This window comes from Myxocyprinus asiaticus, chromosome 8, assembly GCF_019703515.2.
Source record: "Myxocyprinus asiaticus isolate MX2 ecotype Aquarium Trade chromosome 8, UBuf_Myxa_2, whole genome shotgun sequence".
In the NCBI taxonomy this organism is placed as follows: domain Eukaryota; kingdom Metazoa; phylum Chordata; class Actinopteri; order Cypriniformes; family Catostomidae; genus Myxocyprinus; species Myxocyprinus asiaticus.
In genome coordinates, this window is record NC_059351.1 from 33175715 (window position 1) to 33295974 (window position 120260).

Below are 120260 nucleotides of genomic sequence, written 5' to 3' on the forward strand. Positions count from 1 at the left end.
TTCTGTTGTCACTCTGCGTGATGTCCCAAATTACCAAGTCCTAGTTACCTTAAATCCTCTGCAAAAACACTTTTCAGGTCAAGAATCACATAATAAAGCCTGATGGCCATTAAACCATACAGAACTTTATGTACAGGTTTTTAATGTTGATAATTCCTTAATACGTTCTTCATATGTGTCCACTTTACATTAAGGTACATTTCCATAGGTTACTAATATTGAATAAGTGTTATTAAGCATTTATAACATGTGAGGTAAAATGGCTCACTACTTGGCAGATTTTGTGTGAAAGTGAACCTTTATAATCATGTTGTTATAACCTGCATATTAATGATTAATAATGCTTATGCATTTTTTTTTAATCTCTCAATTTGGAATGCCCAATTCCCAATGTGCTTTTTAAGTCCTCGTGGTCACGTAGCGATTCGCCTCAGTCTGGGTTATCACGTGGCTTGTTGAGTGTGTTGCCACAGAGATATAGCGCATGTGGAGGCTTCACGCCATCCACCGCGGCAACTACGCTCAACTCACCACGCGCCTCACCGAGAACGAACCACATTATAGTGACCACGAGGAGGTTACCCCATGTGACTCTACCCTCCCTAGCATCCGGGCCAATTTGGTTGCTTAGGAGACCTGGCTGGAGTCACTCAGCATGCCCTGGGATTCGTATTAGTGAACTAGCAAACTCCAGGGGTGGTAGCCAGCGTCTTTTACCACTGAGCTACCCAGGCCCCAGTTAATGCTTATGCATTTATGAATGACTTTAAAAAAAACTTAAGAACACCTAATAAAGGGATAGTTCACCCAAAAATGAAAATTCTTTCATTATTTACTCACCCTCATGCCATCCCAGATGTGTGTGACTTTTTTCTTTAGCAAAACATAAACAAAGATTTTTAGAAGAATATTTCAGCTCTGTAGGTCCATGCAATGCAAGTGAATGGCAACCTGAACTCTGAAGGTCCAAATATCACATAAAGGCATCTTAAAAGTAATCCATAGGACTCCAGTGGTTAAATCAATGTCTTCTGAAGCGATCCAATCAGTTTAGGTAAGAACAAACCAAAATATAACAACTTTTTCACTATAAATATTGACTGCAGTCTCCTTGGTGATCATGATTTCAAGCTCGATTACACTTCCTTTTCATATGCTTCAAGCACTTGTAAATATAATCACGCTTTAAATCATGATCGTGCCTAGAGACGTTGATGGCAAGATTTACAGTGAAAAAAGGAGACATATTTTGGTCTGTTCTCACATAAAACCATTTGGATCGCTTCAGAAGACATTGATTAATACCCTGGAGTCATACAGATTACTTTTATGATGCCTTTATGCGATATTTCGACCTTCAGCCTTGTATGGACCTATAGAGCTGAGATATTATTCTAAAAATCTATATTTGTGTTCTGCAGAAGAAAACAAGTCATACACATCTGGGATGGCATGAGGTGGAGTAAATAATAAGAGAATTTTCATTTTTGTGAGAACTATTCCTTTAAACCTTAACAAAAGTCTCCATAATGTAAAGTGTTGCCAAAAGTTATATTATCATCATAACAATTTTAAGTGAAAAGTTTAATAAAAATAAATAAATAACATAAACTGTATTACATAATCATATTTCAGAATGTATATGTATGTCCTCCTTTTGCTGTCAACATTATCACACAGGAAATTGACATGTTAGTTTTTAATATGCCACCAATATTTCAACCCAATTTGCTGAATTCTAGACAAGCGCTTCCATGTGGCAAATGTTTATGCCCCAAAAATCCTCCTTTGACGTCATATCCTGGATACTGCAAAGGAGTAAGTGAAAGAAAGCTGTATTAATGTATATTAATTTAATATGCATATAAATGTAGTGCAATAATGTAATTACTACTCTAATGTTTCAGAAAATCTCATGTGCTCTGCCTTTCACCTCACATCCATTCATAAAGAACAAGTTCTTGCTCTTGCGCAGTCCATCAGAAAACTACTTTCAGCTCCAAATATTTATTTTCCATTTGACGTAATAACATTTCTTTGTTTTAAATTTAGCAAAATCTTTTAAACCTTTATAGGTTGCAATTATATTTTCAATAGCAGATTTTCAATGTGGGCTCAGACTTTTGAACGGCACAATACAATATTCAACAAATCTTCAAGATTTTTTAGCAGCAAGGTAAATGACGCAGAGACACTGCTTAAAGAGAACATCCTTAGGGTTATTTCCCTTCATTAGCATGCTAGCCCATTCTCTCGGGCTATAGGAAGTGTCTTGGTGTGTGTGTATTAATATGTGTATGTGTGTAGAGAAGCTTTTTACTGAGCTGTGCGCAGGCCAGCAGATCCATTAGCACTGATTGAAAAGTGAAGGGGTACAGCTGTAACCCTGAGAGAAGGTGAACAGCCCAACCATTAAGAGTGTCCAAGAAAATAAAGACATTCGGCCTGGGAAAAGATGTAGGAAGCAGGGGAGAAATAGGTGAGGGTTCAAACATACTAAAGGTCAAGACCGACTGAAAGGTTACATTAGACAAATTAAGTATTGATCTTTCTGGAATCTATTTAGGAATATGGAATAATTTAAGCAGAAGCAGGCATATGAACAGATGTTTGTTTGTCAAGATTACAGAACATTTTACATCAAACATTTTGGCCCATCATGTACAAGTATGCAAGCTGTCTTCATATTCAATGTAAACTTTTTAAAATGTAAAATTTCTCACCAAGATCAACCCCCTTGGTTGTGAAGAATGAGTCAAACATTGACATTCTCCAAATACAACTCAGTTAAACAAGGCTCAACATATACTTGAACCATACATTACCACCAGTCTCATTTTGATGTTGTATTTCAGAATAACCCTGAAACTATGCAGCTCTATCACCTATTGAGAACCCTAATAAGCTCTCTCACAATCAGTTAATTATTAAACATTGAAGGGACTATAAGCAGTTTTATGTGTTGAGGTTTTAATCACTGTGTGTTGCTTCAGCTGTTTAGGCTGTGAAATGCCAAGACTCTCAGGAGAAGTGATGGGTGCTAATGTTGTGTGACTAAATCTCAGAGAGAGCGAGAGAGACGGTGTTGGGAAGGTATGAAAATACCACCTATTATGTACTGCAGGAAAGCAACTAAAAGCCTTAAAGAAATACTTGAAGCACCATGAGGGAATTTCTTTTCACTTGGGAGTTTGTAGAACTGAAAACAGAGCATTTTGATGAGTGCATTTCATTTAAAGGGATAGTTAAGCTAAAGTTTTAAATTCTGTCATCACTTGCTCACCCTTATGTTATTCCAAATGTGTCATAGCATTCTTAATTCCGAGGAACACAAAAGGAAAAATACTGAAGAATGTGCTGGTACAGTAGCTCTTTTTCATTACAACAAATTGGGACTAGATTTCAAGCTTCTAATCTAGAAGGATGCAAAAACATCATAAAGTTTAAAAAAAAAAAGTGTTCCACTTTACTTGCTATATTCCAAGTCATATCACAAGCTTTTTGAGAGGAACAGACTGAATTTTAAGTCGTCATTTGCTCATAATGTTTTCTAGTGAGCTGTAAACACAAGAACCACTTTGTAATGATGGGAAGATCGGATCATTTTACTGACTTGAATCTTTGAGTCTCGTTCAACAAAATGAAAGAATCTTTATTCAAGTCATTTAATTCATTTCGTTCATTTGAGCAGAATTAAATTAAAATATTATATATTTATATTATATTATATAATGTTATATTTTCAATAGCCAAATCCCTCAACACATCTACTTACGCAAACTAGTCCCAATAAGGAAAAATTGATAATGCAGACAAGGCCAAATTATGAGAAACAGAAATTATTAATTCACCTCTGGAATCTTCTTGTCCGAGTCGTTCGTTCTTTTGTCATGTGACAGCTGTATGTGCATAGCGTATACGGTTGTCACATGACAAAAGAACGAACGACTCGGATCAGAAGACTCGAGAGGTGAACTAATCATTTCTGTTTCCTGTGTGAGCAATGCATAGCATATACGTCTGTCATGTGACAAAAGAACGAATGACTCGGGCCAAAAGAGTTGAAAGGTGTACTAATAATTTCTGTTTCCTGTACAGCGCCTATGCGGTTTTCACGTAACAAACGAACGGAGGTTGTGCAATGCACATGCGCGGCCAACACAAAATGAATGAATCACTCTTTGAGACTACTCGTTCTTCAACTACTCGTTCTTCAAAATGAATGAATCGTTCATGAACGACCCATCACTACCATTGTGACCGGATCGAGTGGATGAAAACTTGAGAATCTGATCAGTCCAATTCGTGCAAGAAACTTTCAGATCATTTTAGTGAACCAGATAAATTATTCTCAAATATATGATTCGTTCAAGAATCTGACATTGCTCCTTCATGAACTCTCATCATGAATGCGCCAAGGAGACTAGGCAGATGTCAAGATATTCAGTTATTAAAAAAAGATTTTTTTTCCAGCCTGTTATCATGAAAATGACGTGACTGTGGCAACATTTATGCAAAATGATATTATGTGGTTCATTACAGGTATCGCTGCAGTTTCAATATGAAATGTCCACTGAGAGGCGCTAAAAGCCAGTTTAATGTTCTCACAAAAAGATGAGCTTTTTAAGGTAAATGTTTAATCAAGCTTTAAATGAATAAAACTGAAATCCCTAACCAATAAAAAAATAAAAAAATAAAAAAATAACCAAAAGTGCCATAAAAAGTAAATGTGAGATGATGATTGTTTTCTATTTTGAAATTGACATCCCTACCCTGAATGCTACAACCAAAAGTAACCAATAGTGTGATAAAAGCAAATGTGAGATGAAAAATGGAATAGCTAAAGCCACCATGTCATTTTGTGGCGATTCTATGTCATTTTCGGCTCACGTGTTAGCTCACATGCTTTGCTGCTCTAGAACCATGATCTTCCGGGTTCAAAGCTTAATGCTCTATCAACTGCGCCATCGCACAAGTTAGTCACATCTAAGTAAGCTTGTACATGTAGTTGGTTATGTATTGCAAGCATTGAAATATATCATGTATCAAATCAAATCATACATCATAGGAAAGTGTTTTGATGTATGAGATTGTATTGTGTGGAGAACAGAGTGAAAAATAAGTGTTTATGAATGGTTATGAAAGTGAATTTGTTTGAATTTGTCAGAAATTTGTGTGAAAAGTGTGTGAATAAAACTCATTGCTGTTTTAGCACCTCTAGTGTTTATTTTGCCAGAAAAACTGCTGCGATACATAGAACGAGGCATGTAAAAGTGATTTTGCAAAAATGTAGTTATAGTAAAAATTTTACTATGAGACCAGGTTGTACTTTAGTTTTCAGTACATCAATTTTTGTCTATTTCTCATACAAAGCTATTGAATGCCTTCAGAAGACTTGGAATATAGCACACAAATCATATGGACCACTGTTTTAGCATAATTTTTAAGCTAGAAAGCTCCAGTCTCCATGCATTGTAATTACAAGTAATAGAGCATCCAACACATTCTTCAACATTTCTTCTGTGTTGCATGAAAAAAGTCTTGCAGGTGTGAAATGAACATGAGGGTGAGTAAATGGTGACAGAATTTACATTTTTGGGTGAAGTATTCCTTTAACGTGGTGTGCTAAGAGTAGACCTGCATATTAGTTATGAGACCACACATCATATACTCTCTAAAGAATTATGTTGTGCCCTCAACCAGCAGAAACAAAACTAAATGGTATACTGAAGGGTGAGTGAGTAATAGAAGAACTGAAAAGTGTTTAAATGGAAACAACCTCAACTGTATCAGCCTAATGCTGAAAGAAATACTGAGCACACAGCTACCAAGCTTCAAAACAGACATAACTTCGCCCAGTTGACAAACAAACACACACTCCATCGATTTAATGAGTACTCATTTACCTCATTTATGGTGCAGCAGCAGACAGATAGAGGAGATGCAGAAGAGGAAAGACAGATAAAGAACTGAAAATGTCAAGACTGATTAGACTTTCATATGTCTGCAGTAACACATAGCAGGACTGCATCCTGCCCCATTCTGACTGAGACACTCTGTGCTGAAATTAACAGGCATCTCAAAATGGCAGACATCAGGGGAAAAAGCTCTTTTCTCAAAGGGAAGAGGTCAATATGATTTAAAGGCTGGATACATTGTTAGGGTGAAATAGTAGGATGATATTTGAAACAAAGGGAGCCATAATTCAAAAGGGCTTACAGAACTTCTGTTTTCTCTACATCGCAGAGTGTCTTCGTGAGCTTCCTTGAAGTGAGGTTTGATTTGACTAGTTTGAACAGCTGATCAATGCTGCCCTCTGGTTTATAGGGACAGAATCTAAGGATGATATGTTATACAAGCAGTGGCATGGTGATTAATATATTCAAATATTGTCTATAAAATCAGAGTCCAGCTGAGCCCTTCTTAGCATTTTATGACTGCAGACACTCTCAGAACACCAGAATAGAATAGAATAGATAGAATAGAAGTCCTTAAAGAAGTAATTTGAATGTGACAAAATACAAGGAGTTAATGAATATAAGATCTGCACATGCCACAATCTATTCTGTACTTTCTCAAGCCTTTGAACATGCAGACATCATGGCTGTTTCTGTCTAAAACTAGAAAATACAACACACCATCACACCATGAAATGATTGTTTATGCATGTCAAGGCTGGACAATAAAACCACAAACAATATATGAGATTTTTGCATTTAAATGACAAGGGGTTGACTGGGAAAAACAAACCATGATGAGCAGAGGATAAAAAGACTGACATGTTGATATATCAGGGCAAAAGATTTACATAAAAATTCAGCCCACAGTCCAATGTGTCACCTGACAAAAAGGTTTGATGGACAGTTTGAAATGAGAAGGTATTCTGGGAGATTTAAAAGGCTACATTGTTGCTCACCAGTAGGCTACCGCTGACCAGTGAGCATTTTGTAAATAACTTGTGTCTGATACACACAAGTTGATTCTCAAGGCAAATATAAAATAATGTGAATCTGTAGATTAAAATTCCTTAGTGAGTATCAACATTCTTCCAAAATTATCTTCTTGCGTTCCACAGAAGAGATATTAACAGATTTTTTTTTTTTTTTTTTTTTTTTTTTGAGAGCAAAGGTCATCTAGAGATAGAAGACATTCCCAAAAAAAGAAAACAAAATTAATATGGCTACACAGACCGTTATATCACAGATATCTCTACAGTCTATTCAAGAAGGTAGTGGGACTATAAAATTGTCTAACAGAACAATCTGCTGTTTAAGCTTTACAAGAGACCTCTCTTGAAATGAAATACTCTGCACACTCAGAAAAAAGGTACTGTTAAAGGTACAAAGCCATCACTGGGGTGGTACCCTTGTTTTGTTATATATCTGTATCTTTAAAACTACACTATGTAAGATGTTTTTGTTAGAAATGAACAAAAGTTCATTAATGAGCGAGTACACCAACACTCCATCTTCCAAACCATGTTTTTGCCATACCCCGATTTAGTATGGTAAGCTTATAATAATTATTTATATTTTAGAGCTGGCAGATTTGGTGGGAAATTGCATACTTCTGTCAGTCATCTGTGTGTGTTTACGACATGTCTGTAAATAAAGAAAAGAAGTTCCATCTAGCTACTACAGTGCATGTATACAGTATGTGTGGTAATTGGTGTGGTAGTAGTTTGAAGCTGAAAGCTTGTAGCCACAACACATGAGCAACATGTGCTCTTCTGGGCTCTTCAATGACCATGACAGAACACTGACGTTCCTGTCTTGCAGGAAATCACATACAGAACGAGCAGTATGGCTGGTGGCATTGTCATGCTGGAGGGTCATGTCAGGATGAGCCTGCAGGAATGGTACCACATGAGGGAGGAGGATGTCTTCCCTGTAACGCACAGCATTGAGATTGCCTGCAATGACAACAAGCTCAGTCCGATGATGCTGTGACACACCACCCCAGACCATGACGGACCCTCCATCTCCAAATCGATCCCGCTCCAGAGTACAGGCCTCGGTGTAACACTCATTCCTTTGACGATAAACATGAGTCCGACCATCACCCCTAGTGAGACAAAACCGTGACTCGTCAGTGAATGACTGAATGAATGAGTGATGTCTGGTAAAGACCTGCCTTACAATAGGCCTACAAGCCCTCAGTCCAGCCTCTCTCAGCCTATTGCAGACAGTCTGAGCACTGATGGAAGGATTGTGCATTCCTTGTGTAACTCGGGTAGTTGTTGTTGCCATCCTGTACCTGTCCCGCAGGTGTGATATTCGGATGTGCCGATCCTGTGCAGGTGTTGTTACACATGGTCTGCCACTGCGAGGATGATCAGTTATCCTTCCTGTCTCCCTGTAGCGCTGTCTTAGGCGTCTCACAGTACAGACATTGCAATTTATTGCCCTGGCCACATCTTCAGTCCTCATGCCTCCATGCAGCATGCCTAAGGCACTTTCACGCAGATGAGCAGGGACCCTGGGCATCTTAATTTTGGTGTTTTTTAGAGTCAGTAGAAAGGTCTCTTTAATGTCCTAAGTTTTTATAACTGTGACCTTAATTACCTACCGTCTGTAAGATGTTACTGTCTTAACGACCATTCCACAGGTGCATGTTCATTAATTGTTTATGGTTCACTGAACAAGCATGGTAAACATTGTTTAAACCCTTTACAATAAAGATCTGTAAAGCTATTTGGATTTTTACAAATTATCTTTAAAATACAGTGTCCTGAAAATGGGACATTTCTTTTTTTGCTGAGTTTAAATGTACCATTAAAGGTACACAATAGGTCATTTGGGTACAATTATATACCTAAAAAGAGTAACTGTATACATTTTAGCTAGAGGTGCAAAAAAGGTCCCCTTGATGGAACTACCCCAGTGACGGCCATAACGTAAACAGTACTTTTTCCTGAGGTTTCCAGCCTGAATAGCAATTGACGAGGGCTTCTAAATTAAATTAGTAAAATGTATAAATATGTCCCAATCATTGTAGTGTTTCCTTACCTGTTGTTATGACTAGGTTTACTCCAGACAATTCTTCAGCTGGAACACCATTGTTAACCACACCATGGGAAAGCCAGGGAGGTAGAAGGTGATTCACTGACTTATCATTATGTTTACAAATGAGGCTGTCAACTTGTACAAAATAAACCAGCTGATGAGAAATGAAATCAATTAGCAAACAGTGCAGGAGTCTTCTAGCACCTTTGATTAATTATCCTAATTATATGTATGCATGTCAAAATTTCAGGAGACAGGTTTTCTAAAAAAGAAAAAAAAAAGTAACTAGTCAGCAAGGCGTCTATATAATTACATTGGAATTCCATGAAAGGCCTAATACTTGTGTCAAAAGATCTGAACATTTTACCTAACTATTAAGATTTTATACAAAATGTAGCCATCAAGCTTAAAATTATTTAATCATATGAGTAATGTACTCTTGTAGCACACTGCCAATCAGCAGATGACCTTCATTATTTCCACCTCACTGGACAGCTTTTTTTTTTTTTCACCATTCCAAGACAGGAACTGATGTGGAGGTGGATCAGGAGGAAATTTTACATGTTTAAGTGCTACCAGCACAATCTGTCCACCTTACTGGACACGATCCAGTGAACAAAAAGATCCCCATGATATTCATCTACTGCACACTGATGCCCAATTATCTGATTCTCCCAACAGTGCCTGACCTTTCCTAATAGATAGAAAGACATGGGATCAATACTGCAACTCTCATACAGATGCCCTGGTAACATGCTGCATTAAATGACATCACTCCTGTGTCAATCTCACTAGAATGATGCCATGCACTTCTGAGATGAAGGCAGTTGTCTACTGAGATGTTCTTTCTTCAGACATCTCAGGGTTATGCCCCATGTTAAAAGGCTTAGGTGGTTAATTTTTGACACAGTGTGGTGTTTCAGAATTGCTGAACTGAATCAAAAGAGATCGCAAATGATGTGTTTGCACAAGTCACTTCAGTAATGGAAAGTCAAGCCAAGAAGAGCAGGCATACATTTGAAGTCAGAAGTTTATATACACTTAGGTTGAAGTCATTAAAACTCATTTTTTAACCACTCCACAGATTTAATATTAGCAAATTATAGATTTGGCAAGTCGCCAAATCAACTTTGTGCATAACACAAGTCATTTTTCCAACATCTGTTTACAGACAGATTGTTTCACTTTTAATTGACTATATCACAATTCCAGTGGGTCAGAAGTTTACATACACTAAGTTAACTGTGCCATTAAGCAGCTTGGAAAATTCCAGAAAATTATTTCAAGCCTTTAGACAATAGCCAATTAGCTTCTGAAAGGAGGTGTACTGAACTAGATGTGTACCTGTGGATGTATTTTAAGGCTTACATTCAAACTCAGTGCCTCTTTGCTTGACATCATGGGAAAATCAAAAGAAATCAGCCAAGACCTCAGAAAAAAAATTGTGGACCTCCACAAGTCTGGTTCATCTTTGGGAGCAATTTCCAAATGCCTGAAGGTACCACGTTCATCTGTACAAACAATAGTACGCAAGTATAAACACCATGGGACCATGCAGCCATCATATCACTCAGGAAGGAGGCGCATTCTGTCTCCTAGAGATGAACATAGTTTGGTGCGAAAAGTGCAAATAAATACCAGAACAACAGCAAAGGACCTTGTGAAGATACTGGAGGAAACAGGTAGACAAGTATCTATATCCACAGTAAAACGTGCCCTATATCGACATAACCTGAAAGGCTGCTCAGCAAGGAAGAAGCCACTGCTCCAAAACCTGCATAAAAAAGCCAGACTACAGTTTGCAAGTGCACATGGTGACAAAGATCTTTTTGGAGAAATGTCCTCTTGTCTAAACAAAAATTGACCTGTTTGGCCATAATGACCATCGTTATGTTTGGAGGAAAAAGGATGAGGCTTGCAAGCTGAAGAACACCATCCCAACTGTGAAGCATGGGGTGGCAGCATCATGTTGTGAGGGTGCTTTGCTGCAGGAGGGTCTGGTGCACTTCACAAAATAGATGGCATCATGAGGAAGGAAAATTATGTGGATATATTGAAGCAACATCTCAAGACATCAGCCAGGAAGTTAAAGCTCGGTCGCAAATGGGTCTTCCAAATGGACAATGACCTCAAGGATACCTCCAAAGTTGTGGCAAAATGGCTTAAGGACAACAAAGTCAAGATATTGGAGTGGCCATCACAAAGCCCTGACCTCAGTCCGATAGAAAATTTGTGAGCAGAACTGAAAAAGCATGTGCGAGCAAGACCTACAAATCTGACTCAGTTACACCAGTTCTGTCTGGAGGAATGGGCCAAAATTCCAGCAACTTATTGTGAGAAGCTTGTGGAAGGCTACCCAAAACGTTTGACCCAAGTTAAATAATTTAAAGGCAATACTACCAAATACTAACTAAATGTATGTCAACTTCTGACCCTCTGGGAACGTGATGAAAGAAATAAAAGCTATAATAAATCATGCTCTCTACTATTATTCTGACATTTCACATTCTTAAAATAAAGTAGTGATCCTAACTGACCTAAGACAGGGAACGTTTTCTACGATTAAATATCAGGATTGTGAAAAACTGAGTTTAAATGTATTTGGCTAAGGTGTATGTAAACTTCTGACTTCAATTGTAAGTATTGATATGTGCATCACAATTTACCTTAACATCCACAAGGAGGTGCTTTGCACCATGCCTAGGTCCATGCAGTACTTAATAATATGCTCTGCTCACTGATGTCTCAATTTGTTGTGATAGTTGTTGCTGAAATGAAGAAAAATGCTGTAACAGATGTTTTTTTTTTTCTTTTTCTAATGAATCACTTGAAAATGAATATGGATAGTTGTAAAACATAATTAAATGATATATATATGTATTTATAGCTTAAACTTGACAGTTTCTGTTATGACTACATTTTACTTTTTTTTCACTTGCACTATAGCCAGTTAAAACATTACTGTTTCCAATTGTACTGTTAATAAACACTACAAAAATGCAAAAATTGCTCCTTTTTTCAGTTTTGCTTGAAGGCATACACTGTAACAGAGATGAAGGAAATGCTTCATAAACAAAAAAGAAAGCAGTTTCCCATCTTCCCACAGTCATAAGTGTGTCTCACTGGTCTTATGATGGAAGACTATTCCCACACTCCAGCACACTAAATGGGCCTACAGGGAAATCTGCGTAGAGGTTTTTAGGAGTTAATGATGTGTGGACCATTCTCTAGAAAGCATTTTGCATTTTGTTTATAAAATGTTTTGCTTACAGAGGACCATAGCTGACCAGTAAGTGTGCTGAATGTCAACATTTTTTTGCTTTTGTTTTTTTCAAGCAAAATGGGTGATTAAATACAGTGTTCTACATTATTTATGTGTGTATGTATACATGTTTTTTTTTCTCTCTCTCTCTCTCTCTCTCTCTCTCTCTCTCTCTCGGGGTTTTTATTAGAAGGGTGCTCCCCCTACTGGACCGACCGGATGTGCACGTACAGTGTGTGTACACTGTTAAACGTTTTCTATTCGGCATTTTCACATAGTTGTTCAAAAATAAATAAATAAATAAAAGAAAAAAAGAAAAAGAAAAGAAAAGAAAAACGGATTGAAAAGGAATTGTATTTTTCATTATCTTTTTTTTTTTTTTTTTATTGTTTGTTATGATTTATACAGATCAGCACATGATTGTGTAAGGCAGGCAGCCATTGTCATACAGTAGGCCTCCAAAAATTAAAATTCTGTCTTTTACTTACCCTCATGTTGGATAGTGCCTCACTTTAAAGTTTGAAAAATGACCCAGAGGTATCGTAAATTTAGTCCATGCGGCTAGTGTGTCTTATTCCAAGTCTTCCAAAGGCATATGATTTGTTTTGGTGAGAAACAACCTGAAATGTAAATAATTTTTCAATGAGAATCTGGACATTCGTCATGAGTGCTATGAGAGAAACTCGTTCAAAGTGGCATGGATGTTCGCGAGAGAAGGGTTGTTTTTAGACTAAAAAACTAAAGTTCTGGCGAGAACAGACAAGCCACTGCGAACAAGCTCTCTTAGCACCCATGAATGCCAACAGACTTTCAGTTGTTGTCATTGTATTAAAAAAGACGAATTGTGATTGTCATTAAAACTTTTGTGTTCGATGTAAGAAAGAAAGTCATAGGGGTTAGTAATGACAATAGGGTAAGTCTAAATTATAACCGAATCGTTGGATGAACCATTACGTTAAGCCGTAGGCTAATTGCAGAATATTCTAAATCTAATTATTCTGAAATATTGCTAAGCAAAGTTTATTACTGGCCAAGCATCCAGTAACCACATATTTACTGAAATTGAACTGATGACCTTGAAATGGAGTTTCAACTTCTGTTTCGGTTGTAGACGTTTGAACAATCAATTTACTACCTTTTTGCCCGCTAGATGTCGCTACATACACTCCTGTCATTAACACTGGCTTGTTCAGTTCCCACTGACCACCAGTTTTGAGTTGCCAATTTATTTATTTATTTATATATTTATTTATTTTTCCGTAGTAAAAACAGCTATATTAACCATTATATAAATTAAAGTTCAAACTATTTGGTTAATAATTAGAATGAAACTTTAGAGAAAGGGAGTAGCCTATTTCCCTGTACCCTAAATAGTTTGTTTTTGGCACTGTGGATTGCACAACTGTGGTCTTGTGTCATGGTAGGTTTTTTAAAAAAACTTCTGTATTGCTAATAATTAATTAAACAAGATAAGCAACTTTCGAAGCATATTGCGGAAATGGATTAGCTCCGCAGGGCAAGAAAGGGAAGAAAGGACTGGTGTTTTGATAGCCTACAATTTGACAATTTTTAACCCTAATCTTCTGTAGGGGTCTTTCTTTTTTTTCTTTTTTTTTTTTTTTTTACCTCTTTGAACCTTGCTTCTTTAAAAACATGGTTCCCTTCATCTCAGTGGGATGAGGTTTGGTGACTTTTCCTACATTTACTATCTATACACACACACACACACACACACACACACACACACACACACACAAAAACTGGGCTGGATTCTGTTGTAGTAGTGTGAAAAAAAAAAAAGTAACACAAATGGTGTTCGGGGTCAAATTTGACCCCCTATTGGAAATTAATGGCTAAGACGATAAAACCGTGCATTTTTTTTTTTTTTCATTTCTCAAATAAAATTCATAAATCAGCCACAATGTAGAACACACACACAAAGAAATGAAGGGGTGATACTATAACACATCCACAATGCGGAACTCACATGCTCACACACACAGGAATGAAAAGGTGAGACTATAACAGATAGCATTTTTTATAGAATTTGTCAAATCAGCCATAAATGCAAAACACACAAAAATGAAGTTTTGGGACCATAACACATCCACAATGAAGAACACATACACACAGGGGCGGACTGGCCAAAGGGAGAACCGGGACTTTTCCCAGTGGGCTGGCCGCAAAACAGGACGAACGGGCGGTGATAAGCTGAAACGGGCCGCCGCGTTATGCCAAACGTGCCGTGACTGGCTGAAGAGGGCCACAAAACGGTGCCGTGATATGCAGAAAAGGACAGTGACCCATATATCTAAATGCATAACTAGTCAGAATTGAAAACAAAAATCAGTTTGCTACAATTTGCTACAGGCAAATGAGTTGACCTCTGCAGCCATCTGCTGGTTATATGTTGTAATTTCATATCTAAAAAATTTTTTTCTCTCCAACAGATGGCAGTAATCTACCCCCAATGCATGACAATATGTCCCTGAATAAAATAGTGACATGAAGTTGAAGTGTAAAAGGGAATTTAAAATAAAATGTTCTTTTTATTTATAAAAATGAATAGTTTTGTTTAGTAATTTGGAGATAAATAATGTAAAATAAATAAATAAATAAAAACAAAAACTCCCAAAAAACTTCACAAATTTAATGTTTTTAAATCATTGAAGTTAGTGATATAACATTTGTTTAAAATATTTTCATGATTTTAGTACAAATTACACTCTTAGTGTGTGGGGTCAAAAATGACCCCCAACACACACAGGGGCGTATTATGACTAGCAAGGGCCCCAGGGCCAATTTTCTGTTAGGTGAAAAGATGAGTGCATCAAAACATGATGGTAGCTATTTTGGAAAATTATATAACAAGGTCTTCTACTTCCAGTACAGCATGGAAACTTTCACCAGGAGACAGTAGATAACTCATAAACATTGTGATGATAATGTAGAGGCTTTAGAAAGAAATGTATCAAATATGATATGTGCAGCATTATAAGGTTGAAGAGTTGCTCAAAAAATTAATTAGAAACAGAAAGGCAAAAGGGTCCTATAAGAGGGCTGGGGGACCTCATATTCACAGGGACCTGTTGAGGGGGCCTTGAATAAGCTGTGGGGCCCACATGTTTACAACCTGGTCTCATAGTGAAAACATGATTCTACTGAATATACATTTGCAAAATTTGTTATACGTGTCTCCATGTACAATTCCCTGCAGTTCTCAGGAGAACTAAACACTAGAGGCGCTACACCAACTGTGTGTTTTATTCACTATTACTGAAATCATGATTTTAATGGCTGATTATGATTTTATAAATAAGTATTTTCTCTCTATTACTCAGAACCTTCTATTTTATGATATTTACACATTTTACTCAAACACATCTTTTGAACACAGAACATTTTAATGCTTTTATTACAGACTCACCTACATATATACACTTATTCCACCAAAGCTATCTTGCTCAGTAGCTCATCTGATAGAGCATTGGACTTAGAATCAGAGGCGCATGATTCAAGTCCAGCCATGAACACAAGCTGACACATGACATTACATAGTCATAGATGCAGCATGAAATGAGGTGGTTGCTTCAGAAAATTAGCTTTTTCATTTCACTTCTGCATTTTTAAACATTAGGCTAGATTTAGGCATTGAGAAGGTAAAGATGTCTTTTTAACTTCTCATATATACTTTAAAACAATAATGGTTACATTTAGGTGTTGATTTGGTAAGGATATCTTTTTTAAATGTCACATTTATATTTTAAAACACTATTGGTTAGGTTCAGGTAAAATGTATGTTTTAAAAATATTTATTATCTAAAATTCACCTTAAAACCACGTCTGAATACGACACCATTTTACTTGCTTCTGGTGCCACCAGCTGGACATTTCACTGAAAACTGCAGCCAAACGTAATATACAGCATTTTTGAATTGTAAAACTGTTGTCATGTTGACGTAAATTTCATGAGACCAGGCTGCATATTTAAGCATATATATATATATATATATATATATATATATATATATATATATATATATATATATGCTTAAATATGCAAAGGACCTTGTAAAGATGCTGGAGGAAACAGGTAGACAAGTATCTATATCCACAGTAAAACAAGTCATATATCAACATAACCTGAAAGCCTGCTCAGCAAGGAAGAAGCCACTGCTCCAAAACTGCCATAAAAAAGCCAGACTACAGTTTGCAAGTGCACATGGGGACAAAGATATTACTTTTTAGAGAAAAGTCCTCTGGTCTGATGAAACAAACATTGAACTGTTTGGCCATAATGACCATCATTATTTTTGGAGGAAAAAGGGTGAGGCTTGCAAGCCGAAGAACACTATTCCAACTGTGAAGCATGGGGGTGGCAGCATCATGCTCTGGGGTGCTTTGCTGCTGGAGGGACTGGTGTTCTTCACAAAATAGATGGCATCATGAGGAAGGAAAATTATGTGGATATATTGAAGCAACATCTCAAGACATCAGCCAGGAAGTTAAAACTCGTCACAAATTGGTCTTCCAAATGGACAGTGACCCCAAGCATACCTCAAAAGATGTGGCAAAATAGCATAAGGACAACAAAGTCAAGGTATTAGAGTGGCCATCTAAATCCCTGACCTCAGTCCGATAGAAAATTTGTGGGCAGAACTGAAAAAGCGTGTGCAAGCAAGGAGGCCTAAAAACCTGACTCAGTTACACCAGTTCTGTCTGGAGGAATGGGCCAAAATTCCAGCTACCCAAACTGTTTGACCCAAGTTAAACAATTTAAAGGCAATGCTACCGAATACTAACAAAGTGTATGTAAACTTCTGACCCACTGGGAATGTGATGAATCATTCTCTCTACTATTATTCTGACATTTCACATTCTTAAAATAAAGTAGTGATCCTAACTGACCTAAGACAGAATGTTCTCTACAATTAAATTTCAGGAATTGTGAAAAACTGAGTTTAAATGTATTTGGCTAAGTTGTATGTAAACTTCTGACTTCAACTGTATGCCTACTAATGTTTGGGGAGGAAAGAAAAGAAAACAAATGTTCACACTAACATTCTTTGGGTAGCAAGGTAAAGAAATATACTGGCTAAAAGATATACATATGTCAAACCTTTGTTTAACCTATGTTGTTGAAAACTGAAATAATAATAGAATTCTGTGGATGGGTAGTTGTAAAGAAATACTATCCAATAGGCTATCCAATAATTAGAATTACATTTTAGAGAAAAGAGAGTTTTCCATGTTCCCAAAATAGTTTGTGGATTGCATACTTGATACAAGGCCTAATATCAAGTATGAATGTGTCTTATCACATAACAAACACAAACAATGGCTTTAAAATAAATAAATAAATAACATTTCCACATCATAGATGAAGATGATCATTTAAAATGCCCGCGTTTTCATTACCAAATCATAGTCTGAGTGTCATTCTGTTACATGGAGGAAGCAAAGAGTTAACAGTCGTCAGATTCCTCCTCCTACGTAACACTGTTTAGCCTACATAAACAAACGTGAAATATTTCTTTCCATTCTTCTCCCGTCCCGTGATTGCGCCGGAGGTTTCGCGCATCTATACAGAGATGGACAAGAGTCGCAGGGACGCTTCAGACCAATTTTCCGAAATTATTGAGCTCAATGTCGGAGGGCAGGTTTACGTTACGCGGCACTCAACTTTGCTCTCCGTGCCAAATTCTCTACTTTGGACCATGTTCAGTCAGAAAAAACCCACGGAACTTACAACGGACAGCAAAGGACGCTTCTTTTTGGACAGGGACGGCTTTTTGTTCAGATATATTTTGGATTACTTACGGGACCAGACTCTGGTTTTGCCTGATTACTTCAAAGAGAAGGCGAGCCTTCTCAAAGAGGCAGAATATTTCCAACTTAAAGACCTGGCGAGACGCTTGAGACCGGCGGTTAGTAAGGAGAACTCTATCAGCGAGGAGGTGTGTCAGAGCTACCCGGAGGAGACTGCACTCTCCGGCGCGCTCGCCGGTACCAGTATCACCTGCACTGGCCCTCGCTCGCCGTCTGTGGACGCGAGGAAAATCGGCTACATAACAATCGGTTACAGGGGGTCCTACACCATAGGACGAGACATCCAACAGGATGCCAAATTTCGGCGGGTGGCGAGGATCACAGTGTGCGGCAAAACGTCTCTGGCCAAAGAAGTTTTCGGGGAGACTCTAAACGAAAGCAGAGACCCCGACAGACCCCCTGAGAGATACACGTCTCGGTATTACCTTAAGTATAATTTCCTGGAGCAAGCCTTCGACAGGCTGGCTGAGTTGGGCTTCCACATGGTTGCTTGTAGCTCCACGGGCACCTGCGCGTACGCGAGTAATGACCCCAACGAGGACAAAATCTGGACGAGTTACACCGAGTATGTGTTTTGCAGGGATTGAAGTGGACTCTGTGACTCTTTTTAAAAGTGTAATGCCAGACGTTACGCACCACATTAATGTGTAGTTTTGTGCCACAATGCCAACATGTAAACTCAAGTTAGGGACCTTTTAAAGTTGGACAGACGTTTTGTGCATAGGTGTGTGTGAGTAATTATTTAATAACAATTATTCCTAGGATGCAAACGTCTTAACCAACCACCGATGGCAATGATCAGTGTTCAGCTAACAGGCTGGAAGCACAAACATACTGTCAGTGATATTACATTTTGAAAAGATTTAGGATAATAATTTGTGAAACAAATACATTTTTCTAAAACTCAAATTCGTATTACTTTTTGATATTTAAAGTTCCTTAAATTCTTTAATAGAATGGGATTCGTTTTATTTCTCAAAAAGAAAAACAGAGAAAAACATAAGGTCAGCTTTATTAAATGTAATCTCGGTAGCAATACCCTCAACAACAAAAGTCAGATAGCAACTTGTTCCATAATAGCTAAATACTGTATATACTCTGCTTTTTACTGGATCTGTATACCTCATACTTCTTAGACAATGTCTGAAGATAATTCATGTTTTTTTTATGTGTTTGCATTTCAATGTATCAAACCTTTAACTCTTCGCCATGATGTCTGTCAGCTTCACACACAGAATAAACTAATCATGAAAGATATACATGCTTCAATGGAGACTCTGAATGCAGTAGCTGTATCACATGATATTTTGCTGCGAAACAATTTATATGAGTGGCACACTGTATAATTAAGTTAACATATTGTTGGTATCAGATTATGTGACATTTTTTAAATGGAAGCCTCCCACATGAAATTTACATGGACAAAGAAGCTGCGTAGTGTGAAAATATAGTGTGAGAGGTTAAGGCACACTTCCTCTAAACCACACTTGATGTTACAGATCATGTAAAAAAAAAAAAAAAAAATAGCGCAAAGATCGCAAAAAACTTATTGGGTGAGGGCTCTGAAAAGAGATGTGAGTGTAGAAGAAACTCTGTCTGGCCTGAGGAAACAGATGGAGGACTTGGAGACAGAAAACAGGAACTAGGCCTGTCTTTGCCAGTAGTCCTGTGACTATGGCTGCTGTACCCACACACACACACACACACACACACACACACACACAAACTTGTTTTTATATCATTGTGGGGACTCTCCATAGACTTCCATGCATTTTATGGATTTTATACAGATCTAACAATAATTTCTATCCCCTAACCCTACCCCTAAACCTAACTCTCACAGAAACTTTTTTGTATTTTTACATTTAGTATGATTACTAAGCCATTTCCCTCGTGGGGACCGCTAGCTGGGCCCCACAAGGTAGGTGATCTCAGGTTTTACTATCCTTGTGCGAACATTTGGTCCCTACAATGTAATATAAACGTGTACCCACACACACACACACACACACACACTCACACATAGAAAGGCTATTACTGAAAAAATCCTTTCACTTTATAATTTAAGATAGATAACATATAAATATGCAACCATCAAAGGTTTTACTCAGTAACTTTTTGCTCATGCCATCTTGGACTTACAGTGACACCTAGTGGTGTGGATGCAGCACAAGGGCGTAGCCAGGAAATTACTTTTGGGTGGGCCTCAATAAAAATGGATGGGCCAAGTTTTCGCACCAATTTTTTTTAACTACATTTTCCTTAACAATAGAGAAATGGCACATTCAAAAAGTTCTTTCACACTTTCAGATATCAGAATGTATGCATTTTTTAACTATTTTATAAATATATATTTGAAGTCAAAGAATAATCTCTAATATTCTGTGTGGTCCTATGTCTAATTTGGGTGGATCAAGGCCTACCCCAGCCCACCCTTGGCTACGCCACTGATGCAGCATCTTTTCAGTTACAGATGCCATTGTGGGAATTCACTATTCACCATCAGCCATGATTAATTTAATCCAAGATTGAAAGTGTCCAATAACAACACAGTTACTGAGATTAAGCAAGAAGTATTCAGATGATCACGTGATTCTAAAATGGCAGCCCCCATGAGGGCGTCCCTCCCCCATGTAGAATAAAACAGCTTTTATAAGGTTACTGATATGACTAGAGTCCTCATCTCATGTGAGTGGTCATGATTTTTTACATATGTTTCTAAATTATAATTCATTTCTTTAGGAGTAAAACATTTTTAATGGGGAAAAATTACTGAGTGCACCTTTAAATATCATACAAAATAGAATACATAACCATGCATTTATTTATACAACAGTGAGGTACAGTATTCTGTACTGTCTATTACTGACAATTCAAGACCACCTGGAGAGTGCCAATAGCATTGGGACTGGAACAAATTATCCTCCAGAGGAAGTTTTATCAAGAGGAAGAGAGAAAACAGAATACCAGCAAAAAAAGACAGAACATAGAGGGCCTTCACAGTAGAAATGGCAGTAAGATAAAGAGAGAAAAATGGAAAGTTAGACAGACAGAGAATCGTACATAAATTAGAGTAGGACTGCAATGTTACTTTTCCATTAATGCTAATATTTAAATAATAATATTAACTGTACAATACAATGTTATAGCATTGTCACTTGTACAATACTGTCAATTTTTAATAGAATTAAAATGAAATTTGTCCTGCTGGCTTGTCAAATAAATAAATAAAAAAGAGCAGCTATAGCCTATGGATTACTGTGCAGCAGTTGTTAAATTATTTTCACATGATGTATTTTACAATATTACATAATTAAGATCTCTATATAAATTACACATGTATGTTTGTATGTGTGAAGAGACAAATTGTAACAAGCAATGTTGGGGTAACGTGTTAAAAGTAACGTGTGTTTCGTAATCAGATTACTTTTTTCGAGTAACGAGTAAAGTAACGCAATGATTTTTTTTTTAGACCATAATATCAGAGTTACTTTTAAATAAAGTAACGCGTTGCTTTTGTACACTTCTTTCCTCATATTGCGAGAAAAAGGTGTGTAAACTTCGAGGTGGAGACATAGTGCATGATAGGCATTGTCGTCCTAGAGAGTGTAAGACTTGCCTAACAGAGATGCGTAGACAATGAAGTTGTAGTATGTGTGCGCACGATGGGTATTGTAGTTCTAGAGAGTATGAGCCATGCTTGTCAGCGATAGGCAGATCACAACAAGTCTTCATTTAGCCCACCCTGAGATTTATGTTTTAAAAACTGCTAAATATTGCTGGTAAAGGAATGTAAATCTGTACGCTTCAGTGGAATCCAGTTGTACTCATCATTTGCAGTGGTAGATTTGTTGTTTGCTGGAGCTTATGTGAGCAGCCGTCATAAACTTTGCCTTTGTCATGACAATCAAACTGAGAGTTTCATAAGTGGTTAATGAAACTATATTTTTCGTGATTGATTCATGTGCACTGTATTTAAAATTGTGTAAACACACATTTTCATGGTATAATATAGCAAAGGCATAAGCCGGGAGAAGTCTTCCCGTGGCCATGGTATGATTATAGTTACATACAACATGGAATGATCGCTGACTGTTTGTGCATCCGAACTGCTTTGTTTTAAAGCTGTCATAACCACTGCCCTAGGATCAGTTTGCATCCAAACTGCTCCGCTTTAAAGCATTTAACATTCAACTGTCGGTTGAGTGAAACATGATTGATTCATGTGTAAATACACACTGCATTAAAAAAATCAGTAAACCTGTGTAGGCAGAGGGATTATAAGACTAGCCTTCCACTGGCCACGACATGAAACACAGGGTGAAATACTTGTTCAATTCGCGGAGTTATGCAGCCAAACTTCTCCGTGTTAGAACTTCCTGTAACTGGGAGAATGGGATGAGAAAAGCTGACTCTGGATCAGTGGCTGCGAGCAACATTCTACATCGTTTGTGTACGCAGAGAAAACGTCTTAATTTCTAAAAAGATCCTACATTTATGTTTTATAATAAAAAAGTAGTTTGATTTCATTCAAGCTTTATCAATATGCGTGTTTGAAGTTGTATGTGATCAACCACTGGCGCCTGTATGCACCGTGGATCAACTAAAAACAAGCATACACTGAGATGACTTAAGTGAAAAAATTTTATTTTATTATCAGACACATTCCTTGAACATGTTAGGCTGGCATTCCCCACTTAATTTTATCCTGACTTTTGAAAAACATTTCAAGTGGTCTCTGGCATTGTCAAAAATTATACAAGGTATGCTTCCAAACTCATTTCCAGTTTTCAAATATTTGAGGATGTCTCTTATGGCTTGCAATAATTCAGGGGAAAAGTCTGTCTCTCTCTCTGCCAGACCGGAGCCATATGCTTCAGGGGAGACAGCACATGGTCCTGGTCAATGCGTTCCTTAGGAGGAAGCCACTTTTTTTGTTCCCTTTAATCCTTTTGGACATGTTGCTCATTCATTCTGTCTACCAAAATTAAACACCTTAAAGGTTTGTGAAGTACATTTGGAAAAATCCAATGTTGTTGTATTGTGGATGGATGGATGGATCAATGGATGAGAACACACACTGTCTATCTCACACTGATTCTAAAAACCCTGAACCATAAATGCCATACAGGATTTCAGCAAATACAGAGAAGCTTGAATTTTTATTGCATTTTATCCATCTATTGACCAGGACAAATATATACAGTAAATAAGTTCCTGTTTATTGAATATTTGCACATACTGTTTATTTAGAGAGTGAGCTGAGTGCACAGTTATGAACGGTTGAGAGGACACTTCCAGCACTAAATGACCTCAGACATATCTCTCTATTTGCCTCAGTCATAAACTGCAGAGAGTCTATGGCTCTATGTAAACCAACTCCATAGCAACAAGACTTGATCAATACAATCGAATGTCCTGCTGCATACTCAGGAGGTCCATACCTTCATACTGTTTGTTTGCTAATTAACATAGGTCAGTGGCTAAAAATAGGCATGTCAATTATAAGGCTTAAGATATCCCTAAAGGACTGGCAGATTTAATGAAGGTAATTTTAATGCTGTACTCCAGGCTGACACAGAGAAGAATGGCAAAGATTTCACGTCATCACCATGACAACCACTTACAGTGTGTTTACAAAGTCACTTTGTGTGACAGCAGGAGCAGTGACCAATTGCACCTGTAAATGCCTATGTTGCAGACATACACTACCATTCAAAAGTTTAGGGTCACTTACTCATTCTTTATTTTATTTTATTTTTTCACATTTTAGAATAATAGTAAAGTCATCACAACTATGGAATAATAGAAATGGAAATATGGGAATTATGTTGTGACTAAAAATATCCAAAATAAATCAAAACTATGTTAAATTTTAGCATCTTCAAAGTGGCCACACTTTGCCTAGATTTTGCAGAAATGTACTCTTGGCATTTTCTCAACAAACTTCTTGAGGTATCACCCTGGGATGCTTTTTAAACAGTATTGAAGTAGTTCCCATCTATATGCTGGGCACTTAGTGGCTGCTTTTCTGCAAGTCATCCATTTCAAAAACTATTTTTTATTTTTATTAATTTTTATTTTAGTTTTGTATTTAAATAAATTAATATGTTGGCACAATTATATTTTTGTCTACAAAACTAATTTCAAACATTTATGCATACGCCTTCAGATCAAATGGTTTTTAAGATTATGAGAAACATTTCAGGCAAGTGACTCCAAACTTTGCATGGTAGTGTATATTGTTGTCATTTTTCAAATTTGATTTAGTTTTACTTGCATTATGTGCATGTGCAGAGATATTCACCACAACATAACCTACCCAAGTCTCTGTTGTATCTTTTCCTTCATGTGTATTATTTTCCCACCCCCATCATTTTCATATAAGGAAATTGTTGCAGACTGTGTAGCCATTCATATTGCAACAGTAATCCACATACAGTACTGCAGTTGTGATCTCACAATGTCTTAACATTTATGCTCTCTCAAACAGCTGATTATGAGTCTGCGTTGCATCAACGGATGTGCTCGTTGTAGACAGGGTTTTAGTGCCATGGTTCTGTCTCCAAAAGCCATAATAGTACCATGATACAAAACAACAACAACAACAACAACAACAACAACAACATGGTCTCATGGTACTTTTTTGTAAGTGAACAGAGAGGCTACATTTAAATCCACTGGACATGAATAATTTTTCATTCCAGACTGTTTAGATGAGGTGGACTCCATGAATGCAACTTTCAGCGTCCATTGCGAACAGTTCAATAAGTATATCAGATTAAGCCACTGTTATCCTCCATAGCCCTGTGGGTTTAATGAAGAGCAGATTTGATCTTTTCCTTCACATTCTCCCTTATGGTACAGACAGGAGGTGGTCAAAGCTGACATAAGATCAGATTTGTGGTTTTCTTTAATATGTACATGGTGTTCATTACGGTCAAGAAATCTGACCTGGGATCAGTAAGAAAAGAGCAATATCAGGCTATCACCTAATGGGGCCTTAGTAGGTCAGAGAGTATCAGGTAAAATGGATATATGTTTCCACTCAGTATAGATCATTTCAAGGACTGTTTGTTGTATTTAGCAGAGACAGGCCACTTTTATTGAAATTAATGGAAGTAATTGGAACAGCCAACGGTCAGCGAAAAAATACAGCCTCATCACCGCTGCCTTTAAACACCAAGCGCACTTCTCCTGGCATATTCGCAGGTCCAGGAATGGAGCGGGGAGGGTTAGTTAGATGCGTTGCCAGACTTGCACCCTGGAACCCCAGCGTGAGTTAGATTCAGCGCTGGGGATTTGAGTGTGCGTCGTGGCCGACACCAAGGGAAGCCAGGATACTTGAGTGAACTTGCGGACCAATAAAATTTCACTGCTTATTTTAAATAATACGATCGTTTATCATAATCTTGACCAACCGTTTTTGAGATTTCCCCATTCAAGTAGATAGGAGCTGCACTGTCGTGACGCTTGTTTTCATAGAAATATAGGTGTCCAAGAAAGTTCCAAAGATGGCCACCAAGTGGACTGACTTACCTTGTGAAAGAGACTATGTTGAAAGGATCCGGAAATACGTTTGGACCGTTCTAATTCCTTTATTTTTGTTTACATTCTTGAAATAGTCTATAGACCAGGTGTGAGAATTTTTTAGTTAACGCTGGAATTTTTGACAGGGATCAGATTCTTAACCAGTCCTCAATGGGAATTTTTGGATGGTGTTCTGGGGTCCTCTGTAAATGTCGCCTCTGCTTTCCCTCTCACTGTGTCTTCTGCCAAGTCAGGCTTCCGCTCCGTGGAGGTCCGGTTAGTCTCATGCTGCTCTTTCTGAGTGCAGTAAAGGCCGTCGGCATCAATCAGCGGTGGGGAACAAAAGCAGGAGCTCAGGCACACACCTCCCAGCATCCTGCACCCCTGCTGGCTCTGACACAGGGCTCTTTTTGAGAAAAAGGAACCCCTGCCGATGGCAAAAAGGCCAGGAAATCTACTGTCCCAGCACTGAAGAGTGTTGATATCCAAAATATAGACTTACACACATGCACACCCACCCACCCACACCTACTTACCTCATTTGTTAGTAATACAAAATTCACACATACACAGAGGGAGGTGACAGAGAAACAGTGGGTGTAATGATTATCGGCTTATGGACACAGTCAGGAAATACACTCTCACAACACACATGCCTAAGGGGCCTTTCACACAGGACATCTTCTTGCATTAAATAAAGCTATAACAGATCAACAAATGGAAAAGAATGCAGGTGTCTCAAGATGTGCTTTTAAAAGTTTAAGCTTTTATAATTTTACTCTATAAATAACTATAAATCTTTAACTATAAATTGTTTTAAAAATGCTGAGCTCATAGCATGAGATGCTGAAAAAGCAGTGAAATACATCACAGTGGCCTAAGATGTCTGTCTGCCTGTCTGTCTGTCTGTCAATCTACTACTTAAATAATTCATTTATTTGTCTTGTTTACTTACCTAAGATTTTTGACTAAATAAAAGCCAACAAAACTCTAGGAAAATTAGCTATCATATTTCTTATCCAGCGAGTACAGATGAAAAACAGTGTTGCATATGTCTCTCGCTGACCACCTTGCATGTTTGCCTGATTTTCTCAGTGACCTTGCATCCGAGCACGTCCCAAAATACATGCATTTTAAGTAGACAAATCAATAATTACAACAAGGAAAGTTTCCTTCATTGTTAGTCAGGAATAATTATTTATTCACAATGAAATTAGAGAAAGAAAATTAACAAATACATCTTCTTAAATAATTTTGCAGCACTCTCGACTAAATCCTTCAAATTTCCACACAGATAGAGAATATTAATGTGAGTGTGCACACTGATTATGACGAACTTGCATGATAACTAAAATATTTAAAGTGTTGCAACTGTACTCCGTAACAAGTGTACTCAGTCTACCCTATTTATTCCTTGAGGTATAAATATGAATGTCTAATATTTATTTTTAATTCGCCTCTGAAGACAAAACCATGTGAAAGTGTTTACATAAGGATCCTGGATATTATAGTGAGAAAATGTTGTTATCTAACTCTTACAAAAATGCATGTGGTATTACCATTTTTTATTTATTTATTATTATTAAGTAATTAATTAATTAATTAATTTTACATGAAACCATGGCTTATTTTTAAGATTCATGGAGTACAATGTAAATACTATGGTATAAGAATATGTTAATCATTCAGTACACATCAAAGTGCCATGGTATTACCATCTGATACCATTGCTGTACCATAAAAGTTGCTTTGTTTTGGGTTGAAATTGAGCTTCAAGAGTAGTTATTTTATATTAATACAGTTAGGGATTTTGATCAGCTTTACAGAGTAGGTTCAAGATTTATGAACACCCAAAGTATGCTGCATGGTGAAACAAGAGATAAATCATGGGTGCTGGTTCATGCAAAGCCAGTTAGCCAATCATACGAAGCATGTCAAATGTTCCTGCGTCTGGATAGTGTTAGCTGTGGTGAAATACTACACCTCTGCAGATACTATATCCGGCACTGATAAGAGCTTTCTTATTTCTCAACTGTAAGGCTACCTCAACAATTCTGATCAAATGAGAGATGGACGTTCTCATAGATGCAGTGCATCAAAAGTTTTTGAAAGAAAATGATGGCTGTCCACATAATCATAGGAACTATTCATATCAATGTTAATGTCATGCTGCTTATATTAGTTCTGCTTGTGCTTATCTGTGAGAAGGTCAGTTTTCTGGGGGGTGAACATTTTTTTTTTTTTTTGCAGCAAATTATCAAAGACAGCCCACTCCCACTTTTAAAGTCATGATATGATCACAGTCTTTTAACAAAGGCCACTATTAGATATTCCTGGAGCTCACTCTCAGCTAAAATTAATGCAGTCAGTTCAGGGGAATCTTCACCGTGGCTCGTCCTTGAATAAAACTGTGCCACAAAAACAAATATTCAGCGCAAAAGGCAATATTTTGTATCTAAAGTTGGACTTATTTATGTTTCAAGTTGACATGAATTGCCATATGAAACCAATTTTACTTCTGTAATGTAATGTTTCTTAGTAAGACAGGATATTCAACATGAAAAAAAAAAAAAAAAAGCCTTGGGATGGACTTGATTTTTGATTAATAGGGAATTTACTGAATTGTGAAAGCAGGGCATTACAAACCAGAATGGAGCCAGACCTGAACAATGTCTAAATTGCTTTTGCCAATTGGTTAATATCAGCACACTGGCCCTAAGTATTTTCAATAGAAAAGGAAAGACATTTAAGAGAAAGATTAAGTAATTACATTTTTTTTGAACACCACACACAGATAAATTGTTCACACTAAGACCAGGAATATGCATTAATAAAATAGGGCCATTTTTACTTCATGTTCACTTTAACTTTGGCTTTGGTATAAAATGAACACTCTGTTGTCTTAAAAAAAAAAAGTCTCATTGCCTTAAAAAAAAAAAAAGGAAAAAAAGAACTTTTTCTATATAAGTGCTTCAGACGTGTTAGAACTGGATTATCTAACTAAGCATAGGGATATGAGAACTGACATGTTTGGTCTAAGATGGGAAGATTCTGGGTTTAACCCTCTGGCCTTTGTGAATAACAGCTGTGTCTTCCCATTTGTCAGTGGCTTCACATGAGGCAGTATATTTGTACTATGGGGACTTTAACTGCTCAGTGACCAACATCTGACATCTCAGAGAAGTGCAGGCATAGACATAACAAGATGTCTTAATTAAAGATTTGTGATATTTCACCTTTTTTCAATAATCTTTTTTTCAAATGAAACTACATCTACCTACAACTTACTAAAGTTTAATAGTGGATAAATGGCATTATTATCACATTATTTTCTTATTTCGTCAGACTGCTCAGTGATTTCTTAAGGCATATGCTATTTACACCCCTGTGCAAATAATGTCAGATAATATTTGCACCTCAACCCTGGTGCAAATAGTGGTAGATACTAATTGCACCCTGGTGCATTAGTATCAGATACTATTTGCACCCATAATTAAATACTAAGATACAGTATATGGGCATCACTGCAATGTGTTTATTGTGTTTATTTAGAGTTCCACAGACACATTACATTAACTCCTACCCCTAAACCTAATCCTAGCCTTACCTTAGAAAAAAATAACCTTGGTTTTACTACAGTAACCATAGTTTCACCATGGTATTTTGTTGTAAATTGACAGTACCCACAAAATTAACCATGGTTACTATATTATCACCATATTGCTGTAGTAACACCATGGTAAATTGCTGGGTAGCTCAGTGAGTAAAGAAGCTGACTACCACCACTGGAGTTCGCGAGTTCGAATCCCAGGGTGTGCTGAGTGACTCCAGCCAAGTCTCCTAAGCAACCAAATTGGCCCGGTTGCTAGGGAGGGTAGAGTCACATGGGGTAACCTCCTCGTGGTCGCTATAATGTGGTTCGCTCTAGGAGGGGCGTGTGGTGAGTTGTGCGTGGATGCCGCGGTGGATGGCGTGAAGCCTCCACACACGCTATGTTTCTGCAGTAAAACCTTCAACAAGCCACGTGATAAGATGCGCGGATTGACGGTCTCAGACGCGGAGGCAACTGAGATTCATCCTCCGCCACCCGGATTGAGGTGTTGGGCCTCATGTATTGAGGCCTAACACAGTCGTAAAAACATAACTCATGCCCCCACCTTCTAAGTCGTAAATCTTACTGATAAAAATCGCGCCAAAATCAAACAAAGGGAGTCCAAAACAGACTACAAATCCATGAAGCCTTGCTCACTAAAGGATCGAACTCCCACCTCCTACTGGATGAGGCACACAACAGAACGTCCCTCAAACATGACATCATCAGGAGTTGAAATACCTCTGAAATGTTTCGTGAGTTACTTCCAGTGACTTTGTTCACCGAATATAGACGTAGCTTTTTTTGCTGCTCTCAGGTGCAGCCTTGTGGCACAAGGAAGTAATGTCTGACTTGAAACTGTAGCCATACAATCTCCATCTCACTGGACGAGTTGAGATTACTCTGTGTTCAACCGAACACTCTAACGGATCCGAAGGAGACCGCCGAGCAATTCGCATCTTCATCCGTTTGCCTACAGAAGTGAAGAGATTAAAGATTTCTCTTCCATCTTCAATCAAGTCGACATTTCTGAGTTCTCCGCCAGCCCGCCGAGAATCAACAGCCGTACCACCCACCGACAGAGCGAGGAAACGGCCTCCCGTCATCACCCGAGCCTCAAGGAACCGGGTCAGAGTTAAAGGACGGAGGAAAACACATTCTACCTATGTCCTCATGCGATTCAAGTAAGAGGTTTACGTCTGGGCAGAGATAGAATATTATAGTGTGTTATTCTTGTGTTTCAAGGTTTTTGCTTGTACAGTTTACGGATCGCCATGTCCGCTCATTATTAATACTCGGGGTATTAATTATCACGATTTTGTTTTGCTGTATTGTGGTCCAATCAAATTGGATTGTTGTGCAATTTCGCCATCGCGGGTGAGACAGCAACTGAGTTCATCCATTAAAGAGTCAAATAACGCGGGACTGTTTACGAGCCGTCCACCGCGTCTCTGAGCAATGAACTAAACAGCTGCTTTCTCTCCCACGATCGTGAAATCAGTTTTAGGGCTGTCACTTCTCTCTCTCTCTCGTACTAATTAAACACACACACACACACGCAGGCACGCAACCCCTCACAAACATTCTGGCACACATTTTGGCTTGTAGATAGCTTAAATGCTAAAGCCCAGCTTTGTCCCTAAGCTATCGTACAAGCGGATATACGCGGTAACTGGCAGACGCCATCTCCGCCCCCATTCGCGGCCATATTCCCTGGCCAGAAGTCTCGCGTGACATACTCTCCATGAGAGTCACGTCCGCTATTTTGTGCGCGTCCCTCCTTACACACACACTGTCACACACACACCTTATGTATTATAGGATTATTTTATTTCCATATCTAATCATATCACTGTTTAGTTTGTAGTTGTAAGTCGGAAGTTTATTGACTGCATTGTATTAATTATTAATTGATATTACTGCATAAATAAACTTTGTTTATATTACAAAGAGAAATGTTTTGGTTTGTTTTGCATACGCCTGTGTCATGCTGACGGGATGTCAGTGCTCAGATTCAAACCTTCATTCATTGTTTTTTTTTCCCGAAAATCGATATTCTTCGGTGTCGATTTTCCTAAGAAAACAATCTAATATTGAGACTGTTTTATTATTTGGTTATTAGTCCCTGATTTCAGGGTGGTGCCCCGTCAATGTTAATCCTTATTAATATTCTATTGATTTTTGATAATTGATAATTATCTTTGATGATTGTTGAATTTGAATGATCAATAAGCTAGTGTTAATTTTAATCAATGTTTCATCGATGTTAACAATTAACAATTATCTTTGATAATTGTTGATTTTAAAGGATTAACAAAGCTAACATTGATTCTCATCAATGTTCTATTGATTTTAATAATTAGTAATTATCTTTGATAATTATTAATTATTGCTAATAACCAAACTTGCTCCTAAACGTAGCACACTACATTTACTGGAGCCCCATATGAGGTTTTAATGAGTTAGATCCAATTAATTAATTTAAATATTAATTAATAACTACAGAAATAATTATTAATTATTTCTGATAGTAACACTGATCTAAACAACCAGTAAAGCCCTACAGAGGCGAGTCACTACACCACCAAGAGGACTTATTAAGAGTGGAAACAGGAAATCGGATGGCAAAAGGTGGAATCGAACCGCAGTCGCTAGGACAACACTACACACTCACACCATCTTTTCACCCTTCGCCACTGCAGCGACATCTATTGTCTAGTTTGTCATATATTCCTGTGGTTTCACCAGACTATTGGGGTGCAAATAGCTGCACTGTGTGGCAGATGCTATTTACACCAGGGTAATCACATAATGGAAGAAACAGACAGAGCTTTCATTAAATATATCATTACAACTACAACACTATGCTATGCTTGGAAAAGGTCACAGTGCTACAATAATGGAGAAACGTTAGGCTAATTGAGGAGAGCAATCACTATTGGCTATATACACTGAAAATACCCTGAAAAATATATCTGAAACAACTTTTTTTTTCTCAGATACATTAAACTGAAGTTTTCAAGGTTACACTCAGCTATCCATTTGTTATATTTTCCAAGATGAATTCTATGTCTGGATTACATTCTCTCTCTCTCTCTCTCTCTCTCTCTCTCTCTCTCGCTCACTCACTCTCGCTCACTCACTCTAAACAAGGGCAGGGGAAACAACCATATAATGAGGGGGAGAAAAGGTTTGGCCTCATTTTGAAAGAAACCAAGCACAAACAAATACTTGCCAAGTGCCAGCCACCTGAAAATGAATGAACCTGAAAAATATACACTTTCTATGCAGATGCAGAGACATTGGGTTCAACTGGTAAGTCCCCATATATATTCAAATTAGATGTGGTGAGTGTCTCTGCAATTAGATTGCTGAGTGTAAGAAAAAGAAATGGTGATAAACGAAAAGTGAAAATACAAGGCAGTGAGCATTGTTCAGTTGACGATTCGTCTGAGGCCCCTCTCTGTTCAGGAGACACCAGTGACAAAAATTACTTTGCAATGGGCAGACACAAGAGGGAATTACATTAGTGTGTCAGTGCTGATGAAATCTAATGAAATCAAGCTCGGTTATTTCCTTTTGCCCATTGTTTTGGAATACACTAAGACAAGGAAATATTTCTGTTTATGAACAAAAGTGCTCGTTACTTTATTGTTTACCTTTTCTTTACCTCATGTGGATGATCAAATGACATGAATCAAGAGACAGACAGAGAACTGACCTTATGAAAATCTAATTTGTGATAATTTGATACATAACTCCATTCGTACATGTCCTGCATAGTAAATCAGCGGCATGTCAGGCTTTGAACAAAGCCCCTTATTTGGTTAAACAAAGGGAAACTAGGCTGAATCTTTGTGGAGAAAGTCAATAGAAAATCTCAGAAGAAAACTCCCACACACACAAGTGGAGAGGTGAGTCATCTACATACCTTTCCAGACTCCCCTCAGCTGTCTGCTTTCTTGTGCTGTGGTTTCTATGACAACCGCCAAAGACTGTGGTTGGATGCTCACTGACCCCAAGCCCAGCAGACCACACACTAAACCACTGAAATGATATACCAAGATCAGGCCATGCACTGGAGCCATCTCTTCTGCACAGTGTAGTCTGTGTCTTAAGTCTGCTAATCAAAAGTAACTGTAAATAAAAAGATTAACGTATAATTTTGATAAATACTTCTTATTAAGACTGAAAATGACTACATAAGACTTATTACTAATTGAAAATAAATATTGTGTTTTGGTACATCTCAAAGAGACTATCAGGCAAGTTTCCCCAATGCTTCAATGGTATCCCTAAGGTAAACAAGATCCAGTTTCTCTTTTTTTCTTTGTATTGAGTGATCAGGTCCTATTTACCCACATTTTCAGTGGACAATAAGCATTGACATTACAATTTTAGGCTACATTTTGTCTGTGTTAAGGTCAGCTGTCACTAAGAGCAACATGTCAGGGGTAATATTTCACAATCATCACAAAGGACAGATTATAACTATGATAGAAGGTGAGTCCCAGACCGCACACATCTGCACTATTTTATGTCATGTTGTAGTGTAAGTGGTGCGAGTAATATGTTAACACAGAAAATGCAACAAAAAAGTGTTCTTAGAGTACCCGGATGATGCACTTTTTCAGTGGTCAAAACAGAGTGTGGAATGTTGGAAATGCTCTCAGTGCACATGGCTTGCCGTAGTAGCGAAAGGGGCGGAGTAACCTGACAAGACAATTGTAAAAAATGGAGAAAGTAGCAACCAGTGAAACTTCAGTGAAGATAGCACCTCACAAATGTAAGTTAAATGCTTTACCATCACCCTACGCTGTGTGAATATGTATGCTGTTTGAGATACAGTTGTTACACTGTTGTTGGCTAACACGCTAAAGCTAGCGGCAACAAGTCATTTGAAACGTCACTTCCGTCAACTGTTAAATGGTAAATGCTTCCGTGTAGTAATTTAGGAAGATAATATGCTTTGAAAATTCATACACTACATGGCTGAGTGCATAGTGTATTTTTTAAGTGCATAGTGTATAGTGTGTCATTTGGGACACAAGACACTTCAAGACGTATATGTGCTACCAGGAATAGAATACTGCACTGAAGCATTTTAATACATTACAGGACAAGTGTTGGGTAAGTTACTCAAAGAAAGTAATCCACTACAAATTACTAATTACTTCTTTAAATTTGTAATAAGATTATTGTTTACATAATTGAAAACGTATTCACATAAAAAATTACTTTTAAGTTACTTTTCTAAAACACAAAAAATAAAAAATCTGCTCAACGTATTCAAAATAATGTCTTTTTTCCTCGATGTTTCCCTTTTTTCCCTCCATGTTCATTTCTTGTTTCTCTTAAATATAATTAACTTAACTGAAAGTCAGCAACTGTAATTAAGAGTTTGGTGTAATCAAGTAAGTTGTTACAAGAATTTAAAATGTAATGTATTACACCACTTTTTGATTAAAAATAATTAGATTACTATTTTAGATTATAATTTATTACTTTGTAATCAGATTACACCCAACACTCTACAGGACATGAACCTCCTCAAGAAGTTGCCTCTGTCCTGATTATTTGAGGGTCTATTGTCTTTTATAGATGTATAATGAACACATATTTTTATGAACCCACTACAGTATGTCTGTGTCACTGCCAAATACACAAACATGGTTATGATGGATCCTTTTTTATCTGAAGTGGTCCAGACAACATTTTGGTCTTTGTATTTGCTGTTTGTTTAATTCATACCAATCCATTAAGCTGCTAAGCAGTGGGCAAATGGGATGAGGAAGAGGAACTAACTATGTGTTTTTCATGAAGATTCCTTTATTTACCAGTTCAGATGGAAAAAGTTCTGAACCTTGGCAAGTGGGAACTCTTCATGTGGACATGACACAACCAGAAGTGTTTGACTGTAGTAAGCAGATATTGCCTTCAAGTTGTTCTCCTGCCTTGTGAGTTGCAGGCAAGTTGTTGGAGAGTGAGAGTAAAATAAAGACTGGATCGTAAGATCAAGGAAAGGTCTAAAATATCAATAATTATGAAATATGCAGACCTTGTAGGGTTTCTTTGGCAGAGGTTGGGTTTCTTGAAGGATTGTAAACAGCAGACAGAGACGAACAATAATATTTTGTCTTGCCTGTGACCACCCACGTCCATTTACTGTGTGTATCTGGTAAGTAGCCATGTAATAAGTCAGCCATTTATAATCGTTATAATTGCTATTCATGTCAGGGTTTATTTTGCAGTAATGACCAGCTAAATGTGCATTTTCCCTTACATAATGAGCAGGCTCTGTATTAGCCCATCTTCAATTGGACTGCCAAAGACAGACTGCCTTGCATTTGTCCAAAAGAGGCTGAGGACAGTGGTTTTGTTATTGCTGCCTCTCCGAAACAGATGCACAGAATGGTTAACCAGTGTGAGGACTTTGCCATAACAGTTTCATGCCTTTATGTGCATTTGGCGTTTCAAACTTGGCACCCATTCACATGCATTGTGAGAACCTACAGAGCTGAGAAATTCTTCTAAAAATCTTTGGTTGTGTTCAGCAGAAGAAAGAAAATCATACTCTGAGAATGTTAGCCTCTAAACCTGTGGGCAATTTTCTCCTCTTGATTTTCATGTCAATAAAACACCTACCCAAGCCATTAAAATGTATTGAATTGTGCCCAAGTAATTATCCTTCTAATGGAGGCCAAGGAACAAAAGTGTTATCTCCTTCTGCAGCCCTTGGAATTCCCCTTCTTATTTTCTCTCACAAAATGGATAAGCAGAGAACACAGTGTATTCATGGAATTCTCAGTGCAGCTCTATTAAAAGTCACCTCTACATTCAGAAGATAGCACAGACATATTTAGAGCAATGAGAAAAAATAAATGAGCAATTAAAGATACCAGAGAGGGCTTGAATGTCTGCCTTCCACATAAGGCATCTACCTCATTTCACTGTGAACCTTCCTCATTTAAAGAATTTAAGAAATGAGCTCTGTGTGGGTTGATACAGACCAATCACACATAAATTGTTAGGTAAATGAAAAAGCCAATTGTGGCCATAGCTGTGGCACTCTAATTCTAAATATCAGTGACCCAGAGAGGAAAACAATCTCAGGTCAACAGAAGACACCGATCCGTAATGCTGGCTTGTGGCATTTACAAAATGGCAGTGCACTTGACCTGGTCTACGAAGCCATTTGCATGCACACAAACACGCTCATATGTTAAAACACATGGACATGCACACAACACACTCTATTTCTCCACTTCTTTGGCGATTACATACCTCATTTAAAATTACTAGCAGTGCGATAAACTAGCTCACACTGGATTTTCCTAAAACGTTCAATTTTTGCAGTTTGCCTTTGTGTCTTTTTATCATTGCACCAACCCAACCAACATCATAAAATCTGCAATCTCTTTTTGAAAGAGAGAGAGAGAGAGAGAGAGAAAGAGAGAGAGAGCAATTTCCAGCTAATATTTCAGAGCTGAGCACAGTGTGAAAAAAAAGAATCATATTTATTTATGTATGACTTTTAAAATGTTTTATTAGTTTCCATGGCTTTTCTATGCCTGAAATTCACAATTTCAAAAATGGAGTGTCTATTTGCACCCCAGTGTAAATAGCATCTGTCACACAGTGCAGCTATTTGCACCCCAATAGTCTGGTGGAACCACAGAAACATACGACAAACTAAACAATAGATGTTGCTGCAGTGGTGTGGGGTGTAAAGATGATGTGAGTGTGCAGTGTTGTCCTAGCGACCCCGGTTCAAGTCCCCCTTTTGTCCCACTCTTTTTCCCATCCGATTTCCAGTTTCCACTCTTAATAATTCCTTTAATACTACTTAAAATAATAAATACAAATTTATATAAACGTTAATTTAATCACAGTTATTTGATTACAGTGAATGTCAAGGAGTGCAGAGAAGGGTTTGATCCGGAGGCGGGGTCTGTCAATCACACTCGTTCCGGTGGCTTGGCATCGCTTGTGTGTAGATTGCATTAATGTATTACTAATATTGTAGTAACCATGTTTCTTGGCAGAAACCATAGTTTTAATGCAGTTAACCATGGTGTTACTACAGTAATATGGCGATAATGTAGTAACCATGGTTTATTTTGTGGTTATTGTAAATGTATAACAAAAAACCATGGTGAAACTTTGGTTACTGTAGTAAAACCAAGGTTATTTTTTCTTAAGGTAAGGTCAGGTTTCGCCTACAAGTGGACTTATAGTAAAATTCATTCATTCAATATCTTAAGTCATCTATGTTGTGAGGACCAGCCAACAGTCCCCATAAGGAAAGTGGCATAATAATTATAAAGTACTAAATGTTTTACAGAAAATCTAAAAATACAGAAAGGTTTCTGTGAGGGTTAGATTTAGGCATAGAGTGGGGGATAGAAAATATCCTTAGCTCAGTATAAAACAACAGAAGTCAATAGCAAGTCCCCACCATGACACGGTGTCATACCATAACTTGTCTATGTGCGAGCATAGAGTCTGATCTGAGAGTTTTAAAGGGTTAGTTCACACAAAAATGAAAATTATCTAATTATATACTCACCCTCACGCCATCCCAGATGTGTATGACTTTCTTTCTTCTGCAGAACACAAATTATGATTTTTAGAAAAATATTTCAGCTCTGTAGGTCCATACAATGTAAGTGAATGGGTGCCAAAATTGTGACACTTCAAAAAGCACATAAAGGCATCATGAAAGTAATCCATATGACTCCAGTGTTTAAATCCATATTTTCAGGAGTAATATGATATGTGTGGGCGAGAAACAGATCAATAAAGTATTTTTTTGCTTGAAATTCTTCTCCCTGCCCAGAAGGGGGTGGTATGCATGAAGAATGTGAATCACGAAAAACACAAGAAGAAGAATGTGAAAGTGATCTGTTTCTTACCCACACCTATCATATCGCTTCTGACGAAATTGATTTAACCACCGGAGTCTTATGGATTACCTTTATGCTGACTTGTGTGACTTTTGGAGCTTCAAAATGTTGGCACCCATTCACATGCATTGTATGGACCTACAGAGCTGAGAATTTCTTCTTAAAATCATACACTTCTGGAATGGCATAAGGGTGAGTATATGATGAGAGAATTTTTATTTTTGGGTGAACTATCCCTTTAACAGGCCTGTGTTCACTTGTATGCCATGAACAGATGGTTCATTATAATATCCACAAGACCATCTTTTCTCTCTCTCTCTCTCTCTCTCTCTCTCTCTCTGTGTGTCTCTCTCTCTTTCTAGTTAATATTATTGCCTTGAATACAGATAAGATAAAGACATTTCTGTAACAGACATTACAATTTGTGTGATTATATTTCAGACTTACTACATTACATGCTTTTGCACTTACAAGTAATTGCTTAACATTTGGTTACATGACAATGGGAATTATTGTCAGTTGGGGAGATATTTCCTGAAATGTTACATTTATTTTGACTTTTGTTAGATTTTTTAATAGCCTTTTTATAGTTTTGCTATGAATGGCTAAAGTGGATATTAATGTGCTGCTAAATATTTAAACAAGATGTTTTTTAAATGGAATCATTTTATCAGTTGCTTCTGGGACACACTCTCATTTTAGAGATAAATCGCTTTAGTGGACAAGAGGAAAAGCCAGAAACAAAATGAGAAAGAATGTAAAAATGTTAAGAGTGGGATAAAGAAGACCATAAAATGCAGGACAGAAAGAATTTAAAAATGAAACGGTGCATATAAGGTGCAAAGACAAACAGTTGACTGGACTAGAGATTTAGAGAAAGAGAGTGTTTGTTTATGAAAACTACTTGGATTCTAAGATTATGTGGTCTGAACAGAACTTAATTCCCATTAGCATCCAGTATCCTTTTTCTTACTCCTTTTCCCACAATCCATCTGCTCGACACTTTTGTATATTTTCCTTAAGGGGATTCTTTCAGTGGTTTTGAATCATTGTACTGAATTTTTCATTTAATTAGGACTTGGCTGATAATAATATCCATTTAAAAACATGGATTAGTTCATATGTCACTGGTATCTAATTAGCTGCCTAAACTCACGTGTTTATGACACTAAACTAATACCCTTCTTCATCTCAGAGTCTACAAAGTTAAAATTGCTAAACTAAGCTAAATTGTTAGAAAAACTCTGAGACAGAGCACCTGCTCTGTACTGAGTCACAAAATGAGGTGTAGGAGTGCCATTCTGACTCAAAATATGCTACATTATAAAATGACAGCATAATAATAGAAAGCAGTCCAGGTGCCATTTCTTGACTTTCAGACAGGAGTATGCTACAGTACATAACTGCTTTGCAAGCAGAGGTTTTATTTATTGAAAATGTTCCTACTCTAAAATGGTGCCAATGGACACAATATTAAAATGTGGAGAAAAACATATAAAAACATATATATAAAGATGAAAAAAGTACTGATTTTACAACCTCGTGTGCTACACTACAAGATAGAGAAACACAGATGTGCATTGCTGGATGCCTTAAACAAATGAGCGCAAATGGTTGAGAAATGTCCAATTATTTGATGTGACAGACAGTTCCCAGTCATGGAAAACCAGAAAATATCTGGGGATTTATTAAAGGCAGATGCTATTTGCACCCTGGTGCAAATAATGGTATACTATTTACACCCCAGTGCAAATAGTGGCAGATATTATTTTCACCTATATTTAAATACTAACATACAGTATGGGCATCACTGCAGTGTATTTATTGTGTTGATTTAGAATCCCACAGACACACTACATTAACTCCTACTCCTAACCTACTTTAGGAGGCCTCCCAAAAGCAAGATTGGGCAGTTTTTAATGGATAAACTGGTCCAAACAAGACCTATGTTTTACCTGTTAGTAACTTTAAATAATACTCACTATATAGCAAATATCTAGAACTGCAGTGTTGCAAGAGTGATCCATGTGGAAACTGTTATTGGTCACTGCTTTATCAAAAACTTGGAGAACTTTCAAGACTGTGGTCAGCAGAGTCCAAGGCAAAAACTCAGTCCATGACTGCTTTTTTTAAGACCCAGGTGCAAGATACACACAGTATGACCTGTCCATCTCTGCACCATACTCCCCAGAAAATACTTTTAGCATAAACACAGTAACAGGAGTAATTAAGGAAATTTACAGTTTAAGAATTGACCCTTTGCACATGTTAATGTCTCTGACAGGAGAGCTGGTATATGATGGTATATATCCAGAGGTGGGGTCTTGATCTTGTGGTCTTGGTCTCAAGATGTCTCGAGAACATATAAACGTGGTCTTGGTCTGGGTCTTTGAGGGTCTAGTCTTGGTCTTGTCTTGGTCTGGGTCTTGGAGGGTCTGGTCTTGACTACACCTCTGTATATATCATGTCCACTTCTGAATATCCTGACAGTTTCAAGAAGAAATGAAGAAAATTCTTAAATACTGTAAAATGGCTTTTGACTCCAAGGCCCATTTGTCATTCAGCATTGTGTAACTGTACATCTTGTTTAGTTTAAGCATTGAGAGTCCTGAGTTTCCATTCCTTTCCCATGGGAAATTCAGCAATGTGTATTTTTACATATTGACAATGCAGTTTACTTGTTGTTTCCATGGATTTCCTGGAATACTCTTTGTAAAAATCACATGAACAGTAACAGGAAGAGTGTTCCCCAAGACCAATGAGGTTTTGCATTCCGTTCACTCATCAATGCAAAAAAAAAAAAAAATTATTTTTTTTTTTTTGCAGAACAGCAATCTACAATTCAATGTGGATTCAGACTTTCCTGTAATAGCTAGTCCGAGAGATCTTATCTGAGGGATATGCAGAAACACCACAATATGAAATGACTAGGTGTGAGTGGTATTTTCCAAACCAGTCTGTATTTTCTCCAAAACTGTACCCAAGCTAAGCTGAGCTGCTTGTTTGTGGTTATGCTTTGTAAGGGAAACTAAAACATCCTACATTTGATGGGAACCCATATGCTGCTTTGCCGTAACAGTAAAGAATAAGCTAAATTAATTCGCTGCATGGTCATATAAAAAGAGATGTGCTTCCGTGCCCTTAAATAAGGGCATGTGCCATGAACGAGCTGAAGGGAACAGTAAAAATATACAGGTCTTAAGTGCAACAGAGAGAGACATTAAATGTCAACGTGATAAAAGAAAAACAGTAAGGACTGAAAAAGGTTGCTTTTAATTGACTTCCTTATAAATAGGGAGACTTTTGTAGACACTATAAAAAGACAAAAACAAACTACTTGCATCATCTACTCTGTATTGAATTTTATTGGCCTTATTGTGTTCAGTCTTATCTGACCCAGGCTGGGTTTTATAGCCCCACATACAAAATTCAATTGCGGGGTTATTTGGCCATATTTTAATTAGTTGAAGAATGATACCAATTGTCCCTTTGTCTCTCAGAGGGGATCTGTTGTCCTCAGCCAGCAGATACAGATCTCAAATTGCAGGAATTGAACATCACCAAGCAAGAAGAAACCTCTGAAACTCTGCAGCATGCATGAGCGGAACGCTTTATGGGCGATATGAACCCTCGCGGCAAGTGCACTGAGGTCACAACTTTCATAACAATTCTGGGAAGAATATGCTGCCGAGGGAGGAGGTTTCTGCATGGACAGAGAGGGATGGAAGAGCACTGAAATAGCTTCTTATCACTTTCCTGTCAGTTGTGCAAATCTAGAATTAAAGTGATAGTATAATAAAAAAATAAATAAACATTCCGTCGTCATTATCTCACCTTTGGTTGATCCAAACCTGTATGACTTTCTTTCTTCTGTGGGACACAAAAGGAGATGTTAGACAGAATGTTAGGGACTGACAGCCTCAGTGACCATTCACTTTCAATGCATATTCTGTCCATCCAATGAAAGTGAATGGCGACTAATGTTCTGCCTAGTCTGAAAAGTAATTCATATATGTTTGGAATGACCTGAGGGTTAGTAAATGACAACAGAACTTTTATTTGTGGGTGAACGAACCCTTTAAGTGCTTTGTTTAAAGCAGTCCCACGCTTGTATGGTTCGACAGTGCATATGAAGGACTAGAATTGGGGAAATGGAAGCAGCTTGGTCACTTGGATATTAAAGTTTACTAGGAAATGAAAAATGAAGGCAAGCAGGTAGCTGCTGTTACGCCAACACTCCTGAGCATGAACTCCACACAGCGAGTAAAATTCTAACTCAGACAAGACTGTCATGTAGAGACATTCAGAATGAGAATACAGTGTTGAAAATGGAAATGAGTGCCTTAGACTGGGGAAGAAAATTAATGACAGGAAGCAGAAAAGTCTGGTCATGCTCTTCAGCCACTCTTAAATTTCCACAATTTGGACTGGGCAATGTATCTGTCTCAGAGTACGAAGAGATAATGACATGCAAAGACTGCAATAAAAGACTTTATTTGGCACATTTATTTTGGGTAAAGCTATTCCTTTTAGAAATACATATAATGGAAGTCAATGGGTACCAACACATTCCATCTCCAAAAAGGACATAAAGGCAGCTTAAAGGTAATCCGTACTCGAATGGACTCGAGTGGATCAATCCATGTCTTCTGTAGCAATGCGATTGGTTTTGTGTGAGAACAGGCCAAAATTTATCTCCTTTTTCATTGTAAATCTTGCCATCTGCCCATGTACAAGCGCTGTACACACAAGCTTTAAATCATGATCACACCTAGGAGACTGCAGGAGTTACAGATTGGTTGAATTCTCATCCAAAATCAATTGTTTTGCTACAGAAGACATGGATTTAACCACATGAGTTATATGTATTACCTTACCTTTATGCTGCCTTTATGTCATGTTTGGAGCTTGAGTGTGTTGGACCCCACTGACATGCATTGTTTGGATATACTGTATTTGTCACATATGTGGGGAACTTTAGTTTTGATTTTGGACTCTTATTTTGAAGTAGTTTTGGTTTCCTGTATTGTCTTTGTTCCCCTTGATTGATCCCAGCTCTGTCTTGTTACCCTTGTTAATTCTTGTGAATATATTGCCCTTGTATCCTCTCCGTCTTTGTGAGTTCTTATCCTTTGTTGGCTGTAGTGGTTTGTTTTTCAGTGTTCCTGAGTTTCTTGTTTATCTTAATTATCTTATTAAAAGCCTGCACTTAGATCCTCTTTCTCTCATCTAGTCCCTGCAAATGTTACAGTATTCACATAATATCTTCATCAAAATATCTATGTTTGTGTTCAACAGAAGAAATAAAGTTATACAGGTGTAAGGGGGAGGCCACCCAATAGCCCAAGGATGGTATCCAGTGGCGTGGCTGAAGGTCTCCTGCGCGTTCTGTCTTATCGTGCACATTAAATTTCATTCCAATTAAATAACCATATTATTCATTTTATGATCCCCGTTTGTTTAATCTGACTCCAATTATAAAAGTTTCCAAGGATATATTAATGTTCCAATCGTAATTATTATTATTAAATTTGGTTTAACATTTGATCATTGTATTTAACTCTATTTTATATTGTACTCGTTCATTCGGATTCCTGTCGCTTAGAGTCTCGAGCCGACCGTGGACGCAGATCTCAGTCACAAATACGCCAGTATTGGCCATTAAAACAATAATTGACTAAATACTAATTAGATGGCTGCTCATGCTTGTCCTTTTATCTAAGTATTTTGTTTAGTCCCCTTAGAGAGTAAACACTTAGAGTAACATTATTTCTACCCAGAGGTCATGACACCTAAATTTACAAAGATAGACCAACAATACCGAAGTTAAAATAGCTTTACATAATCATGCCATAGTTTCCTGTGTACGCTTAGCTAGAAAATATTACAGTAACCAGAGGTTTAGACTTAACCCTATTTAGGTTTAGTCGGCTACTTCATGTTGCCCTAAACGGAAATTCCATAACGTGCCTGTACACTCTACAGTGCATCCGGAATGTATTCACAGCGCTTCACTTTTTCCACATTTTGTTATGTTACAGCCTTATTCCAAAATGGATTAAATTCATTATTTTCCTCAATTCTACAAACAATACCCCATAATGACAATGTGAAAGAAGTTTGTTTGAAATCTCTGCAAATTTATTAAAAAAAAATTAAAATAAAAAAAAACCCCACACATGTACAGAAGTATTCACAGCCTTTGCTCAATACTTTGTTGAAGCACCTTTGGCACCAATTACAGCCTCGAGTCTTTTTGAGTATGATGCTACAAGCTTGGCACACCTATTTTTGGGCAGTTTCTCCCATGGACCTCTCAAGCTCCATCAGGTTGGATGGGGAGCGTCGGTGCACAGCTATTTTCAGATCTCTCCAGAGATGTTCAATCGGGTTCAAGTCTGGGCTCTGGTTGGGCCACTCAAGGACATTCACAGAGTTGTCCCAGAGCCACTCCTTTGTTATCTTGGCTGTGTGCTTAGGTTCATCTTCCAACAGGACAATGACCCTTCGCCCCAGTCTGAGGTCCAGAGTGCTCTGGAGCAGGTTTTCATCAAGGATATCTCTGTACATTGCTGCATTCATATTTCCCTCGATCCTGACTAGTCTCCTAGTTCCTGCCGCTGAAAAACATCTCCACAGCATGATGCTGCCACCACCATGCTTCACTGTAGAGATGGTACTGGCCAGGTGATGAACAGTGCCTGGTTTCCTCCAGACATGACACTTGCCATTCAGGCCAAAGAGTTCAATCTTTGTTTCTCATGGTCTGAGAGTCCTTCAGGTGCCATTTGGCAAACCCCAGGCAGGCTGTCATGTGCCTTTTATTGAGTGGCGGCTTCCGTCTGGCCACTCTACCATACAGGCCTGATTGGTGGAGTGCTGCAGAGATGGTTGTTCTTCTGGAAGGTTCTCCATTCTCCACAGAGAAACGCTGGAGCTCTGTCAGAGTGACCATCGGGTTCTTGGTCACCTCCCTGACTAAGGCCCTTCTCCCCCGATCGCTCAGTTTGGCCAGGCGGCCAGCTCTAGGAAGAGTCCTAGTGGTTCCAATCTTCTTCCATTTACGGATGATGGAGGCCACTGTGCTCATTGGGACCTTCAATGCTGCAGAAATTTTTCTGTACCCTTCCCCAGATCTGTGCCTCGATACAATCCTGTCTCAGAGGTCTACAGACAATTCCTTGGACTTCATGGCTTGGTTTGTGCTCTGACATGCACTGTTAACTGTGGGACCTTATATAGACAGGTGTGTGCCTTTCCAAATGTCCAATCAACTGAATTTACCACAGGTGGACTCCAATCAAGTTGTAGAAACATCTCAAGGATGATCAGTGGAAACAGGATGCACCTGAGCTCAATTTTGAGTGTCATGGCAAAGGCTGTGAATACTTATGTACATGTGATTTTTTAGTTTTTTATTTTTAATAAATTTTCAAAAATTTCAAACAAACTTTTTTCACATTGTCATTATGGGGTATTGTTTGTAGAATTTTGAGGAAAATTATGAATTTAATCCATTTTGGAATAAGGCTGTAACATAAAATGTGGAAAAAGTGAAGTGCTGTGAATACTTTCCAGATGCACTGTAAGTACACTAGAACTAATGCCAATTTGTTAGTCGGAGCTCTAAAGTCTCAGTCGGTGTGCCCCATGCTCCACTCAGAACTGAGCTTTAGTCCGCTACTAACCTGGTTGTAGATTTGCGGAAACATGGACTTAACGTAATCTACTAAAGACAATAATTTCAGAATAAATCAGAATAAACTCAAATGTAACAATTTATTTACCAGGTAAAATAATACATTAACCAATTCCAATTAGACAATAATAAGTCAAATTTAAACATTTATCAAAACATAAGAAACAAGAATTGCATACCTGGTAGAGAAAACTACACACAGCAATTGTGTGGGATATCTGACTACAGACTCCCCAATTCCTTTGTCATCTCTCCTTAAGTACCAAACGATTCTATTGTTTGTGTGTTTGATGTTATTCAGGATTTGGTTTACAATTTAGGAGGTTGTAAGTAGACCTTTGAAACTTGTGACTGAGCAGGTTGTTTGATATTTACAAAGAATGCACCTAATCTGCAGACAGCATCTGGTCCCTGATAGAATGCAGTATTTTACTAAGTTCTTAAATCTTACTTGTGATTTGACTTTGCTGAAAGGGAATGAGACCGTTTTACCAGCTGCACTGAGACCTCTTGAATGATACCAAACATGTATGATCAGAAAACCTTTTACATTACAGAACAGGATAAGTCATAACTTTTATAAGTTTTGGTGACCCTAAAATGACCTGAGGTGAGATATGTAAGAGAGGGGGGCAGATGTGAGTGAGATTTGCATTTTATGGTCCTTAATCAGTAGGGTGTGTTGTCTCAGGTGGAGATACTCTTCTGTGTGAGAGTTTTATGACATTGGTTCTCGCTGAGTTCATCAACTTTTACCAGAAATAGCGCCTTTTAGGCGTAGACATTCTGGTGCCAGCCTTACACAAGTTTGAGACAGCATAAGAATGAGTAAATGATGAGAGAAATATAATTTCTGGGTGAATTATTCCTGTAAATTCTAGGTTGTTTCTCACCTAAACTTATCATTTGCCTTCAGAAGTCTTGGAACATGATGCACAAGTCATTTAGGCTACGTTTACACCGCAGCTGAATGTGACCCAAATCTGATTTTCTGCTCAAATCTGATTTTTTTGTAAGGTTTTTTTTTTTTACATGTAGTCCATCAGTTACAGGTCTGAACAGCCAATGCTTGTTAACAGACCCACATGCATAGAACACTCCCTGAGCATGCGTATCAAACTCTGGCATTTAAAAATTTAATTAGCTGTTTGTTTGTTTTTTTAAGCAGATAGGACACTTAATGCCACACTTAATCTAGTAGTCTGTCAGCAAGTGATGGAAAAAGACCGTCTTGCCGGATATAGTATTTTTAAATAAAGTAATTTGCTTTCATATAGTGCAATTTAATTATCAGTGTATATTACTTGAGCGAAACAAACCATAAAATTGAAGGACAGCAGGAAAAACAGCATAACATATATGTAAGATGAGTTGTCTATAATTAGTTCAGACTTGCAGTTACTTTTGATGCACTTTAAGAAATATAGAAACAGTGTTTTCTGCATGAGTGACATGAGTAGAGCCCTTACATAAATCTTTCTCTGCATCTTTTTATGTGCATATTTTTCTATTTCACAATGAAGGCAGGCTGGAAAAAAATCAGATACGTATCAGATTTATTTCCACATATGAAAGTGGCCCAGATCGGATTTGAAAATGTCAGATTCAAAGTGCTTTTGGCTGTTCACATGGTCATCCAATAAACAGATCTGTGTCACATGCGAGTAAAACAAAAAATCTGATTTGGGCTACTTTGAGCTGCGGTGTGAACAGCCTTTTATGGTATACTTTTGGGTCCTGTTTTAAGTTTTAGGCTCTTAAAAGTCAGGCACCATCCATTGCCATATAGGAGGATCTTTATTAAAAGATCTCCTTTTGTGTTTCACATTAGAAAGTCATACAGGTTATAAAGACATGAAGGTAAATTATGACAATTTTCCTTTTTTAGGTGAACTATTCTTTTAAAATTAAAAGGGGTTAAATAACTTAAGCAGAAATCAAGCTTCTATACGGAGCAATAACCCTTCAGCTTAAGAAATTCTGCTTCATTTCCCTGGCTTACGCTTGATCTGTCTGATAACATGGGTTGAGACTGCAACATGATTTGACTTGTTTTTAACAGCAATATGACATGCAGTGCAGTCTGCAGATCCACATCCCATCAACTTCAAACAGAAAGGTTTAACATGGGGGCTTGAGTGGAACCTTCTCAGGCATTTTGATCTAACTGTTATATGCAGTATCTATGTATTGGCCCATCTGATTGGCAGAGCTCAGTATCTTCTAAACAGAAAAGCAGATCTGTGTGCCATTACGTCCACCTACTGGACATAATAGTTCACAATCCTTACAAATATGACAGCCCAACACCTAAATTAAATACACATTACCACCTTTTAACGCAAGGTAGCGCTTACAAATCCTCTTTTAATCAACATACCAAACAAATTAATCACCATAATCACAATGTGCTTTATACCAATATATAAAGTTTTAGAAAAAAGACATTTATTAGATATGATAAATCTGAGAGAGCAAGGTTTATATTAAAGAAATAAGAGAATATCATGTGTGCCAAATTTAAATTAGTTCTGAGAAAGAAATTACATTTTAAAAAAAAGAACATATAAAACAGATTTTAGGAATCATGAGACACATTAGACATGTTATTACTTGCCACTAATGCCACATGGAATGCACAAGTCTTCTGCATTACTTCATATTACACCTCAATGTGGATGTTAGCCAGTATAGAAACAACCTCAGGGGTTGCAGCAATGATGTGGTGGCCAAAATAACATGTTCTAACATTTCACTATGGAGAAGTCATAGTCTGAGATGAGTCTCAATTTACTGATTGTCAAAGTCTGGTTGAGAGTGAAGCAGTGGATAAGGCCTGTTTGTGGTGGTTAGGTTGTGCCAATAGTTGCAATTCCTGTGGCCGTTTCTGTGGTACACTCCTCTTCAATTTGAAGCAATGCATTCTGGTCATTTGGAGATGGCAGAACAGACAGAGAAAATGCACAGTTTAAATCTTGAGTTAGCGAAGTATCATTCTAACAAACTAAAGCATATTTAAAAACAAGAGCCCTGTATTCATGATACAAAAAGTTGATATCATTATCATATCAGAAACGTTTGTCTACATTCAACATTTTAGGCTGGTGTTTTGTACACACTTTGTGGCCTAGGCCTTGACTGGACTTTGAGATGGGTTTTAAAAGGTGAAGTGTGTAAATTCTCAGCCACTAGTGCCACCAAGCGTAATAATTACTATTTTCAAAAAGGTTTCCCAGAACACTTGCCCTGCCTGCCATTGGTCTGGCAAAAAGATATTTTTAACAAAATGATTAAATGTAAGTACTTTTATAAAATTATAAGCTTCACATTTCTTCCTTGAAACCCTTCAAAAATTGGCCCCATTCACTTCCGTGGTAATCAGTATTATGCCACAAATGCTGTCGATTGAACTTAACTTGTATTGAACCCGGAATATTTCTTTAAAGCATATGGCTATCTGGAGAACATTAAGAATTACAAAGCTAGCCACAATTAAACTATAATCCTTATGTTTTATATATATATATATATATATAAACAGTCAGTATCTGGTGTGGCCACCAGCTGCATTAAGTACTGCAGTGCATCTCCTCCTATTGGACTGCACCAGATTTGCCAGTTCTTGCTGTGAGGTGTTACCCCACTCTTCCACCAAGGCACTTGCAAGTTCCCGGACATTTCTGGGAGGAATGGCCCTAGCTTTCACCCTCCGATCCAACAGGTCCCAGATGTGCTCAATGGGATGTAGATCTGGGCTCTTCGCTGTCCATGGCAGAACACTGACATTCCTGTCTTGCAGGAAATAATGCACAGAACGAGCAGTATGGCTGGTGGCATTGCCATGCTGGAGGGTCATGTCAGGATGAGCCTGCAGGAATGGTACCACACGAGGGAGGATGATGTCTTCACTGTAACGCACAGCGTTGAGATTGCCTGCAATGACAACAAGCTCAGTCCGATGATGCTGTGACACACCGCCCCAGACCATGACGGACCCTCCACCTCCAAATCGATCCCACTCCAGAGTACAGGCCTCGGTGTAACACTCATTCCTTTGACGGTAAACACGAGTCCGACCACCACCCCTGGTGAGACAAAACTGCGACTCGTCAGTTTTTGCCAGTCCTGTCTCGTCCAGCGAAGGTGCATAGGCGACGTTGTTGCCGGTGATGTCTGGTAAGGACCTGCCTTACAACAGGCCTACAAGCCCTCAGTCTAGCTCTCTCTCTCTGCCTACTGCAGACAGTCTGAGCACTGATGGAGAGATTGTGCGTTCCTGGTGTAACTCGTGCAGTTGTTGTTGCCATCCTGTACCTGTCCCGCAGGTGTGATATTCAAATGTACCGATCCTGTGCAGGTGTTGTTACATGTGGTCTGCCACTGCGAGGACGATCAGCTGTCCTTCCTGTCTCCCTGTAGCATTGTCTTAGGCATCTCACAGTACGGACATTGCGATTTATTGCCCTGGTCACATCTGCAGTCCTCATGCCTCCATGCAGCATGTCTAAGGCACATTCACGCAGATGAACAGGGACCCTAGGCATCTTTCTTTTGGTGTTTTTCAGAGTCAGTAGAAAGCTCTCTTTAGTGTCCTAAGTTTTTATAACTGTGACCTTAATTGCATACCATCTGTAAGCTGTTAGTGTCTTAACGACCATTCCACAGGTGCATGTTCATTAATTGTTTATGGTTCATTGAACAAGCATGGCAAACTTTACAGATCTTTATTGTAAAGGGTTTAAGCAAAGTTATTTAGATTTTTACAAAATTATCTTTAAAATACAGTGTCCTGAAAAAGGGACGTTTCTTTTTTTGCTGAGTTAATACACACACACACACACACACACACACACACAAACAACCGGTCAAAAGTTTTTAAACACTTACACATTCTTCATTATAATTATTATCATTATTATTATTTTTTTTTTTTTCACATTTTAGAATAATAGTAAAGTCATCAAAACTATGGAATAACATAAATGGAACTATGGGAATTATGTTGTGACTAAACAAAATCCAAAATAAATCAAAACGGTGTTATATTTTAGCATCTTCAAAGTAGTCACCCTTTGCCTAGATTTTGCAGACTCTTGACATTTTCTCAACCAACTTCTTGAGGTATCACCCTGGGATGCTTTTTAAACAGTATTGAAGGAGTTCCCATCTATGTTGGGCATGTATTGGCTGCTTTTCTTTATTATTTGGTCCAAGTCATCAATTTCAAAAATGTTTTTTTTAAATTAAATTTTAGTTTTATAATGAAATAAATAAATATGGTGGCACAATTATATTTTTGTCTACAAAACTAATTTCAAACATTTAAGCATACGCCTTCAGATCAAAAGATTTTTAAGATCATGAGAAACATTTCAGGCAAGTGTTTCAAAAGTTTTGATCGGTAGTGTATATACACACACCGATCAGCCAAAACATTAAAACCACCTGCCTAATATTGTGTAGGTCCCCCTCGTGCTGCCAAAACAGCACCAACCCGCATCTCAGAATAACATTTTGAGATGCTATTCTTCTCACCACAATTGTACAGAGCGGTTATCTGAGTTACCATAGACTTTGTCAGTTTGAACCAGTCTGGCCATTCTCTGTTGATCTCTCTCATCAACAAGGTGTTTCCATCTGCAGAATTGCCACTTACTGGATGTTTTTTTTGTTTTTGGCAGCATTTGGAGTAAATACTAGAGCAGAGGTGCCCAAACTTTTTCCCATGAAGGGCCAAAAATCAAACTTGATTGAGGGCAGTGAGCCAAAAGTAAATGTTGCATATATCAAACTGTATTCTTTTAAAATTAAATATTAATACAGAAAAACACACATAACTCTAAAAGTAAAATCAAGTGTCCTATACTTGCACAGTGAACATAATTGATTTCAATATTTTTTATGCATGTTGTGTCTCTCATTTGTGAGTCACTTTGGATAAAATGTCTGCTAAACGACTAAATGTAAGCATCTCTTAAAACATGGTTACTGTCTCTTTAAGAACAGTGCATCTCACATTGAACAGACGGTAGTTCTGTGCAGTTTTGGAGAGATGAAGATACAATGGCATGACGTAATACTATCAAGTATAGGATATTGTTTTGTTTTGTGACAAAATATTAAAGATAATTCTTATCATAGACCTAGGCTATACACATTGTCCTGGATTTCACTCAGTATTACCATTTATTGGGTCTGCCAAATGTAATAGGTTTATTGAATTAAACAATGCTGTAAAATTTTTTGAGTAGTTAATGCATATAGCCTACTTTTATTTGACATTAAAACTGTTTGTTGGCGCTGTTTTGACAGCACGAGGGGGACCTACACAATATTAGGCAGGTGGTTTTAATGTTGTGGCTGATCGGTGTGTGTGTGTGTGTGTGTGTGTGTGTGTGTGTGTGTGTATATATATATATATATATATATATATATATATATATATATATATATATATATATACACATATATACACACACATACACACACACACACACACACACACACACTCACTAGCGCAAAAAAATAATAATAATATTTTTGCTTTTAATGGTCTTTACCACAAATAAAGGGTCAGGAAATTAGCAAGAATTGAAATAATAAAGTAAATTAGTATGGGATAGTTTTTCCCTTTGATCTCTTTAAATATTTAAGCCTTGTGGACTTGCGGACAGCTTTTTCAGAAAGAAGAGTCAATATTGTTCCACTCAATGTTTATGGCTTCAAACATTTGAGTAGCTGAAAAATGTTTCCCATTCAAATTTGGACTCTGACCAGGCCAAATCATGAGCCTGATGGCCTTGTTCTCAAGCCACTTCTTGGTGGACTTTGCAGTTTCAGCAGGAGCATTATCTTGTTGAAAGATAACATCTGATTGTTCCTCTTTAAGAAAACAACTTTTCAGCTGTGGGAAGCATGCCTTTCTGCAATATTCTCCTGTACTCCAATGCATTAATTTACTTTTCACAGTGAAGCAGCTCACCAGTCCCAGCAGCTGAAAAGGCTCCTCACAACATGACACCTCTTCCTCCATGCTTCATTGTGGTACAGATGCATTCATTACTGTATTTCTCAACAGATATTCAAAGACACCTCTCTGAAGCATCACCATGCAACTCAGATCGTGATTCCTCACTCCACACAACTCTGCGGAACCACTCCGAATAAAACTTTCCATATTCTGCCAAAAACTTCATTCTGTCTTTGATGTTTTTCTGAGACAGCAATGGCTTTTTAAAACACCTTCTAGACACAAAACCAGCATTAGATAACCTTATGGTTATTGTTCTTCTTGAAAGAGTCTTGTTTTCTGAGGTCTTTAATCCTGCTGTCAGTTTTTGTCATTTTTTTTTTTTTTTTCTCTGTCTTTGAGAACTGTAAATTTCAGCAGGTGGTCATCCCTGCATGAAGAGGTTTTGGGCCTTCCAGATCCTTTTTTTCTGGCAACATCACCTGTTGTTTCAAAGTGTTGACCTATTCTCTTAATAGCTGATGGTGAAATGGGGATTTTCTCTGCCTTTAGGGCCTTGTAAACTTCATAATAGCTACAGTTGGCCTGATGCAGACCAGCTATGTGATTTCTGACAGCAACCCCTGCATGATATTTAGCTTTTTTTTTAGAGCATATTTTCTCACTCCTTTACCTTACACTGCATATTGTAGATCTCTCCCTGCTTTATCATTCCTGGTTCCATTTATGAGTTTGTAATCAGGCCTTTGAACTAATAACTTAATCTTTAAAAAAATAAAAACACATCCCAGCAGATATTTTTGGAAAATTTTGTAAATTTTGTTATTTTAATCATTATCATGATTTTACCTCTGCATACAAGAAGACTATATAAGTGAATTTCCCTGTTTCCAGCTTTTTCCCCAAACAGTTCACTGCAGCAAAAGTTAATGAGCAAATGGTGGCACAGAAGTGCACCAGGAGTGCATTAGTTTAATTCTTATTAATTTCCTGACCAATGATTTGTTGTGGAGACCATTAAAAGCTTAATGTTTTGACATTTTTTATATATTTCAATTTTGTCATACTATAAAACAGTTAAATCCAGTTCACTACTTTGATAGCAAGCAGCAATTCAAGAGTGCTGATATTTAGTGTAACAGCACTAAATCAGTTAGTATGCATGCTGCATGGTGACACAACAGGCTTTCCTTCAAAAACTAACAAAATAACTGCTCATGTTAAAACTGCAAGTTACTTGAAATAAATAACTTTGTTTATTGAACTGAACTGTACGAAAAAGCAATGTCACACTCACATCCATGCTGCAGTACTGAATACTAGTCTGTCGCCTCACACCAATGACTGAATCACAGCCATGCTGATATTCAGAACAGCAGCACTATTTGTTGAATTATATTTCATAATTATGACATGGTAGTTGTTACTTACCTCTGAGTCTACTGTAGCAGGTGTTACAGAAGAGCTGTCAGTGTTGGACTCTGACCTGAGCTCCGGACTCCGCTCTTCTTCCAAGGTCAGTCCTGCAGCAGACACACTGCAAGGACAATCAGAAACAATGAGTATGCAAACATGTCATAACCTTAATGAAAGGCTAAACAGCTGATTAAGATCAGAGGCTATAACCCTTATGTTTCCATGACTCCAAGCAGAGTGGCAAATAAGCAAATCCCATGATCAGCCAAAATGACAACTGATTCAAGGCAGATCCTCCACCATAGCTTTTTGAAAAGTTGTTTGTTTGTGTTAGAGAAGGCTGGTGAAAGTGATGTTGATGCCCTATGCCACAGTGAAGAAACAGGCAGCTATATCAAACAAAACAAAGCCTGCAACTGAGCTGTCATCCTTGCAGGAGTCAAAAAGGGACAAACATAATTGTAAGGTAAGGAAGAGACCAAAGACCCAAGCATATATATTTTTGTGATTGGAACAGGCTGTGTGATCAGTGACTGGCAGGGTCCCTGTGATGGATAGGTCAGGTAAGCCTTTCATTGGCTGTGCTCTGGTTAGCAAGAAGGTGCATTTTTAGAGTTGAGTTCTAAGAGTTTATTTGCAATGAGGCAATCAGAAAACAGGCTGGATTTTGTTTTGCATTACAATTTGCCATTCACTGAAGCAAACAGCACTCTGTTATAAAATTAGAATGAATCAATTTCTAAATCAGAGCCAGAGATCAATCAGAATCCTGCTATCTCTAGTATTCATGCATCATTGTAATGTTGAATCAAAGCATTAGGGGAGAGTGGGGTAAGATGGGCTGGTGGGTAAGTTGACCCACCCCATGTATCTAGGCAACTGTACATATTTTAAGTCATGTGACCAGGATCTATCCATCATTTCTATCTGGCTGTGAAGAGAAGAGGCACATAGGAAAAGAGGCAAGTGTGTTTTCATAGAAAAAGTGTTTTTTGCTGGCCAAAGTAAAAAAAATGTACAATTGAGGTTTTCTGATTGTTGTGCCAAAGCAATTTTATTTAGGTACAAAATGACATATGCTGTATGACACATTTACTGTAGGCTCTGCTTTGATCTAAATCATTCCATCATTTACATTATCAATAACAATTATTAGTGTTAAAGGAAACAAGAGTAAAAGTAGGAGATTATAATTGAAGGTGCACTCAGTAATTTTTTCCTCATTAAAAAAGGTTTTACTTCTAAAGAAATTAATGGTAATTTTGAAACATATGTATAAAATCACAAACACTTACATGAGATGAAGACTCCAGTCACATCAGTAACATTATAAAAGCTGTTTAAATCTACATGGAGAGGGTCTCCTCATGGGGGATGCCATGTTATGATCGCATGACCAGTCGAATATTATTTGCTTAATCTCAGAAGCCACCCTGTTATTGGATACATTCTCTCATGGATTAAATTAATAATGACTAACTGTTGAGTACTAAATTTCTACAAATGGCATCTGTGACTGAAAACTATTGATTTTGAATGATGCTGTACCCACGCCACTAGGTGTCACTGTAAGTCCAAGATGAAACAAGCAACAAAATTTACTGAGTGGACATTTAGTAAATAAATAGATTATAGATTAGAAATTATAGATACAAAATAATTTGTGGAATTTCATCCAGTGTATCACTGGAAAACTTCCACTGGTCAACTTACCCCCAGATGGCTCATCTAACAGACTGACCAGGAGCAGCTTGCCCCTAACCTGGGACAAGTTGGCCCAATGGATTTTTTTAAAGGTCATATGTTTCTGGCTTTCTGTCACAGGCTAATTTTTATAATATTAAGTGATAGCAGTCACCTTGAAATAAAGGTAGCTCTATTCCTTTTACCTCTGTCTAATTTTTCCTAGTATAGGAGACAACAAATGTAAAAATTGGCTCATCTTGCCCCACTCTCCCCTACTCACCCTCATGTCATTCCAAACTCATATAACTTACTTTCTTCTGTGGAACGCAAAAGGAGAAATTCTGAAGAACTTTGACGCTGCTCTTTTTGCCATACAATGCAAGTAAATGGGGACTGAGACTGTCAGTCTCTGACTTACATCTCCTTTTGTGTTCCATAGAAGAAAAAATAAGACAAAGGTTTGGAACAAATTACAGATTTTTTTGTTTCATCCCTTTAAATCTAAAAATCTAAATCTAAACCATTTCTAATTTGTCCATCATATTTGATCTGCTTGTAAGCACAGCTGGTATTCTGATTGCCTACATCAAAATACAAGGAATTCATCGACATTAGTTGGGTAATAATCTCCTGTTGTTCCCAAATGATGAATGTTAGAAACCCAGGTGAAACAGATCCAGGAGGGCCCTCTAGCTCTGTTTCAGGTGACCTTCAGTCTCACCTTGAAGCAAGCAATGTGAAAACAGAGCTCCTGGGAGTCGACGACCATGGCAGCTCTCTTCCCCAGAGGCTGTTCACACCTCGAGCACATCCACCTGCCACTGACCAGGCACCACATGCCAGTGTCAGAGATCAAAGTCAGACAGAAGACAGCATTGCTCTGCCCTTGCCATGATTTCACTACATGTAACGGGAGAGGCCGGTGGCAGACGTGACAGCACAGAAAGGTCCTGGCATAGGATATGATCGAAATAGCATACTGCTGTACTTCAACTACTTTTTGCAATATGCATAAGTATTGCACAGTATGTGAACTTTCAGTATGCATGGAATACCCTACTGACCAATTACATTTGCCAAAATGTGCAAATTACAACCAGAGCACACTGTGTGGGATACTGTACCCACACTCTGCATTGTGAAATGTGTCAGGAGGAGTGGAAAACGTGCATCCAATGTATCAAAAGAACTGGAAGGAATATCAATTGCGATATTTAGCATCAACTTGAGTCTTTTATTTGATCGCAGATCCAAAGGTGAAGATATTTTTTTTACAAAAATAAATAAAAACAGAGAAACATGTATTTTCAGAATTATAACTGAACTCCAATTGCTGCATGTAACATGAAACTTACAGACATGGGACTACAATGTACCATACTACTGTCTGAATCATTTACCATTAAATATTGTGTACTGTTTCACTTACTATTTAAAAAAAGCATTATACACTATGCATTGTGCAGTAAGCAGTATGCTATTTCCATTCCGAACTCAGCCAGTAATTGCTAAAATACCTGTTAAAGATCAGGTATAGTGAGATCCTTCTTTAGAAAAGAGAGCAGCACATAATTAAATTGGGCAGTGTTTAAACTGTATATCTAATACATTAACATACAGTAATGCTTTGATTGGTAATTTATGTCACTAAAGACATAAGGCACAAAATCATTATGAATCACTGCGCTTAAATTTAGCTAAAACTATTCCATACCTGCCACGCTTCTGAGTGTTGGAACATGACTCTGGGACTGACGGCTCTGTGGAAGCTGTGATTGGTGGAGCTAGAGAGTTGGAGGCAAAAAAGGAGCTCTGTTTCAGACCAGTAGAGAAGATGGCTGAGCCAGGGCCCAGGCTGCTGCATCCACTTTTGTATGTGCCAGTGCTGCCCACAGCAGAGTGAGGTCTGCTTGCCATACTTGAAATGTAAGGCTGCCTGGACCAAGAGTTGCTTGTGTGTATGTTGTCCAGAGATTCATATCTGTAATGGAGAGGCACAGATTCAGATATTAAACACTCACTTTGCACTTAAAGGTGAATGTGTTCTGGTTCAGTGTTATGCCATAGTGAAATACAGGAAATCGTTTGTGAACTTTTGAAATGGCTGTCAAGGAAAATTTCAAATAGTTCTTATTACATGGCTCTTTAGAACAAGGGTTTTCAAACTGGGGTCCGGGGACATTATTACCATTTCATTCTGAAATCTTTAGTCTACTCATGATTATTTTATTGTATTGTCAGGCAGAGTTAGAAATAAAAACAGAAAAAAAAAAAAAAGAAAAACAAAATGAGCATATTTCAGCATATATCTTGATTGTAAGAAATAAGGGTTGTAATTATCTATACTATAAGTTGCTATAAAACAATATGTATTGTATACTCTTACCAATTAATTTATCTAGCTTTTCCAGATAATATTTTAATAATTAATTTTTGCTTTAGTTCAATGACAGTATAAAAGCCAATTATTTAATTTTCAAAACAAGAAGTCTTTATAATATCATGTTTACTCTTTTCCTCATACAGGGGTTTCCTAACAAACGGATTATTAAATTTAGGGGTCCTTAGCATCAAAAAGTTTAAAAACCCCTGCTCTAGAATACTTGAATCGGATTGGTCTATTCCAGCATTCTGTGGTCAAATATTTTTGTATAATGACCACTAAAATGCATATTTGACCATTGTCCCAGGCAATCAATATCCTACACTGTGCTAGTTTTATGTCTCTCGTAGCACTCCGTGGTCTCTTTCAACTCGCATAATAAAATAGCTGAAATTCCATTTATTTTCATGGATTTACTTGTTATATATTATTGCTGAAGCAATGCAAACATTTCTACAGAAGTAGTAGAATCTTAACAGTAGAAAGGCAAAGAAAAACTTCTGATTGATGTTTCCAATGTGATGGGCTCTTTGTTGATGCTGGTACCATGCTGGCGGATCCAGCTGCTGTCTGTGAGGAGCTGCGTCCTCTTCCTAATTTCCTCCAAGATCTGCAGGCGTTCCTGTTCTGCCTGTGACAGCCGCCCCTTCTTCTTACCACTCCCTGCGGCTAATGAAGGGAAATGTCAGAGAAAATTACTTTAAGGAAAAGAGTGGTACCTGGTATAGCTCATTGAAACTCATAACAATAACCAAAACAAAAAGCATTCAGACCTTTTGCATCTTGTTTGTGAAGGCCTTCAAGAGTGAGGTTGACTTTGACTTTGTCCTATACAAAATAAAGAAATCGATAAATAAACAGTAATAAAAAAACAGTGGCACTCCAAGCCACGCATTTAAAGTGAAGTGTGTAATTTCTGCACCACAATTGGCAGCAAACACGTTTTCAAAAAAATCCCACCACCCCTTCCACCCTGCCATATATGTAAAATATTTATACAAAATATGTATAATTGTTTGCCAAACAGATGGCACTGCCCCAAAATCATGTCACTGTTTGAGCCAAATGGTAACATTTTGGATCACTCAAAAAACAGAAATGTTTTAAAAGCAGCACGTTCTGTGTTCAATGTTTGTAATTCAGCCTTTCTTGTTAGTCTCTTGAACTTACACACTTCACCTTTAAGATACTGGAAGAAGACACCAAAATGTATAACATCTTCCTTCACGCCACAGTAGTAGTTAAAAAAAAAAAATAAATAAATAAATAAATAAAAAAATGGCCCCCAAAAGCAAACTGACCTGTCTGAAACCATAAGCTTGGCAAACCCATAGGACTCCTCTGACCTGAAGCAGCACAGAGTAAGCAACAGAAGCAGCAGACAGACACATACACTAGCAATGAGCAAAGCTGCAGAAAGATTTACATGTACTTGGACCATATACAACTCCACACTCGATAGCAGATTATGACAATACTATTTCAGACTAGATTCTGAAATGAACACTACATAATGATGGATACTTTTTGCATTAAAGGAATAGTTCACCCTACAATGAATCATTATTTACTCACCCTCATGTCATCCTAGATGTGTATGACTTTCTTTCTTCTGCAGAACACAAAAGAAGATTTTCAGAAAAATATTTCAGCTCTGTAGGTCCATACAATGCAAGTGAATGGGTGCCAACATTTTGACACTCAAAAAAGCACATAAAGGCATCAAAGTAATCCATACGACTCCAGTGTTTTAATCTTCAGAAGTGATATGATAGTTGTGTGTGAGAAGCAGATCAATATTTAAGTCCTTTTTGCTTGAAATTCTTCTCACTGCCTATTAGGGGGCAATATGCATGAACAATGTGAATCACCAAAAACACAAGAAGAATGTGAAAGTGATCAATGTCTTCAGAAGTGATATGACAGGTGTGTGTGAGACACACAGATTTAACCACTGGAGTCTTATGGATTACTTCTATGCTGACTTGTGTGATTTTTGGAGCTTCAACATTTTGGTACCCATTCACTTGCATTGTATGGACCAAAAGAGTGGAGAAATTCTTCTAAAAATCTTCATTTGTGTTCAGCAGATGAAAGAAAGTCACACATCTGGAATGGCATAAGGGTGAGTAAATGATGAGAGAATTTTCATTTTTGGGTGAACTATTCCTTTAACAGCATAAAATAGCTGCAGCTTATTTTCTTACCACCGATTCTTTGTGGTTGAATCACACTCTGTTTCTGCCTTCTGTGAATGGTGTCTAGCTGCTATTTGCTCAGCGGTCTGTCAGTTCTGTGTTATCCCTACCTTCTCTATATGCTGATTGGGTGCCACTGAAGTGGGAGCAGTAGATTGTTTGAAGGGAGGTGGAATATAAGGCGTGGCATTTCCATTGGACAGCACATCAGGGGTTTTCTGCTCCTAATTCTCGCAGGAGGAAAATGACAAAAAAGCATTGTTATTCTATTTACCATTTATAATGGCTGCTGAGAGTTAAAGCAATAGAACCACTGTCTACAGTGATGGTACATCAAAGACAAGACAAAACAAAGTCTAAAAGTATGACACGGTGTCTTAACCAAGAGTGACACAATTAATCGACATGTGATAAAACCAGTATATTAAACTTCCAATATGCTCTAAATGGCAGCGATTAAGCAGTGTGGACAGACAAATTACACGTAACTAGAAATGTTCTGTATCATGCCTGGTGAAAACAGTATAAAATGTAATACGTTTTACACATTTACATATTCAGATGGCGTGTAAATAAAAGACATAGTGATGCTTGTTTGTTTGTTTTTAAGGTCATGCAAAAAAAAAAAAAGAAAAAAAAGAATAATAATGCAAGGGTGTCAGCAGAACTGAACGAATTTAGCTGCGGACTAGAAATACCACAGTCCAATAAATTTAGTTTGACAGATAATAATAGGCTCTGGCATGTCACATTTCTGTCACGTCACAATCTTCCCCTGATAGCAAAAAATGTTGTGCAAGTCTTGAATAGCCTATCAGTTGAGTGTAGATGACTTAGTGCAATTGATAATTAAAATGGAAAAAACATCTTTTCCCAATATCAGGGTTGATTTTATGCAATTTATTTGTTAATTTTTGATATTACTCTGATGGCCACTTGCTGTAGACATATTGATGATAGGTTTCAGATCGTGGATGGTATAGAGTACTTTGAGTTCTGTACATAATGCTTTTTTGGCAGCGTTATCTGCTTGCTCATTTCCAGAGATGTTAACATTTTGAGCTACAAAGGTCGACGGTTTGATTACATTTTTTACAATTGTTGGGTGATCCTTTTCATAGGTTCCGGTGCTTCAAGACATGATTTTGAATAGAAAGACAGAGTGAAGACAATAATCCCAGGTCTCTTTTAAATTCTGATCATCCTTCTGACCTCAGGAACCCTGTGCTCCTCTCCATAGACCTCCTGCTGAGCTCTTCTCCACTCCTCCTCCAACTTCTCCTGATCATGACGGTACTTCTCCTGAAATACACCAATGCAAACATATATACACAGAAACAAACTTGTCTCTGATTTGCCCTTAACGTATTTCCAATCCAGGCACAATTTCGGGCCAATATCACCGTGCAGCATGACATTTTTAAATAATTAAAATAAATGATGACTATTCAATTTTTTGCAAGTTCTTTGAGACAAAATATAAATATATTTATGATTATTTTAATGTCTGTTTTAATGTACCATGATCACATTTAATTACAGAAAACTAATTAAATGATAATAAAAAAAAAATCTTAATTATGCCTTATTTTTTCACAAAACGTACATCTTAATTAAAAACATGTCTTTGCAATGGATGAGTTAGACTGGATTGAGAAGGAAAACCAACCAACAAGTGCCCAGCATACATAGGAACTTCTTCAATATGATTTAAAAGCATCCCATTTTGGTTGAGAGAATGCAGAGCTGTAATCTATTGCAAAACAGTCCAAACTAGTACTGTATATATTTAATGCTCCATGCATGTTGTTTGCATGTAAAATAAACACTGTTATGGTAAAGAAATGGTTGGTGGTACCTGCAGAAGGCGCTCTTGCTCCATTTGCCATTTCTCCTGCCGCCTCCTCTCCTCTTCATGATCCCATGACCAGCCAGAGGTGGCACTGATGGAGGGAATCTACAGCTGTTACCAGAAAAAGAAAACATAGTATAATATGAATGGATCCAAAACAATTGTTAAAGACTAATTACACTGTGTAACAATTTTTATTTTTTATTTTTTTTCCTGGGTAGTAAGTGTTATTTCCTAATTGCTTATGCCTCAAAAGTATAGAAAATGGCTATTATTCCCCACAAACTTTGCTTTTGTGACCAGGACAGTGATATTTTGAAATTTACCTATTTCCAATGAGAAAATTGGTGAATTTGTGTCTTTTCATTCACATAAAGTCAGAAGAAAAAAATAACAAATGAATCCAAATTAACATGTATTTATACTAAGTAATATTCAAAGCCATGCTGGTCCATAATGGTAACAAGTACCTGTCTCTTCCCCTGGCTAACTCGCTGCACCTCAAAGAGGATTACAACAGTATCAAGACTAGGGATGCACCAATACCACTTTTTCTCTTCCGATCCGATTCCGATACTGGAAATCTCAGTATCGGCCGATACCAATCCCGATCCGATACCAGTGTTGTTATTTTGCATAATCAGTTTAGAATATCTTTACATTATTGTGTGGAACTAATTGGGTGTACTCTTTAATATGTAAAGAAACACAAACCTCTAACTACACATTATTTCAATATAAATGTGTAGCTTATTAAGAAAACATTTATTGTTAACCAGTATACTGGATAATGTAGCAGAAAAATTAACAGTAATTCCAGTTTAAGTCATCAGTAGAAAAGAAGCCTTTTTTTTTTTTCAACTTGTATCTGGACTTTAAAGGATTCAGATCTCTTATTTGTTCAATTTAGTTGTAAGACATCAGTCCAATTTTCATTCACACAGTTATTTTATTTTTGAACCCATTCAACTTAAATATTATAATCATTTGTAAACAAATGATAATAATAATAATAATAATAATAATAATAATAATAATATAATATAGCTGCAAGCAGCGATACCGGGGGCAAGCCAATTATCGGCACCATGTTTTTGGTTAGAGTCCGATGAACAGTGTATGAGTAGTTAGAAAAAGTAACCTTTCAATCATTAAAAATCTTAGAATATCTTAGAATTTTGTCCAGTATGTAGTGCTGTTCTGAAACTGCTCAGGTAGTATCTGGGCATGATGGTTATCATGCAGGAAAGCGTTCAAGAGTTATAAGCCAAAATAGCAATTTTTCTATCTCCTGACCAGTAGGGGGCAGTGTGACAAAACGTTGCAGATAACCTCAGGGTCTAATGGTGGTGACACGTACCAAGTTTTGTCCCAATCCCTCAAAGCGTTGCAGAGATACAGCCTCAAGTTCAATTTTACACATTCTGTCAAATTCGTTGCAGTGCCATTCGAAAACAGTATGGTTTATCAAAATTCTGTGAATAACCTTTGGTCGGGAGTGCCTCTAGATGATGCAGGCCAATTTTCGTGCAAATCGGACAAAACACCTAGAACGAGTTTGAAAAAGAAAGTTTTTCAGAAAATTCAAAATGCTGGACAAATTTTCACGATGGAAAATGACGTCATAGGGTGCAAACGAATCGTCTTGAACCAAGGACTCACGGTTCAAAAGTTATTAACATAAATGTGAGTGCAAATCTGGGCAGTTGGTGGCGCTAGAGGGTTTGAGGTAGAGACGGCAAATTTGCTGTGATAACAGATCAGACTATCCTCTATCTGTATGCAAAATTTCATAACTTTCCCACAAGCAGTTCTATGGGCTGCCATAGACTCAAGAGCGGAAGAAGCGGAAGAATAATAATAATTCGGGGCTTGACCCCTAATTATAATAGTAATATATAGTAATATATCTCAATCGTGCACCTTTTGTCACGGATCCACCAGTCTCTCTCTCTCTCTCTCTTTCTTCCTCACAGCTGTCACAGTGCTCACTCTCCCCTGAGTTCTGATTACACGCACCTGCATATCATCAGTGGCTAATCAAGAACTGCATATATACCCCGCTTTCACACACACCCTTTGTCTGTTCTCATTGATAGTATCTCTGAGACTCCAGACCTTTCTACTATGCCAAACACACCTGTGTCTTCATTATTGCCTGCAAGTATCATAAGACTGTTGTGAGTTATCTGTTCATTGTGTCTATACCCTGTCTGGATATTACTCACCTGCTGTTTGCCACTCTGCTCAACTGGATTTAATCACAATGTTTACATCACTGTTTCAATCATCTGTTCAATAAACCCTGCTACTGAGTTCATATCTCTGCCTCCATGAGTCTCTCCGTGACACCTTTAACTATTAAACACTCACGCTTTTATTTTGACATTCTGAACTCTCCAGAAAGTCCTGTATGTGTCTTCAGTTTATTACAATGTTCAGAGGAAGAACTGATGCCAACTCCAACCATAAGACATGGGATACTTCATATGCCATAGCCTGAACCTTGGACTTAGGATAGACCTCACCGAAATTACCGGCCAGGTTGAACTGCGATGCACCTAATTGATCTCTGCCTGCATCACCTCGGTCTAATGATGGACTACACTCTTGAAATAGAATATATAGACTATCAATTAATTGCCAACAAAACCCTTCATCAGCCAACTAACAAGGACAATTGCATCTATGTGAACTTCTGCAGTTAATCCAGGATTGACTTCAAAGACATTAGTCATTAATCTTAGAGTTCATACAAAATCTTTGTTTTAAACACTGACCCTTAACACTTACTTAGTTTAATAATTTTAAACCATGACTTGCACTATACATAAGTAATATTGGCATTATATTCATGATGTTAGCCAGAGGGGAACTGGCCCCCACAGTGAGTCTGGTTTCTCCCAAGGTTATTTTTCTCCATTAACCAACATTTTATGGAATTTTGTGTTCCTTGCCACAGTCGCCTTCGGCTTGCTCACTGGGGTTCTAAATACAGTTATTGAATTTCTTATTTTTAAACAATTCACAATCATATTTTATCAAACTACACAATGATGACTCTAAGACATTATAGATATTACAGTTTTATCTTCTGTTAATGCCTGGTCTTCTGTAAAGCTGCTTTGAAACGATGTGTGTTGTGAAAGGCACTATACAAATAAAAATGACTTGACTTGACAACGAATGCCCATGGTTTTGAAATTAAATATTCTTTATCTTATGTGCTGTTCTAATCTAATCTAGAACTTTCAAGAGCCACATCCACACTAATAAATTTTCAGTTGAAAATTCAGTTTTCCATTGAAAATTCCTTAAGATCGTTCACTAAGTCTTCATTTTTGGTAGAGGAAAACGCTGTTCCTGTGTGGATGAGAGGCATAAACATAGCAAAATTAATGCATTTTCAAACATATTAGTGTGGACGTGGCCTATAACTTTCTAGAATAGCATAGAACAGAATTATGAGTATAGGTAAGTGTATCAATAATCAGGCTCTTCATGTAGGTTAGTGTGTCGAGTTAATGAAATTCTAGGGAAGGAGATCAGCCTGAGCCTTTCGATAACTCCACATGACAAAAAGGATCTGTGGATTCAGAACTAAGTAGTCTTTATCTCTTCTATACAATGATTTACACGAAAGCTGATATAATGGAGATGCGCTTTTCGTTTAGTTTTCATGCACATATAGCTGCCCTGGCCAGTCTTGGTAAAAACACTCTTCACAGATGAACACAACAGCTTTTCTTCTTTCATAGTATAATCATTTACTCAGGATTAGACTGCCTATAGTACTTGTTCCAAGTAGGGCTGGGCAATAGGACGATATAGTCGGCTATTGACGATATCTTGCAAATATGCCGATGCCGATTTGCGACACTCATTGACAGACGATGATCGACAATATCGGGAAATGGCAAAACCATGGATCTGGGAAGTCGCCAAATATATTAATCAGTAGCCCTGGGTGTGAAACTAACTCCCGCCACCTGTCAAATGCAACAAGGCTGAATCCCGTTCATGAGCTCCTCGTCCAAACGTATTTCATGCACACGTAATTTTTCTCATCTACCTGCAACAGGCGGACGACCTGTAAGACATCTCGGAGTGACACATGACAAGAAATGCTGTTAGACACAAAGACATACGCTTGAAGAACATTCAAAAGAAAAGCCGCAAATGCCTGTGTCTGATTCGCTGTTTGTTCAGAGGCGTGTAGCGTGAGCTGGAACAGGTCTCGTGTCAGGTGGCACACGTGCATGTGAAGAGTGTCGGGCCTCATGTATTCAGATAGAAGACAAAGGCAGGCCTAACACAGTCGTAAAGCCTGACTGAGGCCCACACACAAAGTCATAAATCTTACTGATAAAAACCACGCCAAAATCAAACAAAGGGAGTCCAAAACAGACTACAAATCCCATGAAGCCTTGCTCACTAAAGGATCGAACTCTCAAATCCTATTGGATGAGGCACACGACAGAACGCCCCTCAACCATGACGTCATCAGGAGTAGAAATACCTCTGAGATCCTTCTGGGCATTGCTTCCAGCAACATGCTTGCTGTGTGTAGACGTAGCTCATCGCTGCTCTCAGGTGTAGCCTTGTGGCACAAGGAAATAACGTACGACTTGAAACTTTGGCCATACAATCTCCATCTCGCTGGATGAGCTGAGATTACTCTGTGTTCCACCAAACACTTTATCGGATCCGAAGGAGACCGCCGAGCAATCCACATCATCATCTGTTTGCCTGCAGAAATAAAGAAAGAAGATTTCTCTTCCCTCTTCAACCAAGTCGACGTCGCTGATTTCTCCACCAGCCCGCCGAGAATCAGCAGCCATACCACCCGCCGACAGAGCGAGGAAACGGCCTCCCGTCATCACCCGAGCCTCGAGGAAAGGAGTCAGAGTCAAACGACGGATGAACACACATTTCATCATGCGATTCAAGTAAGAAGTTTACATCTGGGCAAAGATAAAATATTATAGTGTGTTATTCTTATGTATCAAGGTTATTGTTTGTACAGTTTACGGACCGCAGAGTCCACTCATTGCTGCTAATAATACTGAAGGTATTACTGTAACGTACTGTTATCATGAATGAGATATTTGCTGTGTTGTAGTCCAACCACGTTGGACTGTTGTGTATTTCCGCCATCGCGGGTGAGAACAGTACACTGAGTTTATCCATTAAAGAAGACCGCGGGACGGTTTACTAATCATGTCACTGTTTAGTTTGTAGTTGTGAGTCGGAAGTTTATTGACTGCATTGTATTGATTATTAATTGATATTACTGCATCAATAAACTGTTATATTTCAGAGAGTAAGTGTTTTGGTTTGTTTTGCATACACCTGTGTCAAAGGCTGGCAGGGGATGTCAGTGCTCGGATTCAAGCCTTCATTGTTTCTTTTTGAGGGTCGATGTTCTCCGGACGTCGACTTTCCTAAGAGAACAATCTAATATTGAGACTGTTATACTGTCTGGTTATTAGTCCCTGATTCCAGGGTGGTGTCCCGGCGATATTAATCCTTGTTAATATTCTATTGATTTTGATAATTGATAATTATCTTTGATGATTGTTGAATTTGAAGGATCAATAAGCTAGTGTTAATTCTAATCAATGTTTCATTGATTTTAATAATTAATGATTATCTATGATAATTAATATTCTGTTGAATTTGATAATTGATGGTTATCTTTGATGATTGTTCATTTAAAGGATTAAAAAGCTAACACTGATTCTCATCAATGTTCTATTGATTTTGATAATTATCTTTGATAATTATTTGGCTAATAACCAAACCCGCTCCTGAACGTAGCACACGACATTAATGGTGCCCCATGTGAGGCTTTAATGAGTTAGATTTTATTATTTAATTTATAACGCGCTATGTCTCCGTGACAATGCGCTCAACAAGCCACATGATAAGATGCGCGGGTTGGCGGTCTCACACGCGGAGGCAGCTGGGATTCGTCCTCCGCCACCCAGATTGAGGCAAATCACTATGCGACCACGAGGACTTAAAAGTGCATTGGGAATTGGGCATTCCAAATTGGGTGAAAATAAATAAATAAATAAATAAATAATTCTGATAGTAACACTGATCTAAACAACCAGTAGCACCTACAAGAGTCTTCACTTTTTTCAGTTTCATTTGTCTGAAAACTGTTTGCATGAAAAATGTCGTCTATGAGAATGCTGCAAATGATCTCTGATCATCTCAGGAGGTGCTGCGAATTTAGTTCGCTTTAATTTCACTGAGAAGTTCGTGCTTACACATTGTGAACGCAACTCTACAGGTTCAGTAATATATATATATATATATATATATACACACACACACACACACACACACACACACTGTATCTTTGTATTAAAAAAACAAAGACGAATGTGATTCAGTCATAAAAATAATACAAGACACGTTCACCTTGAACCTAAAATTCAGTTCTATTTAATTTTCTTTAGGCAGTATTAACTGTATTACCAAAACACAATACAAACACAAATTCAATAGGAACACAAGGGAATTATTAGGCTTATGTATTATGATTATTATTATCATCATCTTTAAATTTAGAACTGTCTTTACATATTATTAGTCATTTTTCACCTGTTGTCATTGACGGCTGCTTGCGTGATGGCAAATGGGGCCATTGGAGATGGTAAATATTTGGATTTCGGGAGGTGGTTATTCGTACGATTTTTTGATCACTTTGTTATTTTAATAGCTTTCTTTGTTTCGTTTAAAGTGCAATTTGAATTTAGAAATGTATTTTAAGTGTTTCGTGTTTCAATAAATGAATTACATTTTTAAAGAAATGTCAATAAGCAAAAATATTCACCGACCCTCGGCATGGAAGTTGACAATAAAATCGGATATCGTAATATTTTTTAAGATGATTATCGATCAAATAATTTTTACATATCGCCCAGCCCTAGTTCCAAGTCTTCTAATGCACACTAAGAAACATCTGTCTCTCAGCAGACTTCAGAGAAACACACACTGTTTCCGAAGCATACATGGCTCTCATTTTAAAAAATCTAAAGAGACTACAAATAACACTTTGTGAACAACGCATTAGTGTGATGCACAATAAACATCCAAAGTCTTCAACCAAGTATGCAAAACATGTCATTCATCACACATTAACAAAGCAGCTGATATGAACCAATTCTAAAATGCAGCATATAGAATAAAATTTTTATTTTTTTTAAATCAATTATTAAAATAAATAAAAAAATAGTATTTCTGTAAGGACATAAACTTAATATACCTCCATAATGGCACCAAATTTCTCTAAACAAAGATACTATCTATATGACAGAAAATTCAAATCACATCTAACCTGACTGATACACAGCTTTATCCTTAGTGGCTCTCATCTCACCCATTTAAAGTGAAATTTCAAAGTCCCAAAATGCCTCTAAATGGCATCTAGTTATCAACTGCCTGTAATCTAGTAAATCAGTTTGTTCCAATCCATATTAAACTATAAGTCTCACCTGCTTGGACAGATTTGACACAAGCACCAGTTGAGTCCCAGTGAGCATGTAATCCAAAGTCTATCCCACTATTAGACTTCTGATTCAAGCAGACTCTCATTTCACTTTGACCCACCTGAAAGAGAGAGACAGAGATAGAGAGAGAGAATGTGACACCTGAGGATCCCATGACACCTGTTTCCTCATGAAATTGGGAGGGTTGATGCTCCAGTCAGTACCACACAAACATTCCACTATAACACTTATAACTACATAAAAATAATCACCACACCAAGGCTCTCAACAGTACATTATTAAACAACATTTTTTCAAAGAATCGCAATATTTATCTTCACAACACTGAATCGATATTCTAATGCCAAGAATCTAGTTACATTTTACTAAACATTCTACAACCAAGGTACTCTATTCCCTCATGTTTTTTTTTTTTCTTTTTTCTTCAAGACAATGGCCTATAGGCTACTCTACGCTACTACTATGGCTCTAAAATTAAGTGGGAATTTTAGCACTTGTTGCACAAAGCAACTAAGATAAGTGAGAAAACAAGTGAGCAAAAGACTGCAATGCATCAGTTTTGAATTGCAATACACTAAACTAGTGTTACAACGACTCAGCAAAAAAATGACAACTATCGTTAATAAAAATAATCAACAAATTTCATTTTTGATTCGTTGGATATTTGCAGCCTTGCACAGTGAAGCTCTGTCAATGACATTACTTTGCATTAGTCAAAAATGTGTTTGCATGATCAAATTCATTTGAAAAATAAGATAATCGTTAGTCGCAGTACTACACTAAACAAAGTATTAAACCAGTTTTAAACATAAAAAGGAAACAAAGTCCACTAGCAGAACAAAACTGTCTTTTTGAGACCCAGACGTCAATATATTAGATAATATCGCCAGGTGCCTGCTCATTCTTACCCCTACTTGATGGACTCTAATAATAATAAGTGATACATGTTGAACTGTTATCATTCACTGAATGTGACATTTCAAACTAGAGGTCGTCCGATATATTGGTTTTACCGATTAATCAGTGCCAATAGTTGCTTTTTGGAACTATCGATTATCTGCAGAAGTCAACAGCAATATTTTTCTTTTTTTTTTCTTTTATTCCTCCATGTTTCTCCGTGGCCGGTGCTAAAAGGTTCTATAGTTAGACGCCTTGGTTCTACAGTACAACAGCGGCCGAGCTATCAAGAGGTGAAATAAAAACAATAGCCAACTCTACGTGGAGTTTTTTGTGTCATGTGACTATGCCATGCACAAAGCTGGACATTTAAAAAGCTTATTTAAAACATTGTCAGAAAGCAAAAGTATATACAGTATGCAGTACACTATCATTACCTATAGTCATGATACAATAAATCAAACATCGAAAACAACATAAATTTAATAGTATAGGTAGTTTGATAATTAATTTGTTTATAACTATTTGCTGCATTAGAGAACTGAATGTTTGCCAACAAGGTGGAGAGGATGCTAATATTAGCTGTCCACATGGTTAGAACAATGTTAAAATGTCAAGGATGGAAACCGCTTAACTTTCATCTTAATTCACCATTTTGAAAAAAGAAAATATTTTTTTCATGAAATTTATGATTTGCACAGATCCGATGAGTTTTTATTTGGGATGGTTGAGGGCGATCCAATTTGACATACGTATAAACATAATTTAATGTTAATGTTTTGACTGACGGTGTCCCTAGAGAAAAGGATAAGGATTTTTTTTATGTGTGGATTTTTCCCCCTTTTTCACCCAATTTGGAATGCCCAATTCACAGTGCGCTTTTAAGTCCTCGTGGTTGTGTAGTGATTTGCCTCAATCCGGGTGGCGGAGGATGAATCCCAGTTGCCTCCGGGTCTGAGACCATCAACCCACGCATCTTATCACGTGGCTTGTTGAGCGCGTTGTCACGGAGACATAGTGCATGTGGAGGCTTCACGCCATCCACCGCGGCATCCGCACTCAACACACCATGCGCCCCACCGAGAACGAACCACATTATAGCGACCATGAGGTGGTTACCCCATGTGACTCTACCCTCCCTAGCAACCGGGCCAATTTGGTTGCTTAGGAGACCTGGCTGGAGTCACTCAGCATGCCCTGGGATTCGAACTAGTGAACTCCAGGGGTGGTAGCCAGTGTCTTTAACAGTGAGTTACCCAGGACCCCTAGAAAAGGATAAGTCTTTATACAACACTATTACCGAAGTACCAGACAATTATGACAAGGGATCGCTGATGATCTACTAATGATTAATAACGATCTACTATTGATGAACAGTGATCTAATGTTTATTAAATTACTGCTCATATAGTATTTATTAGCCTATATGACAATGTCTAATTTATAGTGTTTATATTGTAATACATTTTTGGTGATTGTAAGAGTTCATATTTTGTTTCCTTTATGTGTGTTTGTGTAGGCTGGGAGCACAGACATTTCAAAATAAGTGTCCTCAGTGTATTTCTGGCTTGATCACAGTTAAAAGTCCTGCATTATGCACCAAGTCTTATTTATTCATTTATTTCTGGTTATTGGAATTTTGTTTGCACAATAAACTACATCTGGGAGAGTTAGGCTAACCTAGCCCTAAGATATTTTAAAACATTCAATATATAGATTTTAAAAACTACTGGCCGATTAAATAGGTTATCTGTCTTTTCCTCCAGCTTAGTTATAGGTATCTGCAAAATCCAATATTGGTCAACCTCTATTTCGGGCATCTTGAACATCCCTTACCCACCTAGAACACTTTCAAACTCAGACAGCAAATCGATTCCCTCTTTGGATGAGAGAGCCAGGCAGCCTACCTTAACTTCCCTGATTTCTGAGACAACAGGAGATGTTTAAGTGAGGCAGCCATGGTCACTTTAGAGATGAAAGACTGAATGGGAGGTGCTAATGACCTTTCATCTCTTCTCTCCTCCCCATCTTCCTCTTTCTTAGTGTGGATTGGATGAGTGTTTGAATGAGAGTGTGTGCTTTCCTTGACCACTGAGGAAAGAGGGTATCAAGGACTGGTCTTTCTGCCCACTGATCAGACTCATATGAGAGTAATCCATATGTGGAAACCCAAGACAAAACCAGATAGAGTGAAAACTTCTACAACCACTTCAGCACGGACAATGCCTAGACACCCCTGTTGAATATCAGAACTCAATGGACAGATGGTTTATGTTTTATGATTTATTATTATTACTAAAAGAAATCTAAGCTTAAGGACAGAGACCCATTTAAGAGTATTTCAGAATAGCTAGAAAACACTTCCCACACGCCCACGGTTCGTTCACTGACCATGTGATGCATATTACAATACACACAAAAGTGGAAAGCACTTTCCAGATCTAGTAAGCTGACTTTACTCACCTTCTGGGAGTAAGAGCACACAGGTGTGTCATGTTTACAAGATTGATAAAATAAGTGCTGGCTTTGCCAAAGTTTGGTGAGTCAGGTTTGTGCCATCAAATCTTTGACAGATACCCAGAGTTTGAGGCAGTAAGTAGCAAATTAAGAAAGTAGATATCAACAAACAAAATTGTATATTTCACTTTGTTTTTTGAATTATGTCTATAAAATAGTCTGCCCTTTATACTTGTGGATTGCAGTAATTCTGACCACAATTCTGTTTTATTTGGAAATTTGTCACATTACAGAAGTAAAATGACTTGCAAACGCTGTTTCGTGTGTACTATATGGCCATCCAACATCACTATAAAATCAATGTATAAAGCAACAGTTTTGGGACTAACTGCCAGTACAGGCGTTTACGACTGACACAGAGAACACAATCTGTAATTGCTTCTGTTTGACACAAAATGGCCAAGTGTGTGTGTGTGTGTGTGTACGCTTCAGAAGCTTGTCATGGAAAAGCATGCACAGACACACAAAACAATCACAGCTTGAATTTCACAAGGAACCTGGAGAACAGAGCAGTAGTAGTGGTTTGGTCCATTATTTATAAGCAAGCCTCAAGAAGATCAGGTGGCGAGGAGTAACACTAAACTTCACTCACGGAACACTGCACAAACTACTGTACCACTCTTTCTCATCCCCCTCTCTTTCCTCAGAGAGACAGAGTGAGAGACATTAATAACTTCAGGGGAGACACAAGACTCCTTAGTTGAGTTGATAAAGAGTAAGAGCCATTGAGAACCACTGCATAGTTCAAGTGAACCTCTGTACAAGTTCAAAGATCAAAAAAAACTTTATGGCGACCCCAAAAAAAATCCCAGTTGATGTATGTCCTATGTATCCTTGCAGGTGGTTGCAGATATAGGGACATTCTTATTCTAGAGAGCACTTTATTGAACAAACATCTCTGTAGTGCAAGGTGTCATCTATATTGTTGGTCTGTTTTCCCAGAAGAGACTGTCAATTTCAAATGCATACATCTGCTTAGTCAGTGTTGTCAACTTTTAGGAGAACAAACTAGCATATAGATGGCTTCAAAGCTAATATACAATATAAACTTTTGTGTGGGTGGGCCAAGAGAAATAATCGATCTGTAAACGTTTTATTTAATTACATTTTTAGGTTTTTCATGTTTAGCTTATTGTTTCCAGGGATGTATCTACTTTAAAAATATTAAAAGATCAATCAACAATATTTGTGTTTGAATACATTGGAATTTTTTTATTATTCTTTTTTTTACGTGTAATATATGGAACACAAGATGGTTTGTGGCTTAGAAAGGATATTACTTAACATATGGGGATGTGGGGGATTTAGCCTACCTCAAACTTTTTTCAATGTAAAAACAGAATGGACATTTTAACCATAGAATGGACATTTTTTTTTCTAGCACAATTTGCTGCCATGTCTTTGTACAAGATACAAATGACAGAAATGGATATTGTCACTATGTCTCCACTGGATTACTGTCAATAAAATGACTTTTATTCTCTGATTGTGTCATTGTGTCGCAACTCTACTCTCATTAAAGTGGGGGAGAGATGCTGCTGCTGTGATAGCATGCAAGAGAGAAAAAGCTTAAAGGAATCAGGTTCTGAGGTGGAAAAAAACATTTTCAGAGCTATCTATGCCTGAGACTGAAGTTATGCAATAAATTCACACATATGATATTTGGAAATAGCAATTTTATTTTAGTCGCACAGAGAAAAAAAAAAAAAAGAGAGGCTGAAGTTTTAATAGCATATTTTATCATCCAAAATAATTTACATTTTACAGAGAAGCTTATTTATGTGGTCACAAGCTGCTTTTGATGCAAAGAACAAAAGTTATAACAAATAAAATGCATAATCAGTTCATACATATATTTGTAATTAACATTATTTTTGTATTTTTTTTTCTTAATTTTATCCCATTTTCTCCCCAGTTTGGAATGCCCAATTCCCACTACTGAGTAGGTCCTCATGGTGGTGCGGTTACTCACCTCAATCCGGGTGGCAGAGGACAAGTCTCAGTTGCCTCCACTTCTGAGACAGTCAATCCACGCATCTCATCACATGGCTCGCTGTGTATGACACCGCGAAGACTCACAGCATGTGGAGGCTCATGCTACTCTCCACGATCCACGCACAACTTACTACACGTCCAGTTGAGAGCAAGAACCCCTAATCGCGACCACGAGGAGGTTACCCCATGTGACTCTACCCTCCCTAGCAACTGGGCCAATTTGGTCGCTTAGGAGACCTGGCTGGAGTCACTCAGCATGCCCTGGATTCAAACTCGCAACTCCAGGGGTGGATTAACATTATTTTATTTTTTTAAATAAGTCGATATAGTTTAGAGTTTTAGGAGTTTTGAGAGCATTTTAACATCCAAAGTTATTTAATTCAGCATGTTATGTCAACTTGATCTGGTTTTAATGAATAGGTTAGAAGTTATTTCAATGTATAGCCTTATTAATACAATTCACAGCAATCAATTCACATTTTAACATTTGTTACAAATATGTTATTAGACAGGGAAAATAAAGATGTTGGAGCCACTGCACTATACGGGATGCCCGCCAACTAAATGCGCATCTCATCGCCGCATCGGTTGTAAATAGCTTGGTTAAATTAAAAGTGATCTAGTTTTGTTTTTTGAGCTGCTGTTGTTTTGAAAGCTTTGATGTTGACATTATCCAGCCCAACAACCTCTGTTGTTAGTGGAAAAGGGGCATAGGACAATGATTGTGTGGGCCTGAATGGCATTGGGTGGCACCAGACCACCCAGGCCCACCCATGGCTACACCAGTGCATGGACTAAATGCCATACAACTCCAATTTTGATTTCATGGGGCATTTAAAGTAATAGTTCACCCCAAAATTATAATTCTCTCATTATTTAGGGTACTCACCTTTAAGCTGTCTCAAGCTCTTATGACTTTCTGCGGAACACTAACATAGATATATTGATGGTGAGATGAGATGTTTTTGTCCATACAAAACAAGTAAGTGGGGTCCAACACTTTCAAGATCAAAAAAGGACAAAAGGCAGCATTATAGTAATCCATTCAGCTCGAGTGGTTTAATCTATGTCTTCTGAAGTGATACGAATGGTTTTGGGTTTAGAAACAGACCAAAATGTAACTTCTTTTTCACTATAAATCTTGACTCTTCCTCGCTCTTGATGCATCAAGCTTAAAATCATGATGGCGCCAAGGAGACTGTAAATGTTAAGATTTATGGTCAAAAAAACTTTGTAATCTGCAGAAGAAAGTCATACGGGTTTGAGATGGCATAATGGTGAGTAAATGATGAGAGAATTAGCATCTTTGGGGGAACTACTCCTTGAAGTATAATGTAAGAGAAAACTACAATATATAAACAAAGACACAAAGCACCAGATTAGAGAGAATGTAGTTGAATCTGCATTTTAAATCAGACAGACACTGTAGACCATGTGAAACAGCCACAAACAGCAAATCAAATGGGTCAAAAATCACAAGCCCCCACTGTGAGTGAAAGCATGCCAATACATGAATACTGGACCGGCAGTGGAAATCCAGACATTGCTGAAGAAGAAAACACAAGTATTACTGTAGGTAGCATAAATATGGCCACTTACGCCATATACTCTAGGCAGTGAGGACACTTTGGAGGGTTTGGCTCCAAACGGCCGGGGTGTGACACCTGTTGTGAGCCATGAACAACCTTCTGACCTTCTAAAACCTCTATGTAGAGTAGCAGACATCCGCGTTCCCCATGCATAAAAGTTCTCCAAGGGGCAGGCGCGATGATTCAAGTCTGGACCCAACTGCTCTGGATCAGAGACGGTCAGACTGGTGGGTGAACTCTGTTCAGGGCTGACAGCTGCTGGTGTACTGAAGACTTTACTGGTGCTCTTTTGGGCTGAGTCAGGTGTCTCTGCATTAATGTCACTGGTCAGAGCAGAAGACATGCCGTTTGTAATGTTGAAGCAGAGGTGGTGGACCACACAGTCAGCCCATTGCTGGTAATACTGGACCCAGCATCACTCATGAGTCCAGGCATATTGGAACAAGTAGAGAGTAAAGAACCAGCAACAGGTGTGAACACCTGATCTGAAGTCAGAGAGCCAAGGTGGGTCCTCTCTCCCCGGGTTGGAGGATACAGATTGGGAAGGGATCTACTGGAGGTGCACTGGGTGTAAGAGGGATCTGTCGCACTGGTGTGAGGCTGCACCTGTGTGGCAAGCATGTGGCTGCTTGTGGTCTCCTGTGGACTAATGGATGAATACAGAGAGAGAGAGAGAGAGAGAGAGAGAGAAAGACAAAAGAGTGGAAGACAGGTGTTACTATCAAATGTCTCTTTATTACACACAAGTGTGTATCAACCAGAGTACTGAGGGTGCCAGAAACATTATAAAGTCTTATTTGAAACTAAAAAGCAGGATAGAAGCCACTGTATATGTGAACAGGTAGGGTAGAAAACACTACCACGTGGGTAAGGAAGTGTGTACATTACCTCTCCTCTGGCACCCTAGCGAGCTGTGCAGTCTTGACAGCACTACTCCCTCCACCACTGGTAATGAGCTCAATTTGCTCCCTCTTCTCTCACTTCCTGTGGAGGTCACAGTTTGTGCTCTGGTGTTGGCTCTTTCACCTGCTCAGATCCTAAAGTGACAGGTGAAAACTGACTATACAGTGACAGGTAAAAATGATCTGCCAGACTATAGCATTTGAGTAATGTGTGAATGACCTAGAAGATGGGCAAAATAAATATCTCTGTGGTAAACAGAAAGAAAAAAACAAAAACAAACCTTTGACTAACTAAGGCCCCCTACAGTGGCAATCCCAATATATCAAACACAAAAAGTTGATGCTTATGTAATATTTTTCTGTGTTAAAATACTTTCTCCTATCCAAGCTTACTATGCGAGACAACAATAAGTCAGCCACTCATATGTTAATTTTCTTGAAAACTGTAAGATCTGTCTTTCTGTGGAACTTTGAAAATGTCTCTGGGCTGCATTTCCCAAAAGCATTGTAAGCCTAAGTAGATTGTAGAAACCATGCGTGTCTCTACGATCAACTTAAGCTTGTGATACTTTTGGGAAACCCAGCTCTGTTTGTTTAAGGCGACCCACTTAGACCCGCCCTAACAACGTTACTCAACCAATAGACCTTATTCACGCTAGTGCTATCTTTGATTTTTAATGGGAATGACAACGAGGCTGTGAGGGATAGACTTACCATCTCTTCAATGGCACAAATGGTATAAAGCTGTATAAAGCTCAGATTTTTCACAACTCATGTTGTTTGGGGTGCTTTGTATACTTAAAGTTCTTGGACAGAAATGTATCAATTCATCTAGTAGGTTCCAAGGCACTCTTTAGTTCTTAATTAAATCTGCCTTTATTAAGTTGGCCATTTCATTTTAGAAACAACTTAACAACTGTCAACAGCAAAAAAGAGAAATGTGGATTGCAATCCCACATTTTTTTTTTTAATTTTTTTTTTTACTGATGACAGTTTTTAAATGGTTTCTAATAGGAAATAGCCAACTTAATAAAGGTTGTTTTAATTAAGAACTGAAGTGTCTTGGAATCTACTTCTAGAGCACCTTCCACATATCTTTTAAAATTTGAGCAGACTGGAGTTTCTCTTTTGTCACTCAAGATATTTGATCAATATTTTGTCCACGGAACGATCCAAATTTTGTGACTTTCCCTAATTTCAGGTCATGCATGTGCATGCAAGGTGTGAACACACAGATGTGTTTTGGAAAGGCTGTAAAAAATTGTATACAACAATGTTTGCATGTCAATTTGATCTGCTTTATTTTATGTTCAAAGCTACTTTTACATACACAAAATAAAACATTTATTTGATGTATCTTTGTTACTGTTTTCACCAGATTCTTTGCTGTTTTTCATAGTGTGATTTCAGGTGAATTGCATTGAAACCAAATATGGTCATACCTTAAAGGGTGAACCCAATTTTTCAACATAATAGGAGTGTTAAGTGTTAAGTATTAAAAATCGCAACATCAAACAGAATCGGAATCTGTTTGCCTGAGCGGACCAACCGGGCCAGACATTAACATCACTGGCTAAACCAATGGAATAAGTTTGGGGTCAGACTACTTGTCCAAATAATGGCAGATGAGGAGAATGTTTGTGTTAAACAATTGACACTTCATGCCACTTGGCTTCACTTTCCTTCATTCCGATTCGGATGCTCTGTAACTGCTCCTGTTGAACCCTCTGCATGGCTGAGGGGTCAAGGGTCAGCTCCCCAACAGATCTCTGGTGAATATGCCATGACCCCAGTAGGTCAAAGTTGGAGCAGTTGTCAGATTCCTGTAATATGGGCTCTAGTGTAATGTCACCCATTGATTTGCTCCTGTTGGGTGGTAGTACAGAGTTAGAACATAAATCAGAACATATCTATACACAAGACCAAAAGATGAGCAACTGCTGGCTTTTAAAACAAGAATAATTGTGTTATACTGACATCTAGAAGTTAAATGAGACCTGATACTGTACCTGTCTCTGCATGAGCTGCGACACAAAGCCAAGACTGCAACCAGCAGCGAAAAGCAAACAGAGATAAACCAACAGAAACTCAAACACATAACTCAGATAAGCATTCCCAATTTGCTTACACATTGCTCATTAAGAAAATACCTTATGAAAAATGTTGCAGGAATAATTAACAATGAGATAAGCTTATGCACTGCAGGCGACACTACAAGCGAGGCAATGCTTTGTAACATCCAGCACTTCGGAAAATGTTACATGATGGTCTATAGTGATTCCCTTGTGTAACTTTGTATAAGGATGAACTTACTAGAGGAGTGAGTTTTAAGAAATAAAGCTCACATCACAAAATCACAAATGCAAAAGAGAAGCAGCTATTTGCTAGCACAAAATGACAAGGCCACCAGTGAAGCAACATCAAAAACCCTGAACTCACCCAATTTAACAGGATCGTCTCATGGGCAATCTGGGGAACCATGGAAAGTCTTTATAGTAAGGTATACATTTTTCCTCATACAGAGGAAGAGAGGATTAACTCGGCAAATACAGAGCACTCTAACTAGCCTTAAAAAAAAAAAAAAAAAAAAAAAAAAGAAAACCGTTTATGGCTGCCTGGGTAGCTCAGCGATTATTGACGCTGACTACCACCCCTGGAGTCGTGAGTTTGAATCCAGGGTGTGCTGAGTGACAAACTGAGGCTGAGTGAAACAAATTGTCCCGGTTGCTAGGAAGGGTAAAGTCACATGGGATAACCTCCTTGTGGTCACGATTAGGGGTTCTTGCTCTCAGTGGGGCATGTGGTAAATTGTGTGTGGATCGCGGAGAGTAGCATGAGCCTCCACATGCTGCGAGTCTCCGTGGTGTCATGCACAGCAAGCCACATCTTAAGATGCCCAGATTGACTGTCTCAGAAGCGGAGGCAACTGAGACTTGTCCTCCGCCACCCGGATTGAGGTGAGTAACCACGCCACCACGAGGACCTGTTAAGCAGTGGGAATTGGCATTCCAAATTGGGAGAAAAGTGGATAAAAAAAAATTAATAAAGAAATAAATAAAAAAAGTTTGTCTTCAGAGGTATTTTAGGAATGAAACAGGAAAGACATTTGAACAAAGACATAAAAGGACTTTAAAAGCTCACCTCATAATAAATAAAATACTGAACTTTGCAGGACTGCCCTTGCTGGTTTTAGAGGGGTGTTTAAGCTGGATCTTTAAGCTGAGTGTGCTTTCAGATCTATGTGTAGTAATTTAAACAAGACATACACAAGTCATGCTGGCAAGTGAGCGAGAGTCAAATTCACACAAATGACGCGTTTCTGAGCTGGTATATTTACTGGCACACAGAAGTTACATTTCAGTAATGAAATTGCTTGACTTCAGACCGCGACATGCCAGAGAGCCACAACAAATAATATAACAAGAGGAACTTCATACTACTACAGATTTTGAAACATATAGAATTTGTTCCACATTTATGAAAACAATGAAGCAAAATCATTATCATTTTTTGTCGGCCAAAATCTGTTTAAGAAACAAACACAGGAAGGGCCTTCCCCCATTTATGTTGATGGAGATCCTTCACTTGTAGCCCTTAACATTTAATGGCAGAAGTGGACCTGCTCAGATCATTTTCACTTAAATCATACACAGCTTGAGCAAATTCATCTCAAACCTGGACATAAATGGGGTGGGGGTCAAATATTAAAATGAACAGGTCAGGCTCCTAGATTAGATGGATGTTCCCAAATTAGGAAAATGTTATATGCTCCAAATGGCCACAATTGCTACATCAGGCTTAAATCAGACTCCACTAAAAAGGAAGCAAACTTTTTGGGCAAACATACATGGTATATGCTGTATAAATTGCTTGTACTTGCTTAATCACTGCTGCATCAATTTGTTCCAAACCAAGGTTTTAACAAATAGAATGGGCCAAAAAATAAAACTCATTCAAGACCAAAATAGATTATTTTTATACAAGCATTGTCTGCATTTAAAGGGGTCATGACATTAGGAATCAAATTTTCCTTGACATTTTGACAAGAGTTCATTATGCAATAAAAAACATAAAAACTCAGATTCCTCTCCAGTCCAAAAAGAGCATTTATTGTTTCCACCCTGCAAAAACAACTAGTTTTGAAATCAGCTACATTGTGACGTTACAGTGTAGTGTCATTTGCACTGTTCCCACCTCCACAACACACGTAGTCCACGTGGCAAGTTAGTTGACAGAGAGAGAAAGTGGCTGTGATACTGCAATACTGAAAATGGTACTATTGTAACTGTAGTTTGCTTTTAACCAGTGAAAAGAGTAAAATTAGGTCCCCAGACATTGTTGTGTTCCTGGTTGGGGAAAAACTGCATCTCTGCATAGCCTTCAAAAGGAGTTTGGATTCAAATGTTTGGATTATTTTGATTCATGGATTAAATTAATTGTTCTGAGAACCAAGGATTCAGGTTTTGCAATGAAACTTGTATTGAAATATGTAGCAGTGGCAACAATATTGGACATAACGGTAGGCCTAATGCCGGTGAGTAACAAGTTGTAGAGCCGAGGAGGGCGGGGCCGGGCTGGAATGAGACACACCCGGTCCCCAATCAGCCTGATGGGGCGCGCGAGGGATAAAGGCGGCCGGGGACGACAGTTCGAGAGAGAGAGAGAGAGAGAGAATTACAGACAGCTGTACTGTGTGTTTATAGTTGTGTGTTTTGTTTAAGTTGTTTATTAAATTATTATTTATATTATTAAGCCGGTTCTCGCCGCCTCCTTTCCACTGAACCCCCTTACACAAGTGAAACAAAGTTTCATCTGCCTGTGTTTGTTTTTTATGCAAGGAATTGTATTGTCAGCCGTCTTTAAATCACAAAATAAACCATGATCATGTTTCTAAAGGGGAACGGATTGTGCTTATTACATGGTTACTTACCAAAGAAATACATAATTCCTCACAATTGATTTTAGATTAAATTATTTAAACATGGCAGAAGAACGTGGAGCGCATCGAAAAACAATGAAGTATATGGTAGTAAAGCTGCCTGCTTTCCCATCTGTCTCATTATAGCCATGATGTCATGCATTTTGGCCGAAATGAACGCATCATGATGCCCATTTTCCCGTATTTAAGCAAATTAATCGAGGGAGACTCCCTCCCCGGGTCGACCGATGAATCATTCCCCAGCCAGCGAACATCCCTTATTTCCTAACGGGACATGTTTTGAAGCCAGGGGATCAAACAGGGCTGACCATCCCTTAACACTCCCTACAGCTGGAAATACATTAACCCTTCACATTCGCAGCTTGTGTTCGACTATTTTCTATGTTTACATGGCATTATTGTATCACCAAATCTTGTATGCCACAGAAGGATTAGGGAGAAACAGTGTGACGATTGTGCTCCATTTTCTGTTGTTATTTCAGTCAAACTGTTGTAGTTTGATTGTGTGCTTTACATAAATGGAACATATACTGTATCTAGCAATGATTGCCTGGACTGAGTGCTTTTAGGGGATTTCGTGAATCACTTACAAGTTTTCATTCTCCATTCTTGGCAAATACAGTTTCACACTTGTAATGTCGGGAGGGCATTTGATTTTCAATGATGTTGGTCAAATTAACCAACCAGTGGATGTGTCTTAAAGGTGAAGTACACAGAAAACAGAGCGTTTCAGACAGAGGGCCAAAGATAATTGTAATACTACATTAAAGTTTTATACCCAAAAAACAGTCAATGTTATAAGTGAACCTCAAATAAGAAAATAAAAAATATGCATGTCATGACCCCTTTAATTAGTGTTACAATATCCTTCCTCAAATGTATTTGGCTCTTGTTAAAAGGTGAAGTGTGTAATTTCTGTGGCACTAGCAGAATTGCAAACTGGCTTAGTGCAGAAATTACACATTTCATCTTTAATCATACAATGTGCACAAAGTAGTATGGATTTCAAGGTTTTGAAATGAGTATGAGGTGTGTATAGGACCGAGTCTCAAAATTTGTGTGGGGAACTTGGAGCAGGTGAGAAGGTTCGAGCAGGTGCAACTAGCCAAGGACTGATGTCAAAATCAGAGTCATCCTCAGACGAACCAGATGTCTTTTTGCTATAGACAGGAGAGATAAAGACAGAGAAAGAGAGGAGGAAGAAAAAGCAGAGGAAGAGACAGGTACATTTTAAAGGGACCAAAGATAAGGAACTATATCTGTATAAAGCACTGATGCATATGGAAATGCGGAGGACAACAAGCACAGAAGGTCCTGAAACATCCATTAAAACATTACATTTACAGTTTGATCTGGACTAAAATCACTGTGCTAAAAGTTGATTCTCCACCAGGTTTCCTACTTGTTTTAAACTACTCAATCTCTGTGAACAAACTCTTCTTTCTCCCTATCATGAGACAAACCTGAAGCCTTGCAGCTTCCTGTACCATGGCCTGCGCTGGGACCCTAGCCTGATCTTTTTAACTTGTAGATCTTCCTCCGGTGTCCAGTATTTGGGTAGAAACTTGTCAGAATCGGCATTGATGGAGGTCTGATGTTCAGCTAGAAGCACCCGCCGAGCGTAAAGGTCGTCCAGCACAGGATCAGCATATCCGTGGTCCTCATCAGAGTCACTCATGCCATCATTCAGTGCTCTATGAAGAAACTCTTCCTCTAAAGTGTCTGTTTCCAAATCAGTCTGTCCATTTCCAGAGGGTAGGGAGGACAACACACTGCTTCCCAAAACAGAGCCATCCGTATGAGTATGAATGCATCCAAAACAACAGGACGAGGGCAAAACTCAGCTCAGTTGCACTCAATAGCTCAAAGTTGCACACGCATGCAAAAATGTGTTAACCTGTTAGTCACACCTTGTCCCAGTGTTTTCTGCACTGCAACGCTGTTAAATCTACAGTGCAATGGCAACAGCAATCATATTTTACCAAAGTTGCTGTCTGAATTGAATATAATGAGTTGAAAGGCTGGGAACTGCAAAATAAAAATAAACAACTGGCTGGCTGAAGGCAAAAACAGACATCCAGCATGAGCAGTGCAGGATGGTTCAAGAAAATAAACTTTCTCAGAGTAATTTATTTTAATGAATCACTCAATAACGCTCATGAACTACTGTACTGAGTTATTGGTTTGAATCATTCTAATGAATAAATTATTCAGTGGTTGTGCATTTTACAATCGTGGGCCTAGTTGAAGTTCACAAAGGTTTTTTTTTTTTTCCTTTCATAAATATATAAATGTCACAAAAAAATATTTTGTTTATTATGAACTTAAAACCAATTTTGGGGGCACTCCCCTGCAGCAGAAACAGTATTTTGTAGGAAACACTGCCTTAGTTAGTGGAAGTAAATGTAATACACAGCAACACTGAACCACCATTAGTTCTGGCAATGGGATGGATGAACAGCAAATTAGTGAATACTCACTGGGTGATAACATATCCTGTATTCCAAAACCAAAGGATGACTCAAAGTAGTTACATACTCATGTAATTGAGTTCTACCAGAGCAGTTTTGAAAAAACAAAGCACAGCTACTAAATGAATAAGCTGGTTTAATTCAAGACAGAGGTAGGTTGACATTGAGGAACAAAATAAATTAGCAGTTGGATGTAACAAAAGCAAAAATATTAGGGCACCACAGCAGACAGTCACTGCATGAAACACTCTCTGAACTCTGACCTCTGGTTTGATCTCTGCGGTGGCATTGCAGCCAGCCGTGAGGCATCTGACAAGGTAAGCCATGACTTCCCAGCACTTGGGGTCCCCATAGGGGTCACTTTGAGACCCCTTGGTTTTGAAGGGATTGCAAAATTCATAGGTGCCACACAGTTTACAGAGCGAAATCTGCGACTGGCTAGGTCGTCCTGCACAAGGTCTGGTTCAGGGCGGTCCAAGTCAGAGTCACTGTCACTCTGGTAACTGCTCGCCCATTGGAGGAAGGCAGAGGCAGGAGGGAGGTCATGGCATAAGCCCTTCCCACTTTCACTACAGCCAAAAGATGAGGTGGATAGACTAAGAGAACCACCTCGAGTCAATTACATGCACAACAGATGAGCTCTAAATAAACTCTTTGTTATCTTATCAATGAAGTGACTAAAAGACATGTTATGCACAATTAAATATTCCTTTAAAGGGTCATATCATGAAAAAAATCAAATTTTCTAAAAAGTGAAATAAAAGACTGACATAAACACTCTAATTTCAACTCAACTCACTTCCCAGTCCAAAACTGACATATTTAAACTAGGGCTGTCAATTGATAAAAAAATCTTACTGTAATCAAATTTATTACATGACATGCCAATTAACTAATCTAATTTATCGCATATGTAAATACTTGCAGGAAATGGCCCCCATGTAAAGAATTTAATTTAATATATAATGAAAATAATTAATATATTATATATTAAATATAATAATCATTTATAATAATATAACAAGATTAGTCATAGATTTCAAAGACATTACATTATTGTGGCAGATGAGTTGATCAGACAATAGAAAAAGTGTTTTTTAAAGTCAGTACTGTATTTTGTTAGGAATATTTCCATATTATTGTACATAAGCATATTATTGGCCTACAGTCCACTGCAATCCATTTAAAAATCGAATCAGACAATTTGTCCAAGGTAGACTTAGAGATATTCTCATAGGAAGCATTTTTGTACTCCGTTTGTACACGTGCGTCAGACAGATGCTTTTGGTGCGTTTCCCTGTCATTGCATCACATTTCACTAGTTTTCATTCTCTCCAGCCATAATCGCCACATTTTTATGATGCTGCGTCAAGTTAAAGGTACTTCAAAAACACATCTAGAGACCCCTGCACTCAAGCTATGTCTGGTTTGTTGTCTGTACAGCTGTGCAATGCCTTTAGTACTGAAGCGGCAACCGCCACCTGCTGACTGAGACTCGCAAAAACATTGATTTTGTTCGAGTTGACACTTCAGTCTTGTTTGGTAGAAAAATTCCTTATTAACATGCCGTGATTAATCGCATTGGCATTAATTTAATTCTAATTGTTTTAATTCTTACATTTTTTTTTATATATATAAATCACACTGAATTAACAATAAATAGACAGCCTTAATTCAAACTAAGATACAAAATGTCTAATTCTTTGCAGTGTCACACAGATGATCACAAACACATGGCCGCCTAAATTTACACATCAACAATACATATTCAGTGTTTAGCAACTTGCTCTACCTAGTCATAGTGAAGTGATGAGGAAGTAGGATAGATACTTTAAGTCTTCCAAAACACCAGGGGGACAGATTCATGAAAATGCTCGTAAGAAAACAACTGAAGTTCTTATAATAAAATATCAGTAGTTCGTAAGAAGGTATTTAGCTATAAACATTGACAGCTTAGGGGGAAAAAAGAAAAGAACATTAAGACTTTTCAGTAAACATTTTATTTTTTTTACTTTTTCTTAAGTTAGAAAATGAAAAGAAAGCAGTTGTTAAGAAGAATTTTAGTCTTAAGAATGTTTTGTGAATATGGTCCAAGAACAAGAAGATGCTATTATGCTATTATTCCAGTTGATAATGACAAGTGTAAAATGTGGGAGGTGTTCGCCAAACATAGTGCTGTGTGTGTAGCACCTGCTAGTCTGCATTCCCTTCCAAAGAACGTGAACGTTAGGAAAGAGAGCCTGAAGTTTTTTATATCTGGGTCACTGATCAATTCAGTCCACATTTTGTGGCACACTACAGCTCTAAATATTTATGAACCTCTCACAATGTAATACATACTTCGCAAAGATGCTGCAGCAGTGGAAACAGCAGTGGAAACTATATATATCGGACCCGGCAGCAATACCTGCAAGTAACCTCTGTTCCTTTGTTCACACACAGAGAGGGCGTTTACAGAGAAGGCTTAAAGGTTGTCGCAAAAATCTTCTTGTCTAATGCTATAACATAAGTGGACCTCAGAGAAAAATATAAAATTATATTTATGATATGACCCCTTTAAAGAGCTTCGCAACATTGATCATCCAACATCTTTATGCAAAGTAAGTTTTTGAAGCAAAGTGATACAGGAGAGAGAGAGAGTTTCATACCTAATGAGGGGGCCTGTGCAACCCCTGCCCTCCTGGTGTTCAGCCCTCTTCCTCAGAGCAGACGGGATGTGCACACTCTCTCTGCTTGTAAAGTCACTCTTACTGCTTTCTGCCATCCTAAAGCAATGTTCTGTGTCACTACAGCAACCTGAGAGAGTGGAGAGGTGAGAATTATGCAGAAGTGGATAAACAAATGAAAAACAGCGAACCACTGAGTACTATGAACAAACAAAGTAATGTGAACAAATGCATTGGCTTTCATGGAGTAATGTAGTCCCTTTATTGGCACATACCTAACTTCACTTGGCAGCAGCTCTGTGCATTAACGAATGGGTGTGGAATGATTGTGAATGTCACACTTACGTGAATGGAAGGGGTGAAGGGACAAGATCTGGGTGCTGATCTTTCATTACCAAGTATTTGAGAGATGCAATATTGAAGTCAGAAAGTAAACAAGAGATTGTGATTTTTTTTTTTTTTTTTTTTGGTGATCTCCAAGTGACACTATGGCAACATGTTCTGACATAAATAGTGTTTGTCGACTGTATTTGTTTGACGTAAAAGAACCATGTCATGTCCATTGCAAAGTCTATGCTACAGTAAGTAGAAGTGGAGGAAAAATGTAAATATATAATTAAAATAGGCCTGTCCATTTAACGTGTTAATTTAGAGCAATTATATAAAAAAAGAGTTAAAAAAAATGTACGCAATTAATCATGCCCCCGATGCGTACCTGAATTCCATTAGTATGGATTTTCCTAACATAGGAGCAATTTAAGCTTAAAGTACATCTGTTGTTACAAGTCACATCAATAGGTGGCAGCGCGCCTCAAACCTCATAAGCAGCGCAGCTACAGAATGAGGACCACTCACTGAGGAAGCACAACAGGTGAGCAAAGCACAACAGAATAGATCTGTTGGATCTTGAGATGCGATTTTCAAAGTTTCCACTGCATTAAACTTGACACAGCTTCCTAAACATGCAGCGTTTATAATGCTGAATACCAGTGTGACACTCCAAACGTGTCCGTCTGAGGCACGTACATGTCCCTAGAGCGGCAATTAAAAATAATGCAGACAGAATGCAACATGTACTGTGAGAACTGTACACAACAGACTGCTGTCAACTGTACAATGTAGGCTTGATTAATAATGTGAAAATAAAACAAACAATATACTGAGTTAAGCCACATTATATTTTGTCTAATCAATGCTTAATTCATCTGCCACAATAATGCAATGTATTTCAAAATTAATTTCAGTCTGTTTTATATATCTATTATAAGCCCTATATAGTATATTAATAAATATTTAAATTATTATGCATTTTTTATATGCATTATCTTTATTTGGGGGCCTTTCTCAGCAAATAATGATATATGCGATTAATTCGATTAATTAATCGGCATGTCCTGTTATTAATTAGATTTTTTTTTTTTTTTGTCGATTGACAGTCCCACCTTAAAAGTATTACAATATTTTACCTCACAGTGCCGTCTCGATATTCTTATATATTTTTAGCAACATTTTTCATAAATGTGGGTAAAAAAAAAGAAAAAGAGATTGACCACAACTCAGCAAGTGTGTGGGACAATGAAACATACCGGTACATGTAGCATTAGGTCAACAAATACCGTTTCTTTTTGACCAAATACAAAATCAGCATAAGAATAAACATTGTAACAAAAAGGTATGCTATTTGGCCATGTTGTTGTTTTTTTATTGCTTTACGCTACTTCTATGGCTCGACGATGAAGCAAGACTTGTTCACTTGTTGTGCAAGTCCAACGAAGGTGAATGAGAAATGAGTGAGAAAACAAAAAAGAACCACCACAGTTTTTGAACATCAAAATATGCAACATCAAGATAAACATATTGTACAAAACATTATTGTATGGCAATCCAAATATCAATATTAAATAGTATCGCCATGTCCCTGCTGAATCTTACCCCACCGCTACAGATTGATCGGCCACAAGAGTAGCCTTCACACAAAACTTATCAGTGAAGAGCATGTGACATGTACAACAATATAGACATGACATAATTTTGTTGTAAAATATTAAAGACCATTAAGTAATTAAATCAATTAGTAATAAAAATGAACAAACATGCACACTTGCCTTTACTGCCAGCTCTGAGGGTGCTGTCTGATGCCAAACTGAGTGTGCGAGACTCCAATGAATCCAGGCTCTCAACGGAGTCTTCTCTCCTGTAGCTCAGCTGCTTCAGACTGAACAGATCCTCCCTGTCAGAGAACCAGCCCTCTGCGTAGCCACTGTCCCTCACACTTGACTTACAGTACTCCTCTAGAGCCTAACAGATGATGAACAATAAGGCAAATGAGCATATTTTAGTGAATAGTCTTGAGCTCCAGTGGACTCTTACAGTGGTCTTTCATTTCACTGACCTTAGAACTGACATACACACTGAGGAATATGTTGGTCAGCGCATCGATAATTACTATTCAAGGACCATCAACACAGTTACACCTGAGTGATTCATTTTATCAGTGGCCAAAATTAATGAGGAGTTCAGGATTTGCACGATGCCCGTACTGAAAACACACAGAGGGTGACCAAATCGCATGAGACTTAAATGAAACAGCCTACTGTTTGAGTAATGTATTAATTCTAACTGGAAAGGGCCTTTTCGGTCTTATGGAATGATTACAACACACAAGAACACCTAACTCCGGTGAGTTAACAGTTTAAAGAAGCATCCACCAATATTACACATTTTATTACATTTGTACAATGTCAACTTATGATTCAATCATAAGCTAAGTAAACAATAAAAATTAAAAAAAAAGACCAAGAAAAAACAAATTCATCACAAAACAAAACACAAAATGTAACAAAAACAAGCACCAATACGAAAACCTAAAAAAAAGAGAAAAACAACCACCACAACACAAAAGAAACAAACAAAACACACACACACAAAAAGAAATCAATCAAATCCAAATACTCAAAACTAAAAAACATGGTCAAATGGAAATACCTTGGATAATGCTATGCCCAGCAAACCTACAAAGGCTTTCAGGTTTAGCAGTGGTCCAGTGTAAAAAGGGTCAGCCTGGGCCTTCCTAACCAACCAATATATGGTGATTAAAACCTGTGCATGTATAGATGAGAAAAAAAGATTTTATACAAAGTGGGGCAACATCTCATTCAAAACTGAGGGAAAAACTTGCCAGATAAAGCTGTAGTTTTCCCAATTTGTTTATCTTTCATATTAACATCTAACGTTGGCATTACATTATAATCTCGAGGTACAAGATATCTCTTATTGGTACAGTTTTCATAATTGAAATTTTAACACGATATGAGCCAAACGCCTATCCTGACTATTGTCTGGCTTGTATCTGGTGTGTTTGTGTGGGATGAATTGCTGTGTCCCGGCTTTGTCCCTGTTCTCATCTAGAAAGCTCTGACCGCTCTCTCTCTCTCTCTCTCTCTCTCTCTCTCACACACACACACACACACACACACACACACACACACACGACAGAGGCTACAGAGCAGAACTGTGGCATTACACACGTAAGAGACACCTAACTCTTGGTGCCTAACTGGATCTCCGTATTAATTTGAATTATTCTAATGAGGAATCGAATAAAAGAGCAGACGTGAGTATTTGTACACAAGAATTCTCCTGTCATTTAACATGTTTGCTTGCTTTTGTTACCAAGAAAGAACTAGGATGCATGGCAGATAGGTACACCTTAGTTAGTGCCTGCACATGCAGTGTGGTCCAAATCACTTTTACATGCAATGTCTTACTCATGTACTAATTATCTTTTTCTTTATATAACCATTGACAATTGGAGACTATAATGAGTGTGCCGGAGAACCATCTGAGACAATCTCAAGCTCACTGGAAAACCATTTGAAACAATCCTGAGAAACAATCTGCAGGTACCACACCAAAACGCAACAAACCGTTCATTCACAAACAGTTCATATTTGGAAATTCTGGCCTGCAATAAGTCATTAAACCGTAGTGTGCGCGCAAAGCAGTTCTTGTGGCTTTAAATGTCCACTTTTAAATGCATTGACACCTTCAGCAGAACACTGAGGAGATAAGCACATATTAAACTGTTTGGTATGCCAACTAAGGAGTCAAATTGCAAATTCAGTCCGAAGTTATGACAAACCATGAGGCATAGACTGAATTCATACACAACTTTATCTTCTTGTATTTGGTTTACCATTTACAAGTATATCTGTTTTAAAAGCAGGTAAAAAAAACACAAAAAAAACATACATTTTTCTGTCTCCTGCTGGTCTCTTTACGCCTGAGCAAAAGGAGTGAGTATGGTTCAATGTGATAAACATTTTCTGACAGACCATTCCAGCTTACTCTAACAGTTCCAGTAACTAAATCCATATCCCTATACCCTCCATTAAATAAGTCAGTGCTATAAATGGACCTCACCTACCATGTGAGCTTTCAGAATGTCATCAAGTTCACTTTGTAGACATCAATGTAACAGATAAAGACATTCAATAAGTCCAGAAATGAAACAGTAACCTATCTGAGGGAACGACAAATTTGTTCCCACAGCGTGCTGACAGCGGACACGTGAGCCCCTTGTTTGTCACTATGGACTAGCAAACATACTTTTACAGAGGAATGCCACTATTTCAACAACAGACACACAGTGAATTACATAAAGGATCAAGTTTTTAAAAATAAGTCAGACAGGACATAAGAAACAGCACTTAATGGTGAAGTCTGCAGTTCTTAAATTATTAAATGAAAGTGTGTACATTATCTAGTTGAGCCCTAAGTCAACTTGACCACAAGAGAGAATGCAAGTTAAAAATAGAATTCAGATCCACTATAGCTTCCCCAAAGCATATGGTTTAAAGGAACAGACATATGGGGCTAAATTTAGGAGTCATGGTGTCCCAGCTCCATCCTTGTGTGCCCCTCACCCCTCTACAAATCCAATGGTTGGGACATTAAGCTCTCAGCATGGTTGGAAGACATGATTTATTGTTCAGAAAGGTTGAGTCAGGACCTGAAGACACCTAAAAATCACACAACGTGATGGAATGACTACAACAAATGTTTTTAAAACACAAATAGTCAAGTTATCATTTATCCAGCTGTAAGCACAGTGTGTCCTTCACAACAACTAATTTATATTTTGCATTTACACAATTCAAGAAAGTTGTCCCAGAAATAAGAAAAATCGCTTTTAATGAGTTTAAATTTTAACCCCCAGTTTGATTCCTTCGGTATTTGGATGTTAGGAAAGAAGCTGGTTACAATCACTGTCCCATCATTTCTCATGTTTAATGCCAAGAATATGGCACATTTTCTCCAGTCCTGATCTGCATGATGACAGATCACGAGTCAATGCGTTATGACTGACTGCTCTGCCATTTAAATGCCATCAGATTTCATTCAAAATATTTCCATAGGACACTTTGACTGAAACATGGCTGTGGTTGGTCACGTATCATTGTTTGAGTTTAATGGTTGACAGATAATATGTGACAGGACTCAATGATGCGTCCATGCAGCCTTCCATTTGGTATGGAAATGAAATCTGACCGCAAATACGATTCAAATAAACCCTCTTCCAGAAGTGACAGGCAAGACTTCTTTCTTTAAACCTGTACAAATAACGAATGCAGTAATAATACGGTTTAAACAGACACATGGGTGTGCAACCTGATATTAAAGCTTTATTGGAGAGCATAAAAATAATAATAATAATAATAAAAAAAAAAAGAGCAATGCAATGACACTCAGCTGACAAACTGCTCTCTCTGAGAGTTCATAAAACATATTTGCTTCACTTCAAAGCTACAATGAAATCAAACCAGCAATATGAATTTTCACGTCTCTCTACTCACCTGACAGTCACTCCGTTGGACACATCCTGCAGGTCTCCAGGATGACAGAGCTGAGCTTCATTGAGACCTAGTTTCTCACAAGCCTTGAGAAACACATTTACGTTATCCTGAGAAGAGACGAGACCAGCGATGACAATTACAGCTACCGTGAATCACAGGTTAAACGTATATTCTTCAGAATTCCCATCATCCTCAAAGTTTAAGCACTCAGTGAATAAAAAGTCAGACAAGCTTGTGTATTGGAGTTACACTGAGAGCGAATGTGCAAGGAAATGGGTTGAAGAGAGAAGGGGTGGGAACTGGAGACATGTGTCAGATGCTGTCCCAAACACAATTCTCAGCATTTGAAACCTGTAATCTTGTGTGTACATGCATAGACATTTTCCCATGAGTCCAATGTTTATGAATACATACCTGAACTATCTGATAATAAAAAAATAAAACAAATTCTGTTTCAATGGAGACTAACTGGTTGAGTTTATCTAAATGTTTGTGCCTATTGTATTTAAAGCTAAAGTGAGCAATTAAAAGCCATAGCGATTTTATGAATGACACAAACCTTCAAAGCAGTTATCAAGTACACAGCACAATTTCCAACATAGCCCCGTATCGGGATGTGAATTGTTTTCAGAAAATCACATAATAAATGACAAAGGAAGCCTCACTTTGTGTCCAGTCAAATACACGCTTAGGAATTTTAGAATCTAGACCACACATTTTGGGTTTTCTCTGTTTAAACTAAAAATGACTTGCCGAAATAACAACAGGTGTACAACATGAGCATAAACAATTGTAATCGAGTGATTTAGGGCATTTTCAGACCTGTAGCTTGCTTGATTTGTTCCAAAACAGGGGCTAAAATCGTTACAATAATGCATTTTCTTTATGGTTCGGTTCGCTTTCAGAAGGTTATATTTTTAACAAAAAATTTCTGTTGTGGTTATTTTTTACCCATCATTAGTTGCTTTTGAATTATTTTGCATTGAAAAGTACCTGTTCTCACGGTCAAGGAGCTCGCTCTCACTCCCTCTCGTGCCCGCTCACTTGCATAAACACATTTACACAGAGTGAAGCCGCGTTTTTATCAGTCAAAAAGTTGCTGACGCCATCCTGTGTCTGTTCTGCCGCTATCCAAAAGAGAAGCGATAGTGAAGACCAACCTACATCTAATAAAGCTGCCAAAAGGCTACATCTGCATGTTGATGATGAAAGAACGATTTTTTCAAGCAAGGTGGATGTGTATTTTCAGTTTTTGAAGCCATTAACTCAGCAGGGAGCCCTGACAGTCAAGTGATTAATGACCTCCTGCTGAGAGATGCTAATATGCGCTTCGTCTCCCTCTGCTTGGCTGGCGATTGTTAATGAAGCTCACACCTGAAAATCATTGGAAAAATCAGTAGTGCCGGTTTTGATCGCTATTTATTTTTGTACTTTATTGTTATCATTTTTACATTTATTTTGACATTTATTGCCACAAATTTTGTGAATTATATTTATCAGAAGATGAAAATCAAAAGATTAGCATTGTTAGGCTTTTATTTGTGCACATTTGATTAAAACTACCCCAATTAGGTATGTAGGTGCTTTATCCTTGGGTTTATGACTGCTTTTAATTTTACCAACCACCAGATGGAACTGTTTGACACTCCAGAGGTTTTAAATCTTTTTCCAATGAATTCAGGATAAAACTTTAAAGCTTCGAAAGGGCTTCATTTCCCCAACACTAGTAAGCCATTTGTAGATTGATTTCCCTAAAAAGTGTAAACACTGTGCCAATATCAAAACATTGCTCTGTTTATTGGAGCATCCCAACAAGCTCAACATCGCAACATTAGCTCAACCAATGGCACGGATTTGGGGTGGGACTATCTGTTTGCCTTACCAATGGATTTGTTTGTTTCTTTCATTTTTTACACCATGCCAGATTCTATGGCTATATTCATGGCGGGAGCCAGGTTTAAAATAGAGTTAAATAAGGAGTTTACGATTCATTTTTCCTAAAAACCTTAAAACTAAATTTGGATTCACTTGATGATTAAAAACCTTTTCAAAAGTATCAACTGAATAATACAGGTTCCTCAGATGTGTAGAGGTATGACATTCCAATAAAATATGTTTAATGGATACTGGGTTCTGACAATAAAAATTGGTGTGCGAGTGTTGTATGTCCTATCTGGCATTGTGTATAAATGACTTGATCCCAGTGATTATTAAAAGGGAACACATTTTTTCACAAGATTTATTTCCCGTAATTTGTTGTTTAAACATTGATCCCACTCCAACTGCCATTTATTTTTGATATATACATTCAGAGTTTGTTTCAGATCTGTGGAAGGTATAGGGCGTTTTACTGGTTCAGTAGATAGTGCTTCTCTGGCAGCTCTGTCTGCTTGTTCGTTACCGGAGATTCCTGAGTGTCCAGGTACCCAGCAGAAAATATTAAAACTCTTTGCTTCAAGAGATGACAGTTTGATTAAAATCTTCACAATTGTTGGGTGATCAGTTTGAGTAGCTTCCAATGCTTCAAGACATGATTTTGAATCAGTTATTATTAAAAAAGGTTTTTGTGGAGCAGTCTCAGTAAACTTCAGTGATAGTAGTAGAGCATTTGCCTCTGCAGTGAAAACTGAACTTTGGTCAGGGATGAGGATACCCTGACATAGTTGGTTTTTTGCAAAAGCTGCTGCCACTTTATTTCCATATTTAGATCCATCTGTGTATATTGGGATATGTTGTGGGTATACTGCTCTTATGTCCAGAAATTGTTGATGGAAATCATTCCAATGAGTTTTGGATTTTTGGTTCCTTGTTAAATCCAGATGTGAATGAAACTTGTTTTTTTTTTTTTTTTTTCATATATTGTTGAATGCTGAAGTGGGAAAACTGCTGAATAGGCTTGGTTTTCTTTATTTGTTTTAAGTTTGGTTGCATATTGTGAGGCCAACTTTAGGCGTCTGATTTCCAAGGAAGGTTCATTGGCTTCCACATAGAGACTTTGGATTGGTGATGTTCTGTAGGCTCCCAAAGCTAGTCGTATACCTTGGTGGTGTACAGTGTCCAGAAGACGTATGAATGACTTCCTAGCTGATCCATAAATGATACTTCCATAGTCCAGCTTTGAGCATACCATGGTTCTGTACAACCATCAGTTGACAGTTCATGAGAGGTGAGCTGTCTGCTCCCCATTTGGTTTTGGTTAAAACCTTTAAAACATTCATAGCTTTAAAACATTTTTTTTTTTTTTTTGTGATTTAATGTGAGGAATAAAAGACAGTTTGTTGTCAAAAGTGATACCAAGAAACCTGTTCTCTTTAACAACTTTAATGGGGACTCCCGAAGCCGACAGAAATGCATACAGATGTTTTTTGTTTGTTAGAACTTGAAACCATCCTGTGTTGACCAGGAGTGCATTTTGTTTATCTTCAATTTGATTTTTTGCTCGATAGTATTCATGTACTTGCTCTTGCAGCAAATGCAGATATCATCTACATATAAACTACAGAGGGCATCAGAACCAGTGACTTTTGCAATGCTATTTATTTTAATACTGAAGAGTGTTACTGATAGGATACATCCTTGTGGTACTCCAAGTCCTTGTTTATGTAGGTTAGACAAGGTGTTTGCCATTTTAACTCTTAAAAAATCTGTTCGATAAAAAGGTTGGCAGTCGACCTCTAAAATTAATTTGGTACAGATCCTTTAAAATGCCATGTTTCCATGTCGTGTCATAGGCTTTCTCCAAATCAAAGAGGACAGATACAACATGTTCTTTTCTGGTAAAGGCATCACGAATATAGCTTTCAAGACAAATAAGGTGATCTGTAGTGCTTCGACCTTTCCTGAAACCACATTGGGTGTTACTTATGTGGCGTTTAGATTCCAGTATCCAGACCAGGCGATCATTGACCATCCTCTCCATTGTTTTGCATAAACAACTGGTTAAAGCTATAGGGCAGGAAGGCAGTTCTCAATAGATTAACTGTTTTCGAAAGTTTTAGCTAGAAAGTTTGCAATTTCTTGTTTTGAAGTCAAGCGTGTGCCGTGCTGTTTGATGTGTTGTATTTGAGGACCGTTGATTTTTTCCCTTCATTTTCCGTATCAGGTTCCATATTTTGTATGATGGAGTAATTGTTGTCATGCTGGAGACGAATCTTCTCCAGCTTTCCTTTTTTACTTCATTTATAATTCTTCTTGCTCGTGCTCTACTCATCTTGAGTTTGATAAGATTTCCAGTTGATGGATGTCTGAAGAACAGTCTTTCAGTTTTTTTCCTCTTTTATAGCTTCCTTACATGTATCATCAAACCATGGAAGTCATCTATGTTTTATATTTGAAGATGTTCTTGGGACTGTATCATTAGCTATAGATATGAGCGTTTCATTGAAAATCTGCATAGCATCTGGGCTGTCTTCTGGAAACCATGTCAGTTTCTCATGACAGAGGGTTTGAAATTGATACCAATTTGTTTTTTTAATTTGCCATCTTTGTAAATTTGTTTCTTCCACTCTGCATTTGATGGTTACACTGATTGGGAAATGGTCACTTCCACAGAGGTCATGCCAAACTTTCCATGATAGGTCTAAAAATAAATCAGGCTGACAAATTGTTAGGTCGATTGCAGAGTATGTTCCATGTCCTGGATGTAAATAGGTATTCAATCCATTATTTAAAAGACATAAGATGTGGTTATCTACAAAATCTTCAATCTTACAGTGGTTACTGCCCCACAAAGTGTTATGACTATTAAAATCTCCCATGAGAATAAAAGGAGATGGGAGCTGAGCGATAAGGTGATCTAGGTCCATGTGTGTCAAGTTTAAATTTGGAGGAATGTAGATAGAGACGACTGTAATGGTCTTCTGCAAAGTCAGATGTACTGCTGTTGCCTGCAGGTTGCTACTAATATTTATATGACTATGGATCACATCTTTTCTTATTAAAATGGTTGTACCACCGAAAGCCCGCTTGTCAATGGGACCGAAAGTGTTAAAACTTAAAAGAGAGAGTACCGTCTGGTGGTAATTGTGTTTCTTGAAGACATATGGCTAGAGGGTTAATAATTGCAGTTAGATGCTGCAGCTCCATAAAATATGCCCCGATAACACGACAGTTCCATTGGATGATAGGATTTTCCATTACCTATTAGGGAGAATAGGGACAGTTTTCTTGGTTCTGCCTTTAGGGGATGGACTTCAACTATGGTATTCATTCTCTTTCATTTCCACATCTTTTGTTTGTTTTGTCTTTGAGGTTTCGTCTTGGGATACTTTTGATTGTGAAGAACTTACCGTTGTTTTTATTTGCCTTTTGGTTTCCTGTTATTGAGCTCTGACTGGAGTGAATGTCATTTAGAAGAGTTTCACTCTGGGTTCCTGTGTTCTTCATCTTTGGGGGAATATTACTATGGTTAACGGTTTGGGGTTTGTCTTTATGCATCCAGGTGATATCCGTCTGGCAGTCTATTGTTCTCACAGCTTTTTTTTGCAACAGAGGCGAAGGTTTTATTCAGCGTAAAAACAGGGACGACGTCCACCATTTTCTTTGCTTCGAGGTAACTAATTCTCTTAGTACTGATCTTCTGTATTTCCTTTTCTTTGATCCACATGGGACACTGTTTTGATGCAGCTGAATGGTCACCTGAGCAAATACAACATTTTGATGTTTTTTCACAGCTCCCTTTATCGTGGCCTACCTCCCCACAGTTACAACAGGTATGTTTGATGTTGCAGCCATTAGATCCATGGCCGTACTTTTGACAGTTGAAACACCGCAGAGGGTTGGGTACAAATAAGTCCACTGGAACACTTAAGTATCCAATTCGAAGTTTATCTGGGGTTAGCGGTTTATTAAAGGTGAGGATGTACGTACCAGTTTTAATCGTTCGCTCTTCTCTCTTGACTATTATTCTTTTGACGTTCATTACTCCTTGGGTCTTGAGCTCATGCATTATTTCTTCTTCATCCACATCATCCAAATCTCTAGATTGGATTACTCCTTTACTGTAGTTCAAAGTTGGATGAGGAGATGTCTTTATTTGAACTCCAGCTAACATGCTGGCATGTAGTAGATTTTCAGCATTGGCCTTTTTACTGCATTCCACAAGAATCTGTCCAGAGCACAGTTTTTTCACTTCCTTTACGGTTCCCGCTATTCCTGCAATACCTTTTTGCATAGCGAAAGGGGAAAGCTTGATGATTGGAAAATCTGGAGCAGCAGCTTCAATGATGATGAATTTTGGCCAGTCATCATTACTCGGCACAAGAGCACGTCTATTTTCTGAGGTATTGTCGGTATCCAGGTCCAAGAAACGTTTTTTTGAGGAGTGTTTGTAGCCATGTTTTGGGTTTTAAGTTTCGTCATCTCAGCTCCCCACCCACCTTGGAGCTCAAAAGTAAGGGATGCACAGTGCCGTGGATCTCCAGCAGATTATGCATCAGAGATACAGGGATGATATACTCAAGCAAAATGAGCAACAAGTTGCTCAATTTACTTTATTGGCTTAAGGTCAATGCCTATTGGGAATCTGAGAGATATTTGATGTTCAGCTATCACAGAGTATTCCCAGGGCATGTCTTGACCAGCCGATTGATTGGATCGAGCCATTCCAACCTCCCGCCAAGGTGAAGTAGGAGCCAAAGTACCGTGTTGAAATAGTGGAAGCCGCAGCAAACCACATTTCTCAGGGACCAGGATCTCTTCCTCCACCGACACGGGTCGCAACTCATGGCAAACAAGTCGTCCTTTTCCTTATTTCTTATAAGGGAAATGGGATAATGAGGATCTATTATACTCCAGGTCTTTACAGAGTGATGGAAAAAAACTTTTGCTGTAACCCTAGCGGGGGTGGGGGGGCTTGAGGGTTGTTCTCTCTTGCCCAATGAGATAACCCTAGCACTACGGAGGGAAGGAGCGTGCCACTATTCCTTTCACGGGCTACCATCATAAATGGGTCCCGAGCCAAACCCAGCCTTACCAATGGAAGATGGGAAAGCTGTACAAAACAATTATTATTTTAGGTTCATAAAAATATGCTCACCAAGCCTGCGATGGGAGTGGAGTGCTTGTTCACGCACTTGATGATTCCTGGTTTAAGCGTGCTGATCAGACTAAAAATAGATGGAATATAAAAAAAATAAAAAATAAATAAAAAAAATGTTAATGACAAAAAAAAGTCCTTGTAAAAGCTCATTTTGAGGAGGTCCCATTGTCAAATAGTAAAAAAAAAAAAGTATCATATCAAAAGTACTTACTTGCACAGAAGGACCCCATCCTCTAAGGCCACCCGAAAGGTTTTGCTTCCAAAGTGCTTTTTGGTCACTCCCTGTTCAGGAAAGAATCCAACAGATCACATGACCTAAGATATAATTACATGAAACCTGCAACAACACCATTTAAAAGCTGATGTATGTTAATTTTCGATGGTAAAATGCTTTCTCCTAACAAAGCTTAATATGCGGAGTCGACTTTAAGCAAGTCATTTGTAGGTTAATTTCACCTAAATGTGTAACACTTTGGCTCTGTGACGCTATCATAACATTCTTCTGTTTGAACAATGCAACATTGGCTCAACCAGTTGTACAAGTTTGGGCCAGGACTACCTATCTGATCGGGGGTATTTTGAATCTGTTTAAAAACAGTGATTTTCTCCATTCCATTTAGTGGTGCAGAAGTTACACAATTCAGCTTTAAGTGTGTAATTTCTGCACCACTAGCGCCACCAAACAGAACTGCACAAATAAACTTGTTTTCAAAGAGCTTTCCGAATACATCCCTTGTCTGCTGGGGCTCGAACAAACAGATAGTCCCACCCCCAACTAACGCCATTGGTTGAGTCAACATTGTTGTGTTGGGCTGGACGGGCTGCTAAAACAAATACCGCAATTAACCTTCAAATGACTTGAATACTAAGGACTAAAATTTGCATCTGTTTCTCACCCACACCTATCATATTGATTCTGAAGACATGGATTTAACCACTGGAGTCTTATGGATTACTTTTATGCTGCCTTTATATGCTTTTTGAAGCTTCAAAGTTCCGGCCACCATTCACTTACATTGAATGGACCAACAGAGTGGAGATATTTTTCTAAAAATCTTTGTTCAACAGAAGAAAGTCATACACATCTGGGAAGGCATGAGTAAATGTAGTCATTTTTGGGTGAACCATTTCTCAATACTGGGTTAGGAGAAAGCATTTTTAAAAATGAAAAGTTACACACTTCAGTTTTAACAAATAAAGCAAGTGTTCTCTTCACACACCAACAAACTCTGGCCCATCCTGTCAGAAAAACACACAAGGTTGACTGAGTAGTAAGTTATTACATGGAATGGCTGTCCATACACAGGAAACCACAGTCCTCTCAAAACCATTGTGTGCTACTTTCCACTCCGACCAGCAACATTTCAAAGCACTTTCTCATTCTACACTCATCATATGCAGAAGTAACCCACATTACTGCTTTCAATGGTCATTGTCATTTAATATGCAAAAAAAGAGATTGAGCAAATCAAATGCCCCACAATTCTCAAGAAAAGAAAAACACAATTTTCTCTGGCAACCTCAGAGTACAAAGTCAAAAATCAATGAATGCAATTATGGCATCAATTTAGGCAGCTCTCTTATCAAAACCATACTTCCTTTGTCCTTTCAAATTGAATCTTTTTGATCAATGATTAAAATGACCATGCAATAAGATGTTATTTACAGTTAGCTCTTAAGCTTGCATTATAATTGAGCAGCAGACTATGACAAACAGGGCCTCAAATCACTAGCAACCCACCCCTCCTCCCCGCACCCATACAGGACAACGTGTTTGGAGACTGAGGTGCCAGAGCAAGCAGGTACCTGACTGTACCAGTCATGTGGTGGAGTGGGAAGTCGGCTGGCAGAATGTGGCAAACAACTTGCCGGTCCTGTGTGTTCAGTTTAAGGGGCAATGAAGCATCCATGCCTGGTGCCTACACAATTCTACATCATGATCATCAGCTTGTTTGGGCACCAGGAATTTACTCTATCAATGGCTGCTTGTGTGCAGTCAACATTAAATGAGACCTGGGAGAGCATCTTAAATCCTAAAAGATAAAAATCCTAAATCTCAAAAGATACAGCAGCAACTCAAACTTGAGTTCTAATGTGTGTAAATCTAAGTTCAAAAATGGTTTGTCATTTAATTATTCATAGTTTTGAATATGCTTGAAATCTGCATATTAAAATTGACAAAGAGCCAAAAAAGCCTTTTCAAGCAGCAGAGGAGATGGTGACAGGTCTTCAGGAAATGGTGGTAAGACTACAACCGCGAAATAATCCGCCATCCAGAGCTTCACACCAACAAACCACAGTTCCATGGTCCTGCCTCAGTACTTTTTTGTAAGGGCACTAGGGTAAAGATTTTTTGTGATGAATGACAAGATGATGGGCAATAAAAGCCACACTAATGAAAAACAAATAAAGCATTATTTCATTATTCAAAACAATCTGTGGATAGATAAAAAAGAAACAGGGTATATCAGATTTTATGGAGCTGTTGGAGCTTAGCTGCTTTGCAAATGGTTTGGAACTAATCAAGAAAAACAAGCACAAATTGAACAGGTTATCTAAAGCTGCTTTGAAAACACACACGCCTTCAAAGTGTATTGTGCAGGCATATCAAGCATATGATGAAGCATATCTGGTCGAGTTTTCATTTATTGGTCCTCCAAATTAATCCTGTCTGCATTTCAAAATGAAAACAAAAATTAACCTTAAATAAATGAACTTCCATCATCACTATGTTTCCATTCCAACCTAAAAAAACAACAAAACAAAAAAAAACAAACAAAAAAAATAAAAAATAATATGGCACACATTCATTACATTTCACACCTGTGGCACTTTGACAAACACCTACAAGCTTACCCCAAGTGTTAAAATCCCAAACTCACCCGCAAGCCGTGTTTCAACTACGTTTATTTCCAGTAACTGCTTTTAAATTCTCACTTCCCATATGACTCGACTCAAGTCGAAAGCGCAAGGTGTTTCCCGCAACCAGTGCGCGTGCCGCCACAACAACGGTTTAAAAATTTTCAAACTCGTACCTCGAATGCAGTGCAAGTTGCAGGATCCAACACCTCTCCTTCCACCGAACTTGTTGCTTGTTGTCGTAAGCAGGAACAGAAAAGTCCCGTTCAGTGATGAGGTAAAGAAGGTAGGCGAGGGGGACAACAGCGTGTTTGCAGAGACAGGTACATGTGTAGAAAATATGACTTGTTTAAATATACGACACTCCCCCTGCTTGCTTGCTAGGATGAAAATAAGTTGCCTTTTAAACTTTTCTGAGACCAGTATCCTTAATAGGTCCATTCATACAAAGATGCTGTTGGTTCAGTCAAAAACTGATTAGGCAGCAAGGCACCATGTCAGTTTTCGGATCCACGCACGCCTGTTGACCAACAGGTGTCGCCAGAGAACCATTTCAACAACGGTGTTATGAAGAATGCAGTATAGGTGTCAAAAATACCTGTTTCTATATTGATTGAGAGTCTGTAAGAGGGATAGTTCACCCAAAAATGAAAATTATCTCATCATTTACTCACCCTCATGCCATCCCAGATGTGTATGACTTTCTTTCTTTAGCAGAACACAAATGGCGATTTTTGGAAGAATATCTCAGCTCTATAGGCCCATACAATGCAAGTGGATGGTGATCAACACTTTAAAGCTCAAAAAAGCACAGACAATCGTATTAAAAGTAATCCATTCGACTATCATACACTATATTGCCAAAAGTATTCGCTCACCCATCCAAATAATTGAATTCAGGTGTTCCAATCACTTCCATGGCCACAGGTGTATAAAATGAAGCATCTAGGCATGCAGACTGCTTCTACAAACATTTGTGAAATAATGGGCCACTCTCAGGAGCTCAGTGAATTCCAGCGTGGTACTGTGATAGGATGCCACCTGTGCAACAAGTCCAGTTGTGAAATTTCCTCGCTACTAAATATTCCACAGTCAACTGTCAGTGGTATTGTAAAAAAGTGGAAGCGATTGGGAATGACAGCAACTCAGCCACGATGTGGTAGGCCACGTAAAACGACAGAGCGGGGTCAGCGGATGCTGAGGCGCATAGTGCACAGAGGTCGCCAACTTTCTGCAGAGTCAATCGCTACAGACCTCCAAAGTTCATGTGGCCTTCAGATTAGCTCAAGAACAGTGCGTAGAGAGCTTCATGGAATGAGTTTCCATGGCCGAGCAGCTGCATCCAAGCCATACATCAACAAGTGCAATGCAAAGCGTCGGATACAGTGGTGTAAAGCACGCCGCCACTGGACTCTAGAGCAGTGGAGAAGCGTTCTCTGGAGTGACGAATCATGCTTCTCCATCTGGCAATCTGATGGACGAGTCTGGGTTTGGCAGTTGCCAGGAGAACGGTACTTGTCTGACTGCATTGTGCCAACTGTGAAGTTTGGTGGAGGGGGGGTTATGGTGTGGGGTTGTTTTTCAGGAGCTGGGCTTGGCCCCTTAGTTCCAGTGAAAGGAACTCTGAATGCTTCAGCATACCAAGAGATTTTGGATGATTCCATGCTCCCAACTTTGTGGGAACAGTTTGGGGATGGCCCCTTCCTTTTCCAACATGACTGCGCACCAGTGCACAAAGCAAGGTCCATAAAGACATGGATGAGCGAGTTTGGTGTGGAAGAACTTGACTGGCCTGCACAGAGTCCTGACCTCAACCCGATAGAGCACCTTTGGGATGAATTAGAGCGAAGACTGCGAGCCAGGCCTTCTCGTCCAACATCAGTGTCTGACCTCACAAATGCGCTTCTGGAAGAATGTTCAAAAATTCCCATAAACACACTCCTAAACCTTGTGGAAAGCCTTCCCAGAAGAGTTGAAGCTGTTATAGCTGCAAAGGGTGGGCCGACGTCATATTAAACCCTATGGATTAAGAATGGGATGTCACTTAAGTTCATATGCGTCTAAAGGCAGATGAGCAAATACTTTTGGCAATATAGTGTACGTAGCCTAGCGGGCTGTGCTCAAGACATGTGATGCTGATGCATTGTGGGTGACCTGAGTTTGAATCCTGGCTTGTGAGGTCCTTTCCTGATTCCATTCTCACCTGTCATTTCCTGTCTCCTCTCCACTAACTCTGTCATAAAAAATAAAAACATTTGCTTTGGGTGAGAAACAGATCAATATTTAAGTCCTTTTGTCTATAATTGTTTACTTTAGGTCGCTCAATGCGCATCCATGAGGGGAATCAGTTCATGTTGCCCCTTGCGTGACGTAAGCACACTGGCATGATCAAATGAAAGCAAAACCAATGAAGCTTGCACTTCCAGTTGTATCACTTACATAATCTGAGAGGCAGCCCCTTACAATAAATTAAGAGTTCTGGAAAACTAGCCACAAACTTGCTACAAATTTGCAGCAGATTTTCCACTTGTTATTTTCACATGCAAATGAGCTTGTGATTTACTGCAGTTGTTTGCCAGAAGTTAGCAGCTCTACACCGGCAGTGGTGAACCTGCAGCAAACCTTAAGCAACAATGAACAATTTGCCACAAGTTTGCATGAACTCCCAATTTTTGCAAAGGGCATGCCGTGAACTGATTCCCCTCATGAACGCACATTGGAGAGTGACCGGAAATAAACAACTATAGTGAAAAGAACTTAAATATTTGTCTGTGTCTCACCCAAAGCAATCATATCGCCTTAAAAGACATTAAATTAACCACTGGAGTCAAATGGATTACTTTTTCTTTGACTGTCTGTGCTTTTTGGAGCTTTAAAGTGCTGATCACCATCCACTTGCATTGTTAGGACCTAGAGAGCTGAGATATTCTTCTAAAAACCTTCGTTTATGTTCTGCTGAATAAAGAAGGTCATACACACCTGGGATGGCATGAGGGTGAGTAAATGATGAGAGAATTTTCATATTAGGGTGAACTATCCTTTTAAACTGTACTTTTTATATCTGTCTCTGTCTTGCACTTTTTTTTTTTTAACAAACCTCATGATAACCCTGCTGAAAAAAAAAAAAAAACACTATAACCAGCCTAAGATGACTGTTTAGTCTTAGTTGGTTTAAGATGGCCCTAGCTAGTTTAAGCTGGTAACCCAGCCTGGCCAGCTTAAAAGTACCCAAAAACCAACTAAAACCACTCAACTGACCAGGCTGGAAAACCAGCTGTGACCAGTGAACCAGCTTAGGCTGGTTTTAGCTGATTTTTTTTATCTTATTTTATTGGACCTACATAGCTGAGATATTACACTTACACCAGGGAAATAAGTTGAGAAGGACGACATGCAGTTGTAACTAACTGTTAACTTGGCTATAGCTTACATTGAGAGGTGCTTTCAACAGCTGGAACTAAAACAGGAAGTGCTTCATCCAGAGACAGGAAGTGTTAACCAAAGCTGGAGCAATGTTCAAGCCTGTCTGCCCACTGGTTTCCTGTGTGACTAGTCTGCTGTCAGACACACACCAACACTTTATCACACTATTGTCTGATGAACCCAAAGAGAGTGGTGTAGCTTTCAAATCATGCTAGAAGCTCTGCACAGGATGTTGGTTTAGTTGTCCTTTGCTTTATCAGATCTCTTTTGGGGTTTCTATTGCAATAATGGACAAGGAAAGCTGCATGCATATATTTACATTTGCTAATAAATAAGTAAATAACTAATGAGCAGGTTGTACATATTTACAATGAAAATAGCATAGGATTTTTTTCCCCATAAGCAAAAACAAAGAATAATCACTTAATGTGTTTTTTTTTTTTTCTGTAACTTTATAAACTTGACCTAGAAACAAGTTCAAATAAATGTGTGAATTATTTTTAACATATAGAACATCACATGCTTTTTGAAAGACTGAACCCTTCACCCACTTAAAAAGCTTAAGACAATACTAAGGCATCAGAAATTAGGTCATGCAGCATGTGCTGTGTTCTGCATCTCTGGTTTTCTACTTTAAGAGGGATCTCTAGATATGGGCCTACATAAACAGAGCGATAGAGATTTCTCTTTCTCTCTGTATCTATGCCTGCTTTTGTCCTACTTGAAAAGCTTGGTCTGATTGGTAATATCTGTAATATACCTCTTTCTCTCCCTAAGAGCAGATTTAGACTAAAAGTCAACAAAAATGGTGGATGGATAATTCTTTCAGTGGACTTGATTATCTTAAATGTATCTTCTTCCTCATCAGTTCTAACTGGCGTGTTTAAGGTGTGGTCATGAAATGTGTTTCTGCAATCATTATAGAGGTTTGAAAATGCTTATCAAGCTAATGTGTTGATTTTTGGCTGTATCCAAAATTGCCCACTTGTTCACCGACTATTTCCTATCTATACTGGATGTAAAATGGCTCACTATGGGGAAGGGTGAACATAAATTATTGAGCGAAACAGCTTTTCTATGCCCAGAGAAGAGATATGGGAAGATCTACTTATGAGGATCTAATCATAGCATTCTTATCCATCCCTAAAGCAGTAATAAATCAAACACTTTGCATTAAGCTAGAGCTCATGAAAAATCAATTTGGCTTTCTCATTATGAATCTATATAAATTTGTTATATTTGCTATATTTTAATAAAGTGATTTTACTGTTAGTCAATTGAAGACTTGTGTAAATTGAAGAAAAGTGAAAGGTTAGAAACAGTGCAAAATAAAGTAATAAAGGGGGGTATTTTTAGCTTGTCAGTCCTCTGCTGAGTGCTTTATGGATATAAAATAGTGCAAGATGAACTTGTTAAAAATGGCTGAACTCCAATAGCACTATAATCCATTGGCACAGCATTGTAAAACTTCAGTTAAATTCCATCCTGATCTTGAAATTGTGTTTTTTGATTGTGATTCTTGCATTCTGAAGCCACTGGATGGAATGAACTAAATACCTACAGAACCATGCAAAGAAATTAGTTTACAGTTTGGAGGTAGACCACACATTGTAAAGGTGATGTTTCACAAACTCAAATTTTTCTTCTGTTGTTTGAGCATGAGGTTTTATAAGAGGGGTTGGATATACCCTTCTCCACAAATGCAAAAGGGTAAAACAAATGAATAGATGATTGAACGTTGGTTTGGCATAGCAAGTTTGCATCAAGGGACATTTTTTCAGTAAACAATGAAGTTTGGTAATAAAATAAACATCTAACCACAGCCAGAACACAGCACACAGTTTGGGAATAGCAGTCTTTCTCTCTTACCCTCTCTTCTTTAATAATTTCTATAGTTTCCAACTTTGTGGATTTAATTTATAATGTCTTAATCTTAAAGGGATAGTTCACCCAAAAATGATAATTCTCTCATCATTTACTCACCCTCATACCATCCCAGATATGTATGACTTTCTTTCTTCTACAGAATACAAATTATGGTTTTTAGAAGAATATTTCAGCTCTGTAGGTCCATGCAATGCAAGTGTATAGGTGCCAGTGTTTTAATCCATACCTTCAGAAGTGATATGATTGGTGTGTGTGTGAGAGAAACAGATCAATATTTATGTCCTTTTTTACTAAAAGTTCTTCTGACTGCCCAGTAGGGGGCAATATGCATGAAGAATGTGAATCACCAAAAACACAAGAAGAAGAACGTGAAAGTGAAAGTTAAAGTGGAGATTGACTGAGCAGGGAGGATGATTTATGGTCAAAATAAAAGGACTTAAATATTTATCTGTTTCTCACGCACACCTATCATATCGCTTCTGAAGACATTGATTTAACCACGGAGTCTTGTGGATTACTTTTATGCTGTTTTAAAGCATGTGATTTTTGGAGCTTCAAACTTTTGGCACCCATTCACTTGCATAATATGTACCAAAAGAGCTGAGAAATTCTTCTAAAAATCTTAAATTGAGTTCAGCAGATGAAAGAAAGTCATACTCATCTGGGATGGCATGTTGGATAGTAAATGATGAGAGAATTTAAATTTTTGGTTGAACTATTCCTTTAAGTTTGGTCAAAATGCCTGTGGGTGCTCCTCAACACTGATTAAATGAATGTTAAAAAGAAATACGCTTTTATGTTTTCTTAATACTTATAGTTATGTAATGTCAAACTTTTTGTCTACACCTTTTATGTTCTGGTCAAATCTGGCCCAGGGGTAAATAATACTGATTTTCAATGCAGCTATGTTCTCTTGAGTGAAGAGTCTGAGTAGTATGACAAATTACATATCAGTGGTGCTCTTTACATTTAAATTGATACTATGTAAGCCAGTGCTCAGTGTGAAAACATGTAGGTAACCCTATGCCAATTTTCATTTTCTAAATGATTTGATAAGTGTACTGTAAATCTACTGCAAAGCTACTCTGTACGGGTCATTTGTGACCCGAACATGACAGATGCTATTATTTTTAAACATAACAAGGTTAATCTCTCTCTCTCTCTCTCTCTCTCTCTCTCTCTTTATTTCATTATCTCATTAGAGGTGCTTCATAAATACAGGGAAGCACTTTTGACATTTTCTTCAGAAAATGTAATAAACTAGTGTGGCATGGGGGCGTGGTCATGTGTTGGTCTGCGGGAGAGAGAGAACGGTAAGGCTCGTCACCTGGTTCATAATTACCTCTAACACCTGTCTCTCATTATAGTGATGGTGGAGGGAGACTTAAGAAGGCACGCCAGAGCATCAGAGAGAGAGAGAGAGAGTGACCAGAACGAACGACAGCCCCGAACAGAGAGAGGTTGTTAGTTAGAGTGCTTTCATTTATTTGTTTTTCTTTGTTATCGACAGTTAGTCGATTGTAAGAAAGAGAATAAAAGGACTTACCTTGAACCTGCTTCATTGTCTCCTGACTCCTCCATTGCCTGAACTAAGAGATCTGCTACAACTAGTTTTTTTTTATTTTTTATATATATATTTAGATTGTTTAAATCCACTCTTTAAAATGAGGAGCATATGTGTGTGGTGTACATAGTTGCTGCCCATGATGAGCACTCAAAAGTAAGATTCCATGTTGTTGGATGCTGCCATAGAAGGCAGCTGCCTATGTAGTCAGGAGGCAGCAAGGCAGCTCACTAGGTTTTGGAACAAACCCATAGAGTTGCTGTAGAGCCTCAGGGTGTGCGTGTGTTTTCAAATGTATCTTTTGTCCCTGCCTACTGACTGGTGGTCTATTTCACCTGGAGCTGTCCAGCTGTTCAGAGTAGTACTGGAACAGCAGTACAGAGCCCCAAACACTGTAGCTTTGTGCTAATCTGGCACTGGCAGACATCAAACATGTGAGGAAAGGGAGGGATAAGGGATGGAAGGTGCAGCCAGATGTGTTAGTCCAGCCAAAGGCACATTTTACTCATGTTAACACACTTCTTAAACCACTACTAATGTCCAGACCAACCCATTTCTAGGTCATTCAGCAAATATTTGATGACAAGTGCAAAACTGTGGTTACATACCATTCGCTCCTTAATACAGTAATAAACAGTTGCGTCCAGTCATACAGTTAAAACTAGGTTATTACATTTTCTGAAGAAAAAAAAATGAGTGAGTATAAAATCTGTGGTGTTTGCTTGTGTGAAACTCTCCCTACAATGCTAGGGTGTGTGAGTTGCTAGGGTGTTTTTATGCAATTTCTAAGATGTTCTGAGTGTTTTTTAGCATCTAACATTGCTAGAGTGTTCCAGTTATGGTTATTAGGGAATTTCAAAGTGGTTGATAGGGTGTTCTACTGTAGGTGATTACTATGTTGCTAATTACTTGCCAAGATCAAGCAAGCCCAATAAAACTGTCCCTAGATATGACTCGGGCACAACCTTCAATCTAAAGGTGCTTTTCCACCATAGGGCTGAATGCTTTTTGTTGCTGAACCATGCAGTTCCGTGCTGACCTGGGCTCTTTAGCATGGTTACAGTTTCTTTTTCCACTGTGCTGCTGTGAAATCAGAGTTAGAACAGAATGACTAAGAAAATGGCCAACTGCAAGTCGCTACATTATTATAGGCGTTCCACCAGCACAGTTCTCTTACCTGAGCATGGTTAGCTAATTCCAGCAGATTTGTAATCGAACCATACCAAACCACGCTCAAGTAGAAATGTTACTGGAACATTTACTCACCTGAAATTTTTGGCCCATTGGTGCAAAAGCACTTTAGTCTATGACATTTTCTCACCCATTTTCTCATCTGCCAGGCAAAAAGTCCAATTGCCTAAAAAAGTAAAAGCACACCTCAGCAAGCCGCACAATTTGAGGTATCTATTCAATAGGGTAGATTGTGGTGAGGTAATTTATCTGTGTGTGTGTGTGTGTGTGTGTCACCATAATCATGTGTTTCCAAAAAGACCCATGGAGAGTGATGGAGTAAGAGGTTGCTATGGTGATGACTTGTACTGTCAGAAGGGTGAGAACAAACTGGTGTTTCAGATGGAAGAGAGTTCACACAGACACCAACTGATGCATCTACTGCCAGTCTGCCAGTCTCTATGATAAGAGAGACACTTCAGGATAGTTTGGAATAACATTTGAAATCTCACTTGGGAGTGATGCAGTAAAGAGGCAATGAGGCAATACAGCCATAGTGAGGCACACTGTCAGTTTGATAGCACTAAGCTAGTAGTGAGAGTAGTGACACAATGCAGATTATAGTGAGGCAGAGGAAGAATACTTGCAGTCTGTTCACGGTGGCATTATGAAGGCAGATAGAAAGCAACTTCAGGGTTTTGAGGTTGTGTTAGTGGCTTAGTTTTATATATATATATATATATATATATATATATATATATATATATATATATATATATATATATATATATATACACCGATCAGCCACAACATTAAAACCACCTGCTGAATAATGTGTAGGTCCCCCTCGTGCCGCCAAAACAGCGTCAACAATACTTGTTGACCCCTCTCCAAACATAGCGCTTATGGTTGTGACCATAAAGCTCTATTTTGGTCTCATCACTCCAAATTACAGTGTGCAAGAAGCTGTGAGGAGTGTCAAGGTGTTGTCGGGCATATTGTAACCAGGCCTTTTTGTGGCATTGGCACAGTAAAGGCTTCTTTCTGGCAACTCGACCATGCAGCTCATTTTTGTTCAAGCATCGTTGTACTGTGCTCCTTGAAACAACCACACCATCTTTTTCCAGAGCAGCCTGTATTTCTCCTGAGGTTACCTATGGGTTTTTCTTTATATCCCGAACAATTCTTCTGGCAGTTGTGGCTGAAATCTTTCTTGGTCTACCTGACCTTGGCTTGGTATCAAGAGATCCCCGAATTCTTCACTTCTTAATAAGTGAATGAACAGTACTGACTGGCATTTTCAAGGCTTTGGATATCTTTTTATATCCTTTTCCATCTTTTTAAAGTTCCATTACCTTGTTACGCAGGTCTTTTGACAGTTCTTTTCTGCTCCCCATGGCTCAGTATCTAGCTTGCTCAGTGCATCCACGTGAGAGCTAACAAACTCATTGACTATTTATACACAGACACTAATTGCAATTTAAAAAGCCACAGGTGTGGGAAATTAACCTTTAATTGTCATTTAAACCTGTGTGTGTGTCACCTTGTGTGTCTGTAACAAGGCCAAACATTCAAGGGTATGTAAACTTTTGATCAGGGCCATTTGGGTGATTTCTGTTACCATTATGATTTAAAAAGGAGCCAAACAACTATGTGATAATAAATGGCTTCATATGATCACTATCCTTAAATAAAAGACAGTTTTTTTGCATGATCAGTCCTATTTTCAAAATCAGTGCCAAAATTCACAATTTCTGCCAGGGTATGCAAACTTTTGAGCACAACTGTACATTGTTTATTTAAATATTGATGTAATAATTATTGCTAAATATGCACATCTGTCATATGATCCTGTTTTGTTTCAGCCAGTATACAGTAGATCATCTATAGATCACCAGTTTTTGTCATGCCTGTTTGGCCACTTGTTTGATTCATGGCTCATATCGGTTAACCAGTTAATAACCTGTTAATCCTCGCAGTTACTCAGTTAAAAGAATTTGCATCCCTAATCCAGTGAAATGGATGGTCGACCCAGGTGTTCTTTCTGTTGTCTAGCCGCCTTCAATACGCATCCGTGTAATGGGAAACATGGAGTATTTGCCGGGTGGGGAGTTGCACCCCTGATCATTTCGCCCGTCAACCGTGGAAGGGGTCACCCTCAGCTGTTTTGCTGCTTAGATATGGGATAACAGGCATCCCGATGCTTTTATTTCAGCCAAAATATGGAACGTACTGGGCACTACAAGACAGATGAGTCTGCAGCCACTAGCATATACTACACCATTGTCTTGAGCTCTGTGCTATGATTTCTTCTTACATAATAAAATAATTTATCATCTGAACACACATATCCATATTTTGTGAGTAATTGTGCATTTCTTTGGTAAGTAAAGGGTGGCCCCAATAGGCTTTTAGCACGCAAATGCTTTTCGGACAACACAACAAACCAGGATATGATGTCATGCAGGAGGGCTTCTGGTGTAAGTAAATGATACATCACAAATAACATAAATAATATCATATTAAAAGTATTAAAATATATTTTCTACTCACTTTTCTGCAACAATTAAACAAACAAACAAACAAACAAACAAAAAAACGCAGCTTTAAAATATGTATTCTTTGTACTGATCCAAGAGGTCAGTGTGTGACGTTTTGATCTTCTGTTAGTCACGCATCCTCTCGTTGTACAAATTCATGGTTCAGAGTTCACCAAGCTTGAACTTTGGTATGCAGCGTCATATGAAAATTTCTCTGGATGAGCTTGCGTTTCCACTCTGCTGCATTCGGATGTGTTTGAATGGGAGTGAATCAGAATCAGAATCAGAATCAGCTTTATTGCCAAGTATGCTTACACATACAAGGAATTTGTCTTGGTGACAGGAGCTTCCAGTGTACAACAATACAAAAACAATACAAAAACAGCAGCAAGACATAGATAATAATAAAAAATAAAAATAATTATACACATTTGTACATACACACACAGACACACACATATTGCAATCTAATACAAATCTGTTATCTGTTATGTACAGTGCAAATACAAATCTGTTATGTACAGTGCAGATGTTTTTTTTTCAGAGGAATGAAATGGCAGAAGAGGTTGGATGTGTTGGATAAATATAAAAAAGACTAAACTGTGTATTGCACATAGTTATTGCTCAATGGGGCAATATAACTGTTCATGAGATGGATAGCCTGAGGGAAAAAACTGTTCCTGTGCCTGACGGTTCTGGTGCTCAGTGCTCTGAAGCATTGGCCAGAAGGCAACAGTTCAAAAAGTTAATGGGCAGGGTGAGTGGGGTCCAGAGTGATTTTTCCAGCCTTTTTCCTCACTCTGGAAGTGTATAGTTCTTGAAGGGGTAGTAGGGGGCAACCAATAATCCTCTCAGCAGTCCGAACTGTCCTTTGCAGTCTTCTGATGTCTGATTTCATAGCTGAACCAAACCAGACAGTTATTGAAGTGCAGAGGACAGACTCAATGACTACTGAGTAGAACTGTATCAGCAGCGCCTGTGGCAGGTTGAACTTCCTCAGCTGGCGAAGGAAGTACAACCTCTGATGGGCCTTTTTCACAATGGAGTCAATGTGTGTCTCCCACTTCAGGTCCTGTGAGATGGTAGTGCCCAGGAACCTGAATGACTCCACTGCTGCCACAGTCCTGTTTAGAATGGTGAGGGGGGTCAGTGTTGGGGTGTTCCTTCTAAAGTCCACAATCATCTCCACCGTTTTGAGCGTGTTCAGCTCAAGGTTGTTTTGACTGCACCAGACAGCCAGCTGTTCAACCTCCCTTCTGTATGCAGACGCATCATTATCTCGGATGAGGCCGATGACAGTGGTGTCGTCTGCAAACTTCAGGAGCTTGACAGAGGGGTCCATGGCAATGCAGTCATTGGTGTACAGGGAGAAGAGTAGTGGGGATAGCACACATCCCTGGGGGGCACCAGTGCTGATTGTACAGGTGCTGGAAGTGAGTTTCCTCTGTCTCACAAGCTGCTGCCTGTCCGTCAGAAAGATGGTAATCCACTGACAGATAGACAAGGGAACAGAAAGTGTAATTTGGTGTAATTTATTCTGGAGTATAGCTGGGATGATGGTGTTGAAAGCCGAACTGAAGTCCACAAAAAGGATCCTTGCATATGTCCCTGGTCTGTCCAGATTTTGCAGGATATGATGCAATCCCATGTTGACTGTATCATCCACAGACCTGTCTGCTCGATAAGCAAATTGAAGGGGATCTAGAAAGGGTCCAGTGATGTTCTTCAGGTGGGCCAACACCAGTTTCTCAAATGATTTCATGACCAGGTTGCAGATCATGAGCAGGTTGAGATCATGAATGGAGCATAAAATGTAGTGTGACCACCCCGAACCGTGTAATAAGCTTGATCCGCTCCATGTTGGAGTCCTGATTATGTTTTATTTTGCAAAAAAGCGGCTAACTACAATTCCTTATTGTATGTTTTTTATAGTACATAAAACTCTATATTTAAAAAGATCAGGGAAAATTGTATTCCTCATGACATGACCCCTTCAAGTATCCAAACACTACTTGGTCTTGTCAGCTCAGGATATTGGGTCAAAATGCAGCAGATTGTAAGAGTGTTTTAAAGTAAAGTGGGCTCAAGAGGGAAAGTGTGTTTGGTAAGGCTGAGGTTGAATTGATAGGGAACACAAGGATTAAAGTGTTTGTTGTAAGATATGGAGAGAAGAAAACAGAGAAGCTAGTCCAGGAGAGAGATTGTGTGTAGGAATGCTGAGGTTGGAGCCTGCACTCATGTTTCCCTCTTGCTTTGAAAATCAGGGAGCCCTGAGCCCATTAGGAGTCAGACTCACAGCTAAGCCAGGGACTCTAGGCCTTGCCAAGGCCCTCCTCTCTCTCTCTCTCTCTCTCTCTCTCTCTTTCTTTCTTTCTATCTCTCTTTCTCTCTCACCCCCTCTCTTTTGTCTTCCTAACAACACAGTTACTTCAAAATAATCTCATATTTTTGCTCTCTTCCTCACTCATCCATTACTTCTTAGCAACTACTCTATCATTTTCATTCCTTTGTCACATTATTGGCTTCTCTCTTCTTTCTCGTCTCTTTTCCCATCCTGCCCACTTTCCTCCCTTTTTTACTTGTCTCCTCCTCTGCCGTAACCCCCTCCACAACTTGTCCTGTCAACCAGCTTTAGAAAACACTATGAACTTTATCAGCACTGCCTCTTGAGGTTATCAGACGACACTTCCCGTAAAGTTATTTCTATCAGGAAGACTTACAGACTTTAGTGAAATTTAAGATGACATTTATTTGATGAATATAAAACAGAAATGTAATGTCTCTCTTAGGCGTAAGGCCGTCTGGCAGTCTGAAGAAGTTGTACTCAGAACCGTCATATCCTGCCGGAGATAGGAGGCAGGGGCGAGGAGCCTACCCCCATGTGGGACGGGACTCAACTGGTGGTGGTGGTGGGGTGGTGGAGGTTGCCGTGTTAGCACACTGAAACACAATGTGATAGATTGTGAGCAGACTTATAAGGCATTGGCTTACATGTGATTGGCTAGGAGTTACCTAGCTAATGGTGCAATGATGTACAGCTGCTAGTCTTCCCGTTAGAACTACGCTGCACTTACATTTCTTGTTATACAAGGTAACTGGCATCACAGCTCAATGCCATTTGGGTCTGGTTTACATGTACCCAAAGTAAATGAGTCAGAGAAATATTTTGAAGCAGTTGTCACTTTCTGTTCTGACATTTAATTTATTTGTTAAACTGTTTTGATTGCACAACAATTATAGGATGCCTAACATACAAAAGGAACATGAAAATGATACCTAGTGTCATCTAACATGCATATGAAAGACCCTTTAAATGTGAACACGGTTGTAATACAAACTATTTTTCCTCTGAATCATAATATGTTTTCCCCCTCTCGCCTTTCTCTGTCTTTTTCCACAGGCCAGTCAGCAGCAACCCCCCCCCTCCCATTGACTTCTCTCCACTACATGTTCTCATCGTCCGAGCATTCCCTCCACCACGCTGAAAAGCTGTCTCTCATTTTACCACTGTGCTCCGGTCTGCACTGGGGGCTTTAAGGGGGGCCAGGGAGTGGACCCCAAACGACGTGGCAGAGTGTGTTCTTGTGTGTGTACACATCTTTAGTCAACCAGCAAAACCACACACCCTATGGGTATCGCAAATGAACATGGTGGGATTCTTTCAGATACATTTCCTATAAATGATGTCTGTCCACAATGGTCTCTGGAATGAATTAGAATTGAGTGCTGGCAATAATTTATCAACAGCTACATCAGTTTAGAAAGGAATTTCACTGATACCAACCATGCAATTTCAATAACCATTGGTTGGGTTATGGAGGGATAAACTAACAGACAGACATGGAAAGTGAAACAGGGAAGCAATGATAAGAACTTTGTTCCATATACATAGGAAAAAGTCAATTGATTGTGACGGAGGCTGTGTTTGCTTGTGTATGTTTGTGTTTGTGTCAGAGAGGTTGAACACAACAGGAAAATTGAGGCTGTGGGAATATTGGCGAGGAGGAAGCATTTCCCTCAAACACACATGCACACACACAAATTCCGACACACACACACACTCCCTCCGCACATATAAACTCCCTGGCCCCCTGCAGACTCTGCGGGGGGTGGTCAGTCGTGCTGATTTTGGCAGCAAGAGGCTGAAGGAGTCTTACAACACTGAATACATTATCTAAGGTTCCAGACACTGACAAAAGGGGAAAAAAACATTGGAAAGCAAAACCACAGACAATGAAACTCTAAAATGAATATAAGACTGAAAGGAACAAGATGTCCAAGGCTTCTCAATTTTACTGTAAAGTGAGGAGCAGTCTGAATTGGGGCACTTAGCAATATCTCTCTTTTTCTTCTTTTTGTTTAGTGTACAGCACATGGAAGAGTATCGATCTGTTCTGGGAGAGTTGCTCAATGATTCAGGAGTGGGTATGAAGGCCATTCACACAAGAGTTATTGCAGAATTGAATACAGAGTTGATACTTTATTCAAACCAGAATAACTATTCATTAGATTTGAAAACGTCTTCTCTGTAACGATGTTACATAACGCACACCCTGCCCTGTGCAATCAATTATTCTTCAAACCGCACTGTGTGCACATGCTGTTTGTATTTGTATGTGTTGGTAGTTAAACAGATAGGTGTCAACCTGGGGGTATCAATCTTTAGAACCAAATATAATCATCCCTCCTAAATTACAACAGCAACTCTTGCCATGAATGTTGTGGATACTGAGCTAAATTCCAACAAACCACAACACATCTGATTCTGTGCGAGAGGGTTGTCTACAACATAACTGACACAAATATGATGGAATGATTTAATGATTGTCACTCTGTCACTCTTTAACACCAGGATTTTGAAACCAGAACATTTTTAAAGGGATGCGCACTTTGTGTGGCTGGGGTTCAGTTGTTTGCCTTTGTTTTCTTGGTTAGTTCCTAACCTTTGATGTCCTGTCACCTATTTGATGCAGTGTGCTGCATTCTTTAAATAATTTTTCTTTTTTGATAACAGTGGGAGTTTACACTCTGTCTGTCACTTGCTACAGTAGAAGTCAGAAGTTTACATACACCTTAGCTAAATACATTTAAACTCCCACAATTTTTCTCCCACAGTTTTTCACAATTACTGATATTTAATCGTAGAAAACATTCCCTGTCTTAGGTCAGTTAGGATCACTACATTATTTTAAGAATGTGAAATGTCAGAATAATAATAGAGAGAATTATTTATTTCAGCTTTTGTTTCTTTCATCACATTCCCACTGGGTCAAAAGTTTACATACACTTTTGGGTTTTAGGTAGTTTGGGTTCCAAAAACCAGGACTGTCCTGTGTAATAAACCGAGATGTCTGGTCACACAATCTATAATTAAATTATAAATAAAACATTTTGCTGCCCAAAATAACTTCATATTTCACTGTGCATTTTATTGTGGAAAAAACTGTAAAAGAACATATTTTAAGCAGCTCGTCAATGCTTTTAAAATAGAAAAACAATAAATAGGTGCTGTTTATCTGTTTTTCAGAATTGAAAAAAAAATGTTCCTGACTATTTTGTGATTAACATTTTTATTAATTTTCAAAACAAAGAAAAACAAAACATATATATAATGATTCAACATTAACTCCCACTACTTCCCCTCCCCAATCAAGAACGCCACCCGACCCCAAACGAACATCCCAGTGGTCTTACATAAGTACACACCTTTACAGAGAATAAAATAATATATATATATATACACACACACACACACATATACATACATATACATACATACACATATACATACATACATACACACACACACACACACACACACACATATATATATATATATATATATATATATATATATATATATATATATATATATATATATATATATATACACATAAACACACACATACACATACACCTATAATAAACATACAACTCTAAACAGACCCACTGCGAGAGCCCTTCAAAAACGTCAGATATCTACCCCATTTCCCAATAAAAGAATCCCATATCCCCAGCCTTCTACATGTTACCTCCTCGAAGGCTGCCACCCTTCCCATCTCCTCGCACCACTCCCAAATTGAGGGTGCTCCCACC

At 38.2% G+C, this 120260-nt stretch overlaps 3 protein-coding genes across 3 annotated transcripts; 1 reads left to right on the top strand and 2 right to left on the bottom strand.

The window, feature by feature from the left end:
* Positions 1-17797: 17797 nt before the first annotated feature.
* On the top strand, positions 17798-19353 carry kctd12.2 (potassium channel tetramerisation domain containing 12.2). The gene has a single exon (XM_051704430.1). The coding sequence runs from the start codon at positions 17859-17861 to the stop codon at positions 18681-18683; it is 825 nt and encodes a 274-aa protein (XP_051560390.1). The 5' UTR covers positions 17798-17858; the 3' UTR covers positions 18684-19353.
* A 29128-nt stretch (positions 19354-48481) lies between these two features.
* Positions 48482-77192, bottom strand: LOC127444754 (LIM domain only protein 7-like). The gene is made up of 9 exons (XM_051704314.1): positions 76860-77192; positions 62335-62433; positions 61689-61778; positions 60587-60700; positions 59052-59106; positions 58825-58947; positions 57610-57876; positions 54225-54330; positions 48482-48747 (listed from the first exon to the last, which is right to left on the bottom strand). The coding sequence occupies exons 1-7, from the start codon at positions 77190-77192 to the stop codon at positions 57713-57715; spliced, it is 978 nt and encodes a 325-aa protein (XP_051560274.1). The 3' UTR covers positions 48482-48747; positions 54225-54330; positions 57610-57712.
* On the bottom strand, positions 74957-111639 carry LOC127444756 (LIM domain only protein 7-like). The gene is made up of 14 exons (XM_051704315.1): positions 111632-111639; positions 111494-111537; positions 103757-103812; positions 100933-101003; positions 100719-100788; positions 93683-93789; positions 92079-92109; positions 90813-90926; positions 89933-90125; positions 87810-87957; positions 85425-85730; positions 84154-84462; positions 77738-83850; positions 74957-77495 (listed from the first exon to the last, which is right to left on the bottom strand). Exons 1-13 carry the CDS (start codon positions 111637-111639, stop codon positions 83739-83741), a joined length of 1569 nt encoding a protein of 522 aa, XP_051560275.1. The 3' UTR covers positions 74957-77495; positions 77738-83738.
* Positions 111640-120260: the final 8621 nt, after the last annotated feature.

Coding starts and splice junctions, on each gene's coding strand:
- LOC127444756 (XM_051704315.1), bottom strand. Junction 92,110..93,682: donor TCCAACGGAGTGACTGTCAG/GTGAGTAGAGAG, acceptor CCTTTTGCTCAG/GCGTAAAGAGACCAGCAGGA. Junction 85,731..87,809: donor TGCACAGGCCCCCTCATTAG/GTATGAAACTCT, acceptor TTTTGGCTGTAG/TGAAAGTGGGAAGGGCTTAT.
- kctd12.2 (XM_051704430.1), top strand. CDS start 17,859: ATGGACAAGAGTCGCAGGGACGCTTCAGACCAATTTTCCGAAATTATT.
- LOC127444754 (XM_051704314.1), bottom strand. CDS start 77,192: ATGTCTTCTGCTCTGACCAGTGACATTAATGCAGAGACACCTGACTCA. Junction 61,779..62,334: donor AGCAAGAGCGCCTTCTGCAG/GTACCACCAACC, acceptor GGTGTATTTCAG/GAGAAGTACCGTCATGATCA. Junction 58,948..59,051: donor TCACAAACAAGATGCAAAAG/GTCTGAATGCTT, acceptor TCCCTTCATTAG/CCGCAGGGAGTGGTAAGAAG.